A 144179-nucleotide genomic window follows, 5' to 3' on the forward strand; every position below is an offset into this window, starting at 1 on the left:
TCTGCTTGACCTCTGAGTTAGACTCTTGAGTTCCCATGATCAGATATTATCCCTTGGGGTTTTTTTTTTCTCTTTTTTTCTTTCTTTTTTCTTTTATATTTTTAATTTATTTATTTAAGTTTTCAACATTCATTTCCACAAAATTTTGAGTTCCAAATTTTCTCCCCATTTCTCCCCTTCCCCCACCCAAAAATGCCAAACATTCCAATTACCCCTATCACCAATCTACCCTCCCTTCTAACATGCCTCCCTCCCCTTATCCCCATCTTCTCTTTTGTCCTTTAGGGCAAGATAAATTTCTATACTTCATTACCTGTATTTCTTATTTCCTAGTTGTATGCAAGGACAATACTCAACAGCTGTTCCTAAAACTTTGAGTTCCAACTTCTCTTCCTCCCTCCTTCCCCACCCATCCCCATTGGGAAGGCAAGTAATTCAATATAGGCCATATCTGTGTGGTTTTGCAAATGACTTCCATAATAGTTTTGTTGTATAAGACTAACTGTATTTCCCTCCATGCTATCCTGCCCCCCATTTCTTCTGCTCTCTCTTTTGACCCTGTCCCTCCCCAAGAGTGTTGACTTCTAATTGCTCCCTCCTCCCATTGCCCTCCCTTCCATCATTCCCCCCATGTCCCTTGGTTTTATGGATTGCCTCAGGACATGCAGTTGGTACATGTTTCCAGTTATTTGGAGTTCCTGATGAAGCTCTGGCCCTGAGCTTTGAACATCATTTTATCAAGGTGAACTTAATAGGCAAATCCTACTAGGATGTCCCTGATACTTGTAAGTCTAGCCAGCAAGTATAATAAATATTTATTATATACCTACTAGGCTCAAGGTTCTATGTTAGATGTTGAGGACAGAAAGACAGGTTCACTGTAGGTCCTGCTCCTAAGGAATTTGCAATCTAATAAAAGAAAAGCAAAATATAAAAATAAAAAAATAAGTACAAAGGACAAATACAGGTAGAAATGCTATGAAAATATTGGGGACAGAAAAAAACGTTTTCACTTGGGGAAGTCAAGAAAGATTTTATGGAGGAGGTGTCATCTGGGTTGGATGTTGAAGGAAGGAATGGATTTAAACAGGTGGTAATGGCAGAAGAGAATCTATTCCAAGCATGGAGGATACTGTGAACAAAGACATAAAAATAGGTAAAGGAAGGGCAAGAAACAAGCTTCCAAAAAAATAAGAGCACGCCAAAAAGGGAAAGGGCTGCCTAGGAAGCAGTGTTGTTGAGTCATTTCAGTTGTGTCTGACTCTTCATGACACCATTTGGGGTTTTCTTGACAAAGGTACTAGAATGTCTTGTCATTTCCTTTTCCAGGTCATTTTATAGAGGAACTGAGGCAAACAAGGTTAAATGACTTGCCCAGGGTCACACAGTAAGTATCCAAGGCTGGATTTGAACTCTGAAGATGAATTTTCCTGATTCAAGCTCAGTACTTTATCTTCTGTGCCACATAGCTACCCTAGGGAAACAGTGAACTGCTCCTTAATATGTCTTCAAGTAAAGTCTGAATGATTATTCATCTACAGTCTTATAGAGCTCATTTCCATTCAGATATAAGTTGGAGAAGATGGTCTTTGACATCCATTCCAATTGGAAAAATTGGTGATTTTTTTAAGAACAAAGAAATGGAGAGTAGTCCAGTCTGTCTAGAATATATGACAGAGAGTGGGGTTTTATGAGGTTTCACCAGTGTTGGAGTCAGATTGTGGAAGATGAGAAATTTATATTTTATTTAAGGGGCAAAGGAGAACCACCATAGGAATTGGTATAGAGTAGGTGACACGATCAGAGGGACAGGTTAGGAAGATTATTTGGGAAGTATCATGGAAGGGGGATTAGACAGAGGTTTGACTGGAAGCAAAGAAACTAGGAAAATAGTTGAATTGAAAAGACAAAAAAAAATGAAGGAGAAGAGGGTTTAAATTAGTGTTGTTTCAGTGGGAGGAGAAAGAGCCCAACCACATACAAGAGACAGTATGTATATGAAAGTGATAGGACTTGGCAATTGATTATCTTGTGGGAGAGGGAGGGAGAACATACTCACCCACTCATTTGGTCTTTGTCCTAGGCCTCCTCCCATGCAATGAATCAAGCCCTACGAATGAACTACAACGAACAACCATTCTTGGTCTGTGACCCAGGCCTGGGCTGCTCCTGGGCCTTTCTGTCCTTTGGTAACCCCTTCCCCCTCCCTTTCCATAGAGAATCTTAGAATCAGAAATATAAAGTATTGCTCCTTTCTTATGTGGACATTTTAAAATTTCTTTTTCAATCAAAGAAAATATTATCTTCTCTCTGTTTCTCTCTCTCTCTCTCTCTCTCTTTCTCACACACACACACACACACACACACACACACACACACTCAGACATTTCTTCCTCTCTTACCTCCCTAAATGAGAAAGATAAATAAAATTCCTTTTATAAACATGTATAGTCAAGCAAAATAAATTCTCCCATTAGCCATGTCCAAAAAACAGTCTCAATTTGCACTCTTATGTGGACATTTTACTTACTAAAAGAGACAAGAAAATGACATTTTGTCTGAAATACAAACAAAAGCAGCTTAAGGAGAAATACAAACTGTACTGAGAAAACCTGAGAGAAAGCTGACTTTCAGATAAAAGTTCTGAAAGGATCTGTGAGAGAACAGCATCTCATAAGTCAAAGTTGTGACTGATGTTAGAGAGGGCAGCTATGTATTGTTTTCCAGAAGCTTATTTAAGTCTGTCTATTTTAGGACCTTGACAGTTTTTACTGAGAAACTTTGACTCACAGATTTGTTTTGGCAACTGAATAGACAGAGGATAGAGAGCTTGACTGGGGGTGGGGAAGATCTGAGTATAATTCCTGCCTTAGATATTTTCTAGCTGTGCAGCCCTGGATAAGTAACTTAACTCCCCTCAGCCTTGTAATAGCATTTACTTGACAGAGTTGTGAGGATCAGATAAAATATACAAAGCACTGAAAAACTTAAAGTACTCCATAAGTGGGCATTATTATTTTGGGACTATAGGACTGTTTACAATAACTATTTCTGCCATGTATAACAAAAGTTTAGATTTTAGATTTCACAACCTAGGTTAAATGGATCATTGCACATGAGAAGATCCTGTTTTAGTCTTTGGAAGCCAGATCAGAAAAAAAAAACACTGCTGTTTGAAAGAGTCTGATTGAAGCAAAGGACAATGCTCTGCTATGGATGAAGGGCAGGAAGTGGGGAAAGACTGTCTTCCTCTGAAGAATCACCAACATCTTGAAAAAAAGGGAAACTCCTGGAAGTCTGTCTATATTGTATGTTATTGCCCTCTCTGACTTGAGAGGAGAAAACACTTCAAAGTCTATAGCAGGTAAAACTTGAATAGTTTTTCAGATTCCAGTATTAAAAGGAACTGCTTTTCACTGAGAGAATATCACACTGTCTTAGTATCTAACTAAGAGAACAGACCTTGGAAGCTCTGTGTGCCTCAGGCTTCAAGCTGCTTTTAGCTAAAAGCTGAGAGCAGCAGAGAAGCAGCTTCATCCAACAAGAGAGAGAAGAGATTTGAAAAAGGAATAGTCTCAACCAGCAGATGATGCATGGCATATACTGTGTTCTAAAGAAACTAGAGACACCCAGGTCTAAAGTCTAGAGTGACGAGTTAGCCTGGGCACATGGGTTTCCCTATTCCTTTGGTTCACTGCTTTGCTCCTATAAACTGGTGTCCCCAAAGAAACTGCACATTGCTGGGAAACGTGATGGAGGGTCATGTGTGGACTGATATATTTTGGGTATTCCTACTTTTGCCTTCCACAAATGTATGTGTTATATTACAATTTTTCTTGGTTTTGCTTTTTTGTTTAGCTAATGTTTCATATTTAAGAGTTAATGCTGTCATTGTGACTAATTTGTATAAATGGGAAAAACACTGGTAGGGGCTCATGATCTACAGTTTTGAGAGTAGATGTGTGATTCTTTCCCTCATACACAAAATACAAACACTAGAATTACCCTCCCCCACCCATGAACCTCGAGAGTGGGTTATATAGCATTGTAGTGGCCCATAGCCAATCTACCCACTGAAAAACACCCCCAACTGTGTAACTTTGGGATGGAGTGAATGAACTAGCCCATAGAGAGGGTGTGGGTGTGGGTGACACATTGGGAACCATGACCCCTATATCTGCTATTAAAAGGATCTCAAAGGCCATCTGTTTCATCTGGTACCTTAATTGGGATCTACTCCATAGTATAACTATTAAGTGATCATATAACTTTTGCTTGTAGACCTCTAATAAAGAGAAATCCACTACCTCATCAGACAACCCATTTCACTTTTGTATAGCTTTAATTGTTAGGAATTTTTTCCTGAAATCATATCTAAATTTGCCTGTTTGAAACTTCCATACATTGTTTCTAGTTCTATCCCCTGGGGTTAAGCAGAGCTAGTCAAATCCTTCTTTCATACGATATATATTTTAAGTACTTGAAGGCAACTCTCATCTCTCCTTCCCTCACTTATGTCCTCTTTTCCAGGCTAAAAATCCCTGCTTCCTTCAAGTGACCCTCATATGGCATGATCTTAAGACTCTTCACTCTTTGGTTGCTTCTAGATAATTTCTAGATTATCAATGCCCTTAAAATGTAGTGTCCAAAACACATGGTGTCTATAATGGTCCAGATGTGATCTGAACAGAGCAGAGTACAATGGACACTATAATTTATTTCTTTGTTAGTTTTGTAAGGTCGTGGTAATTATGAAGTCATGAGTCAGATTTCTGAGAGGTCAGTGATTTGAGCAAAGGGGAAAAAAAACACCCTCCACTCCAGTCATAGGTAGTGTCCCTCAAACCTATCTCAAGACCACTCATCCCTCCAGTCATATAAATGCTATTCACTTAGTAAGAGAGTGGGAATGGCTTAGTGTTCTTCTCTCCCTATGGCTGGTATTCAGCTCTGAACCTACATGCTACTGACTGTGGTTCAGGATTAAGCCCAGATAAAAAATTCATATTCATGATTTGAAATATATTCTCAATAAGACTTTTCAAGCTTTGGTTTTATAAAAGCTATAATCTTTAAATTGGTTGTGTACTCATATCTTTGAAGGTTATTTTTCTTCTGCTCTTGTATAAGCACCAAATGAATCAATTAGCAAGATAAATTTTTACCAAGTTGGTGTGTCTTTGTGATGCCAGAATAGACAATTGATTTAATCAAATCAATGAGAAAAAATCCAGCTGACTATTTGATGAATTGACTGATCAATGCATTCAAAAATGGTTAATTTTTTATTTCATCTTCTCTGCCAAGCCATGCTCTACCCATCCTTCAGTGACCAGCTTAAGAAATACCTCCCTCAAACAGCCTTTGATGACTAATTCTACCCCACAAAGATACCTCTTATGTCTGAATCCTTACAGCAATTACCCATGGGTTGTTATTTGGTTCTAGATTGCATCTAGCGGCACAGCGGATACAGTGATGGAACCGAAGTCGGAAAGATGAGTTCAACTCTGACCTTCGACACTTACCAGCTGTGTGGTCCCTGGCAAGCCACTTAACATCTGTTTGCCTCAGTTTCCTTAACTGCAAAGTGGGATAAGAACAACACCTACCCTGCAGGGTTGTTGTGAGGACCAAATGAAGTAATATTTGTAAAGTGCTTCACATTGTGCCTCGTGCTATACAAATATTTATTCTCTTCCCCTTCTAATTGTTCTCTGGCTATTTCCAGTACATATATTTTAATCTCCTTGAATCTATGAACTCCAAAGCAGCAATCACAACATCTCTTCCTCCTTGATTCTACATGGTATAGTTCAGAACAAAGGTAGTCTCGGTGGAGGCTAGTTAAAATGTGTAGATAGTAGGATATAAACAGGAAACCTTCCTAGACTTGGAGTCAGAGGAACTGAGTTTGAATTCCAGCTCTGGCATTTAGTAGCTGTGTGACTTTGAGAAGGACTTTCTGTGTCGAATTTTCCTCGTGTGTACACTTTTTGTACACATTTGTGGCCATTATACAAGTACCACCTACTTCATAAGGTCATTATGAGGGAATTGTTTTGTAAACCTGTTATAAAATGTGAGTTCTACTATTATGAAAGATGATTCAGCTATCTCCCTTAGGAAGTCAAAGCTTTCAAACATATTTTCCTCCTCTTCTATCCCTTGATCATTCTGTCTGAGGGTGGCGAGGTAAGGAGGCTATCAGATAACCTAATAGACACCTTAAGAAGACAAAAGAAGACATCCTAAGAAAAAACTTAGACCACCAAGTTGAAGTTGCCAGGAAGCAGCTTCTGGCTTGATATAATTAAATTCAACTAATATTGGTTATGTTTCCATTTAAATCTAATATAGAACACACTTTATTTACTCTGATTTTTGATGCGTGCTAGGCACTGGAGGATATACAAAAATTGATAGGACATGATCCTTTACCTCATGGAGAAATGAAGAAAATACAGTCAGTAGTCAATAAAATTTATTAAGTCTGTATTATGTGCCAGGCACTGTGATCAACTTTGGAACTACAAATATGAAAAAAAAAAAAAAAGACGTTTCTACCCTAGAGTAGCTTGCAATAGATAACACACAAAAGGAAGCTGTAAAGAGGGAGGAAACAGGGAAGAGGAGGAGGCATCTGACTCAAGGGTGAGATGGAGAAGGCAGTCAAAGAAGGCATAAAGCAGTATACGATTGTGATGGAATATTACTGTGCTATAAGAAATGACAAGCAGGATGGTTTCAAAAAAAAAAAAACTTGGGAAGACTTACCTGAACCGATGCAAAGCAATGTGAACAGAACCAGCAGAACATTGTACTCAGTAACATCAATATTGTAAGGATGATCAATTAACTGTAAAATACTTAGCTACTCTGATCAAGATGATTCAAGACAATTCCACAGGACCCCTGATGAAAAATGCAACACACCTCCAGAGAGAGAACTGATGAACTTTGAAAGTAGGTTGAAGCATACCTTTTAAAAATTTATTTTTCGTTTCATTTTTTTGTCTCTATTTTCTTTTGCAACATGGCTAATATGAAAATGCATTTTTCATGACTTCACATGTATAATGACCATCAAATTTTTTGCCTTCTCAAGGAGGGGGAAGGAGCGAGAGGAAAGGAGAGAATTTAGAACACAAAATTTAGAAAAATGATTATCAAAAATTATTCTATATGCAATTGGGAAACATTTAATGAAATAATATATATATTGAAATCAGGAAAGTTTTTATTAATCTTTATGTCCATTCCCCCTGACTGGATAGGCAATCTCCCCAATAAGGTTATAGGAAGACTGCAACATGTTCAGAAAAATGGAGCTTCTTATACTGTTTTCTGAACTTTGGATCTCCCTTGACACCGTCCCTTGGCCATATGACTTTATGTTTTCCTCTTGATAGGCTTTTCCTCAAACAGCTCATCAAGCCTGCACATTAGTTTCTTTTTTTTTAAATATTAATTTTATTTGTTTTCAGTGTTCTACAATCACTACCATATAACTCAGATTATTTTTTTCTCCTCCCTCCCCTCTACCTTTCCCTTCCCTCCCTGATATGGCATATAATTTTATATAGGTTCTATACATACATTCCTATTAAATACATTTTCACTATACTCATGTTTTGTAGAAGAATTAAAATGAATAGGAGAAATCATAACAAACCAAAACGTAATACAAAAATATGCTACATTCTGCAATTGAATTCCAAAGTTCTTTCTCTGGGTATGAAAGGAAAAAATGCATTCTTAAAAAGTCATAAAGTAGTGCAGCCAATTGAGAAATAAGATGTCTTAACTGAGCTTTCTTCTTAAATGTATATTTGGAGTTCATTCACCCCCTTCCAATCAGAAAGACAGAGGATAGTAAGGAGGTATATATAAGATATATAATATACAAATAGCTATTGATATACATGGTAAAGTGCATTAGAGAGGAGCAAACATGTGAAGTATGAAACATAAGACAGTAAAAGGAGGAAATTAGGAAAGGCATATGGAGGAGGTGGCATTTGAAAAAGGGGAAATGTACATTACTGACAGAAGGGGAAAGTAAAGGCTTTGTGAAGGAAGTGGCATTTGAGATGGATTTTATAGCTCAGGTAGGAATTCAACAGGTGAAATGTAGGGGGATGTGGACATCCCATGAATAAAGAACAGTGTGGGGGGGATAGAAAAGCAAGTCTGGAGGACAGAAAATAGTTTGTATCAGTTGGAATGTATTATGTTCAGAGAGGGGAGTATTATGACATAAGGCCAGAAAGGTAATGTTTTGTAAGACTGCGTGTATGTGTTCATCCTTTGTTGCTGAAGAAGATCATGCCATCAGAGAAATGATGACATGACTTGCACTTGACATTTTTTTTTGAGTGAGGGAGGGCTGTGCAGGTCACCAGCCTCACTTCTCCTCCAGAGCCATCTGAATCCAGTGACCAGATATTCATTAGAATGACTGGAGATGATCCAGAATGAGGCAATTGGGGTTAAATGACTTGCCCAAGGTCACACAGCTAGTGAGTATCAAGTGTCTGAGGTGAAATTTGAACTCAGGTCCACCTGACTCCTGCACTGGTACTCTATCCTCTGCATCACTTAGCTGTCCCCACACCAGTTTAGGATGCAGGTAAAGGAGTCTGAACTTTACTAAGTAGGCAATAGAGAGCCATTGAAGGATTTTAAGTGGAGGCATGACAAGAAAAAATTTTTCTCGTAAGAAAGATTATTCTAGCAGTAATCTACAAGTTGAGCTGGTGGAGGCAGAGGGTGGCAGTGGGCAAAATAAGAAGCTTTTGCAATAGTTCATGTGGTTGCTAATGAGCAACTCTGGGGAGGCAATGGGAACAAAAAGAAAAGAGACTTGAGAGAGAAAGAGAAAGGTTGACTTTCTAATAATCAAAGCCACTCAACATAAATGAGCTACTTTAATAAATGGTGAGTTATTCATCATTGTAATCAAAGTCACATAACATGAGGATTGAAATGGATCTTAGAGACCATCTAGTACAATTCTCTTATTTTCCAAAGGTGGAAACTGAGGCTCTGACAAGCCAAGCTCATAAAGCTAGTAAGTGTTCAAGCAGAGGACTGTTATGGAGGGAATTTCTACCTTGGGTGGGAGCTTGGACCAGATGCTTCTGACAATGTTACTTTCAAACTCTGAGATTTTAGGAATCCATAAGACACTCTGCCCAAGAAGGTATTGGCCTCACTGACCCAGGCTCTGCTTGGGAAGTTCTACCTGTTGCCGTCTTGGAGAGTGAAGGGAAAAAGGATAGGCTCTTATTATATGTTTACTATATGACAACACTATGTTAAGTGCTTTAGAAATATTATCTTATTTGATCCTCACAGCTACTCTGTGAAGTAGATGATATTATTTCCCCCATTACAGTTAAAGAAACTGAGCCAGACAGAGACTAAGTGACTTGCCCAGAGTCACACAGATAGAAAGAGTATGAGTCCAGGTTTGAACTCAGATCTTCCTTACTCCAGGCCCAGTGCTCTATCTATAGCACCACCTAGAAACCACTTGGGGGATGGTTGGTGTTCCAGGACCCCTTGTCACTGATGGGAGAGAGTGAAGCATTTATGGTTATGAGAATGCTCAAGAAACAAACCCAGGAGAAGAGAATGAGTCCAAAACATCTACAAAGTCTCAAGGAAAATTGTAGTTTGGGCTGAAATTTAATCAGAATTCCTGGAAGAAAGGTGGAACCAAAAAGATGGAATAGCAACAAGCAGATAAGGAACTTCCACAGCTGCACTAAAAAACAAAAATGAAGAACAATTCTCCACCAAATAGATCTAGAAAATGCAGCAGACCATATCCTTTGGGGGAAATTTAAGAAAAAGTCACAGTGAGTCATTTTTCTAGCCCAGGGTGGCATAGGAGGACAAACAGAGAAATCTATGGACAGTGTGGATGGCACCTGGTGGGGAGCAAGTGGTACATGTAACCCACCAGTGCCAAGGAAGTGTCTGTGAACCAGTGGGAAACGGGGGTTCCAGATCCATACCAGGCACTGCCATAGGGAGAGGTCATAATCAGCAATAAAATTGCCCTCTACTTAGTTCTGGGTTACAGATCTTGTTTCAGGTTGTAGGCAGAGGAGCAACTGCAGCAGTGTGGCTCAGACCCCTAGAAACAACGTGGGGTATCAGTGCCAAGCAAGTATCCAGTCAAGTCAGGAGTCTACAGAGCAATACTTGGACAAGTATCCTAAACCAAAAGGGAGCCTGTTGTTCTGTAACTGACCAGCTGAGTCCTGCTGTAATATTTTTGCTCGGACCAAAACCCAGGTTAAAAAATTGCAAAACTCAGACCAGAAAGGCAGCCATGAAATTTTACCTTTGATCAGATCACTTTGGGAGCAATGAAAGCTTATATATCCTGAGCCTGAGCTGCGCCTGAGATCCTAGAACAATACAACACTCAATACTTCAAGAAAGCAGCAGCTGGACCAGTCCAGACATTTCCTACAGAAGTGCACAGAGCCTGACCCTAATATCAAATCTGAATCAGGAAGTAGGATGGAAGAATGACAAAAACAAAAAACAAAAAAAAGAATCCCACAATAAAAACCTATGATGGTGATTACGATGTTCAAGATACAAACCCAGGAGAAAAGAATGACTCCAAAATATCTACAATGCCTCAAAGGAAAACACACCTTTGGCACAAATTTAACTAGAAATCCTGAAATAAATGAAAAAGAGCTAAAAAAGAAAAAAAGAAAAGAAAAGAAAATGTTTTTGTCAATGAAATGAGAATTCTAGAGGAAAACAGTAAGAGGAGGGAGCTATGAAGGTTTGAGGAGGCAGGAGAAGTCTGGCAAAATCCAATTTTATGACTGGAATAGTTAGTTAATTAAAGAAGCATAAAGGGATTGCCCAGTCTGAGTGAGGTCCTAGTTCAGAGGGTGTAACGTAAACTTGTACTGAACCCAGTCAGCATGGTTTTGTGATTTTCTCCAACTTTGCTAGCAGTGCAGGGACAGAAGCAAAGAAAGTGGATAATAACAGGAGAACCCCAAGGCTGAGGCTTCCCCTGGCAAGAGCTTTGATACAATAAGGGGGCAAGGGACTGTAAAGAAGGGGACAGTATAGAACTAAACTGGATAAACAAAGGGTCAAGATGTGGAAGGGAAAAGTGTAGTTAATTTAATGGTAAAGGCCTAAGAAAGAACTGAGGCGTCAAAGTATTGGAGGTTCATGATAAGGAGAAGTTTGAGGTGTATAAGGCAGAAGGAGAGGCACAATGACAGCTCATGATCATGGAAGTCATAAATTTGTGGGTGATAACAAGATCAAGAGTGTAACTATCTTTGCATGTATCTATGGTAGAGTCAAGAAATATATCCTATGAAATGAGTAAGTTGAATAACAGTGAGGCTAGAGTGTTTGAGAGAGTATCAAATATGTATGTTGAATTCCATTCAGTTCAATAAACATTTATCAAGTCCCTACTACATACCAGACACTGTGTTAAGCTCTGGGGATATATAAGAAAAAGAAAAAGAATACCTATCCTCAAGGAGCTTACAATTGAATGGAAAAAGGCAACACACAAAAGAAGCTGGGGGTGGGGGACTACAGCAGGGAATACTTACTGACTTGGGGGCATCTTGATCTGTAGAGATAAAACCAAGCAGAACTGTAAATAGAAAGTAGAATGAGTAGAAAGTCCAATTTCCACCCTCTATAAAGGAAAGCTTTGGGAGGAGTTCAGTGTTCTACCCTCCAACCCTCCAATCAGAGGAAGAGAAGGTTGAGGGAGGAGGAAAGGTGTTGAGTATCCAAGACTGGGTTAGCAGCAGTCCTCTAGCACAAAGCAGAAGTTGGGGAGGGAAAACTGAACCAGTCACTGTCTCCTCCGACCACATACATCCATGGGTCTGGTCAGCTTTGTACTCTCATTCTTATCCTTCAAATGAAAGGACGCAAGCCCAAGAAACCACAGGACAATTATTGCTGTCCATTCTAGCCATTTACAATTCTTTTTCAGAAGTGGAAGGGTCTTCCATGCAGGGTTCATAAGTCTCTACTGTAGGGAAGATATTTCATGTATCTCAGTAATGGAAATATATTGACAAATGACATGAAAAAGAACAACTCTTTCATGATCCAGAGCAAAATATGGATTATTGGTTATTCTATTTTCAGTAATAATACTTCTACTGATCACCACTACCATCTACTGCATGTCAGAGTTAGAAGGGTCCTTAAAACCCATTCTATACAACAGTTTCATTGTGTGGAGTTGTATTTCTCAAAGCATGATCCGGGGACCCCTGGAGGTTTACAAGAGCCTTTTAGGGAGTCCATGTGGTCAAAATTATTTTAATAACAATACTGTAGTGCTTAATTTCTAATACAGTAAATATTGCTAGATAAAAACCACATTAAAAAAAGCTCTTCCCAGGGCCCTCACTACTGTTTAATAGTGTAAAGGGGTCCTGAGACAAAAAAGTCTGAGAATTATAAAATAGAAAGGTAAAATGAAAGAGTAGGGGAAGGGAGGAGTAGGCTGGTATACTGGAAAGAGCATTGGATCCAAATCCAAATTCTGCCACTGTCACGCTGTAGCTGTGTGACCTCAGCAAGTTACTTAACTTCTCTAGGCCTGTTTTCTCATCAACGAAAGGAGGAGGTTGGATTAGCAAACATCAAAGGTTGCTCCCATTCTAGATCCTAAGATTCTATTCTCTTCTTTCCAGAAAGGGAAATGATTTATCCATAGCCACATAGTAAGTTAATGGAAGAATTGGCACTAGAACATGAGTTTCCTGACTCCTATTTCAATGATCTTGAGCTAGTGTGGTATAGTGGGAAGAGTGTTGAGCTTGAATTTGGGACTCTTGGTGGCTGTGTGAAATCTGTAAAATAGAGAATAATCATAATATTTGCACTACTATCTAGCTCTCAGGGTTACTGTGAAGTAGGTTCTTGGTTAACCTTGAAGTACTAAAATAACCAATTAACAAGCATTTATTAAACACCTCCTATGTGTCAGACTCTGTGTTGGGGACCCAAAGGAAAAATGAAAACTGTCCCTGCACTCAAGGAACTGACATTCTACTCAAGATAACAGGTATATAAATAGATACATATTTAATGAGTGAGACTCCTAGGAAGCCTATGAGTCTATTGGCTGTGATCTTCCCAGGGTAACCATGACTGACAGCAGATTTAAACTAGGCCATGTTACCAGCACTGGGCATAGTTGGGCAGCGCAGGGCCAAAGTGAAATTGTAGATGCACAGTTATCGATATCGCAAAACTTCTTTATGCTCATGTGAGGCTTAAATATTAATCTTCTAATCATAAATGTAGTGATAAGTTATTGAATGTGTTAATCCTCTTAATTCTATTCATGCATACTGTGATTTGATGTTTAGCATTCATCTTCTATGTAGGGATAAACTATCTGTCCTATACCTATGTGCCTATTGTACATTGGGTACCTCTTTTACATATCCACTTTTGGGGGAGGTTCAAAACTTATGAACCAAAAGTAAAATTTGTCCCTGGGATGTCCATATGGGGCTTTATTAAAGATTCACTATGTGAGAATAAGTAGTTCCTTTTCAATAGAAGCATTGAACCCAACCCACTAATTTCAGCGTCTGGGTACAGAACAGAAAAAGGGGAAGGATTCCAGCTCTTGTGGTCTTAGCCACCCAGTACTTAAGGCTAGTTCACTTGGTTTCTGTGGGACAGATTCCAATAAGCCAGAAGTGTTTAATTCCTTTGGGGAGTCTCACACATGTTTGAGGCTCATTTGACTCTGTAGTTATCTCCATGGTGCCCTCTTTTTGGGGTGGAACTCATGATAAGCACAGCTAAAAACTTTTTTGCTAAAAAAAACCAAAAAACAAAAAAAACAACTGTCAATTGCTGAACAGGATCAGACATTTACCACAATGCCCAACATGGTAGCATCTGTCGAGGTTCATATAGGAAAATTTTTTTGAAATGTGGATTTTTTTTTAAAAAGTCCACTTAAAGCAGCTTAGGTATTTCTTATGGCTGGAAGTTTTTGATCAGTCAAAAAAACTGGAGTGTCTCCTCCAAACAGAACTCCTGTATTTCGTTTTGCCTCTAATTTTATGCTAAAATGATAGTCTTGCTTATTACTTTTGCCTAGTCATGTACTTTAAGTACTGACAACTATTGCATTTCTGCAAACTCAGTGGTTAAATCTGTTAAATTTCTGAAGCAATGTGCTAGAACTGAATTCAAATGAGGGGGGTTTTGATATTAAGAATACTTTGTTTCACTGGGGTAGGGATGTTGAGAATGTTACAATGATGTAAAGTATTGTCTATAAGCTATCAATTGGCAAAAGTAGTGGTATATTTCAACATCCCTGGAAAAATAAGATTTGGAGAGATTGTATGGAAATTGGTCACTAAACCTCTTCCTACTGATGATGAGAGAAACACAAGAAAACTCAAGCCTTTCCTGAAAATGGAAGTATCGTCTGTAGATTGATGCATGAGAGGTTAACAAGACATAATGACAGAGATGGTGAATTACCAGCGTACGTTCTAGGGAAATACCCCAGGTTAAGAACTTTCTCAGGAAAGCCTCCATGTCCTGCTAAGGAAGAACCATTTTGGTCCTGTAAAGAACATGATTCTGAAACATTACAGCAATGGCAGAGAACCAAGATAGAAAAGCAGAAGTGACTAATAGGAAGTTTCAAGGGAAATACACTTCATCTTGCATATGGTCTGAAGTCCTGAGACCCTCAAGGTCACCATATGCAAATGTGTGCAAAAACTGGAAAGACAATATAGAAACTTGAAGATTATGTTGAATTTATCAATATCCACCCATAAGAATAGGAATTCCTTTGACTTTTAGCTTTGAATAGAAAGGCTGGTAGCCAAAGAAGCAATGGGATGTAAAATACATAAAAAGATTTCTCAGATAAGTCATAGCTTATTGGAGAATGATGATGATGATGATGATGATGATGATGATGATGATGATGATGATGATGATGAAGATGATGATGACGACGATAGTGATGATGACGATAGTGATGCAAGCAGGCTTGCTCTGAGCACTTAACACGGAGATAGTCTGCTTCCCTGTGTTCCTCTGCTGCATGGCTGGGAGTACATTCTTTTGATTGACTACTTAACCAGAACAGGCTGCATCTTTAAAAATTGTCAGATTGAGGTAGTCTTTCTTTTTCCTGCATGTTCTTTCCTGCTGTACCCTAAGGGAAAAGATCACACATAGTTCACCTACACCTAAGGCACCATAAACTGAACTGGAAGAGTGTATTGATAATGCATTTTTGCATAATGTTAATATAATTTTGCTTCTTAATGAGATTAACGATCTCCTCCACCCATTAATGGGGAGTTTAAGTAGGGGAGATTTGTAGGAAGGCCCACACCTTTTGTTAATGAAGCACTGGTTCTCAAAAGTTGTGATGCCCCTTGGCTCTGAAAAATGTATAAATACTCTGAGGTGAGGTTTTATTTTGGGACTTACCCTTTGGAAGTGCTTGTTCAGACAGATGAGAGTGTGGGCAGCCACTAAAGAACCCCCTGGCATTGAAAACCCAGATGCTGGTGCTTCTCTCTAACTATGTATGTATGTAATGGTCAGACAGTTGGATCTGTCTGTTAATATATGATGCATGTATTGCTTATGTCAGACAGTTGGAAGCCATGTCTGTTGGTTTGGGTTTCTCTGTATTTTCTCTGAAGTTCAAGGTGCTGATTTTTTCCCTTAAACTAAGTGAATGATATATGTGCTTGATTAAAGTGATTGTTGACCCCTCAAAAGTTGCTTTCCTTTTAGAAAAGCAGATCAAAGAACCTGTACAGTGGACCCTCCTGTGTGTGTCAGGGTCCTTGCTTTTAGAGAGAGGGCTAAGTCTGGAATAAAAGAGGAAAAGAGGGCCTTCTCCATGGATTGGAAGAGGACCATCCCTATTTGGGTTATATTCATATGAACTTGGGGCTCACCAAGTAAATTGTGGGTGTCAGAAGGAAATTGAACACCATAGCTCTGGTGTATCCAGACCCAGTGAGCATCTCTGGTGTGTCAGAATTGATTAGAACTGAATTCAGTCCCTTCAAAGTATAGTAGGATATTGCAGACAGTGATCAATAACTTAATACTTGGACACCCTGATAATTCATGCCTCCTGTGTGTGGGGCTAAAGAAATACAGAGATCAATAGTGACAGAGAGCATAAAAGACTACTGACTCCTTTCTGTGGAGAACGGATCCAGAGAATTTTGATCATGTGACGATTTTGATCATTCTCCAGTGCCTAAGGAATGAAGGGATCATTTGGGGGAAAAGTTCAGCATGAAGACTAATGAATTCTCACTGAATGAGTGAAATGTGAGGTATATCTGATGAGATGCTTGGTTGCTTGTGCTTGGACCCCAATTCCAAGATCACATTTCTTCCTTGCCTCAAAACACTATCCCTGACAGTTTTTTCCCCAGCCCAAGGACACTATACCTAGGAATAACTCATGAGTGGGCTCCAGTAAGATAATCTTTCCCTATTACAAGAACAAATTGACCTCCATAGCCAATTTCTCTTGTATGAACAGGATTATCTTGTACCAGCAGAATTATCATGTATTGATTACCAGTTATGGTATACAATTCAGAGGTCAAGCTATATATGTCAACACCTGAAGCTAATTTGCTACAAACATAACAGACCAAAAATACAACCCTTAAGAATCTTCCCCCACTCCGTTTCCAGTAGTGAATGATGCCTGTGACCAAGGTTGTAAGTTATCACCTAACTAGCATATCTGCCAGATAATCCATTACTTTTCCTATATAAGCTTTAAGTTATTCCTATTAAGTTGTAAGTTCCTTAAGGAACTCTGCCTTCCACATTAGCATTACAATAAACCTTTGCTAACTTGACTTAAAGAATGCTTGAGTCCATGAATTCATTCCAGATGACCCTTTCCTGTACTTTCGTCCTTGAGGGGTCCCTGAACCTCTCAAGCTGCATCATGTCAAGGAACAAAAGACAGAATATACCTCAATGATTTGCAGCTTCTTTGAGAGCAAACTTTAAATAATGCAGTCTCAGACATAGAAGGTATCAGAGTCTATCCAAAAGACCTGCTAGAGGTATCCATATGGAGCGCTAATCTGCACATGTACCATCCAAAGTGATGAGTAAGAAGATTGGGATGATTTTGATGTGTGCAGACAACTTTACATTGTTGAGCAAAAGAACAGAGGTGGACTAGCTTGACATGCCATGAATTCAAGCCAGTGATTTTCATTGTATCTGAAGAATGAATACCACCAGATTCCTAAGGCATAGGAAGACAATGAGAAGATACCTTTCATCTGGCCAATACTCTCTCTGTTTCAGTATATGCCCCAAGGACTCCCTGGTCATATTCATCACTTTTCAAAGACTTAAGAAGGTGGTTAAAGGTACAAACAACTTGGATGTATTAATATACCTATATGACCTTATTGCCTTTGGGAAGACATCAGATGGGCATGGAAAAATATTGATGAAAGTGTCAAATCAGCTGGAAGATGTTGGTCTTAAGTTGATATTTGAAAAATTTCAGGGTTGCAGAAATTCTGTCAAGTATTTCAGCCACATATTGTCTCAACAAGCTTTGATTACAAACCCAGGGAAGCCAGAATCACTTATCAGCTGAACGGGTTCAGAGAATCTTTGAGAATGAAAGCCTTTTCTATCTGTAATTACCATAAGTTGCTCTCTCTCTCTCTCTCTCTCTCTCTCTCTCTCTCTCTCTCTCTCTCTCTCTCTCTCTCTCTCTCTCTCTTCTCTCCCTCTCTTTCTCTCTTTCTCTCCCTCTCTTTCTCTCTCTCTCCCTCCCCCACTCTGTCTCTGTCTGTGTGTGTGTGTGTGTCTCTCTCTCTCTGTCTTTCTCATTTTGGTTTACAACTGAAAGCAGAAGGATGAGAACAGTCAATCTATTTCTGGACATTTTCACTGGCCATTCTCCCATGCTTGGAATTCTCTCCCTTTTCACTCTCCTTGACTTTCTTCAAGTCTCAACTAAAATCCTACCTTCTACAAGAAGCTGTTTTCCAGTCTCCTTAATGCTAATGCTTTCCCTTTGTTGAGGGAATTTATCCTGTTTGTACAAAGTTATTTGTATGCTATTTCCTCCATTAGACTGGGAGCTCCTTGAGGGCAGGGACTATTTTTGTCTTTCTTTGTCTCCCCAGTGCTTAGCACAGTGCTTGGCACAAAGTAAGCACTTGTTAATAAATATTTCTCCACTTGGCTTAACTTAACTTGACCCTGTCTCTTCACAACTGTGTGGAGATTGTTGGGATATGAAATGTGTACAAGTTTCCAAAGATTTGATCAAGTGCCTCATGTGTGCACCAGTGGTGAATCTTGCCAACCTGGGCAAGCCTTTTTTTTTTTTTTTTGCTGCACATTGATGCTAGTTCAGAAGACTTAGGAACTGAGACACTTATGATCAGAAAACATAGGAAACCTATTTCATTCACCACTAGAGGACTTGCTGAGAGAGATTTATCATCTTTTACACAAATTATAGTCCTTAGTTGAATGTGGTCAAGGTGGGAATTGGTTTCACTTGACTAAGCATATTTGTTATGAGAGTGTTTTCCAATTTTTCCTTTTTTCCAGTGAAAGAAGGGAGATTGGAGAGATAGAAAATGGATTTTTGTTAATTAAAAAAATAAAATTAGGCTAAAACAAGAAGAAAGCAAATTAAAATTCTTGAAATTGAAGGGAGTTGTCACTAAGAAATTCAAAGACTGTGTGTTTAGAGCTAAATAAGTAAGGACAGACAACAATTCATTAACACATTTCAACCAGTGCTAAACTGAACACTGCCCATCAGAAAAGAGCATCGGCACCAGCCAACTATGAGTTCAGCAAGCACTAGCAGTCAGGGAAAATGAATGTGGATGCAGATGCTCTATCTTGAAAGCCACATTAGTCTGAAGCTATAGTAGTATCCATAGAAGTGATAAAGGAGATCTATTATACCCAAGGAACTGGACTTCTATTACATAAAAGTATAGATGAGAGTCCAGGATTTTCACCAGAGAGTGGTGGCTATGAGCTATGTCTCATCAGAACAATCCTCTTTGAACTTACTTATCCTTGGATGAACTGAAAAGGGAGCAACTACTGAAGGAAGAACTATATGAAGAGATACAAAACAAAAATCAAGGCTATGATGCCCAGGAACTCAAGTTATGTTTCCTAGGGGACATTTTACCACTGAGAGAATGATGTTATGCAATGGAATGATGGTGACCTCACACATGATACCAGATAGCAGTTGGTGCTACTTGAGGCATTTAACTAACACACAATAACTTTGAATATTTGGGCCAACATACTTGCACTAGTAAGAAAAAGATTCTAATGGCCCTAAATAGTAGCACATGTTGATAAAAAGTGTGAAAGTAGTATTGATAAGTTCAAAGGAAATTACTACCAAGTCATGCTATAGATCGAATATAAACACCAGCAAACCACTGGAGCTTGTGTGCATTAACTCCTTTTCTTTGAAAAGAAATGTGAAAAATATAAGCAATATCCTGGTGGTGATGGATCATTTCACCCAGAATGCACAGATACATGCAATCAAGTCAGTCAAGTCAACAAGCATAGGCCAGGCACTGTGCTGAACACTGAGGATACAAAAAAGTCAAAAATAATCCCTGCAGTCAAGGAGTTTATAATCTATTGGGGGTATACAAACAAGATCTATACAGGAAAAATTAGACATAATCAAGAGCAGATAGGCATCAACACTGAGGGGGATCTGAAAAGGTTTCCTGTAGTAACTGGAATTTTAGTTGGTACTTGAAGGAAGTGAGGGGAGAAGCCAGGACTCAGAAATGAGGAACCAGGAAGTTTCTGCAGGTGCTAGTTTCTGCAGAACAAGTATCTCTCTGCCTATGGATTTGGGGTAAGGATCCACCCAGACAATAGTAAAGATATACAGAGCAGACTACTCAAGTGTTGGCTTTGGTAGGAATCAAGAAGTCTAGAACTCTACCTCACCACCTTCGGGCAGCTGCATTCACAGTCTCAACATGACAATTGGGCACTGATGATGATGTTGGGGATCCTGAGGTCTGAACAAATGGCTCTGTGGTGTTAGCAGGTGTTAATTCTAGTGTACAATGCTGCCATGAATGATGTCTCTGGCTTTTGCTCCATATGCTGGAGTTTAGACAATTACCAAGCTTACCTGTTGGTTTATGCACTGGAGCCTCACTCACCCCCACATATTCAGTCAGTTGCCACATCTTGTCATTTTGGCACTAACTGCATGTCTCCTATACTTCCCCTTCTTTCCCCTTACACAGTCACATCCCAAATTCATTCTCTCACCACCTCACTCAAATGATAGCAATAACCTTTGCATTGATTGTGCTGCTTGAAGTCTCTCCCCACTCCAACTCATCCCTCACTCAGCTGTGATTTTCCTAACACTCAGGTCTGAACTTACCACTACTCTACTCCAATAAATCCTCATTACCTCCAACATCTAATGTGCAGTGAGTCCTTAGTTTGGCATTTGAAACTCTTCGCAGCTTGGCCCTTTCCTACCTTTCCAGGCTTCTTATACTTCATTGAATCAGTCAGCCAACATGTATCAACTGTCTATGACATGCTAGTTATCCTAGGATACAAATCACTGGGAATACAAAGAAAGGCCAACAGACACTCCCTGACCTCAAGGAGCTCACAATCTAATCAAGAAGATCATCTATAAATGACTATGTACAAACAAAATATATGCAGAATAAAGAGGAAATGACTGACATGAGAAAGCTCCAGAATTAAGAGGGATTGGGAAAAGCTTCCTGTAAGAGGGGATTTTAGCTGGGACTTAAAGCCAGGAGGCAGAGTCGAGGAGGGAAAGCATTCCAGACAGCAGGTATAACCAGTGAAAATGCCAGGAGCTGCTTTCTCAAGGAGGGGGGATAGAAGGGGAGGAGAGAGATAATTTGGAAGAAAAGATTTTTAAATGAATGTTAAAAAATGAATGTTACATGTAATTGAAAAAAGAAAATAAACAGATAAATGAATTAATTACTTTATAAAAAAATAAAAAAAGGAAATGCCAAGAGCTGGTAGATATATTTTTTTCTCATGGAACAGCAAGGTCAGCATCACTGAATGAAAGTATATGTGAAGGTGGGAGGCTGGAGTATAAGGTGCAAGAAGACTAGAAAGATGGGAGTTGGGAGTAGCTTGTGAAGGGCTTTGAATGCCAGAGGATTTTATATTTGATCTTGAAATAGTAGGGAGCCTCTGGAGTTTATTGCATAGGAGGCAGATGTGGTTTGACTTGTGTTCTGGGAAAATCAACTTGGTGACCAAAGGGAGGATGAACTGGAGAGGGGAGAGATGTGTGGCAGGCCGACCGAGCAGCAGGCTACTGCAATAGCCCAGCTGGGAGAAAGTCTGCACCAGGGTGGCGACAGTATCAGACTCCTCTCTATGCACTCTATGATCCAATCATACTGGCCTACTTGTGGTCTCTCACATGTGACATTTTACACTTCCTCTCCACTGTCCTTGCTCCTTGAGGGTAAGGACTGTTTTTTCACTTCTTTGTGACCCCAGAACTTAACACTGTGCCTAGCACACAGTAATCACTCAATAAATGTTTATTCTATGGTGGAATTAATGAATGAGAGAGAATGTATAGAGATGTAACCAGTATGTCTCTTATCTGAGAGATCAACTGAAGAAGGCCTATTGCTTAGCTATAGTTTCCACTCTAAAAAGCTCTGATACAAACAAGCAATGGTATGATGCCTGAGTTCATTGTCAAAATCTGTAGCAAGGAGATAGTTCTGCTAAAAAATCTTGGTGTGTAGTGAACACAAAAGATAGCAGACTATTGGAAAGCCATCTCATACTAAGTAGTTGAAAGAATGGGCAACTAGTCATCTGTAAGATAGCCCCAGGGAGTGGTTGGGGCCCTACCAACATGATTCATTGCAACAAACTATTGCCTTTTGGGGAATTAGATCCCTTGGTGAGGACAGTGGGGGAAAAGCAATGGAGAGACAGTCAAATAGACTCTGAAAAGAAAAAAAAGCCAGTTGCAGAGCAACTGTCAAAGCTAAATAATGGCTCAGGAGACAATAATTCAGATAAGGAAGTTATTGAGCATTGATATCAACTGTAGGATCAGAGAATTCAATGGAATTCATCTCAGTCCCAGAGGGGCTTGTGTTCAAACAGAGAAGGAGGGTTAAACCCAGAGGAAGCTCCTTTTCTGCCTAATAATTCAGTTGGGGAGACACTGAGGAAATAGAGGATATTTATAGAGCCTGGAAAGACTAATCTTGGGCCATCCACAGGCCCAGAAGGTCATAATGGTGACCAAATTACTTACAGTACTTGAGAAGAATTGAGAGAAGTGGATACCCATGTAGCCAGATAATGGTCATTGGTGGGATGCATACAATTGTATGTTATTAATGTGTTATATATGACCCGCATCTTACTAAGTAATCTACTTGCCATGTTGTTTTCCTTCTTTGATATCATCCTGGTATGCATTATTGTACAAAGAATCCCCAGTTTTCTTCAAAACATCACTTTTTGTTGATTACCACCCCACTCCATCCAACTGCTAATGCTTTCCCCCTCAAATTAGCTTGTATTTATGTATTTGGGGTGGGGCAGCTAGGTGGCACAGTGAGTAGAACTCCAGGCCTAGAGCTAGGAGGACTCAGCTTCCTGAGTTCAAATCCAGCCACAGACACTTACTAGCTGGGTGACCCTGGGCAAGTCACTTAACCCTGTTTGCCTCAGTTTCCTCATCTGTAAAATGAGTTGGAGAAGGAAATGGCAAACTACTTCAGTATCTCTGCCAAGAAAACTCCAACTGGGGCCATGAAGAGTAGAACATGATTGAACAATAACAACATATTTTTCCCTATCTTGTGTATCCTTATATATGTACACATCTCTACTGATATAGAGGATAAATCTTGGAGGTCAAGTATTGTTCCTGTTGTTTTGTCTTTGAACCCCAACACCTCGCAAAGTGCCTGGCACCTAGTGGGCACTCGATAATTATTTGTTGATTGATGTACCCAATGAAATAATGTTATATAAAATGCCTTATAGAACTTTAAGTGTTTTGTTTATGTAATCTATTTTTATTATTACTACTATTACACTTCTTCATGTAGCCTCTGCGTTTGGTCACACACGGTATGTAATACTATATATAAATGTCATATGAAACTTTGGCATCCTTAATCACTCACTGCTTTCATGCACGCCATTACGTACTATGTGCTATGTTTGCCACATGTACTGATGCTAGCTACATGCCATTCTAATATGAATACTACCTAGTACATACTTGTATGTTCATTGTACTGTGTGGTTGGAATGATTACCTGTGACTATATTTTATGCTGAGTTATGATCTCTATGATGTATGTTCACAGATGTTAAAATGTACCAATATAATTTGCAATGCTTGCAAATAGTTCACTTGGAGGAGGATATATTTTCTGTCTCCCCCCGCCCAAGATTGAGGGGTGAATATGACCAGGGAGCTTGTCTGACCATTTGATTGACAAAGGAAGCTGAAATCAGGAGAACTTAAAAGAGATGAGTTGAAATGTAGAAAGTGAGATTGAGAAAATAGAGGCCTGTTTGCAGAATCTAGTGCCTTTTCTTTCTCCAGCTGCCTTGGTAGGACTTGACTTTTGTTGATGTTTTGGTCATGTCCTACTCTTCATGACCCTATCGGGGGTTTTCTTGGCAAAGATACTGAAGTGGTTTGCCATTTCTTTCTCCAGCTCATTTTACAGAGGAGGTAAATGAGGCAGACAGGGTTAAGTGGCTTGCCCAGGGTCACCCAGCTAGTAAGTATCTGAGGCTGGATTTGAACTCAGGTCTTCCTGATTCCAGGCACAGCATTCTATGCCCTGGACCATCTAGGACTTGATTGGCAGGCAGCACATGTCTCACTGCAGGCCAATATACCTCCCTAGTTCTGTATGGCCAGAGCCATCAATTAAATCTATACACCTGATAAGAACTGGAGAATGGCTGCCCCAAAGAGAATCCTTGCCAGACACCATCCTGGTCTGATAATCCATGCCATCATTGAGAAAGAAGAACAAAGTGCGTTGAATTCCTGTGTCATATTAGTCTCTGATCTACTATGTTAAAGCCTCAGTAATGGAGCAATGAGGAAAACTGAATTTTTAAGATTTTGGTCTATCTGCTGCTAGGAAATTAATATGGGGGCTTCAGGAGAACTGAAGGCTGCTGAGTGTTTATGCTTAGTGCAGCGATATTAACTTATTTTGATTCATTTCTACTATTTTGATTAAAGCCTCTGTACAAGAATGTCTTTGTACATTAAAAAAAAAAAATGTAGCAAGGTAAAGTGTCAAGAGGAAGAACTAGTAGGATCAGGTAGAAATGCCAGCCTTTACTTTAGAGATCTAAGAATGTTGATACCACACACAAAGGGGTAAAGCTAAGTGATGGGCAGCAACTAGCTACTTTGAGCAAGAGAGAGGTCTAGACGACTGGGCAGTCTAGACTCCAAAGCACCTTCTGGTGTTGACTGGTTGACAGAGGGGTTGAACCCTTGATTGAAAGTCAGATCCTTAGGGGTTCTAACCATGGAACAGGACCAAACACTTGTCACAGTACTCCCTAATGCACCACTCTTATTTTTACGTTTACATCTGGATAAACATGTTGGCAATATAAGGAAGGGAAAAGGAGGCTCACAATGTGGCTGGACCTACTCCACCCCAGAGGCAGGCTCCTAAGATTGATATTAGTAAAACTGTCCCCTGCCTAGAGAGGAGATAAATACCAAATATCTCTAATTTTTACAATCCAAAGAGATTCACACAAGTTATTCTCCTTTCCCAAATTCTATGCGAGAAATACTTCGTTGGATTATGAATGAATATTTATTCAAAGGAAACTTGAGGCTTCTAGAGGAAAATTCATTCTCGTTTCACAAAAACACGCTTGCGTTACTCCAGTAAGATCTTTGCTGCCAAAACTGGCTCTCAGCTATCCAGAAGCCACCAGCAGGAAACTTGTTCGGGATAATTACATGAGCTGGATGGAGTCATACAACATTTTGAGAACTAATTCTGTTACTAAACATTACATGAAAGGCCCCAGGGATGGAGACTCTGAGAACAGTCCATGTCCCCAAGTCAAGTTCCCTGTCTAGTTAGTAATTAGCAGGCACATTTGTGAAGCCCTGACCTACTGGGAGAAGAAAAAATTACCTGAATGGAGGATTAACTCTGATTTGGGCAGGGATTAGCTTTTCTTCGAAGAGGCGTCTTTTTCCACTGCTGTTGCTTCCGGACAAGGGGGTAAAAGGCCAGTCAGGGTGAGCAGCCTAGCTAAGTAACCCTCCCAGCACTATTCTTTTCTCGCTGGTCTGGCGGGATTCTAATCAGACAGGGATGGAGTGAGATTGCTTTCGGGGGCCTGGGCAGGCATCTTCGCCCTAGCTGAGAGATTGATGTCTGAAGGTTGGGCTGGGATTGTGTGCTAATAACACAACATCCCCTCCCTTCCCCAAAGCCCAACGCAGGCAGTTCTAAACAACATTGTAACTGGTTGGAAAGGGACAAATCCAGCTGAATGACCTCTTTACTTCATTGTTTGCATTATGCCAAATAACAGCTTTGATTTCCTTTGTTTCTTTAATTGCCTAGCTCTGCTGGTGTCCTACCAACCTAGCTATGATCTACAATGGGGTTTCTAACCTTGCTTAAATGGCAGAGTTTGTGGTACCATTTACATAGCTTAAGACCTAGACTAAGTTTGAATCCTGGCTTTGGCACATACTAGCTACTCATTGTTGAGTATTTACCTCTCCCAGTCTCAGTTTCCTTATCTGTAAAATGAGGAGATAATAATATTTCCAGTAACAACTACTCAGTGATGTTGGAGGCAATGTGCCTGCAACCTTAACGCTCCATAGTAAAGTAGGCTGTTAAAACAAGCGCATCTAAAGCCAGAATTTCTCCATTAATTTGCTTTCATGTTCAGTTGGGAATATTCTCACTACTAATATCTGAGCCCTAATTCTAGGGACTTTCTGGAAATTCTGAGACCAGCTGGTTCACTCGCTCATTTTGCCTAAGGCCTAAAGAGGGGATGTGATAGTCTAAACTCACAAGGGTTACTGGATGAGTTGAGACTTAAGAGTCCAGATCTTTGGACTCCCAAGCAAGGACTCCCACCACTGTGCTCTTCTTACATTGTGGCTCTTTTGACCTTTTCAAAACACTTTGATATCTAGTAATGAATCCGATCCTCACAAGGAAATGAATTTCTATTTCAAATTCTTTTTTTCTGAGAAATGATTAAGAAAAGGGTAAAATACCGTCACATAATAGATTTTAGAACTGGCCTTGGATTGTTCCCTTTCATTATTTATGCCTTGGGAAGGAGACTAAAAGTTTTTTCTATCCCAATCCTACAGAGGTCTCATAGGAGTCCTAAAACATAGAGCTAAAGGGACCTTAGAAATTATCTTGTCTAATTTGTTCACTTTACAAAAGTGGAAACAGGTCCAAAGAGGTAAGACCATTTACATAGGATCATATAGATGGTAAATAACAGGACCAAAATTGGAACCTAGGTCCTCTTAATCCAAATAAGTAGCTCTTTCCCCTCTACCATGCCTCCCTTATAAAATTCCTCCCTTAGACTTAACAAAAACCAGAGCAAGTTCTCATAAGCCCCCTGGGCCCTCTCTCCCTCTTGCTTCTGTTCAGTCTGGGACTGCCACTCTTTCCATTCCTCTGGTTCGATGTTTTTGATTGTTTAAATCATAAATGCCTGAGCTGTGGCCTAAGAGGTCCCCACTGTGTCTTTCTCCGTAATGAAATGGCGAAGAGTCGTATGTTACTTTCCTCCATAAACTCATTGCACACTTTACATAAGAGTCAGATTGGGCTGGTGCCGCGTGAATGCACATACATATTTTACATTCTCAACTTTATTAAAGGAATGGCTCCCAGGCTTGGAAAGGTTGTGTTCTCTCTCTGGTCAATTCTGATCTTGAAAGCTATAAATCTCAGGGCATATGATTTGTTATTCTGAGCTCCCAATAAATTAAACCTTTCTTGATGGAAGGGTTGGCTCTCTTCATTCTGGTTTAGGTCACTGTGTTGGGACAAAGTAAGTGGCTGGACATGCCAAATGGAACAGGATGGGAACCTGGCATCCAAAGTTTGTCTACCCTCTTCCCCCTGCAGAATCCTGGCAGCTTCTGTGTTTTTCAAAAACAAAAACAAAAACCCAACAGCTTTCTTTTGCTCACTACTGTGCCCAGTTGGAACAAGCGAGGAATTGTCAACTCAGACTGAATGGTTAGAGATCCCGAGATTTTCTGAATTCCTGAACATCTTTCCTAAAGCAGTTTGTGCCATTTTCTGAAATATGCTCCCACTTAGTTCACTCTGGAGCGATACATCAACCTAAGAATATTTTATTCACTTTGAGACTGAAGACAAGAAATCTCTAGCAACAAAGAGTTGAAAAAACAGCCTTTGCAGTTTCCCTCCCATTTGAAATTTAGACATTTCAGGGCAAGTTGTAGGATGCAGTGGGAAAGAGGATGAAAGAAACATAGTTTGTCTCTGCTAGATGGTGGTAAAGAGAATTTGCTCAGAATTCCCTCAATGAAGAGGCAAAGTGTGAGTGTCAGCTGCCCCCTGAGTTGAGTTTTAGTACAGAAATACTGGATCTTTAAGAGGTAAGAGCAGCTGTCCACAAACATCTTGCCTGTAATGCTCTTCCTTCTCAATTCTACTTCTTAGAATTTCTGACTGCATTTAAGACTCAGGTCAAGCACCCTGGTCCCCCAATTCCTGCAATGTTACCTTGTATCTTCTTTCTCTCTCTCTCTCTTTCTGTCTCTCTCTCTCTCTTTCTGTCTCTCTCTCTGTCTCTGTCTGTCTGTGTCTCTCTCTGTGTCTCTCTGTGTCTCTGTGTCTCTCTGCCTCGTGTCTCTCTGTCTCTGTCTCTCTGCCTCTATCTCTGTCTCTCTCTCTGTCTCTCTCTCTCTCTGTCTCTCTCTCTCTCTCTGTCTCTCTGTCTCTCTGTCTCTGTCTCTCTCTCTCTCTCTCCCCATTTATCTTTTTTCTGTCTGTCTGTGCCTGTATCTTTGACTCTCTGTCTTTTCTCCCCTCTTTGTCTTTTCCCCCATTCAAATGGTAACTCCTTGAGTGAAAGGAGTGTTTCACTGTTGTCTTTGCTTAGGGAGAAGCATATAACAGGTGCCTAATAAATGTTTGTCTGACTGATTAGATGATTACTTGTGATCCCTCCATAGACTTGGGATGGTTTCAGCTAATTAATTTCAATTAGCAAGAAGCAGAAAATGTACTTCTAATTTCAAATTCCTGTACCATTTTTGAAATTTCAAAAGTCGATTGCTCTTGCCCACCCTCACCCCCCAACAAATTAATGTTTTAGGTTTGTACAAAGTCAATGGGCGAATCTCTCTGTGAGGAAGAGAAATAGTCATCATTTAAATGCCCAATTAAAAAACAGAAGCAAATTTGTTTCTGTTCATCCTCTCACAAGGCTCTGTGGTCTATAAAAAGGTGATCACGAAAAGAGTCATTTTACAGAATAATTTTGCTCCAGACCTGGACTGTGAGGCAGTGCGATATAGTAGACAGATCTCTGGATTTGGAGTCAAAGGATATTGATTCAAATCATGACCCTGTCACACACTACTTGAATGACCTTGGCATGTCACTTAGCCTCCTTGGACCTCAGTTTCTGATGTGTAAAATGGGAAAGGCATCAGACTAGATGAACTCTAATGCCTTTCTATGGACAGCTCGGTGTCACAGTGGCTAGAGTGTTGGGCCTGAAATAAGGAATATTCATCTTTCTGAGTTTAAATCAGACCTCAGACACTTACTATGACTATGTGACCCTGAATAAGTCACTTAACCCTGTTTGTCTCAGGTTTCCTCACCTGTAAAATGAGCTGGAGAAAGAAACGACAAACCATTCCAGCATCTTTGCCAAGAAAACCCTAAAGGGGGTCATGAAGAGTCATGAAACGACTGAACAACAATAACAATGATGTCCTAGTTCCATGATACTATCTCACGGTGATGTAGGATCCTACCATCAGATCATCAACTGCTTTGCAATGTATAGTCTTAGAAAGATATGCAGGGACTTGCCCAAAGTGGAACAACCAATGTTTGTCAGAGACAAGACTTGAATCCATATCTTCTTGGCTCCCAGGCCAGCCCACTACCTCCTACAACCCGCTGCCTCTCACAAAATACTTTAGTAATTTTAATTCCTGATCCTCCTGCCTCTGTCTAATATAATGCCATCATGTGTCAGTTCACCAAAAGTAATGAGGGCTGGAATTTGAAACAAAAAGATTTATTGTTTTGGTTAGATTCAACTGGCATTAAGAGCGCTAGAGAAATCATTTTGCTGGGGGCGGGGGGGGGTGGGGAGGAACTTGAATGTAGCAGTCTGCAAGAACCAGGGGCCAAAATGGAGGAATGTCCGGTCTAGATATTTGATGCTGGCGTTAAAGCCCCTGAAAACCAAGAAGGGACGGTAGCCCTGGGAAGCAGAGAGATTCTGGTTTCAGGACCACGGAGATCCAATTCCCCCTGCTTTGTGCAAGACTTTGAGCCCACATTCCTGCCCTGGCAGAGGGATTGGTGATTGGCACAGGACACAAAAGCCTTAACACCTCAGCTCCCTCAAATTCATCTTGCAAAACCATTATGCTGATGAATCAGATTGTTTCCAAAGAGCCAGGCCTTTTTGGTTGATTAGTCTCACACACTGTGGCAGTCCTTGAATCCCTCACTTGAAACTCCCATCTTTTTTTTTTTTTTTTTTTGGATTCAACAACTTTCACTTTATTAAACCTGGGCATGCATCATATTCTCACTCCCATAACCTTTCCCCTAAGGTATGTTTGGCTGGCCTGAGGAAGGAGCCCATCAAGACTAGTGGCTGTTTAATTGTCCCTGAGTGTGAGATTAGACTCGAGAACTTGAGTTATTTAAATGCCAGTGATATTAGTGTTCATTTTAACATAGTTGAAACAAGCTGCTCTATTTTTTTTCCTCTAGAGTCAGGCTTTCTGAGAACACTGGGACAGCAAGTGGCAGATGCCCAAGTTCAGTGTGAATAATGGATGGGTCAGAAGGATACATTTGGTTAAAAGCTCCCAGCATAAATTCAAGTTGTTTCGTGGGGGGATTTCCAGCCATGCTACCCTGGCCCCATTTAAATGGGGCATTCTTTACACCAATAAGGCCTAACCTTGCCAGTATGTGAGAACCCCATAAGGAAAAGAAAGCCCCCTATGACTTGGAGTTAGGAAATTTGGGTTTGAGCCTCATGTTAAGTGACTTTGGACAGTCTACTTGCTTTCTCTGAGCCTCAATTTATTTACAAAGTGTCAATAAAAGTGCTACCTCTCAGTTTTGTTGTGAGGAAAACCCTTTGTCAAGCTTAAAGCACTGTAGAAATCTAAGTCATTATTTTCATTAATAATAACGATTAACATTAACAATAGATTGTGATCTTATCTATGTGCCTTCACTCCTTCTGCTAAGTCAGTTCACAACCTATCCATCTCTATAAAAAAGAGCATTACAAACCTTAAGGCATTACAACAAAGGTAAGCTGTTATGATTATCATCATTATTGCTATCTTCATCATCATTGTAACTAGCATTTATAGGCTTTAAGGTTTGCAAAGCCCTTTACATATCTCATTTGATTCTCACCACCATCCTGAGAGCTAGGTGCTATTATCCTCATTTTTCCAGATGAGGAAACTGAGACTGAAGGAGGTTATGTGACTTGCCCAGGGTCACACAGCTAATAAGTGTCTGAGGCAGAATTTAAACTCACATCTTCATATGCAATCCTTGTCTATATATTTCCATAAATCCGCCATAGAGGATTTGTCTAATATACTGAGAGCTTTCCTCTGGGTCTTTTAATATTTCATGAATAGTGGTGCAGCCAGTGCTCATTCTTTGTTCTTGTCACATGACAGGCAGCTCACTGCCTTTCTGGTCACACATATCCTCAATGAGGTCTCTCTCTTTCCACTTTCATGCAAGTCACATTGGTAATATGCTTCAGCTTACTTACATCCACCATGCATCTTTCTCTTATGCTTTGGGTCCCTAAAATTTTGATTCTTGTAAGACTGGAGAGTTCTATGACTCATGGAGATATAGTAGCATTGGAAGAATATTAACATTTGAAAAAATAATCACGATACTTAAGAAAAAAACTAACCCTTTTCAATAGGTCTTCTTTTTTGTTTTTTGAACACAGAGAAATGTTCATGGTGCTACAAGAAATTCTGCTTCTGTTGCATCTTGTACTGCTCCTTCTTGTACACCTGCCTTCAAAGAGTTTACAGGCTAGTTGGGGAGGAAAGACTATAGTCCTTAGAACTCTGAGTTCCCAGGAAATTTGTTTTGCTTAACTCATTGCCCTAGATTAATTTAATCAATGATTCTGACCAGGTCCCATACGGTTTCATTGCTCAAACAGGGAAAAGGAGACTACCAAGGCTTCCACCCTTATACCCTGCCCTGGATGGCCAATGTAATTTGATTTTACCTGAACATAAATATCCAGGATGGTTAAGGAGAGAGAAGGGCCGTGTGATTTTTCACCTGTCCCCACCCCTAAAAGGTCAGCCCTGAGTCTCTGCCCAATTTGTCTCTGGCTGGACATGAAGGGAATTGCTTCTTCTAAACCAATATTGTCATTTTTGCACCCCCACCCTGATCTCAACAGCCAGATTTTTGACAAGTAAATCTCATATTTTAAACACAGGATTAAAATTTTTTATTACTACAGTGGGGATTAAGCTACAAAGCCCTGAACCTCCGAGGTAAGTCTGTGACATCAAAATGCAGCAAAGAAAGCAAAATCTCTTTGGGGGAAGGAGGAGGAAAAAAACTCACATTAACCCTTTGTGTTCTCCAGAATCCAAGAAAAATCCATTGCACTTCAACACAAGGAGCCCTGAATTGGGATTCAGGAGACCTGGGTCCTAGTCTCAACTCCGTCTACCCATGTGATCTTGGACAAGTCACCTCCCTTCTTTGGATCTCAGTTTATTATGTGCAACATGATGGGGTTGGTCAGATGTTCCCTGAAGTTTCTTTCAGCTCGGGTATTCTAGAATTCAAATATTTACCGAGCTTCAGCTACCACTTGTAAGTAACGGTGCTGGGCCATGATTGTACATCCACATTAGAAGATCATACATAGGATTTAGAGCTAAAAGAGAGCTTAGAGGCCATCTAATCCAAGTCCTTCATTTTATGGATGAGGAAACTGAGGCCCAGAGAGGTAAAGGGAATTGGCCAAGGTCACACAGGTATTGGTAACTGAAGAAGAATATGAATTTTGCTTATGTGATTCCAAATCCTGGGCTCTTTCCACTCTGCCACTGCACAAAGAAATAAAATATACTTCCTGACCTCAGGAAGTTCATAATCTAGATGGGAAGACAGATAAATACAAATATATTACAAATGGTATCATACAAAGTGTGGAGTGGTAGTCAGGGAAGGCTTCATGAAGGAGGTGACCCTTGATCTGGACAGTTTTCATATGGGCAAGGAGAGGCCAAATAAAAAGGCATAGAGATGGCTTTGTACAAGCTATGCTTGGGGAATAGATGGAAGAACAGTCTAATTGAGGTGAAGAGTTTGTGTAGGGGAATATTGGGGAAAAAGGACTGGAAAAGTAGGTTGGGCCCATTTTTCAAGGTACTGCCAGATTGAGAAGGTCAACAGTGGTATAGTGTTCACTGACCAACACCTTCTGGTTCTCTAGGAAATGTCCCTTATGATTGAGAACTATTTAGGAGTGAGAGGTTTGGTGTAATGACCCATGATACCCAGTCCATTCTTTCTCCATACAGACAGACTGAAAATAATTTTCTCTCTGGTGAAGCAGGCCTATAGCCACTATGGCTATCTTGACTTGAGCAAACCTGTCTTATTCCTCAATTAAGTGCCCTGGCTTCCTGGAATTAAGCAAATTGTCAGCATTTCTTCCAAAATCATTATCTACTCCTTGTTTTCATTGGTGCTCTGGAATTTTTATTTTGTTTGTTTATTTATTTTTTTAATTATCAAGCATCCATTTTTTTCTCCCCATCATCTCTGACCCTAAACACTAGGGAAAACAAAACAAACCCTTCAACAAATGTGCACGGTCAAGCAAAATAAATTTCCACAGTGACCATGTCCAAAAATGTGTTTCATTCTGTATATATAGTCCATCACCTGTCTATCAGGAGGTAGATAGCATTGTTCATCATTAGCCCTCTGGAATCATGACTGATCCTTGTGTTAACTTTGGGATTTTGAAACAGCTCAGAAACAACAATGCTGGAATCTGGAACCTAGAATATCTGCAGGTGACAAAAGCACTCCTCCAGCAGCTTGATTTTCTTCCTTGTTTTTCTCCCATCACACTTGGGCTTTTCGATCTTTAATGAGACTTGTCTACTAGTTAACAGCAATTCGTGATGAATTCGAGTCTGTGCCAATTCTGTGGCTCAACTTAAGAGAGGAAAATCTCTATAATCACTGGTTAATTACCAGCTATTTTAATCAGTACCAGGACATTCTTAAACAACAGATCAATGGGCAATAGATGATTTTGTGAATCCAATAATTAAAGCTTTAATATAAAGGGTTTGCCGACTTTTGTTTAGCTTGTTAAAATGTTGTAGCTTGAACCACCAGATTTATGCTCAGTGACTTTGAACCTCAAGGATGGGGTAAGGGGCCAACAGTCAGCCTCCAGGCCATTTCAAATATTGCCTTCTCCAAAAGACTTCCTTGATCCCCCAAGTCAGTAATAATCATTCCTGCTTGCACCCACTTGCCCCTCTCCTATGCACTTAATTATAATTAGTATCACAGGTATCTTTGTGAGTGTCATTCCCACTACTAGATCATAAATTCCATAGGAGTCAAGACTATGTCTAATCTGAACTTTATCTTTTCTCCAACAACCAGAACATTCCTAAGCACATAGTAGGTGTTTAATAAATGTTGAATTAAATTGTAGATCAAAAGAGTTTTTGTAGATTACCTTCTAACTTACCTTCTCTTCCTTTACTAACCCAAGCTCCCTACTTTTTTATTTCCATTCTCAAGTATAAAGCTAGGGATAAAAGAGTCACAGAATCATAGTTTCAGTGTTTACTTCAGAGGTTGTCCGCAAATATTTATTAAACTCCTATTACATGCAGAACGCTGTGCTAGGTGGCAGGGGTACAAAGACAAAAATGAGATCGTCTGCTCCGAAGGGACTTGAGGGGCTTTAATGGGAAGAGGGGACAACAAATCATGTGTACAGATAAATAAATATAAGATAAAATTTTAAAAATACAAAATAATTTGGGGGATGGGTCATTAACAATTGGGGAATCAGGAAAGGCTTCTTGTAGGATGTCGTGCTTGAGCTTGAGTCTTGAAGGGAGGGAGCTAGGGGTTCCAAGAAGTAGGGGTGAGGAAAGAGCATTTCAGAAGTGGGCGATGGTGTGCAAAGACTTGAAGGTGGGAGATGGAACATTTAATAGGGGGAACAGCAATAGTCCATCTCATTCCTGAAACAGGAATCCTCTCTAAAAGTTACCCCAATAAGTGTGCATCTAACCTCTTAGTGATGGGAAAACCCAGAGGCAGCTGGTGAAGAACTGGACCTGGTGTCAGGATGACCTGAACTCAAATATAGCCTCAGATACTTCCTGGCTGTGTGACTCCGGGAAAGTCATTAACCTCTGCCTGCCTCAGTTTCCTCAACTGTAAAATGTGAATCAATAATAGCACCTACTTCCCAGGGTTGTAAAGATAAAATGAGATAATATTTATAAAGCACCTGGCCAATAATAAATACATTTTTCCTTCCTTCCTCCTGTGGTACTTTTGGACAATTCTGATTGTTAGGAAGTTTTTTCTTCTATCAAGCTTAAATCTACTTCTATGCAGACTTTCCAACCTGGATTTCTCATATCATTATAACTCTATGATGCAAGGAAGGACAGTGAATCATTCTCTTCTATTTTACATGTAGGGAAACTGAGGTCCAGAAAGGATGACTAACCTAAAGTCACATAGTCTATCAATGATAACCAAACTGGTTGTCTTTCTGTTGGTCTATGAATATGAGAAGCAGGTTTCTCTTCACATAAACATATCTATACATATTTGGGAATATTTGGGGGAGAGACCGTTTGAACAGGGACCTAATAAAACAGCATTATAAATAATTAGAATGTTTCCGTATTAGCAGAACATCTGCCTTCATCAAATCTTTCTCCTCCTTATACTTCTCCTTGTCCAGGAGAAATAGCCTTTAAGACTATAAATCTGGAATGGTGTTGTATAGCGGAGACGATATTGAATCTGGAGTCAGATCATCTGACTTTGAATACTGCCTCTGCTACATACTACCTGCGTGACCCTGGATAAGTCACTCCCCGCCCCCCGCCCCGCATCTGTAAAATGATGGAGTTGGAATAGATTAATGCTAAAACCTCTTCCAAATCAAAATCATATGCGTCTATGATTTAGCTACCCAGTCATGCTATTCACTTGTTTTCAGAAAGTGTTGACACTTGGATGACTAAATATACACAAGGACCAAAGCAATCATTACAAAGCTCAGGGTCCAGAATACATTGTGCCCTCATGCCTCTCTATATTTACCTCCAGCAAGATCAGATTTTAAATGAGTATAAAGGCATCCTTGAAATGGGGAGGGGAGGGAATCCTAGGAGAGGATCTGTAATCGTGACAATGATAATAATAGCAACAAGACATTTCATAAGCCCTTAAAAGTTAATGAAGAACTTTCCTCATAACAAGCAACCCTGTGAGTTAGGTAATGGGAGGGTGAAGGGACCGAGTGTTCTCTTTCCCTCAGTGTCTGAGGATGTATTACGGCTTATTCATTCATTTATTCAATAAGCTCTTGAGTACCAATTCTATGCAGGCCTTGTATTAACTACAGGATTTACAGTGACACAAACAATAGCCATCCCTGCCTTCAAGAAGTTTACATTCTACTAGAGGAAAACAATAAGCAAATGAAATAAATACAAAATATGTGCAAAGTATAATCAGGGGCTGGGGAGAACTTGGCCAAGGGTGGGGATCCAGAAAAGCCTCACAGAGGAGCCTTAAAGAAAATGAAGGATTTGAAGAGGTGCAGGTCCAGGACAGAGGGAATTCCAGATGGGCAGAACATTCTATGCAAAGGAATGAAGATGGCAGATGGATGATCATGGAGGTGGAAAAGCTAGAAGACTTGTTTGGCTGGAAATAGAATGTGTAAAGGAGAATGATGTGAAAGGAACCTGGAAAGGTAGACTGAGTCCAGATTGTACATGGCTTTAACGACAAACAGAGGAATTTGTATTTTATCCTAGGGGCCAACAAACAAACAAAACAAACAAACAAAAATGAACTAGTGGAGCCTCTTGAGCAGAAGAATGATATGATCAGACCCATGCTTTCAAATGTAGCCTCCCATCTTCCCTACAAATTGAGTTCTCCCTTGACCCCTGATGATGCTGCCCAATCAGCAGCAGATGCCTTTTCTCTCCATTCTCCCTTTACTCCCCACCCCCCACTGCCCAGGAAAAAGTTTAGGAGCTGGAGCCATAACCCTGATTCCCCACAATCTAAGAAAAGTTCTACCAAAGCTATCCGTAGAATCATAGAAGCCAAGGACGCCAGAGCTGGAGCAGACCTTCAAGATCATCCAGGTCTATCCCTATATTTTACAAACAGGGACACTGAAGGTTATAGAAGAGAACAGACTCATTAGATGAAGAGTTACTGGTAGAGCAAGGCCTTAACTGCCCTTTCCCCCACCCCCAACACACATGTACCTTGTACATGTTCTCTACTATGAATTCCCAAATCTGGCCTTAGATACTTACTCTCTGTGTGACCTTGGACAAGTCACTTAACCTCTGTCTGCCTCAGTTTTCTCAACTGTAAACTGGAGATAATAATAGCACCTACCTCCTAGGGCTGTTGTGAGGCTCAAATGAGATAATATTTGTAAGGTTCCTAGCACAGTGCCTGGCACATAGTAGGTGCTTAATAAATTCTTGTTTTCTTTCTTCCCAGCCTGGTGCTTTTTCCTCTACACAAGGACTAGTGCTGTCTGAATGGAACACGGTACTCATGACTGAGTTGATGGGTTGGAGCCCATTGGAATGAGGGGGTTAAATTAACTCATCACTTCCTCATTTCTCCTTCATGACAAATATAACCTAGAAAACTTTTCAAAAGCTAAGTCTACCCATCATAAGGTTGAGGTGGTACTGGGGTAGAGGCCTCTGTACCAAACTGACCAATCCCTTCTATTCTAGTTGGGGAAATATAGGCCTAGAGACTTACTTATGGTCAAGCATTTAGGAGGAACGAGAAAAAGGCAGCATTCAAACCCAGGTCTTCTGCTTTCCCTCTTTCCATTAGGCCACACTATTCCTTTAAGTCTGAAAAGATTGCTGAGTTTTTTAAAATAGGATTTAAAGATACAAGGGAACTAAGATAACATTGCATCCTCCTTTTATAAATGGGGAAACTAAGGAAGAGAAGGTAAGTATTTTGCCCCAAGTCACCCAAGGAAGTGGCAAAATTGGAACTAGAACCCATGTTTCCTGCTACCTAGTCCAATGTTCTTTCAACTACATTATGCAACATGGGACTAGAGCCACCTAATTAAATTGGGTTCAAAGAAAAGTTAATAAAATATTGTATCCAAATGTCATATTTTAATATCAAACTCTTGAGGATGTGTCCTTGCATGGGCTGGTGAGAAAAGAAAAGTTACAATGATGAATAGAGGGGAAAGTCATTGTTTTCCTTGGGGGGAGGGAGGAGTAAATTCCTCACCACTGGGCCTCTGACTTTCACTGTTCCTTTGACTTAATTTATCCTTTTGTCTGCAGTAGGCCCCAGGTGGAGATTACCAGCTCTATGAGGAGGTTAGGTTACAGTGACTCCTCCTAAGCCAGCACTAATGAGTTTAGAGACAGGTGGTGAAGGTGAATTTGGTTGCTGTTTTTATTTCATTTAAGAAACAATATCCTCAGCTGGGTAGGAGGAGGGAGATTGGTGGCTGGGGGAAGGGGAGGGGGCGAGTTTCAGAAGATGGAATGGAGGGGTTGCTCTGTCCCCAAAGTGACTTTTCTCTGCCATGTCAATTTAAGGCCACACACGTGAGAAAGAGGGATTAGACTTGTTTTTCTTGGCCCTGGAGACAGAACTTAGAGCAGCGAGTGGAAGTTACAGGGAGATGGATTTCTCATGGATAGATGGAAACCCTTCCTAAAGATTAGAGAGGTCCTTAAGTGAAATGGGCTGCTTTGGGTGGTAACAATAGCTACTTGCATTTACTCAGAAGTTTAAGGTTTGCAAAAAGCTGTTTTCCTTATTACACCAATCCAAGGCAGGTAGGACAAGTATGCTTATCACCGTTTTGCAGATTAGGAAATGAGACCTAAATTTAAGGGGGTTGTGCCTAGTCCCAAAGCTATTGTGTGTCAGAGCTGGGATTTAAACCAAGCCCAGCAAAACCCTGTGTGGTAAACTCCCTAGCTCTGGAAGTGTCTAAGGGAAAGAGAGATGACTTACTTGTCAGGGATATTATAGATATGATTGCTTATTTAATCAATCAATAAGCATTTATTAAGCACTTACTAGGTGTCAGAGATACCACAAAAAAAGAAGTGGTCCTCACCCTCAAGGAGTTTCCAGTCTATAACACACACATACACATACACACACCTATGTAAAATATATTTTTAAAAATACTTCAACTGGGAATTGGACATGTTGACTTCTATTTTTCTTTCCAGCTCTAAGATTTTGTGATTCAACAAAATATATTAATATATTCTATTGTGTTTCCTTGGCATGCTCTGAACACTCCAGCAAAACTTGAGTTTTGTAGGTGGGGAAGACCAATAGGAAAATGTAGCTGGTTTGCCAAGTAGTTAGATTATGCTGTTTATGGTGTCCTGCCCTCTGTAGTATCAGACTAGTTTCACTCTGCTTCCTGGATACAGACTAAACCCCTAAATTTGGTTGGAAACCCACACCATTAGTCACCAGGGAAACAGGATGAAAGAGTCTGGATTGCTCCAGGCAGCCAATCCCTGTCACTGGAGACACTAGCTACCTTCATACCTGAAGGCAATAGAGAAGAAAGAATGGAATTGAAACAGGTGCTAGTCCTGGAGGTAACTAGATGACACGGTGGTTAGAATGCTGAGACTGAGAGTAAGGAAGATCTGAGTTCAAATCCAGTGTCATATATTTGCTAGCTGTGCTGCCCTGGGCAAGTCACTTAACCACTATTTGCCTCAATTTCCTCAACTGTAAAATGAAGATAATAATAGTATCTACCTTGCAGGGTTATTGTGAGGATCAAATAAGATTTTGTAAAGCATTTAAGTGTCTCGCACATATCAGCTACTATATAAATGCTAGTTAGCTATAGGAGTAGTTGTTGTTATTGTCCAGCTCGGCCAATAACTTGTATTTTCCCCCTCTGGACCTCAATTTCCCCATATGTAAAGTGAGAAGATTGAGTTAAATAGTCAAAAAAGTTCCTCCCAACTGTGATATTCTGTGATTCAAATCTGAGTCCATCCCATAGGGACTGTTATAGTTTTCAGCATTGTCATCATCAATGCAGAGGCCTTGACCAAAGGACATGAAGTCTGAGACTTAGACCTTCAACAATTTCTCCTGGAAAAAGAAATTTAAAAATATGGCTTCCCAAGGGAACATGTAGTAAGATGTAGGAGTCTATGCCTTAAGTCATAGGAGCATAGGATTTAGAAATGGAGGGGAATTTAAAGGTCACATTGTACAACACCCCTCTTTTATAGATGGGGAAATTGAGGCCCATATACATTAAGTCTCTTGCCCAAGGTCACAGGCAATAAATAGAAGACATCGGATTCAAACCCAGATGCCCTGACTCTAGTATCCTTTCTGTTACATGCTAAGATTGATAGTGATACAAAATATCACTTCCTTTAAGAGATTTTGCAACTAGCCAGCTCGGACTGGACTCAGCTTCTTCCTTTTTCTTCTGTAGCTCTTCTTGGGATAGAAGAAAGGGAAGGAGCCAGCATTTCCACATTCACTGGGATTCTACTGCCCTCTGTTGCTGTTCTTTCCATCCCATCAGATCCGGGGGGGCAGAAATCTCCCACTGCTGGGCTGGTCTACTTGCCTCCTCTCCTAACACTATGGGCTGTTAAGCCAGCCCTTATTGATCAAACTATATATTACCCATGAATACTTACTCCGTGGGCCAAACCTTGGGATTTTTAAAACAGGTTCACCAAATTGTCAATTAAGTGAAAATCAATCCTGAGTCATTTATCACAGTGTTAATCCGTCCATGCAGTCTGAGGGAAAAAATCAATCGCTTTCTGTCACGGGGGAGCAATTGAGGCCCGGTACAGGACCAACATCTGCTGTATCAGGCTGAGAGCTGAAATTTATAATCTCAGAGAAAAATTGCTGCCTGCCAGCCAACACATTAGAAACTTCTGAAAAGTTATCCCGCAGAGGGGAGAGAAGCATAAAGAAAAGAGTGGAGAAAGGAATTTTACGCACCTGCTCTGAAAGCAGTCAGAATATTTGTTTGTAGGGCTGGACCTGGGACTGGACAAATCCAGAAGAGGGAGACTGAGAAAGAACCAGCTGATTTCTTTAAATAGGCAAGCTCTCTCTGAGGGGGAAAAACGGTGGCAGCAATCTATGTCCACAGGAGATGAGGAATAGATTAGTGGCTGAAGGAATACTGGACTTCTTTTCTCCCCAATCCCCCTCTCTTCATCTTCCTCCAAGAATCACAGAATCTGTGACTGGAAAGGAACCATGAAATACACTTAACACAACCCAGATCTAGATAAAAATCCTTTCAAGTGATACTCTGGTCTCAGGTTGGGATTCCCCTAGCCCCAGGAATGGAGGAGCCCATCACTTCCTGAAGCAATAAATTCTATTGTTGGCCATCTTTGCTAGTCAGGGAATTTTCTTTTATATCAAGCTATTTCCTCCCCCACCCCCTTAGTTTTCACCCCATTGTTTTTACTCTAGGGCCAAACAAAACAAATCTAACTCTTCGTTCAGGGTAATAGTCCTAAGACTTGGAGCCAGCTCTTATGTTTCTCCTGCTCTTCTCCAGGCTGTACCCCCACCCCAGTTTCTTCAACTGATCCTCATGTGGAATAGTTCCCAATCCCTTCACCAATCTGATAATCCTCTTGTGGACAAACTCTAACTTATCTCTGTCCCTCCTACAATGTGATTCCCAGAACCAAACATGAAATCCCCAATGTGATCTGACTTTATCTCTTCTATATTCACAGAGAGGCAGAAGTGGTGCTTCCGGGATCTCCTACTTTCCTTTTCCTGGAGGTGGTAAGAAAAGCTTGAAGAAGTCAAAAGGTTAATGCAGATGAGAATTCATACATTCTTAGTCCGGTTGAATTCTGCTCTGTCCTCTGCTTTGAGACAAGTTGATGTAGTCGGGTACCTTGGTGTGCTGTGCAGTGTGGTGGACTTAGAGTGAGGAAGACCTGAGTTTGAACAGTGCCTTGGGTGCTCACCACATATGTAGCCTGAATTAGTCTCTTAATCTATTTTAAGACTCAGTTTTCTCTTCTCCGAAGTGGAGATCATATGTACATCTACTTCACAAGGTCGTTTGAGGATCAAATTAAATATTGTACATAAAGTGCTTTCTTAAGCCTCAAGGTGCTATATAAATGTTAACTATTGTTACCCTTTCCCTAAAACTTGTATCTTATATTTGCAATGATGTATAAATTGCCTGGAATACGCAGTAATTTTGATATGATTTCATTTTAATACTGACCATGGTAATGCTTCAGCTGAAATTACACTGACTTTAAATGTCCAGCCTTCCCCATGTGAAACAGGATTGAGGTGTTACTTCATCTTTAGTTAGTGATCTATCGGGAGAGTGCTGAATTTCGTTCCATACATGTTTCATTTCTCTCTTTTGTTGTGTTTCTAATTCTGAGGCTTTTAACAATGTCTATTACTCCAAAGAAACATGAAAAGGTTGTAGCTTTTATAGAACACCCTTCAATGACTCGAAGAGATATTGTAGCAGTGAGAAAATCAGGTATTTGAAGAAGTAGTCAAGCCTACAGTGAAACAGAATCAGTTACACCAAAGGGCAAAGGAAACTAAGATTAAAAAACAATGCTAAGAGCTGGAAAAATGCTGTAAAGTAGGTTAATTAATCCTCAGAAAACAAGTAATAACCTTTAGAGGGACTTGGAAGCTGGAGGTTCATTACTGAGCCCTCTACAATGTATGAAGAGTGAGGTGATCAGTTAAACAAAAACAACTGCTATCACTGTGAAGAAAAAACCTCTACTTATGGTCAGGACTATACAAAGACTAGAGTTCCAAAGGCTGTAAAAAGGTTATGAAAAGCACTTTTAAATTGAAAGCCATACCGAAACCATTGTCAGAAGAGGTCCAAGCAAGACTGTAATATCTGGAAATCCTTAGCAGATTGTAAGATATGTCTCCAAAACTTTTAGGGGATGTTTTAATTTCCGTGGGCCAGGAAGTCTTGTTTCCATTGAATGATTAATAAACTCCAGCAAATATATTGGCATACTGAAAAGCAGGACTGTTCCAGAATTACAGAAATTTCCAAAAGGAAATGTACATGAATTTGTACATATGTACATATCAAACATCACAGATGGTACAAAGTAGATTCAAGAGATTCCTATTTTGATGACCTGGGAACTTGCTTAATATAAAGGCCATTGAACTATATCTCAAGCTATGCTTTGAAAGATGGACTGATTATCAAAGTTAAACTTAATATCCAATATAATAAATGTGGTGCATGATGAAAAAATTTTAAAAGATGTGTCATGTGAATCCTTGCCAAAATGTATAAAAATAAGTCACTGAAGAGGATATAATGTATATTAAAAGGTTAAGATGGAAAAAGTTGTAAGATTCACTGTATGTCAATAACTTTCATTATTTTACACTGTTCCATTTCATTTGCACACCTCTATACCTAGTATATATTTTACACACACACACACACACACACACACACACACACACACACACACACACACACATTTTTCCTACTAAAATGGGAAAGCTTTCATTTTTACCTTTTTTGTTTCCTGTGCCTGGCCCACACAAAGTATTTAAGAACTGATTATTAGTGGATTTGTCAGCAGTATAATAAAAAGTTCTGGATTTAGAATTGGAGAAACTGGGCCCAAATCTCTACTTTGCTACTTGCTGATGATATGAAGTTGGGTAGGTCTCTCAACCTTTCTGGACCTCAGTTTACTTATCTATGAAATAAGGAGGTTAGACTAGATGGCCTCTAAGGTCCTTAGCAGCTCAAAACCTATCACTCTATGCTCCTTTCCTGAGAATAGATCTCCTGACCCAGTCTCTCCTCCCTCCCTAAACATACACACATCTCAATTACTACATTCTCCTCTCTATCCATTCCCAGTCCATGTTGTACTTTAGTTGGTGGGACAGGAGGAGAGTCTCCTCTGAACTTCCTAAGACATGTGCCTTCCATATGTTGCTGTATGGAGTTCCATGAGAAGGAAACTGTCTGAGGGAAGGAAAGGGAAAGAAAAGGGCAAGGGACAGGGAAGAAAAAGGAAAGGGAGGAGACAGGATGGAGAAGAGAAAGGAAAGGGAAAGGGAAGAAAGGGAAGGGAAGGAAAGAAACATTTATATAGTGCCTATTATGTGCCAGGCTCTGTGCCAAGTGCTTTACCAATATCTTATTCGAGAAATAAGCTTACTTAGTTCTTGGGGAAGATGGACCTGAGACTTTCCCCATGTATATCAGTATTAATACAACATAGAAAATTAGACTTTTTCCAACTGACATGGGACTAAAGCTAATCTCAGCTGATATAGCTAGGTGGTGCAGCTAGAAGGCTGAGCCTGGAGTCAGGAAGACCTGAATTCAAAGGCAGCCTCAAACACCAGTTGTATGACCCTGGACAAGTCACTTAATCTCTGTTTGGCTGAGCTGACTCAAATGTAAAGTGGGGATAATAAATAGTACCTACCTCACAGGGTTATTGTGAGGATCAAAATGAGATAATATTTATGGTATTCTTTCACACACTCATAGTGGAAATGCTTATTTCCTTCCCTACGTAATCTGGATTTCAAAGTGAAAAATTCAGTCATACTGGTTATCAAACAAAAAGAAAAATTCTACACCCCTAATGTTTTGATAGTAAGTTTTTTCTTAAAATATTTTTTTCAGTTTTAAAAAAGTAGTTGGCCAAACAATTTCTCATCTGTGTTGTTTGCTATCTTGTACTAGTCTTTAATTCCACTAGTGTCTTGTCTCCCCAGTCAGATTATTATCAATCACTTTAAAGCTGGGAACTGGATCTTCTCCTTCTGCCTCCCCCATAGCATAGGGTCCAGTACAGAATGGGTGCTCAGGAAATAATGTTTGGATTGAGTTAAGCCATCAGGAATTTTTCTCTTAAAACATGTTCTCTTAAAGGACAAACTCTCCATCCAAATACTACTAAGTTTAGGCATGAATTAAGATGGGATGAGATATTCCACCCAGGCAGCAGGGAGGTGGGCCTGATCCTGTTAATGCATTGTGCTCATCATTGGGTGGGTGATTCCTTTATAATGCACTAAGACTGTAATTTTGATGTCAAAAGAAAATAAACCATTCCTGTTTCCCTTGCAAATACTCACAGTATTTCAACAGCAGAAGGAATCTGAGATTTCCTGTTTTGGATCTGAGCCAACACACCACATCAATGGGGCTTCCTCCAAGAGAATTTATAAACAAGGCTATCCTAGAAGGTTTCTTTAAAAGACTGTGGAGAAAAGAGTTTGTAGAATTGAGGCAGCCAGTTTCTATGCTTGCCCCTTCTATTATATATAGTAATATTGTGTTTGCTATATTTGCATCTTATCCCCCTATTAAACTGTAAATTTCAGGAAGGCAAGGACAAAGTCTTAAGTTAGCTGTGTAACGTATCCTTCCTAACACCTAGGACAGTGCTCTGTACACAATCGGCATCATTATGAGTGAGAGAAGTTTGGATAGATTCTAAGAAGCAGCTGGGAGACAGTGAATAGGGAGCTAGGACTGGAGTCAGGAAGAGGAGTTCACATCCAGTCCCTGATAGTTACTAGCTGTGTGACCTTGGGTAAGTTACTTTACCTCTACTAACCTCAGTTTCCTTATCTGTAAAATGAAGAAAATAACATCACCTACCCTCCAGGATTGTTGTGAAGATCAAATGAGATAATATTTGTAAAGTCCTTGGTAAAGCACTTGGCATGTAGTAGATGCCAAATAAATGTTAGTTTCTTTCCTAAGAATGGAGCCAACTATGAGATAAAATACTTTGGAATTGGTACAATGGGAAATTGGTAGATTTTGGAAAGTGAGAATGTCATGATTAAATTGCTATTTTAGAAGAATTCATCTGACAATGAGTAAGAGGCAGTGAATAGATTGCTTGGCATGGAGTTTGGGAGACCTGGGTTCAAATCCCAACTCTGTCACTGTGTGACCCTCAGAAAGCCACTTTCTAAGTCTCATAGGGAACTCCCTAGGATTTCTCTAATATAGATTGAGCTCTGCCTTGGTAGGGGGAATTCCCCACACTGACAAAATCACAGATCATCTCTATATGCATGAAATTTGGTAATGTTTTTTCTCTCAAAAATGGAGAGAACAGAAGCAGGAAGACCTCTAAGGCCACTTACAGGATGAGATTGACACATTGACTGATTTAGAAACAGTGAGAATAGAGAGGAGGTGCAGAAAGACATTGGAAAATCATAACCATCTCTGGTCAGTGTTTCTAAAGCCACCCCCCTTAATCCAAACTCTCACTCTAAATGTACCCAATCCTTTCAATGTGCTCTCTTGATTGCCTCTCCACAGGTAACAAACTAGATTTCTTATGTTCTTTTCTTATATTGCTCCCTGCATCTTCATGCACTCACTGACACCTGGCTCCTTCTTGATAACTGTTTCCCTGACCACCCTTTCCAGCACTGTTTGCACTTCCAATCATCTCCCCTTCTCCAAACTCCCCTCACTGGGCTGTGGGAGATGAGTTGAATTACTCCTTGCTTTCTTTGTCTCTTCCAGACTCTCCCTCTACTAATTAAATGCTAATCCTTTGAGATTCACTCAAGTCATTTTTATCACCCAGTGAAGATTCTTGTAGCTGTTGTCTACAGACCTCCAGGACACTCTTCTTCCTTCCTTAGTAAGTTCAGTGCATGGCTCACAGTCTTTCTCTCTCCCTAATTCCTGCCCTCATACCAGGGGATTTTAACATATGTATTGATACACAAACACCCTAAACTCACAGCTCCTTAATTTATTTGTTTTGCATGACCAACTCCACCTTACCACAGCTAACAAGCAGAGATGGTCATACCCTTGATCTTGTTGTTACCCCCAAAGTGTTCCACATCCTTGTCCATGAACTCTTAAATTCCATTATCTGATCATAGCCTATCATCATTCTCCCTCTCTCTCTGTCTTGCAACTTCAAACCCTGTTCTCATCCTTGCTATGACTCCCAATCTTTCAGTCTCTCAGTTCTTTCACAGGTCATCATTCTTGCACCGGCTGCACTCTTTTTTTAATCTTGTCTCCTTGGTGAACCAATTCAACTCTACATTTCCCTCTTCTCTCAAGTCTCTTGCTTCTTTTTTCCTACTGAAGATCTTGCCCTGCCATATCCTAGATGTGGAATAGTCTTAAAATTTGTTGCCTTTGCTCTTGTTCATGTGTTGCTGAATGTGCTGGTGAAAAGCACAAAACTATAACAAAGGACCACTGCAAGTTTATGACACATAATCTCAATAGGGCCCTCACTGCAGCAAGGCAATCTTTTTATACCTCACTAACTGATTCATGATCCCACTCACAGCTTTTACAAATCTTTCATCCCTCCTTAAACTTCCCACAGCTCCCCCTCTTCACAGTCTCTCAGCAGAAAACCTGGCCTCTGCAAATTGAAGTTATTTGCAGAGAGTAGCCTTTTCTCCCCTGTTCCTCATTTCACATCACTCAGATGTTTTCTGCCATTATGTCCTCCTTTTTCTCTGTTTCACATGAAGAGGTGAACCTTCTCTTTGCCAAGACAAACCCCTCTAAATGCACAAGTAATCCCATTCCATACCATCTTCACCAAATTTTCTCCTCTATCAACCCTACTCTCTCATTAATTGTTAATCTCTCCCCACTATTGGTTGCTTCCCTACTTCCAATAAGCATACTCCTATCTTCTTCATCCTCAACAAACTCTCATTTGATGTAGCCATCCCCTCCTTCCCCAGCTATCACTGCATATCTCTCCTCCTTTTATGACTAACTTCCTAGAGAATGCATCTACAATTGGTGCCTCCACTTCTTTTCCTTTCTTCTTAACTCTCTGCAGTCTGGCTTCCTACCTCATCATTCAATCAAAACTGTTTCCTCCAAAGATACTATTAATTGTCAAATTTAATGACTTTTCCTCAATTCTCATTCTCATTTTTCTTGACTTGTCTACAGACTTTGACATTGTCAGTCTCCCTCTTCTCCTTAACACTCTCTTTTCTCTAGTCTTTCAATGCATTGCTCTCCACTTATCCTCTTCCTATATATCTGACTGCTCCTTCTCTGTCTTTTTTGATAGATCTTCCAGATCATGCTGGTTAACTTTGGGAATCCCCAAAGCTTTCTCTTGGCCCTCTTCTCCTTCTATACTACTTCATTTTATGATCTTATCACTTCCCATGGTTTCAGTTATCATCTCTATGCTGATAACTCTCACATCTATCTGTCCAATCCTAAGCTCTCTCTTAACTTCCAGAATAAATATCTCCAGTTATGAGACATATGGATGTCTCATAGACATAAAATCAACATGTCCAAAACTGGATTGATCTTTTTCTCCAAACCCTACCCTATTTCTAACTTCTCTAATATTGTCAAGGGTACCACTGACCTCCCAGTCACCCAGTCTTGCAACATATATCATTTTTAACTCCTCTCTCTCTTTCTCTCTCATTCTCTCTCTTTCTTTCTCCCCTCCTCCCATATCCAATTGGTTACCAAATCCTGTCAGTTCTTCCCTTGTAACAACTCTCATATGTATCTCTTCTCTCCCTTAGTACAGATCCTCAATCACCTAACTCCTGGACTCTTGTAATAGGCTGCCTCAAGTCCCTCTTCATTCCAGTCCATTCTCTTCCACTCACCCATAAAACTGACCTTCCTCAAGTGTGGGTCTGACTATATCACTTCTCTTCTTAATAAACTCTAGTGATTCCACGTACTGCCAGGATCAAATGAAAAATCCTCCATTTGGCTTTTAAAGCCCTTCACAACCTGGTCCCTTCCTACCATTCCAGGTTTCTTATACCTTATTCCCCTTCCACATACTCTGCAATCTTGTGACACTGGTCACCTTGTTATTTCTAGAACATGATACTTCATCTCCCAACTCTGCACATTTTCTCTGGCTGTACCCTGTACCTGGAAGGCTCTGCATCTTCATCTCTGTATTCTAGCTTCCCTGACTTCCTTTAAAATTCAGCTAAAGTTCCACTTTCTAGAAGAAGCCTTTCCTAGTTCTCCTTAATCTTAGTGCCTTTCCTCTGATACTCCTCTCATTTCTTCCTGTATGTATCTTATTTACACAGTTACTCACATATTGTCTCCTTCATCTGACTGTGTGTTCCCTGAGAACTGGGACTTTTTCTTTCTTTTGGCCTCTCTTTGTATCCCAGTGCTTAGCACAGCGCCTGACACATAGTAAGTGCTTAATTCCTAGCGGATTTGACTTGACGTTGTGAGATAGAATCAGCAGAACTTGTGAGTTATTGGATGCATCATGTGAGAGGAAGGCATCAAAGATGAATTAGTCTACAAATTTCAAGGACTGGAAAAATGGTCATTCTACTCAAAGACACAGAGAAATGACTTGGAAAGGGACTAAGGAAAAGATGGTGAATTAATATTGCAACAGATGACAAGAACAGAGGTCCTTCACAAAACAACCATGCTCTCTTCTTCTGTGGAGTCGGAGTGAGAACTCCAAGCACTGGAGTGTCTTCGTTTCTAAGGGGTTGATTTTAAATTTTGGTGAATGATCTATTCTTTGTGGTCTCTCTTCAACAGAGAGATTCATAAGCTGTGAAATTCCCAAAGAGAGATAACCCCACACCCCATGGAGCAGTTAAGTGGCACAGTGGATAGAGTATTGGGTCTGGAGTCAGGAAGACTCATTTTCCTGAGTTCAAATCCAGTCACAGATACTTACTAGCTGTGTGACTTCAGGCAAGTCACCTAACCCTCTCTGCCTCAGTTTCCTCATCGGTTCTCTCTTTTTCTCACTTCTGACACATTTATTTAAAGCCAACAGTTCCTCTTGCATGGGGCATGGGGATGTTGTTTATTCTTTTCAGTGGCATTCAACTCTTTGTGATCCCATTTGGGGTTTTCTTGGCAAAAATACTGCAGTGGCTTGTCATTTCTTTCTCCAGCTCATTTTACAGATGAGGAAACTGAGGTAAAGAGGGTTAGGTGACTTGCCTGAAGTCACACAGCTAGTAAGTATCTGCGACTGGATTTGAACTCAGGAAAATGAGTCTTCCTGACTCCAGACCCAATACTCTATCCACTGTGCCACTTAACTGCTCCATGGGGTGTGGAGTTATCTCTCTTTGGGAATTTCACAGCTTATGAATCTCTCTGTTGAAGAGAGACCACAAAGAATAGATCATTCACCAAAATCCAACCTAGTTGTCTTCCTGTGATTGTAACTGAGAACTTCTCTGTGTCATAGTGTCTTCATCTTGATCTTCTGCCCCAGGAGAAGGCAAAGTATCATCTCCCACAGACGTTGGTGCGTATGGTCCAGGGCTTGAATACTCCAGAGGAGTTTAGCTAAACTTAATCTGGGAAACACTCATTCTGCTACAGATTCATTCCATTCCAAGGCAAAGGGAAAAAACCCTGGTTTACTAGTTTGTCATTTGGAAATTGGCTCCTCTGAGTCCATCTAGTGAAGATAGATGCAGACATATATCAGTGACCGTGTCATGGCACGTAAGGAAGCTAATGTGTATTCTAGGGATGCTTCAGCAAAGCCTGAGGTTATAAAAGTAAGTGGTAGAGTTATCAGAGGCCTCTGAGGTCATCTTGTCCAACTGCATCATTTTAGAGGAGAAGAAATCAAGTTGAAGTTAAGTGACTTATACAAGGTCATACTGAAAATCATCCATTTATTGATTTTTGTTCTGAACTTACAAACACCATATAAAATGGGCATTTCCATGCACACAGTAAAACTAACACACACACAAGCAAAAATAGATTGCACATGGGATGCTCTCCTTCCTCATCTCCACCTTCTTCTGGCTGCCCTGGCTTCCTTTAGGTCTCAGATAAAGTTCCAGCCTCTACAAGAAGCCCTTCCCAGTTCTCCTTAATCTCAGTGCCTTCCTTCTGAGATGATGCCAAATTTACACATACGCAGACACACAGACACACAGACACACACACATATCTTGTTTGTACATCGTGGCTTATATGTTGTCTTCCCCAATAAACTTTGAGCTCCTTGACACCAAAGATTATTTTTGCCTTTCTTTGTACCCTTAGTACTTAGTACCTGATGCATAGTAGGTGCTTAATAAATGCTAGCTGCTGACTGAAATTATGGTTCTCTATCATATACAATTTGTTTTTTTTTTTTGAATATAAAAATTAAAAAATTCAACCTGCAGCTTTCAAAACTGTCCCACCTATCTATGATTCTTTCTGGCCTTCCTTCTTTTCTGTTCCTTTTTTAAAAGACACCCCAAAGACTCTTTTTAAAAATTTCTTTTCTTTTGTGATATGGCATATATCCATATATATCCTAATACTATATCCTCTCTTTTGTCTATATTTTACCCACATCCATCAGAAAAGAAAAACAAATCTCTTATAACAAATATGCATGGCCAAGTAACACAACTCCCACACTGGCTGAGTCAAAAATGTGTATTTTATTCTGTGCACTGAGTCCATAACTTCTCTGTGAAGAAGTTAATCATCAATCCTCTGGAATTATGGTTGATCATTGAATTGATGAGTTATCTAGGCTTTCAAAGTTGTTCTTTAAAATGTTGTTATTGCATAAATTGTTCTCCCAGTTCTCACTTCATTCTGTACTAATTCATACAAGTCTCCCCAGGTTTCTCTGAAACCATCCCTTTCTTTATTTCTTGTGGAAGAATAATATTCCATTACATTCATATATCATAATTTGTTTAATCATTCCCCAACTGATGAGCACCTTCTTGGTTTCTAGTTCAAAAGTTTACTATAGTTTCACATATATTTGGGTGCTTTTCTTCTTTCTTTCATCCATGTGGGGCATGATACCCCTTGGTCAAAAGGTAAGCACAGTTTAGTAACTTTGGGGACATAGTTCCAGACTGATTTCCACAACAGCTGGATCAACTCACAGCTCCACCAGAAATGTATTATTGCACCTACTCTCCTGCCTGGGAAGTAGGGGAGTAGGGAAAATTATCATTTTCCTTTTTTTTCTCTCTCTGACAAGTAAAGTGACTTTATGAAAATCCTGAACTTGGTAAAAGGAAAGGAAGGATAAACTTGAGTTTTTGTAATTCGTAAAAAATATAGGAGGTCTGTATTATTCCATTGATGTATTCTTATAAATAGAATGGCAGCATAAAGAATGCTGGATTTAAGATCTGGGGACCAAAGTTCAAATCCTGGCTTTGCCATTACTATCTGTGTGAATCTATGCAAGTCACCTAACCTGTCTGTGCCTCAATTTCTCACAAAATAAGAAGATTTAATTAGAGTATCTTTAAAGTTCCTTCTAGTTCTATGATTCTGTGGAGGTGAAGATTCACTTATCTCATGCCATCTCTGGTGGATGGTAAATGATGTCACATTTTAATTCTTATACCTCTATATACTCTTCTAAGGGAAGGGAGAACTTAGAGATTATTTTTGAGGAGCTGGCAATTTGTTTGATGCTTATGACCTTGTTAATGTATTATTCTCTATATGCATGAAGACTATTTTTAACCCTCTCTGAGCTCTATTTCTAGAAAAGGAATAGGTTGCACTGTCATGCACACTCTCTGTTCAACATCCTTGTGACCCAGGACGTAGATTTATAAAGTGGCTGCCCAAAGTTAAGCGATCAGCCAATAGCCAGGGTTTGAGCCCAGTCTATGAACGGGATCAGGACTTAAGACTCTGTTGTGGGTTAAGGGACAGTCTGTGGCTAGGGTTAAAGGTCAATCTGTGACTAGTGTTATGGCTCCTCTGAAGCCAGGATCAGAGGTCAGTTTTTCACTGGGGACAGAACAAAACTAACCAATCCACGTGGTAATTGACCCCTATGACCTCTGCCTCATTATTACTATGATATAACCACTGAGCAATACAACCCTAAACCATTTGCTAGCTAACAATAACAAGCTCTCTGTTACATTGGCATGGGGGAATGAAAGTGGGTATTATAATTTCTTAAAAGCATCATCTAAACCTAAAATCTCAGCTATTCTTCCCCCTATTCCTACCCTCACTTCCCTGCTCTTTGGCTCCTGTTTGTGGTAGAAAAAAAAAGAAACAAATGAGAAATCAGATCTGACATTTCAGGTGAAAATGTTCTTGCTTCTGACTTGGTGATTATTCAGAAATTAGCATGCAGAGCAGGGCATCCCATGCATCCTTATGTAAGAACATTTAAATACAAGATCTTTGCAGCACCTGTCTACAAACAAATCCTGCTGTCTTCGTCTTATGAACAAATTAGAATCTGACTTGAATCCCCATAAATCTTCTAGTTTCTGACAAATTCAAAAGAAGAAGAGAGGGAAGAACAAAGGGGGAAGGGGAAGGAAACAGAATCCCTTGCTAATTCCTCCAAACTGCTGTTTATTGAAATTAGACAGCAGGGATAAACTGTAGCCAGATCAATAATTATCTGTCTAATAGAATCAAGACTTTTCCTTAGGGCTGCAAACAAAAACACCTCCCTGCTCAGCCAACAGCAGCTGGTTTTAGGTGATGAGCTATCGAGGTTTCAGATGAACGAACTGGGCAAAGGAGCTGTGACCAATGCTCCTTCCATTTTGGGTTCCATGCTAAGGGTTGGGAGGGTGAGGGTGAAGAGGAGGATAGGCTCTGTCAGCCCCAGGGAGGTTTTTGGTGAGTCCCCATGTTTGTGCCAATGGGAAGCTTTAGAAGAGGTAGACAGCTTAGAATCTTGAACTGAAGTTCCCTGCGAAGAACAGTGCCTACCAGGCCCACATTCAGCCTGGTCCTTGTAGCCATCATTGAGGGAAGCAAACTCTGTAGATAAGAGGTCCACCATTGTCCTCACCACCAACACCAACTGCTGACCAATTACCACCTATTGGGTAAGAGTCCCAGGGACAACTGTGCCCTTCTAACCACTGGTCCTGTTTCTGGCCTGGTCAAATGGTTCAACTTCAGGAATGAAGATGGTTTTATCAGTGGGAATAGCATTAATGAAGATGCATTACCACCTGATTTGCCTTTGTTCCATAAGGATTGTGGGATTTTCCATCTGACCTGAAGCTGAAATTTCTTATATGTGTTATGTTAGAGTGTGAGATCCCTGAGAACAGGAATTGTTCTATTTTTCTATTTGTATTCACAGCATTTAGCCCAATGTTTGGGCACATAGTGACTGCTTAATAAATGATCATTCATTCAAGGTCTATTTCAACTTATTAAGGTGTTAGGAGTCTATGAAATAGATTTAGTTCCTAGATTCCATCATGTTCACCAGGATCCAAAAATGAAGCTCTAATATGACCATTTACACCAACTCCTTTCAAATCCAGAATTTTTTGACTGGGATTTGCATCCACGTGCAATATCCCCTATGTCTGAGTGTTGACTCTAGATGAACCTGGAATGTACATGGGACTTTGTCCACTAACCTGGACCTTTGAAAAGGACCTAGATTATCCTTTGGGGGTAGACCCCAAATAGGGTAGACGTGGTCCTTTTGAAGCCCACTTTGATGGTTCCCTCTGCCTTTTCCTTCACAGGAGAATAAGGCTACACTGACCATGTTTATCCCTCATGCCAGAAGTTTGTTCATCTTTGCCCCTTGACCTTGCCTTCCAAGCCTCTCCTTTTTGCCTTCAAAGTTGACATCTAAAAATAACCATGATCAATGACCTCAGCTAAGTTTTGAATTAGTCTTTTCAAGAGAGTCTTCTTGGTTTCCACCCATCAGCTGTGGAATATTAAAGGCAAGGAGGAGGAACAGAAAGTCATACATTGTAGCAATAAGGTGAGCTAGTGCCATGAAACTCATTGCAGAATTCATCAATTGTTTGAAAAATAGGCCCATGTGTGTGTGTACTTAAGTTCACAGCAGCTCTATAGACTGGTCCCAGTCCATCCTCCTGAAAGCAATAGAAATAGATCACACCATGATACAAGTGTCTCCTCCCCAACCCACGTATGAAAATGTCTCTTTGAAATACACCCAGGTTTGGTAAATTTCACAGTTTCACAACATATCTGCTCCCATCAAAGCCCCTGACTGGGTCTGACCTTGAGTCCAGGTAGAGTCAAAATAATTTATGACCTTCTGAGAGATGACATTTTTAAGGGGGCAGGGGGATAATCCCTCCCAGGCAAATACCCTGTAGGCAATTTAAAAGGATTCCTATCTGTCCTGTTCTCCTCTGGTTAATTCACTCTGCTGCTGCTGCTGCTGCTAGACCTTGCCGCATTGAGTTTTGGGGTGTGGAGGGAGGGAAGAAACAAACTGAAGGAAACCATTGTTCATTATTGTTCAAAAGTTGGCTGAATAAGAAAAAGAGAGGTTAATGAAATTAAGCAGTAAGCATTCCATGTTCCCAACCCTATTCAACTGAGATTTAAGCTTTGACTTTTCAAAAAGACATCTTACAGGTAAAAACCAATTCACACACAAAGGCATAATTAGAAATGAAAATAAAATAGAGACGTTAGGGAGGCTGTGGGGCTGGAGCAGGGAGAAGTTGCGAATGCAGAGATGCTGCCAAGCCCTGAGATGAAGCTGTTGCTACTATTCACTTATTTTCTTGGCAGTGAAAGCAAAAAGGGGAAACATAAAATGTTACAAAAGTAGCTTTCATATTCAAATGAAAGAAAGCAGAATCAACTCAGAAGGCCCTGAGTCTTTCTCAGAACAGGTAGGCACAATCCCACAATGGGAAGGATGCAGTGGTCCTCTAACCAGGTTAGGGCTGGCTAAAATGTTCACTGAAACTCTCTGGTCTCCATAAGTGGAGCAGAGTAGACTGAGGAGCTGGGAGCTAACTGATTTTTCCCACAGAAACAAACTGTAGACTGGGCTAGCTGGACTACACATTAGATGAGGTGATAATGGTGGATTACACTTCTGAATAAAGTCCTGATAGCAGCTTATTTTTAAAAAATTAGAAATGGCCACAGTTATCTCAGTTAATTGGACAGAGGTGACTTCACCTGTGTGCATATAGCAGCAAGCTTTCTAAAACATGTGCATAACAATTAAATAGGACCAAGGACTGACTTGGTTAAAACACACCATTTTATTGAAGATGATACAATCTCACAGGATTTAGAGCTGGAAAGAACTTTGGAGGTTATTAAATTCAGTCTTCTTGTTCTACAAATGAGGAAACAAACTCAGAGAGGCAAAGAGGCCTGCCCAAGGTCACACAGGCTTATAAGGGGCAGACTGTGACTTGAACTCAGGGCCTTAAGACTTTTAACCCCAGTGCTCTGACCATTACATCATGCTGAACTAGGGCTCTGTCCACCATCTGTATCTTCTTTATAATTCTTGCTTTGTTTTTATTGTAATAATCAAGTAAAGGAACTCCTTCTTTAGGAATTTGGAAGAGCTTCCTTAGAGAGATTTTGACTTCTTTCTGACAGTCTGGAGTGACTTAGGGACCCTGCTGAGCTTTTTGAGAAACTAATCCATGGGTGTGGGGCAATGTGGTATGATGTGGTAGATAAGTGGGATAGAGAGTTGGTCTTAGAGACAGGAAGACTTGGATTCAAGTCCTGTCTCTGACATGTGTTGGGTATGTGATCATGGGCAGGTCACAACTTCTCAGGGCTCCCAACCAACTCTAAAACTATAAATTACAGAATCTTCAATCAGCATTGATTGATTGAAGGAGTTTCTATACAAGAATTTCCCCACTTTGATGAAATTATAAGGAATAAACCAACAAAAGTCGGGCTTGTCAGTTGGGCAGTCTCCCTGTAAATATCCTGTTTGTAAGCAGAGGCCTGAGAGACCACTTTGCTAAACTTATAGTACAATTTGAGGTTGGATGGCCAATTGACTGACTCACATAGTCATGTGTATGTTGCCTGTTTCAAGAAACACTATGGGTGTACATACCCTAGAGCCGTAAATATGAATTTCTATAAGTCAAGGATGTTGTCCCTTTGGTCTGTGCCAAAGAGTTTAGAATCATATTTATTTGGGTAGGTTCCCCCCTCAGGTAGCACATTCATTAAAAGTAGGGATGGTAAAAGTAGTATGATTTTCTTGTATGCCCTATACTAATTTACACAGTAAATGCACAGTAAAAAACAAATTATACACAGTAGCTATTCATTAAGGTTGGTAGAGAGATTTTTGGGGAGGTGGGATGGGGGAGGAATGTTTTGTGGGGTTTTTGGTCACTCGTACAAACTGAAGTTGATCCTGAGTTCTAGTCTGAAATCTTCTACCTTGGGTATCACTTGCCCTCTCCTGTTTTCTCACCTTGAAGATTGAAAGAATTGGATTAAATGATCTCTAAGGTCTCTTCCAGCACTGACATTTTATGATTCTATAATAACTTGTTGATTGAAATATCACTGAGAAAAGCCAATATTCAGAATTCTAGCTATGAGTAGATGACAGTCCCAGAAGCCACTGATAGATTCCCCCATCCTCCCCACACATTCTTATTTGGAATGGGCCAGTGAGGCATGAAGCTAATGAGGAAATAGTATAAGGAGGTAAGCTGGATTTTGCTGGGAGAAGCACTGGGGAGGCAACTGTAGTTGTTAGCTGGCTAAATGTTTGTGTTGTGGATGGATAAAAGATCCCCCTCATATGATACCTGACTCAAAGGGTGGGGGAAGCTTTCTAGCTGGGAACACAACTCAATTTAGAGTCCTTACCTTGCCTGCCTTCCAGAAAGCAAATCTGAGTAACAAAACCAAGAGGCACCAACTTGGAAGGGGGTGGGGGGAAGAGACAGAAACTAAAAGGAAATCAAAAGCAAATTATTTTCAGGATTATAGCTCTCGAGTGCCGGCAAGATATTGCCCATTTTTCATAGCAGACAAAAACATTTTCCAGGGGATCAATTTTGCCTGTAGAAGTCGCCTTCTTTCAACCCATAATCCATCATATTTCTCTATTTGCAATTTCTCGGTGTCTGAGTGTTTTAAGTTTCCTATGAATTATTTTATAAAGAGTCTTTTCTTCCTGCTGAAATGAGGGTGTTGCTTCTCTGCCCTGGCAGGTCAGATACCATTAGGCATTGGGGTTTGGGAACCTTCCCCGACGGTGGCCTGATATCGGCAGGGCCCAGAGTGGTCTCATCTGTCACAGAGATCTGGTCATCAATCACGGCAGTGATCAATAGGGGCCCCTGCATTCATCATGCCGTTAAGGAGACTATTAGGATGAAGTTGTCAGTGTGGACGGGTCGGAAACAAAGGAGGAAAAACCCAGCGGGGTGGTGGGAGCTACATGGGGAGGTGGTGATGCTCATTGGGTGGGAGGAGAGAAAGCCTTGCAAAGAGGCGACGGGACCTGGTAGAAACTGGCAGCATGAAGCCAAGGACTGGGGGAGGGGTCAAAGAAGGGGAAAAAAGTTTTTTGAAAAGATTTATTCTGATGCCCTGAAATGTGCTGCAGAGGGTGAATCATCCTTCAAGAGGCAGAGCTGTATAAAAATTTCCAGGCCTGTTGATTGGTCTGTCAGGGTGATTTGTGACGATTCTACCAAGGTAATGAGTAACAACTGGGCCCCGTGAAAGCCAGCGAGGACAGATTGCTGAAGAGAATGGGAGGGAATCCGCTCTGACGGGAGAGCAGGGGAGATTGATCGGCCCCAATGAGGTCCTTTTAGATCTTTTAATCTGCTCTTTTAACCGATTACAAACCCTGATTATGATCCTGACAGGGGAGAGGAGCCTAGGACCTCTGGTCCTGTCTTCTGTCACCCCATCCCAGATGACAATCTAGGTAAGCCAGAGCCACCCATGGGTGCTCCCTGGAACCAAATACCAGAGTCAGGGGAATGGGTGTCAGCTGGCACCTCCCCAGTGAAGGATACAATGAATTTTCTTCTGTGATACTTCAGATGATCAGGTCATTCAGAAACCTGACCCACAAAAGCAGGCATGTCTACTTTAGAAATCTGCCTATGTGGCATCTGGGCATAGGATGGCCTGGCACACAAGCACAAATTAGTATGAAGGGGTACCCTGCTCAAATGTCTCCTCCCTGTGCCTATCTCCTTACCTGAAATTCTACCATTAGGGCCTTAAAGGCTTTTAGTTCTCACAGCCACCTATGAAAATAAGGATACTTCTTAAAGGGGGTCACACTTTAGATAATTTCATTCATTCAAAGAATCAAAGAAACTCAGATTTGGAAGGCACCTCAGATGCCATCGACTCCAACCTATGCTTAAAAAAAAATCCCTTCTCCAACATGATGAAAACCTCTAATGGAAGGAGACCTCACAGACTCTTGTATTTACTTTGTATAAACATATATTTCTACATGTTATGTCCTCCTGTAGAATGTTATCTTTTCAAGGGCAGGTGAGGTTTCATTTTTGTCTTTGTATCTCCAGTGTCTAGCCCAGAGTCTCTCACATAGTTACTCATTAACTACTTAGTGATCCATTGATTAATTGATCCCCCCAGGAAACCTGTTTCATTTTGAGATAACTAATAATTAGGAAAATTTTCTTTAAAATCTATCCTTTTACAACTACCACCAATTGGTCCTGGTTCTGGAGCTGCCCTCTATGAACAAGCTGAACAAGGCTAGTCCCTCTATGGTATGATAAAGTTCTTTAAATACTTGAAGGTAATTATGTCCCTCCCAAATTTTCTCTTGTCCAGGCTAAATATTCTCAGTTCTTTCCATCTTAATTATTGTTTGGCTTGGTCTCCAGTCCTCTCAGTATCTCGGAGATCCTCTTTGGACACACTCAAGCTTTTGAACATCTGTCATTCAACAAATAATTTATTGAGTGCCCACTTGAGGCACTGTAGTAGGTGAACAGAGCCAGGACAGGATGGATGGGACATGCAATGGGTTACTGGGAAATGGGTGGACTGGATACAAGGAAAGGAATCCTCAAAGAGGAGACAAGAAGAAGCTTTTCTCTGTAGACTCCCTCACTTTCAGTCAAAAATATCATTTTAGCCAAAGATGGTTTTGTCCACGGATGTTTCCTAATCCCCTTTTGAAGTTGATGGTAGAAACAGTCAACAAACCAACCAGAACTGCTCTACCTAGAGGACAACTGAGGCTTATTGCTATTTTGAGTGATTTTATTTTTAGTATAAAGAACCTTGGATGTCATTTGGTAGATTTTTTTGAGGAAGACAATCAGGTATCATAATTGCAGCTAATTTCCCTCTGCTTCTGTCCTTTGCTATAATGTGGAATATCACTTCTCCTTCTAGCTGTAAATCCCATGGTCTTATCATCCTATTCTGCTTTACTGTCGATGTAGGTTACAAACTGCTAATAAGAGAAGGAAATACATTGGAGGAAAGATCTCTGTCCTTGAGAAAGCAGCACAGTGCCCTAGAAAACAGCATTGGATTTGGAGTCAGGGGTCCTGGGTTCTAATTTCTGATTCTGGTGCTAACCCACATTATGACCATGTGCAAGTCATTTCATATCTAGAGTCTTGGCTTCCCCATCTACAAAATGACCTCTACAATTTCTTTGTTGTAAAATTCTTTCTGTAAAATGAGGATAATCTCTATTCTATCATACTTCATGGAGTGATTTTTAAGGATGAACTAAAACAATTAATATGAAAGTGTGCTTTCAGAAAAACCTGGAAAGATGTACATGAACCAATATGAAGTAAAGTGAGCAGAACCAGGAGAATGGTGTACACAGTAACAGCAATATTGTTTGATGATAAACTGTGAATTATTTAATTGTTCTCAGCAAACAAAGATCCAAGAGAATTCCGAAGGACATATGATGAAAAATACTATTCACCTCCAGAGAAAGAACAAATGGAGTCTGAATGCAGGTCAAAACATACTATTTTTTACTTTCTTTATTTTTAAAATTGTTTTGTCTGTGTTTTCTTTCACAATATGACTAATATGGAAATGTGTTTTGCATTACTGCACATGAGTCAAATTGCCTTACTTCTCAATGAGGGGGGAGGGACAGAAATTTGGAACTTAAAATTTTTAAAAGCAAATGTGAAAAACTGTTTTTGCATGTAATTGGAAAAAAATAAAATATTTAATCTTTAAAAAGAAAAGTATACAGAATTAAAGAAACATAAGTAAAGGATGATTATTTTTCTCAAGGTATATGACACTAGGAAGGTCTAGGGTACCTATCTGTGGCACCACACTGCTTGGTATTTGGTAACGTCTGGATGTGGGATAGTGAGTTTACTCCTTTTGAGGACCACATCTGGCACTGTGCACATTCAGAGTCTCAGCAATGAGGTGATTAAAAAGATTATTTTTGTGTGAGTATCGGGAAGTTTGTTGATGGTTATTCCTGGCATTTTGACAGGATAATATTATTTAAGATCCTATAATGTAACAATTTACTTTAGTTGGATAGAGTACATAGTAAATTTATGAGCCTGGGGTCAGATAGAGCGACAAAACACAGCAGAAGGCACTCTGTCCAAGTCTAAGTGTGGAACAGGCATAGAGAAGTTGTACGGGAACTCAGGTTGAAAAAGATACTTAAAATGAAACCATTCTTCTCTCGGGGTTCTACTTTCAGCCAGTTGGGTTTTCAAGTGAGACCATCCTCCCCAGTTCAAGTTCATGGCCAAGAATGGCTAGGCCTCCCCAGCTAAATATAGATCCTGTGAGCCTAGAGGGAGTCAGGCCTTGAAATCTGACCAGCTCCATGGAATAAGAGCAAAGTGAAAGATGAGCACAAGGTCAGCTCCAGAGAGAAGGTAACAATGAAGACAGGACAATAGGAACCCAGGCTCCCACCAGGTGGGTGAACCCTGCAAGTAAGGGGGCTCCAAAGGACCCAGAACTGTTCTGATGGAAAGTGACTCCCAGCTGACAAGGGATATGGTTGCAGACAGGGTGTCCCCAGGTCAAACGAAGGTTTGCGCACTTGCATTTCTTGTTGAGCACTATCAGAGGTCCTGCCTGGGAAGTTAATCTCCTGAGACCCCAGGTCTGGCCCCTTGAATGGAGCTGAGAATGGAATCAAGTTAACAGTATTTAGGTCATAATTCAGTCCCCATTTTGCCTGACCTCAAAGGGAAGAACTAGGATCAGTAAGTAAGTTACAGGGAGGCTAAAAACAGACTCATAGAAGCAATCAACAAATATTTACTAAAACCTACCATGTGCTGGCCACTGATTGGCCCTGGGGATATAAAGACACAGAAGTGAAACAGTCCATGCATTCAAGGAGCTTCCTTTCTACTGGGGACAAGGGAACAATAGATATACATATAAGTGTGTACAAGGCAATTTGTAGGGGAAGGCAGTAGTAGCTTGGTGGGGAGTAGGAAAGGCTTCATGTACAGGGTGCTACTTGAGCTGATTTCTGAAGGAAACAAGGGATTCTAAGAGGTCAGAGATTACTCAAAGGACAACAAATATATAGACAGATAGATGTCAGAATGGCAGAGCTAAAAAAGAACCTTAGCAAACAAGATGTCAGAGCTAGACGGGACCTTAACATCAGAAAAGGAAGGAACCTTAAAAGTCATGTAGTTTAACTTTGGAATTTTACAGATGGGAAAACTGAGGCCTGAAGAGAAAAGTGACTTGCCCAGAATCATATAGTTAGTCAGTAGAAGAGACAGGAATAGGATTCCTGATTCCCAATTCAGTGCTTTTTCCACCATACCCCAATGAATTCATCTGCCACTATTTACATGTACTAAATTCACTTTAAAAAAAAAAAAGAGTGTATAGATGTATATGCAGGGAGGGGGCATCTTTAAGTGTTTAAAAATCAATAACTCTCAAGCCAAAACCAGCCTCTAGACAGAGATGTTGAAATGAATTGACATTGAGCAAATACATATCGCTTCTTTAAAGATACTTTTTCCTTGTCTCTCTCTCTCTCTCTCTCTCTCTCTCTCTCTCTCTCTCTCTCTCTCTCTCTCTCTCTCTCTCTCTCTCTCTAGTGAGAGAAGTCCAGTATCGCAACAAGGGAAAAACAGCTCCGGGTAATCTATTCTGAGTACGCTCTTGGAAATTGAATCCTTTAGCCAAAACACACCTCAGCTTCAATCAAACCAAAATAACAGGCAAGAATGGTTCCCCACCCCCACCGTGTTTCTTTCCTCTACCCGGTTAGAGAGGGAAGGTCTAGAAATAGAGAGGCTCAATCTTTAAGCATGCAAATTGAGTAACACTGCTGAATGGTAAATAAAATTGATTCTGCTATTTTCATCAGTGAAATAAAATTAAAACAGAATAAAATAGTGATCAGCCATGCCCATTCCCCGCATCCCTAAGCTTACTAGACGGCACAGGTGTCCGATTGCCCTTCAGACCTGTTTCCGTATTCTCTGGACACAGCTCCCTAAGTTGACCTGCCCCAGGACCCTGACCCCTTCTGATTCCTCTTTGGGGAGGGGATGGAAAGCTTTGTCAATGTCAATTGGACCCTTGTGTGGAGTAGCCATAACCTCTGACAACTTTTTGGAGGGCATAGTCAGAAGTAGTGGAAATGCCTATGCCTGTTATCGCTGTATGTGATGAGGGCTTGAGGGAAAAGGAGTTGCAGATCAGGATTCAATATAACTGAAGTCTATGAAGTTTGTCCTTATTGCTTCTTCATGCCTTTCCCAGGTACCTCTGATCCCACCCAAAGGCTCTATTTCATGTTGGCTTAGGACTAGAACACACCACATATAAACAAATCCTCAGGCAATTAAGTGACATAATGGATAGAGCACTGGATTTTGAGTCAGGAAGACCTGAGTTCAAATTCTGACTCAGACATTGTCTAACTGCGCAAGTCACTTAAGCACTTTTGTGCTCAGTTTCTTTATCTGTAAAAGGGGAATAATAATAGCACCCTACAGGGTTGTTGTTCTGAGGATCAAATGAAATCACCTATGTAAAACACTTTGCAAACCTAAAGTGCTATCTAAATGTGAACTGAGGAGAGTACAGGGTTTCAGTTCCAGCTCTGTTACTTGCTAATTCTATGACCCTGCACAAGTCACTGCTTCCCTGAACATTGTCACTGAGTCATGCCCAGCCCTCCATGACCCCATTTTGGGGTTTTCTTGGAAACTAGAGTGGGTTTGCCATTTCCTTTTCCAGCTCATTTTATAGATGAGGAATTGAGACCAACAGGGGTAAGTGACTTGCCCAGGATCACACAGTTAGATTTGTGTGGATTTGAACTCATGAAGATGAATCTTATTGAATGTGATCCTAGTGCTCCATCCACTGTGCCCCCTAGCTGGGCTAGATGATCTCACAGGTCTCTTTCAGGTCTAATGTTCTTTGATTATATATCCTACATTTCTGTAATTTCTATTCCTCGGTCGTTGTTCTGATCACAGAGTCAGATAAATAATTTTAATTCTTCCACAGGCTTATCTTTCAGATGTTTAAAGACAGTAGTTAAAATCACTTAACCCTACCATTCCTTCAACCTGTCATACTCTCTCCTTTATACAACTAAGTTTCTAGAAAAACTTAAGCTCATTTCCTCCACTTTCTCACCTCTCACTCACTTCTCATCTTCTTGCAATTTGACTCAGTGGGAACCACTCTCTCCAAGGACACCACTGATCACTTCACTGTTAAAATTCAATGACCTTTCTTTCTTCAGTCCTAATTTTCCCTGGGGCAGGTAGATGGTGTAGTGCCTCGGTGAGGAACCTGATGCCTCGAGGTCACAAGTGGTCCTCTAGGTCCTCAGGTGCACTTTGACTGAATTCAAATTTCACAGAACAAATCTTAATAATAGGATTTGTTCTGTAATATTGGACTCAGTCAAAAGCCTGTACCCAAAGACCTAGAAGGTGACAAGTGGCCTTGAAGTCCCAGGTTCCCCAGCCCGGAGTCAGGAAGACCAAATCTAGCCTCAGACACTTACTAGCTGTGTGACCCTGGGCAAGTCACTTCACCCTGTTTGCTTTAGTTTCCTCATCTGTAAAATGAGCTGGAGAAGAAAATGACAAACCACTCCAGTATCTTTGCCAAGAAATCACCACATGGGGTCATAAAGAATCAAACATGACTGAAAAACAACTGAATGACAAAAAATCCAGCCTGACTTCTCTGCAGTGTCTGATTCTGTTGACTCATCACTCCTTTGGGACACTCTTTCCTCCCTGAATTTGCATCTGTCATGATCTTTCCACCTGCTTGCCCTGGGCCCTCTTCCTTCTATCTGTCTCTCTTGGTCTGGTCTCCTAAGCTCTTGTAGTTTCAACTATCATCTCCAATGCAAATGACTCCCAAATCTGAATATCCAGCCCTCCTCATTTCTCCTGAGCTTCAAACGTATATAGCCAACTGTCTAGTGGATACCCAGATGGTCTCACAGGCTTCTCAAACTCAACATATCCAGATGATCAAAGCAGATGCTCAAAGATCTCATGATCTTTTCCCGTCCCCCTAACTTTCCTTTTTTGTTGAGGACACCACCATGCTTTTAGTCTCTCAAATTCCCAACACAGAAGTCTTCCTAGACTCTTCAGTCTCCTGATTCCCATATCCAGTCACTCTCTGTGTTTTGTCAATTCTGCCTCTACAACAATTCCTACATTCGTTTCCTTCTTTCCACTTATAGGATAATCATCTTCATTCAGACCGTCATTGCCTCTCCTTAAATAGTTGCAACAGCCTCGTAATTTCCCTGTCTCACATCTTTCCCCACACCAATCTATTTTCCACATAACTGCCAAATTGATATTCTTGATCTGCTCATGTCAGTCCCCTGCTCAGAAAGTTTCAATGGTTCTCTATTGCTTAAAAACTACTTTGGAATTTAAAGCCCCTTCACAATTTTGCTCCTGCCTACCTTTCCAGGTTGATCACGTTATTTTCCCCTCACACACACTACTTTCAACCAAACTGGCTTACTTGCTGTTCCCCATCAATACATGACATTCCATCTGCTGCCTCCCTGTGTTTGCAAAGGTGGGCTCCTCTACCTGGAATGCTCTCCCTCCTCAGCTCCATCCCTTGCCATTCTAAGAAGCATTTCCTAACTTTGCTCTGTACTGAGCTCCTGCCACCTCCTTCCTTAGGCCTTTTTGGAATCTAGTAATTGTTGGAGGACCCTTCTCTGTAATCACTTTGTATTTTGTTTATGTATAGCCCATCTTTATTTAATTGTGAAGATGTTGTTCCTTCCCAGTAGAATGTAAATTCCTTGAGGTTAGGGATTTTCTTTTATATTTGTATCTTTAGTGTTTTACTCACAGTGAGTACTTAATAAATGCTTACTAAGTCTTCTCAGTTATTTGTGCTAAATATTCCTAATTCCTTCAAGCTATGTCTTTACTGAGTACTACTACGTACCTGGTAATGGTGAAGTAGAAAGAGTGTTATATTTAGAGTGGAAAGAACTGAACTCAAATCTTGCTTCTGATATTTCCTATTTGGGTGATTGCTACCAAGTTTTTAGATTTCTGCACCTCAGCCTCTCATCTTTAAAATGGGGATAATAATACCTCCCACCTCAACACATTGCTGGAAGAAAGTGCCTTGCATGTTGTAAAGCATTACATAAATTTGAATTCAAACCCAACCTCTGACATATCCTGACCATGTTAGCCTGGGCAAGTGACTTAACTTTTCAGTGTTGTAGGCAATTCTCTAAGACCATTAGTCCAGGAACAAAGTGTTGATCTTCATAAGCAGAGGAAATTCTCAACTTGGAGCCAAGTTAACCAAGGAAATCACAGGTTCTCCCCCAAAAATAAAAAATGCCAAGCTGCAGGGAAAGACAGATGACTACTTTTCAGAAATACTATAGCAACCATTCTTGTTCTGGTATGGGTTGAACTAGATGCCTTGTGGTGTCACTTTGAGTTCTGAGATGCTGATTCTTTTTCTGAAAGGACACATACTTTCTCTCAAGTTTATGAACTTATTCAGAAGATAAGACACAAGTAGAGAAAATGACAGGAGAACATCTAAGGATAACATTATAACAAAATACTATTTGGAATATCTTGGAGGGCCCAGGCATACACTCCAGATAATAGAGTGGGCAGCCAAGACAGGAAGCCAACAAGACAGGCTGGAGTTCGGGAGTGAGACTTCCAGAAGGAGGACAATGAGGAGCTGGGCTTGAAGGATTGGGAGGATTTGGTTAAGCTTAAAGAAGTGGGTGGGGCATTCCAGTTTGGTAGTAGGAGGAATATGAGCAAAGATGGATCTTATCTTTGACTTCTAACTCTTTCTTTTTAACCCTCATTCTCTTATCCTGGTCCCTCTGGGCAAAGGAGTAGGAATGGTTGTCTGTCCACCTGGCTTTCCTCTATGCCTATGATTTAAAGCTATTATTTTAATTATGTGGCTTGATTCGCATTGTAATTATGCTGATTCATGCACAACATTCAAGTCTACACTGCATAATATATTTAATTAGCCAAATTTCCTACATATGCTGGCTGGATATTACTGGCAAGTTCTTTATGTAATACACTTAATTTCAAAATAAATCATTGTTCGGAGAGATGGACATAGCCCACCCCCAACAAAAGGACTAGAAGGGAAATGAGTGCTGGTGGGAACTCTGTAGTGAGTAATCTATGTTCCTGACATGGTGGCAATAGGAAGGTTCATCCTTTCTTTTGGTTGTAAGAGGTAAATTAAATGTTTTAAGGAAAACTACAGGCTCTAACTGGCCTTTGAGTTTCACACAGGAACTAAACAAGATTTGTGTTGACTTGGGACTTTTACCAATTCTGTTTGCTTAGGTTAAATAAGAACCTGAAAGCAAGATTTGCTGCAGATGAGTCAGAGATTGACAATAACTGGTAGATATGAGGTCTTTGATGCTATAGGACCAAGAGTCATTATTCAGAAATTCACCTACAGCTCTCAAAACAAATTTGAGAAGTGTATTGATTTTGTAATTAAAAGTAATTTTGCAAAAGTAGTACTTGAACAACTCAGGAGTAGGGAGAAGTCTTATATGGGAACCCTAAGAGATGAAAGAAAATGTAAAGGACTCATATGCAAAAAATATTTACAGCAACTCTTTTTGTAATGGCCAAGAACCAGAAAATAAGGTGTTCCTCAATTGAGAAATGACTGAGCATAGATGTAATGGAGTATTATTGTGCCCTTCAAAATGACAAAGGGGATAGTTGCAGAGAAAGTTGGGAACACTCAAATGAACTGATGCAGAGCGAAGTGAGCAGAACCAGGAAAACAAATTCTATCATGCCAACAACATTTTAAAGACTAAAAACTTTGAAAGGTTTTGTTTAGTCTCTTTCTGCATTTGAAAGACATAAGAATTCTGTTCAGAGTTCTTGAGCCTTTCAAAGTTAGTTTGCAATACAACACATTGCAATGTAATGATCATTCACAGTTCCAGAAGGCTGATCATGAGCTATATACTACCCAGTCCCTGACAGAGAGGCTGTGGACTTAAGATGCAGGATGAGACATATATTTTTGCCCATGAAAAATGTGGAAATATGTTTTGTTTAACTATGCATATTTTTTTCTTTTTCATTTGAATTGAGGGAAAGAAGGAGAGTGAAAATGCAAAATAAAATAAATTGAAATCAAAAAGTTGTATGGCAACTCTAGTTGTTGGGATTGGAAGCTCAAATCCGTGTGGATGGTCTCGGGCGGGTAAAAGTGGGACTTCTAAATCTTAGAGTCTTACGAGGCCCTCCATGAAAGCTCAACCCTTGTTCGACTCTGGAACGTCCTTTCTCTCATATGTGCATCCGGCGTGGCCAGCCGAAGACCTCGGAGGTGAGGTAAGAAAGACTCGGGTAGCCCACACAGGCCTCTAGGCCTGGCATCTAGTTCCTACTCCAGTCAAACTGACTTCCCTGGCTTGTGACTTTGTGGGGTAGCTTTAAATGGACAGATTTGAGTCCCTCATTCTCTATGCTTTGTCACCATTTCTTACAAGGTGATATGTATTTTTTCCTTTCAAACTAACCAACAATGCCCTGAGTAGCTTCTTGGTTATAATAGCCCCTCTTTCACTTACTAGAGAAAATATCAATATGATCTCTTCACTTTAAAAGGGATTTATATGACTTTTATTTTCCATCATAAATCAAGAGCTGCCAGGTTCCCTTGGAGAAAGAATGAGAAGGACAAAGTATTAAACAATAGGCAAAGGTACTCAGGGTGAATGTCCTCTGCAAGTGTGGAAAGATCACTAAATTTGGAATCCGAGGAGGAGCTGGGTTAGAATCCTAACTTTGCTATTTACTCCCTGTGTAGGAATCATCCAAATGGCAGAGCCTATGGTAGACACGATTATGCTGCAAGGCATTCCCAACCATGAATTGCAAAAGACATCAGAGAAATGGATGACCAAAAAAGGGACTGATCACTTAGAGCTTAAGATAGCTAATAGACAGCATTCATGCTACATCAGTCAATGTACCATGTCAAGAGACTTAGAGGAAGGACTCAGATATACTAGATTGACCCTCAAAAGGGATTTTTGTGGAAGAACATGGCCAAAGGCTTACAGAATGAGTATGAATGGGTTATAATTTGCATTGTTGGTGAGCAAGTATCTTAGCTTCTCTGGGACTCAATTTCTTTATCTGCAAAGATCAATGGATTGAATTGGGTATCCCTTACAGCTCTAAATCCCATCAAACAACCTATGGTCTAAAGGTACATGTGCACTGTTATAGTTGTTTTAATTTTCTGGACAACCAAGAATTCACATTAAGCTCTCATATTTAGAGTTAATGGAAACTAAAATAGAGTAAATAGAGCACTGGGCTTAGAATCAAGAAGACACATCTTCCTGAGTTCAAATCTGGCCTCAGACACTTACTAGCTGTGTCACCCTGGGCAAGTCACTTAGCCCTGTTTGCCTCAGTTCTTATTTGTAAAATGAGATGAAGAAGGAAGTGGCAAACCACTCCAGCATCTTTGCCAAGAAAACCTTAAATGGGGTCACAAAAAGTTGGACAAGACCGAAACAACTAAACAACAACAATTTAGAGCTAAATATCAGGAATATTTCTGAAGTGTCTGAGTTAATTTTCCTGCCCAGGCACATAGTAGATGCTTAATAAATGCTCCCCCACCACCACCATTCCTCTTCACCTTCCCCTTACATTCTAGAGACACATGGGGATGCTCTAACCAATTACCAAGAGAGGTAACAGTAAGCTGTGAAATTCTGGGGGAAAAAAACATTCATGTAGGCCCCTTTCTATTACATTTAGGATTATAGAGCTAGAGCCAGAAAGGATTGTGGGAGATATCTAATCTAACTCTTCCATTTCATCTTAGGAACATACTTGGATCTTTCTTGGTGGACTGAAGAACACAGTAGAGTGGAAAGAAGACTAAATTTGAAGTCAGACAACCTGGGTTCAAATCCTTGTGCTGACACTATGCGACTTTGGGCAAGGCATTTTACTTTTCTAGAGGTGCTACATTTTCCTTATCTTTTGAATGAAGTGATTGGACAAGAAAACCTCTAAGATCCCTCCCAGCTCTAAAGTGATGATCCTATGATCTCATGGAGGTCATTGTTTGGAGAATCATAAGATGTAGAGTTGGAAGGAATCTTAGAGATCATTGAATTTCCTACATCCTTCCTTTTACAAAAGAGAACACTGGGATGTAGGGAAAGTGGAGACTTACCCAAGAGCACACAAATAGTAAGTAGCTAAACTGGAATCCAACCTATAACCTCTTTGTTTGAATCCATTGTGGGTGCCCACCCCCACTACATCACTGGATATTCAGGCTGGAGGCAGAGATGAGAAAAGTTAGGGCAGGGATGACTAACCTACAACTCCAGGGTCCCCTGCATTTCTTCAGAGCTTAAAATGGTCCTTTAAACAAGAGTGAACAAAGAATATGTCGTTGAGAATTGTGTTTAAAATTAGTCCTTCCCATTCTCTAGAGGGGCTCTAATTTTATTGGCAAAGACATTCCCTCCAGGAATGCAGATTGCAACCCATCCATAATGTGTTGGGAGCCATTTGCCAGTACAAGGATACTAATGGAGACTGTTCATTGGTTATCCCTTGGTCTTGTCACATAGCTAATTGTCTTCCCTTTCAGACATACTCTTGCATATCATGTTCTTTCAATAACCTCTTTCAATGATATCCTTTACACTTTATGGGGTTATGGGATTTCTTGTTTGTAACATATTGCAGCCTGCTCCTGTGCACCTTGCACCTACTTCTCCATGGCCATAGGACAAAACATCATAAGATGTTCCCTAGTTTCGGTTCTCCAGGGGCTGGAGTATTCGTGTCTCATAACTGCTACACACACCTGAAGAATTTTGGTATTAAGAAGATAAGCCTTTGTTTCCAGGAAAAGCTTAAGATCATTAAAAAAAATTATAGACCTTTGCAGTTTCCTGAAAACAACGCAAACCACTGTCCTCCTTCTGTCTACATCTGGGCCCAACTCAGTGTCCATTGGCATTGTGTGTCAGAGATAAATACACTAGTGAGTGAAGTCTAGAGATTACCATCCAAGTGCATATCATAATCTTTATATTAAGCACCCTATGTTCCTTGAAAAATCTCAGATAATATTACAATGTGGTAGTGAAATGACACAGTGGACAGAGTACAGAGGCTGGAGTCAGGAAGACCTGAGTTAAAATCTGGACTCAGACACTAGCTGTACAACCTAGGGGAAGTTACTTAATGTTCATTTGCCTCAGTTTCCTTAGCTGTTACATGGGTATAATAATACCCACTGACTCTTGGGCTTGTTTTGAAGATCAAAAGAGATCATATTTTTAAATCATTTAGCCTGGCACACAGTAGGTGCTTAACGAATGCTTTTCCCCTCCATTCCTCCTTCCCTTCCCCTTACATTCTAGAGACATATGGGAATGCCCTAACCAATTACCAAGAGAGGGAATATTAAGCTGCGAAATTATGGGGGAAAAAACATTTATGAGGCCGCTTGCTGAATTCCAACTTCACCCATCAGTTAGCTTGTTGCCCTTGGTTCTGAACCATAGAATATTGGAGCTGAAAGAGGTCTTAGGAGATTACCTAGTTCAGTAGTCTCATTTTACAGAGGGGCAAATGGAGGCCCAGGAGATATATTTCCCTGGGGTTATACAGCAAGTCTGTTGAAGACCCAGGACTAAAACCTAAGTCTTCTGACTCCTTGCCCAGAGATTTGTATTACGTTTAGGATTACATATGTGTGTAAGGGGATATCTAATCTAACTCTTTCATTTTATAGATGAGAAGACTGAGGACCAAAGAAGTGACTCACTCAAGGTCATACAGGTTAGCAAAGCTATGATTCATTCCTTGGTCTTCTGACTCCAAAAGCTGTGGTCTCATCGTTGCTCCACATTGCCATTCATATACCATGCTTGCTTCTCTGACTGCTGGGTAGTACAGTAGATAGAGATCTAGGCCGAGAATCAGGAAGATCTGAGTTCAAATTTGACCCCAGACAAATTTATGAATGAGAGAAACATGGATGGAGTCTAAGAAACTACTGGGTGATACAGTGGCTAGAGAGCTAGAACTAGAATCAGGAAGGCTTGAGTTCAAATCTGGCCCCAGACATTACTAGCTATGAAATCCTGAGCAAGTCACTTAACCACTGTTTGACTCTGTTTCTTCACCTATAAAATGAGGATAAAAATAGTGCCTCCTGAGGGTGGTTATGAGGATCAAATGAGACAATCACTGTAAAGCACTGAGCATAGTGCTTGGCACAGAGTAAATTATTATAATAGTTATTATTAAATGTTTACATAACGCTTTAAGGTTTGCAGAACACTTTACACGTATGATCTCATTTAAAAGGCAGTGAGCCTGAGCATCGGAGAGAGTGCTAGACCTGGAGGCAGGACAATCTCGGGTCAAATTCAACCTAAGATATTTACTAGCTGTACGATCTTGGACAAGTTACTTGCCCTCTGTTTGCCTCCATTTTCTCATCTATAAAATGGGGATAGTAAAAGCAACTCCTTCCGAAGGCTATTGTAAGAATCAAGTGAGATAATATTTGTAAAGCCCTTAACAAAATGCTTGGTACACAGTAAATGCTACATAAATGTTAGCTATTATTTTTAGCTGTTATTAACTCTACATCTATCTCTCTCTGTCTCTCTCCCTTTTTCTCCCCATCTCTTTCTCTACCCCCTTTCCTCTTCTCTCTCTTTCCTTCTCTCTCTCTCCTCTTTCTCCCCATTTCTCTCTCCCCTCCCCTTCTCTCTCTCCCCTTTTCTTTCCCCTCTGTCCCCCCCTCTCTCCCTCCCCTCTCTCCCTCTCTCTGTCTCCTCCTCTGTCTCCTTCTCTCTGTCTCTGTCTGTCTGTGTGTGTCACACACACACACACACACACACACACACACACACACACACACATACACACTGGTGGCTGAACCAGATCTAAAACTTGAATTCTAGTGCCTTTCTGTAATCACTGTATCTTATGGTCTCTAGAAAGTACAGCTCAGCCATTGACAAACTCTGGAAGATTTCGTTTTCTTTGACTAAGTCTATACTGACCTTTTGTTTTCTTTCTCTAAAAAGGGGAACTCAAACTTCTAGTTAATCATGCTGAGTTACTTCTGATTAACTGAAGTTTAAACTGTAATTCAAGGGGGAAGGGGGCAAGGTAGGGTGGAGGGGAATCCTTGCAGTGAAAAGGAAAAGTTTCTTTGATAAATTATTCAGATTATTTGTCTATGCAACCAAATGCCCAGGCCAGAAGCAGAATGAAACATTGGCTAGAGGGTGTTTTTCCTTTCCCTTCACAGACGTAGGATTTAGAGCTGAAGTTTCTGGGGGAATCATCTAGGCTAATCCCCCCATTTTAGAGATAAGGAAATTGAAGGCTAAGGAGGGCATGCAGCTTGCCTAGGATCACACAGCAAATTGAGGAACAGAGCAGGTTTCAAGGCAAGTCCTCTAGGAAAGCTACTTCACTACAGTGTAACTTCATGAGTCACCCTTCTGGGAAGGTTAACTAGCTGCTGTCTGTGTCTTGTGCTCAGAGCATCCTCTTCAACCACTAGCTCAGGTTACATCAGCGAGGCCATCTGCTCGCTGGCCTCGCCCCTGTGCATAATTCATAAGGTCTGCCTTCAGAGCTCTCAGAAGCCATTGTAGGATATTCATGAACAAGTTGCTTTGCAGGCCTTGATCTGGTGACGCTGTCATCTGATACTCCAGGAGGAGATCTGGGGGCCTGTGTCCTTTTGCCCTGTTCAAAGTTTTGTGTGGGAGAGAGGCCATTGAGGGATTTGTGTGGTCAGCAGCATGGGTGGTCCCCTCCTCCCAAACTGGTGGGCAGACAGGCAAGGTGAACACTCCTCCAATGCATAAGCTTGGAAGAGATGGCGCTCTCTCAGGCCTCATAATCCCTCTATTGAAGCAGGTCTGGGATCTATTTGAGGAGGGGTCAGAGTTGTCCTCCCTTACCACCTTTCAGCTCAGGGACATCCCCAACAACTTTCCCCTCCATACCTTCATCTCCCCTCCCCTGCTTCACTGGGGCTATTGCCCCGGGGGCTCGACCAAACCCACCTGGAGTCTGTTTACACTTCTAGTCTGACTCACCTTTTGGGGTGAGTCTCTAGAAAGAGAAAGACAGTTAATCAGACAAGAAAATTTGGAAAGACCCATGTGATATAATAATCATAAAATATTTGTATTGTTATTTATAAATATGTGGCACTTTAAAGTCTGCAGAGTACTTTACACATATGAATTCATTTATGAGGCAGCTAGGCCAAGCACTGGAGAGAGCACCAGGCCTGGAAGCAAGAAGATCTGGGCTCAGATCCAACCCTAGACATTTACTAGCTGTATAACTTTGGACAAGTCACTTAACTTCTGCTTGCCTTAATTTTTTCAGATGCAAAAATGGAAATAATAATAGCAGTTACCTCCTAGGATGTTGTGAGGATCAAATGAGAGGATATTTGTAAAGTGCCTGGCATACAGTACATACTCTATAAATGCTAGTATTATTATTTACTCCTCACAACAGGGAGGGAGAGGGGGAGGTGTTATTATTAAGCTGACTTTATAGATAAGGAAACTGAAGTTAAAAGAGGTTAAGGGATTTGGCCAAAATCATCCCAAAAGTAAGCATCTAAGCCAGGATTTGAATTCAGGTGTTAACAATTCCAAATCCAACACTATCTCCTGCATCCCCTGATGTGGCATAACCCAAATTGTATCAATATTCTTACTATAACTATTTGAAAAAAAAGAAAATCAAAGCCACAGGCACCAGAATTTCAGGAAGACTTGGAAGGGGGCATAGAACAAAAGCATTTTTTGTTCATTTATTTGCTCATACTTGTTGATGCTTGAGTTCTAATAAACACCTTTTTAAAGGATGGCCTCGTTTTGATCTCTCGAACTTCCTAAAGGACTTCTCAATCCACCCCCACGCAGCCCTTCCCCTACCTTGATTGTATTACAACATATAAGAGATGGAAAGGGACTCAGAAATTATCTAGTTAATCCCCCTCATTTGGCAGACCAGTCAAACGAGGGACAGAGAAGATAAATTAGTATCTTAGTTATGCATCATTAGTGGCTGAGCAGGGACTTCAACTCAGGCCTCCTCACTCCTAGGCTTGAACTTGGAGTCATTTTTTTCTGCTTCTTATCCTGAACCAAGATGACTACTAGCAAATATAAGAAGTCAATCCACCTAACATGATAGTGGACTGTGAACCCTTCTTCTTCAATAATGAGCTTTCCAACAAGGATCTTCTTAGGACAATGCACCAACTTTATTGACTGATCCATTAGATGGGCAGTCTGATCTACCCAAAACCATCCTGGGTAAGGTATCAGGACACTTGAAGTCTAGGCCCATTTCAGTCATTAACACACTTTGTGAACTTGGTTGAATAACTTCTGTTTCCTCACTAAAGGACAATCTAGATAATTTCATTCTGGCTCTAAAATTCTGTAATTCAAATGGTGAGAATTTCAGACCAGAGACGAGCACAGGTAAATCAGTGAAGGTAGTACAGTGGATAGAACTCTGGGCTTAGAACCAAAATAAACCTCATCTTTATGAGTTCAAATCCAACTTCAGACACTAGCTGTGTGACCCTGGGCAAGTCACTTAACCTGATTTTTCTGTTTCCTCATATGTCAAATGAGCTGGAGAAGGAAATGGCAAACCAATCCAATATCTCTGGCAAGAAAACCTCAAATGGGATCATAGAGAGTCAGACAAAACTGAAAAATGACATAATCATTAAGCCAGTGGAAGAGGAATTATGGGCCAACAGGGGCTTCATCTAGTACTTCAACTGCCTTTTCCAATTTTCTCTGTCTCCCCCCGACCCTGAAGCACACATATGCCTCAGCCCCAAAGTAAAGACATTTAGTGTTCCAGATATCAATACACTTATATTCATAAAATCCCCATGGCTTGACGGAAAGTATTCTGGATTTGGAGTTAGGAGAGCCCTGGATAGAAATTCCAGTACCAACACAAGCTCTTTGACCTTAAAGGCAGTCATTTGACTCCCTTGAACCTCATCTACAAAAATGGTGATAATACTACTTACTTCATAGGATTGTTGTGAGGAAATCACTTTGTAGACTCTAAAGAAGTATTAAAATTTGAATTATTCTTTATCAGCCTGGGTTTTTGAAAGAAGACTCTTTCCATGTAATTTCTCTTCTATCCCCATCCCAGCATCCCAGAGAAGCCTAGTGAAGGTTCCTAGGACTCTTGATAATGCTTCCCAAACAGTACTATTTACATGCCCTCCTTTTAAATCCCTTTCTTAGCAATAACAAAAATCTCTCTTGCCTTAGTGTGATCCCATCTAAACATTCCTCAAGTTGCTGACTTCCCCCTCTTAACACTTTGAGTGTGTATCAGCCTAATCAGCGTGTTTATCTGTTCCTTCTTGCCAAAACTTCTCCTCTGCACCTGCAAACCAGGTCACCTGAGCCCGTCTGTTTGCTGTTTTGTTTTTTTAAAAAAGAGAAAGAGACAGTGAGAGATTCTTGGCCATTAATTTTTCATGGAAGGTATAAACAATTGAACTCCTGCTAACATTTGGAAAGCAGGCTTAAAAAAAAAATCTAATAGGCCATGACTGAACTGATGGGATACTGGCTTCATAGGAACTTTGTTGAGGGGCAGGTAGCATGTGTCAAAGGATCCTGAGTTTTATACATCACAAAATTTTAGTCTTTTTTTTTTTGTAGCGATACCAGCTCTGTTAGAAGCACACAACAGGAGAAATTTTATTCATTCCCTTGTGTATTTCTTTATTCACCAACCATTTATTAAACATCTGACCATGAGCCCAGTCCAAAATGGAAGAGAGAAAGAAGGTCTTTGCCCTTAGACCTTAGAGTCTAGTTGGTGGAAGACAAGATAAGTATATGGTGAAAATTAAAGAAAATAATCAAATAAAAAGTCATATGGTAGAAACTTTACCAAAGTCTAGAAAATAGAATGACTGAGCCACAGTGGGTAGAGACTTGTGTCTGAAGTCAAGAAGACCTGGGTTCAAATCCAGTGGGATTTGGGCAAGTCACAAATTCTGTCAGTTTGTTGTTCTACAGTTTCCTCAATTGTAAAACAGAGGTGATAATAACAGCACCTAACTCCCAAGGTTGTTGTGAGGATCAAATGAGATAATTTTGCAAAGTGCTTACCACAATGTATGGCATACAATAAATGTTTAATAAATGCTCATTTCCTTCCCTGATTCCATGAAACAAGGAGTTGCTTCTTGGAAGTGGTGGATCTCGAACCAGGTTGTTTGGGGATTTTGTTGTTTATGTCACAGCTTAAAAGCTGTAATAAACGTAGATTAGGAGAAAAAAGGGATATTCAGAGCTTTTGGAGGAGGGTAGCCCAATCCCAAGGATAGAGGCAGGAATAAGCAAGACCTAAGCAGAAGCCAGTAGGGAAACTGGTATTGATCAAGCAGAGAGTTGTGTTGCAGAATAAGGAGAGATGGGATGGTAGTTAATGGGGATCAGAGAGGAGGTGGCATGTAATTAATGAAAAACCACATAAAGTTTTTTATTCTGATTTCAAAATTTTGAAAATTCTTAAAGCAGCTTTTATCCCTTCCACAATAGAAATCTGATTTGAGGTTGAATGGAGCTTTGGGGAGAAGTAACATGGACTTCAAGGATATACTAAATCAACAATCTAATTGACTTCTCTCCACTCACCTACCTACCATTCTAGTACAGACCTTATCCTTACTTTCCTAAATTATTTTGATAACTTCCTAATTTGTCATCTTCCCCCACATCTATTAGATTATAAATTCCTTGAGGGCAGAGACTATCTTTTGCCTCTTTTTGTATCGCCAGTGCTTACCATAGGGCCTAGCATGTAGTGTAGGCCCTAAAAATGTTTATTGATTGATTGATTGATTTCTCCCTTTTTAACGAATCAAGCATTTATTAAACAGCTTCTGTGTGCCAGACACTGTGTTAAGCACCAGGAATGCAAAGACAAAAGATGGACAATTCCTTTCAGATAGTTCATATTTCATTAGGGGAGAAAATATATGCATAGAGAAGAATGCAGAAAATAAATACAAAATATATGCAAGATGGTAGAAAGGGGATGCTAACCCTTGTGGAGATCAGGAAGGTTTCGTGGAGAAGGTGGTCTTTGAACTATGTCTTGAAGGAAGTGACGGATTCTTTGAGGTAGAGGTAATAAGGGAGGGCATTTCAGACATGGGGGCCAGCTAATGCAAAAGCATAGAGATGGGAAGTGGCATGTCATGTGTCAGAAACACAGAGAAGGTCAGTTTGGCCAGACTATAGTGTGAGAATGGGAATAATGTGTAACAAGGCTGAAAAGACGTTGGATCCAAATTATGAAGATCTTTAGAAGCCAGAGTTTATATTCTATCCCAGAAACAATAAGCAAACATTGGAGTATTTTTGAATAGGGGAATGACTTAATCAGATCTATGCTTAAGAAAAAATAATTTTGGCCACCATGTATAGGTTAAATTGAAGTGGGGAGAGATGAGACAGGGCACCAATAGCAAGGCTATTGCAGCACCCCATACAAGAGGCAATGAGGGACGATTCTGTTGACAAAATGAATAATTAAATACTCTTTTACAATAAAAGTTTTCATTCATTGAGCAAATCAGGTCCTGTAATATTATATCTTTGAAATGTAGAAGTTTGACAGTCTGTTGGAGTGGAGACAGGCTTCACTGAAACAACCATATTCACCTATTTTTCTTGTGACCAAGGGAAACACCTGTGGCAAAATATCCTTCTCCAGTGAGTTGGTAGGTATTTGAGTAGAAAGAAGAGGATAGATGGCAAAGATGTTGCAGAGGGACCAAGTGAACATTTAAGATGAGAGAGAGTGCAGAATTAAGGCTATAAACCAGGTTATTAACCTGGGAGGCTAGAAGAATGGTCATGTCTTTGACAATTTGGGAAGTTTGGTACAGAGAGGGATTTGGAAGAAAAAAAAATATGAAGTTCTGGTTCGGACATGTTGAGTTTCAGATATCTTTGTAACATCTGGTTTGGAATGTTCAATAGTAGCTTAATAATGCAGGATGAATACTCCAAAGAATATCTAAGTCTAGAGACTTGGACTCGATTTATAGATCTATGAGTCATCTGCATAGAAATGATAATTAAATCCATGGGAACTGATGAGGTCACTAAGAGAGAATTTATAGAGAGAAGAAGGCCCAGGTCAGCGTTTTGAGGTATATACCCAGAGTTAAAGGGTATGATATGGGAGATGAACCAGCAAAGGGGACTGATAAGACAGACAGGTAAGAGAAGAAAGTATCCAGGAGGAGAGATGGTCAGGATCAAAAAGGGCTGAAGAAAGACCATGAGATTTGGCAATTAAGAGGTTGTTGGTAGCTTTGGAGAGATTAGTGAGTTGATAAGGTCAAAAGATCACAAAGGGGTGAAGAGTGAGTGAGATGAGGGAAAGTGGAGGCAGTGAGAATAGACAGCTTTTTAGAGCAGTTTGGACAAGAAATTGAGGACAGTGAAATGCATAGCTTAGGAGGATGGAGGGGTCTAGTAATTTTTTTAAAGGAAGGAGACATTTATCTATGTTTGAAATCCATAGGGAAGGAACTGGTAGATAAGCAGAGACTAAAGACTGGGGGGATGGTAGGGAGAAGGTTGAGGGGGTTATCTGGTGGAGAAGATGAGGAGAATGGAATAAAGAGAATATGTACTTTAAGAGCTGATCCTGACAAGGAGAAAGGCCATCTCATCACCTAAGATTGGAGAAAAGGAAAAGAGCTGTCAAATAGATATTCTCTCCTACTCAATAAACTCCAATTATTCCCTAGCACTTCTAGAATTTTATATATATAATATATGTATACATATATATTATCTCAGCTTAACATTTAAAGCTCTTCACAACCAGACTCCAGTCTACTCTTCCAGGCTTATTTCCCATAACCTTCCTTTGCTTAGTCAAACTAGCCCTCTTAATGATCCTTAAACATGAAATTCCATCTCCTATCTCTATGTCTTTGTACATGTTGTTCTCCATGCCTGCAATGCACCCCTATTCACCACCAATTCTTAGACTCCCTAGTTTCCTTCCAAGCTCAGCTCAAGCACCACCAGAGGCAGGTAGGTGACACAGTATGGATAGAGTGCTGGGCCTGGTGTTACAACCGACCTGAGTTCAAATCCAGCTTCAGACACTGACTAGCTATGTATAGTCACTTAACTGTTGTCTGCCTCAGTTTCTCCAACAATAAAATAGGGAATAATAGTGGCATCCACCTCACAGGGTTGTTGTGAGGATCAAATGATATGATATTTACAAAGTACTTAGCATGGAGTAGACACAATATAAATGTTTATTCCTTCCTACATAAGACCTTTCCTGATCTCCCCTAGCTGCTAGAGTTCTTCCTCCATCCCCCCCACCCAATTTCTTCCTTGCATTTATTTTGTATGTATTCTGTACAAAACGAAATGCATGCTGTTTTTCAACTGACAAAATGTAAGTCCCTTAAAGACAAAAACGATTTCATTTTTGATTTAGTACCTCTTATGCCTAGCACAGTGCCTGGCACTCCATAGATAACAAATAAATATTTGTTGATTGCTTGAATAAGTTAAAACAAAATAATAATATTACATCTTTGGAATATAAAAGACTAATATATAAAAGTCTATAGCAGTGCAGTTAGGTTGCATGGAAATATCCACATTCTCTGCCTGTTTCTCTTCTAACCAAGGGAAACACTTGTGGTAGCATTGCCTTTCATGGTGAATTAGTCTGGCATGACAAAAGGTGTTGGTGCTGGGGAGGAGTCAGTAGCTGGAATTGCATGGCCTAAGACTCAAGGTACTTTCCCTGTGTCCTTTCACTCAACCTCCAGTTCCAATAGACTAAAAGGCCAGATTAGGGGAAGAGTTTGGCTGTGTGAAGAGGCAACCCTGGCATACAGAAACCATCATGAATACCATGAAAACCATTTTAATAATGTGCATATGGAAATATTCTGGAGCAGGTATTAATCCCCAACAGGAGGACATGACATCACCCTTAAGAAGAGAAGTAATAAGATACCATAAATATGCAAAACAACACTCCATTAACCTGGCTAACACCAATAAATTGCAGCATGGGGCATAAAGTGGGGAAGGGATGATGAAACAGTCTGTATGCTCACAGACAGAGCTGTCAGGCATACTGCATAATAGCACTATTCAGAAACAGGGTCCATAATATTATTGGGGTACATTGTCAGAAATGGGAGAAGGGAGAGGTTCCTTAAAGAGAAGTTGCTGATTTCTTGCCTGGGTAGATTTATGGGCATTTTTTTCTTTTATTAGGAAGAAACTAAAGCTGGGAATCAGGAGACCCAAGTTCTAGTTCCAGCCCTGTTCTACTAAGTCAGCCAATGAGTCACTTTATACCCTTAGTCTCAATTTCTTCAACTGTCAAATGGACATAGCAACACTTATGATTACGAAGGTCAAATACTATAAATTACTGCAATATTTTCATTTATATGATATCTTGTTGTGAAAGAAGAAAGCAGGAGAATATGTAAGTTTCCTTCCATTGAAAAGTGAAAAATTTGCTTATGCAGATTTGGGGAATTTTTGGAAAGCCAATAATCATTGAGAGAGAGAAAAGAAAGAGAGAGAGAAAAAAAGAAAGAAAGAGAAAGGAAGGAAGGAAAGAAAGAAGGAACGGAGGGAGGGAAGGAAGGAAGGAAGAGAGAAAGAAAGAGAGAAAGAAAGAAAGAAAGAAAGAAAGAAAGAAAGAAAGAAAAGAAGGAAGGAAGGAAGAAAGAAAGAGAAAGGAAGGAAGAGAGAGAAAGAAAGAAAGAAAGAAAGAAAGAAAGAAAGAAAGAAAGAAAGAAAGAAAAAGGAAGGCAGGAAGGAAGGAAGAAAGAAAGAAAGAAAGAAAGAAAGAAAGGAAGGAAGGAAGGAAGGAAGGAAGGAAGGAAGGAAGGAAGGAAGGAAGGAAGGAAGGAAGGAAGGAAGGAAGAAAGAAAAAGAAAGAAAGAAAGAAAACTGTAAAATAACTGAGCAGAATTAGGAATCCTGGGATCAGCCTATGACCATGGAGAAAACACAGGCCTCTGGTCACAAAGAGCTTCTGTACGACAGGGTATGGCTAGGTCAAGTGCAGTCTATCAATATGGTGGAAAGAGGCCTCTCTCTGGAGTTTTAGGGCCCCTGTCTCTGATACTACCTGTGTGAATCTTGGGCAATCACCTAAGGTAAGTGACTGCTTAATCTCCCTGATTCCAAAATTCCTCACCTATAAAATGAGGGAGTTGGACTAAAAGCCTCTGTGGTCTCTCCCAGCTATAAAGCTAAAATCTATGCTTTAATGCGAGAAAGACAAGAGAGCCATTCACCTCCCCAGCAGCCCCTCTGCTTCCTGCCAACCACCTGTGACCCAAGCTCTAAGCATGCTCCCCAACTTCCCTGAAGCTCAGCTGTGGGGCTCCTCCACCCCCAGCCCAGCTCTAGTGAGTCAATGATTTCCTCATTACTGAAACACCCATGGTGTTCTTTAATTACATTTAAGTTACTTCATTTCAGAGGGATGTTCTATGATAGATGGCTCCCTGCTCAGGATCTTTAACCAGAAGGTCTCCAATGACCTTGACTGGTATGTAAATCTCACTAAATCCTTTCTTGTGGCTGGGGGCAGGGGAAGGAGCAAAGAACTGCCTGGCTTGAGCCTTGGCTCTGCGCCAGGTTGAGCAGGGACGGCCCACCCTGAGATCAGCCCCATAGTCTCTCTAGCCCAGGATTATATGTCTAATGAGGCATGAAGGGAGCTGCTCTCCCTGATCAGGGCTTGTCCCGCACTCCACCCCACCCCCCAAAAAAAGGCTTAATTTCCCTTGATAACCATGACACATCCTAGAATGTTATAGCTGAACACCACCCTTCATTTCAAAGATGAGGAAATTGAGGCCTCATAAATTCATAAATTTATATAAATGTTTTTATGTGTGTGATGTAAAAGAGGCAGCCTGGGATAATGGATAGAAAGCCTCCTTTGGTGTAAGAAGACCTGGGTTCAAGTCCTAACTCTTAACTCCTGCTACTAGCAGGATGACCGAGGGCAAATTACTTAGCCTCTCAGCGCCCCCAGGAGGCTCTTTAAAGACTTGCAGATTTGCATTAGTGGAGGGAATTTGCTAGGTAGCTGGAATCAGAGGTTTGGACACCCCACACACCTGCGCGCACACACAGAGGCACACACACACGCACACACACACATGCACACACACACACACACACACACACACACACACACACACACACACACACACACACACACACACACACCACCACCACCACCACTACCACCACCACCACCGAAAACAAAGAAAGAAATAAAAGAAAGTACACTTGACTGAGTGTCAAAGAAACCTAAAATAAAAATTTTGTTAAAAATTCAAGCGGAAATCTCATCCTGCCTTTGTCACTCACTAGTACTGTGACTTTGGGCAGGTCGTTTCCATTCTCTGAGGCTGAAGTTTCTCATTTGTAAAACAGAAAAAATAATCTCTGCATGGCCAGTCTGCTTGTCAAGTTACTAGGAGGCTTATCAATAAATCAATACACATTTATTTAGTATATATATATGTATGCCTGATATTAAGGATACAGAGACAAAAAAGAAACTGTTCCTACCTTCAAGAAGTTTACAGTCTATTGATGGATACAGCATATTTATATATATATATACCATATAAGTATACACAAGACACATAGAAAACAGACACAAGGTAACCTTGGATAGCAAATAGCTGAGCAGACCAGGAAATGCTTCCTGCAGATGGTGGCATCTGAGCAGATTTGTCATGGAAGTCAGGGACACCATAAGGCAGAAATGAGAATGAAGGGTATTCCAGTAATAAGAGATAATAAATGTGAAACTGTAAAGCACAGAATAAATTAATTTTATTTCCATTCTGTATCAATTCTTATGGAGAATGAGTTCAGAAGTTTGTTTCCTACTGGTATATACGACAGTCTTTTATCTGGCCTATACTTATACTTCCCTAACTTGGGATCTCGGAGCTGGTGCTTGCAGTAGCAGTAGGAGGGGGACAAAGAGGAGATGTAGGTGCAGAATACCCAATTTATCACATACCTCCTGGCTAGGTGACCAGTTTTTCAAGAGTGAAATAAATTCCTGTGCTGTATGAGTACTCAGGAGGGAGATATGAGTCCTGATTGGCTGAAAGAATGATGAGCAAAATGTTGCACGCCTGTAGTTGGATGGAGAGATACTTCAAGAAAGCACCTTGAGAGAGACACAGATTGAGAGAGAGCTGAGGCAATAGTTTTTTGAACGGTGGGCTGGGGCTCCAGAGCTGCAGACATGTCAGGGAGCAGCACCCCATCATATTCCTTGACTTCTGGCACTACAGCCCTAAATAGTGCACCTCTCCCACTCCCGTGAGATTAATCCCTCAGTCTTTGGTTAAGCTGAGATCTTTGTTTGCTCCCAACTGAAGAGCTCATTAACTCTAATGTATTCTTTGGTACATTCTCACTTGTATAACTTCTCCAGTTTCTGTCTGCTGATTTGTTTGATAAAGAAATCTACTATTTGTGACGATCTTTTTTGTAACCAGTGTTTGGTGGGAAGGGCCTAAGTGACTACAAGCTAAGGACTTCTCTCTACTGTAAGAGTGATCAGGGAAGCAGCTTTCATTCTGAACCCAGAGCTGTACTCCAAGACTAGAGATATCTGAGCAGTGGTAGGTAGATATAATTCTGGACAATCCACTTACCCCCTTAGCCTCAGTTTCCCTATAATAGTGCCTACATCCCAGGATAGTTGCAAGGACAAAAAGAGATAATATATGGAAATCATTTTACACCATTTAAAACATTATCTGAATGTCAAATATTATTATTAAAGATTAGAAGAGAGATAATTCAGCCTCAGTGGTCCTGGATACTTCTTGCACTACCCTCAGTTAGTCTGTTGGCAGTGCTGACATAGTCTTCTTCCTACTCTCAGCAAAGTAATTCATATCTTAGATCCTACCTAGCCATAGTAGTATTAAGCCTTCTTTAAATAATGGCTAATAATGATAACCAACATTTATATAGCTATTGCCATGTGCCAAGCATTGTGCTAAGTGTTTAACAATTATTATCCCATTTGATCCTTACAACAGCCCTGGGAAGAAGGTACTATTATCCTCATTTTACAGGTAAGAAGATGAATAGATAGACAGATAGACAGACAGATAGATTAGATAGATAGATAGATAGATAGATAGATAGATAGATAGATAGATAGATACCTTAAATGTGTATTCAAGTATTCTGGAATTTCCTTCAAGTAGGGAAAAGCAGAGTTAAAGGTTTATGAGAGGCCAGATGGCTTATGAATAGAGAACCAATCTGAATTCAAGTCCTGCCTCTAATATATATGGGATATATAACAAGCCATTTAACCTCTCAATTCACCAGATCACTCCCTAAAATTATAACTTTCAGGAGAGTTGCTGGGCTGCATTAGTTGAGTTCACTGGAAGTATCCTACACCACCGGAAGTCTGGTCCAAAAAGAGAGAAAAGTCTGTGAGTGGTAGGAAGAGGAATAAGAAATATTCTTTCCACCTCCATCCACCAAGTTCCCCTATACCTTCCCTCTTTCAGAAGAGAAAACAGACAGAGGGTATTATGGAACTGCTTTACCCACTCAAGTATGGTGGGATGAGGATAGGATCCCCTTGGTCCTACCTCACTTCAAATCCTAAATAAACAAGCAACCATCCTGCATTACAAGTGGCCAGTCCAGACTACTTCCACAATTATATTAGCAAGAAGAATATGGAAATATGTCTGGAGTAGGTGACTGAAATTTTAACTTAATGAGCATGTGTATTTTTAAGGTGGAGAATAAAGAGCAAGTGAGTCATGAGAGGATTATATGCCCTTCATCTTGAACTTTGGAGATATTGTTGAACTTCACCCGCAACTCCCTGTTGCTTTCCCACTTCAAAATGGTTAGTCTAGCTTTGCAAATAGTTACTGGTCCAAATGCAAAGGGCTAGTAGTCATCCCTTCTGGGATAGCAGCAAAGAATGCCTCTTATAATGTGTGCTGGTTTTGTTGTATTGCCTATGGCCCTGCCTGGGGAGTTTGAGAAAAGATCAACTTTATGGTTTTATTTGATTGTAGGTTTAAAACTGACAGTGACCTTAGAGAAAGTATCTAGCATAACCTCTTCATTTTACAGATAAGACACCAGAATTCCAAAAAGAGTACAGTGACTTGCCCAAAATCATGCAACTAACAGGGGACAAAGTTGAGATCCCAAGTCAGCTCCTCTGACTTTAAATCCAGCTGAACCTTACAGTTTTTTATTACTTTCAGTGATTGACAGTCAATTTTCATTCTCTTCTCTGTGGATTATCTGTGGCAAGATGGCTTCTTCCCCACTTATGCTCTTTCCTTCTGTCACTTAGCATATGGGCTTAGAAAGTGAAGCTCCCTCAGCTCCCATGCTCTGGGAGTAAATGAACCTCTCTGAGGAGTTGCAGATACTTGAATATATTAATGGAATCCTAGGATTCATTGAGAAAAACATTGGCACACTCAGTCCAGAAACTGCTTCCCAGTCTATCTAGCATGTGGACTGTCCTGCTAGGCAGTGTCTTTTCCAACAGTAGTAGTAAAATTAACAGTGATTTGATGGTAACATTTATGGAGTAGTTTAAGATTTGTGGTATTACTGCATGTACTATCTCAATAGTCACTCACTTCGGGGCTATGTGTAAAGCAGCCTTACACACTCCTGTCAGGTGGGATTCCTTCTAAGTTACTCTCCCCTAGAGAAAGAACCTTTTTTTTACTTTTCCCTCCCTTTTCTATGAAGCACCAGAGGATAATTCTAGCCATTTCTGCATTTTGATGACTCAGACTATGACCCTGAGTAAGTCCTTTAACCTCTGATGTCTCATAGGCATCTCAAACTCAACATGTCCAAAGCAGAGTTTAACATTTTTCTCCCTAAACTCACGCTTCCTCCTAATTTCCTTCTTTCTGTCAACAGCACCATCATGTGTCCAGTCTCCCAGGTTATCGACCTCAGAGTCATTCTCATATCCACTCCAATTCAAGTCTTATTGCTTCTACCTCTAAGACATCTCACATCTGTCCCTTTCTCTTCATCCACAATGCCACCAGGCTAGTCTAGGTTCTTATCACGTCCTGCCTCATAATTGTTCATCCCGCCCCCAGTCTCTTTCTTCTCCAGTTCATCCTTCACACAGTTCCCAAAAGAAATATCCTTAAGTGTAGATCTGACCATGCTTACTCTCCTAATCAAGTAGCCTCACTAATTCCCTATTGCCTGTAGGATAAAGCACAAACTCCTTTGTCTGTCATTTAAATCCCTTCACTATCTGGTATCAGCCTTCTGACCACTTAGCATTCCCCCTTATACATTTGACTTCTAGCAAGCCTGGCCTACTTCTTGATCCCCATAAATAGGGTTTAATCTCCAGCTTCTGTGCATTTCTATGAGTTACTTGGGAAGGGAAAGAAAGGGAAGGGAAAGGAAGGGAAGGAAAAAGAATTTCTAAGTACAAAAATATTTATAGTAACTTTTTGTGATGGTAAAGAATGGGAAACTGAGGGGACACCTCAATTTGGGAATTGCTGAACACGGCATATGAATGCTATGGAATACTATTGTGCTGTAAAAAATAATGAAGGGGATGGTTTCATAGAAACTTGGAAAGACTTGTATGAACTGAAGCAGAATGAAGTGACAAGAAGCAGGAGAACAATTTGTACAGTATCAACATTGTACAGACAAACAACTTTGAAAAACTTGGGGACTCTGATCAACAGAATGACCAACTACAATTCCAGAAGTCTCATAATAAAATATGTTGGCCACCTGCTGAGAGAGAGGGGATGGACTCAGAGTCCAGACTGAAAAAAATTTTTTGGCATAGCCAATGTAAGGATTAATTTTCCTCGACTATACTTATTACAGAATTTTTGTTTTTCTTGTTTTCTCAAATAGGGTGGTAGGAAAAGCTAAATCACATCTTTTGAAAATAAAATGCAATTTTTTTAAAAAGAGGAGAAAAAAGGAATGTTAGCTCCTTGAGAACAGGAATTGTATCCATGATGTCTAATATTAGTGAGTGACTCATGAAGAGTGAAAGCCTAATAAATACTCATTGAACTGAAGCTAATTGCCTACCTGTTCACGTTTAAATGGTGCTATGGCAAGTGGAACATCAACAGCAAAAGTAGAACAGGTGGTTGTTTGCCAGAATGGATCAAACTGCCGAAGATTTCTGTGTAACCTTGGATGAGTCACCATCTCTCTGGACTTCAATTTTCTCATCTGCAAAAAGATTGTCTCTGCCTACTTCACAGAACTATAAAGGGCAAATGGGGTACAGGAAGTAGGGAAAAACTTTGAAGATCATGAAGTGCTGTTGAAATGTGAAGTGTCCTTATCATGGAACTTGGTGTTTAACACCGTTCCCCCCCCCCCCCCAAGATATTGATGGAGGAATTCCAGGGCCAGGCACATGTTAGTGGGGGAAATGTGTTGATTGGGAGTCCCTGTGCCTCCCGTTACACTGGACAGGTGATCCTCTATCCTTCCTTTGGGTAGAGCCAACATTCAAATGGGACCACCAAAGCAAGTGAATCCACAGGGATGAAGAAGAAAAGTGGGGGAGGTGAGAGGTGATGGATCACCATCCTTACCTCGGTCAAGAAAACTCTTGAGTATGAATTGGACCTACCAATGACCCCCGTGGGCTGTTCCTGGCCTGAGGAGATTAACGACAAAGCCCTGTCAATAAATCTATAAAGAGCCCAATGCTCATGATGAACCCGGGAGAGGAAATAGGTAATAGTTAATATGGCTAGGATGGGCTCCCCAGCAGGGACTCAGAAGGAGGAGCCGGAAAGCCAGGCTGACCCTTGTTAATCTTACCAGGCTATTGGCACCTCTCTGCAGCCTGAAATTTGCAAGCCCCCAGGGAGCAATGATTTCACAGTCAAGGGGGTGTCTCAAAAAAGGCAAAGAGAAGAAAACACTGCTCTGAAAATGGGATCATTTCTTCAAATGAAAATTGACATTTTTGTCTGAACTCTCCAACCCTTAGCAATCAGGCTAATGGCCTGAGGCTGGTGGGAAAGGGAAGCAAGGGAGGGTGGGCCATGTCAGACTGATGGGTCTATATTGAGTGAGATGAGTGGGGGGAGGAAGGAAGAGGAGGACATAGAGAGAAGAATTAATTCCACAAGGTTCATAAAATCATAAAATCACAGTTGGAAGGGACTCTAATAGAGTGTTTACTCCAAGCTCCCATTACATGGGAAAAATGAAATGACATTCCCAAGACCACACATCAAATCCAGATTCGAACCCAGATCTTCTTATTCCAAATCCTCCTCCTCCATTTTTTTACTCCACTACACTGCCTCCTCTAAGAACTTTAGCTGTTAGAGTTTTTCCTTTTTTGTTGTTGTTCAGTCATTTCAGACTCTTTGTGACCCCATTTGGGGTTTTCTTGACAGAGAAACCAACATGATTTGCCATTCCCTTCTCCAGCTTGTTTTCCAGATGAGGAAACTGAGGTAAACAGAGTTAAGTGACTTGCCCAGGGTCATACAGCTATTAAGTGTCTGAGGTCAGATTTGAACTCAGAAAGATGAGACTTCCTGACTTCAGGTCCAGTACTCTATCTACTACACCACTTAGCTGCTCCAAGTTTTTACTTACCTTGAATCAAAAATCTGCCTCTCTATAACTTTTACAATTGAAGGTACAAGGTCTTAGCCTTGAAATGGAACCATCAAAGCAAATGAACCACAGTGATGAAGAAAAACATGTTAAATAAATGATGACGTATCACCATCCTTACCTCAGGAAGGAAAAGTCTTATCTAATTAAGTTCTATCCCACAGAATCATAGTACAGGGCAAACAATTCTTTTTCCACATGGCAACTCTTCATATATTGGTCAGCTCATCCTGACTCAGATTGGTTCCCTTAGGTTCTATAATACTGCCCCTTTATATTCCTGCCCCAACTTATGGAATCTTCTCTCCTGGTCTTTTCATAGCATAGGAATTCTTGACCTAGGATCCATGAATTTGTTTTTTAAAATTTTTTATAATTATATTTCAATATAATTGGTTCCCTTGCTAATCTTGTCTAATATAGTTTATGCATGTCCAAGAAGTCCATAGATTTCACCAGACCATCAAAGGGGCCAATGACATAAACCCCTGCCAAAGAAGCTTGTAGAATGTTGGATATGAAAAGGCCCTCCAATCCAATGGACTCCTTCTATAATCTGAGAATTGGCAACTAGGTGTTGAAGTGTATAGAGTACCAGTCCTAGAGTCAAAAAGACTCATCTTCCTGATTTCAAATCTAACCTTAGACACTTTATTAGCTGTATCACACTGGGCAAGTCATTTAACCCTGTCTACCTTAGCTTCCTCATATGTAAAAGGAGTTGGAGAAGGAGATGGCAAACCGCTCCAGTATCTCTGCCAAGAAAACTCCAGAAAGGGTCACCAAGAATCAGACAAGACTGAACAATAATAACAGTAACAAACAACAATGATCTGGGAAACTGAGGTCCCCAAAGCCGCAGTGATTTGCCCATGATCTTACAGGAAATTAATGCTAGAGCTGGGTTTAGAATCCTAGTCTGCCAACAGGCCACTGTTAACCAGAATGTGAAGATGTTCATGCAGAGGGGTTATGCTGATAGAGGAGATATCTGACCCAAACTAAGAAGGAAGCATCAAGGTTAAAGGGGTAAAGGAAGGTGTTTGGGGTTTTTTTTTTCCTATTCAGAAGAATAAGACTAAATCTCTCTTAAAACTCTCCCACCTTCTCCCCTGTCCAACCCCAACAAGTCTAGATTTTAACATTTAAGTTTTAAAACATCAGCTAGCATATTCTCATAGTTAAAATTCAGTGAATAAAAATGTAACTGATTTCCTGCTCATTTGGAAGGGAGGGGAGAGAAGTCACCTTTATCTTCTATGAAAATATGTGCCTATTTCCTGATATCTCTGCAGGGGGCTCAATGTTATAAATAAAAGATATAAAAGGAAGGGAGCCTCTTCTGTTCCCCTCTGCAATCTTGCTTTGGATTTCCCCTGATGCTCCCAGCCTGCCAAGATGGGGGATATCTTTATGGCTTGAAGCATTGGTCAGCCCCTAAAGGTCATGGTGCCTGGACCTGGCCCATTATGTATTGGAAAAGAAGAATAATGTTTTAAATTTTTTCAGTTTTACAACCTGGAGACAGGCCTATAAAGTGGGACATTTCCTGAGGTGGGAGGTGGGGGGGGGCGGTTTCTCCCCTTTATTAGGAAAGCTGCACAGTTGCAGCACAAAACCTGCTACACTCTTCAATCAGCCTCTCTTGAAAACGTATTTTGGGCTTTGCTTGTCCATGAGCTATGACTGGTGAGTTACCCCAGAGGGATTTCCCCCCCCCCAGCTCGTAGAATAGTGATCCTCTGCCCGATGGCTTTCTCATTGATCTTCCTGCTTTTTTAAAGGAAATTTTATTTATATGGGTTTTCTAGTCATTAAGTTAAAACCAGTAAAATAGAGCAAAATCAATATATATAGGACAGCACACACCAAATTCCATATTACAATGTAAAACAGCCAGAATGTACTGCGTGCTGGAGATTAAACTTTGGGAGGGAGGTGTCTTAACAAGCAGGGGGAATAACTTATACAGGAGCATAGATATGGCCTTCTTGATTTAAGGGGATTCTGTCTCTTCTTTTACTGTTTTCCTGGCACTGGGGAATTTCTTCTTTATTTAGGTGGTAACTGTTGGTCGTGCAATGATCTGAAATGGGGAAAAGGTTAATACAGCTCTTAACCTCCTTAAATGTGAGCTCTCCATATTGCAGCTGGCAAGGGTGTGTATGTGTGTATGTGTGTGCATGCATGTATATCCATATGTGTATATGTGTGTGCATGTATATATGTATATATGTTTGTGGGTATGTGTTTTGATGGGGATCCCACCTTTTTTTGAAAGAAGGAACACAAAATTTCTCTGGAAAAATTAAGTCAAAGACAAATTCAGGAGGCTTTTTTTAAAAAGTTAATAAACATTTCTCAGAGAAGGGAATAGACTACAAGGAGAGGAAGATTTTCCATCTGACTTGGAATCTTACTCTGCCTCTTGTGTATCATCTTGGATAACTCACAACTTGCTTTTCTGTGACTTTGTTCCCTTATCAACAAAATTCTCCTGATAGTTCTTGCTGTAATGCTCTTTCCCCTTACCTTTGCCTACTGACTTTCTTGGCTTCCTTCAAGACTCAGCTAAAATCTCAACTCCTACAGGAGATCTTTCATGATCCTCCTGCCCACCATATCTGAGATTGCCTTCCATCTACTCTGAACATATCTTCTATGTATACCCATTCATGCTTTTTAGATCCCTGCCCAAGCATCACTTAATGATTATTTTGGGTCCTTCTGGCTTAGAGTGAATGTAAATATTAACTATTTCTCTTTTGGCCAGCAATCCTGAGGGTCCTCCCCTCCCAATTTGACTTTTTTTATTAAAGGGACCATCCCTTGACTAATTACTTAAAGAGGTCTATTCACTGAATGGGTGTTGCCTCACCCAAAGTGAGAACCTGAAAAGACCTTAGCTTTGAAGGGCCAAGGTCTCCCACTACATCCTGGGCTATCTCCACTCATCCTGATTGATATCTGGCCACTGGACCCAGATGTCTCAGGAGGAGAAAATGAGGCTGGTGACTTTGCACATCTCTCTCTCATTCAAATCAAAGTCAATTGCAAGTCATGTCATCATCTCCCTTATGCCATGATCCTCTTTGAGAATGAAGGACAAACCACAGTCTATGTATATCATTCGTTGTATGTTGTCGTCCCCCTTACAATGTGGGGACAAAATCTTGCTTTTGTCTTTCTTCGTGTCCTGAGCATTTAGCACAGTGCCTGGCACATTGTTGTTGTTCATCTGTGACTGACTCTTTGTGACCCCATTTGGGGTTTTCTAGAGTGGTTTGCCATATTCTTCTCTAGTTCATTTTGCAGATGAAAGAAACTGAGGCAAAAAAAGGTTAAAAATGATTTGCCCAAGGTCACACAGCTAGTAAGTGTCTGAAGTCACATTTGAACTCAGGTCCTCCTGACTGCAGGGATAGTGCTCTATACACTGTACCACCTAGCTGGCCTTCTTGTATTTTTTTAAAGGAAGGAAAGAACAATTTTTCTCCAAGGGAAGGCAAGAGATGAGGCTGCAACAAACAAGAACACTGGGATTTATGATGGGGATTTTGGGGATGGAGCAGGGAGGAGGTAGTTCCAGACAGACTTCCCTAATTTCAAAATTTGACACTGCTCTCCTCTCCTATTTGTCTGACTTCTTCTTCTCACCCTCTTTAGTTGCTTCTTCATCTATATCATGTTCGCCAACTATAGGTATCCCCAGGTTCTGTATTGAGCCCTCTTCTATTTTCACTCTATACTATCTTATTTGCTGATCTCATCAATTCCCATAAATTCAATTATCATATGTATGCAGATGATTCTCAGATCTATATATCTAGCCCTAGGCTCTTTCCTGAGCTATAGTCCCAAATAACCAATACCTTTTGGGCCCCATAAGCATCTCAAGCTCAACACGTCCCAAGACTTATCTTTATCCCCTCCAAAAAAAACCCCCACCCCTCTTCTAAACTTGCCTATTACTATCCAGGACACCATCATCCTACCAGTCACTCAGGCTTGAAGCTCTGGTATTACCCCTGCCTCATCTCATTCATTCTAGATTTTCAATCTTTTACCAAATCTTATGGTTTCTACCTTTCTACCATCTCTTGTATATACTTATTTTTTAAAAATAATATTTTGTTATATGTTTAATATGAATGTATATGTAGAACTTATATCAGATTGCATTCCATCTTGGGGATGGGGAGAAGGTAGAAGAGAGGGAGGGGGAGAAAATGTGGAACTCAAAAGCTTGTGGAACTGAATGATGTAAACTAAAAATAGATAATTGAAAAAGAAAAATAATAATATTTTATTTCTTCCCAATTACATGTAAAAACAATTTTTAACATTTGGGCTTTTTAAAGTTTTGAGTTCCAAACTCTATCCTTCCCTCCCACCCTTTCCCCTTCCTTGAGATGGTAAGCAATCTGATATAGGTTATACATGTGCAATCATGTAAAACATTTTCCTGTACATACTTGTGATAAAAAATGCTAGCTATCTCCAGAGAAAGAACTAATGGAGTCTGAATGCAGATTACAACAAGCTATTTTTTCTTTGGGGTTTTTTTTTTTGGTCTGTGTTTTTTATTTCACAACATGACTAATATGAAAATATGTTTTGCATCTCTTGTACATGTCTCCTTTTCTCTACTTACATTGTCATCATCCTAGTTCTGGTCTCCCTTGCCTGGACTATTGTAATCACCTTGTAATTGGTTGCCCTGCTACAACTATCTCCCCACTCCACTCTATTCTCCACTCAGATGCCAAAGTGATTTTCTTAGAGCACATGTCTGACCATGTTAATCCCCCCCCCTTCCTTAATAATCTCTAGTGGCTGCCGATTAACTTCAGTATCAAATATAAAGTCCTCTGATTGGCATTTAAGCTCTTCATAAAACTTCCCCTTTCTGCCTTTCCTGTTTTCCTGAGCTTTATTTCCCTCCGTAGACCCTAAGATCCAGCAACATTGGACTATATGCTATTCCTTGTACCCAACGACACTCCTTCTCCCCTCCCTGTGCTTTTATTCTGGCTATTTCTATGTCTGAAACACTCTCCCTTTTCACCTCTTTCCTTTAGCTTCCTTGACTTCTTTCAAGATTCAACTTAAATCCCACCTTCCTGGGAAGGAAGCCTTTCCAGGTCCCCCTAAAAGTTATCCCTTCTTTTCTATGATTACTTTCCATCAACTTTGTATATATCTTGTATATTACCTAGTTAGTAACATGCTTATTGAGATCAGGAACATTGTTTTTGCCTTTCATTATATCTCCATGGTTTAGCACAGTGCTTGGCGTATATAAGGTCAGTCCCATATTTATGATTCTCTGGGCATAAGGCTATAGGAAAGAAAGCTTGTTTTCCTTGATTGTTTCTATGGGTCAGTATCTTTGTTACTGCTCCATAAAAGTCATTTAATTCTATGCCTTACACAGCACCAGTATATGTCAATTCCATGAAAAAAATCTAAAAGTAAATTATTTGATATCATAGTTTGATATCATAAACCTGTCCAATCAACTGATTCAAATTCAGCCAATATCCTAATCTAAGGAGATCTTTTCAGATACTATCATGGTAGCTATCCTTCCTAGGTTTATGTCATCTGAAAATTTGCTAAGCACATGATTCATGTCTTTATTCAAGTCATTGATTAAAATGTTATTAATGTAAATGTTAAATTCATAGTCTAGAATCAAGCAAGGATCCTTTATGCACTCTACTAGAGACTTCCTTCCAAAGTGACATGAAACTATCAATGGCTATTCTTTGTGTTGGCCCATTCAACCAAATCTCAGTCTAATTATACTATTTTCTAGTTCACGTCTTTCAAGGAAATGAGGCTAGTTTGGCATAACCTATCCTTCAAGTAGCCATGAAAACTTTTTGTCATTATTACCACCTGTTGTTCACAAAACATCCCTATGGTAATACATTCTAGATTTTGCCAAAAATCAAAGTCAAACTCATTGACTTATAGTTTGCTGGTTTTACTTCCTTTTTCAAAAAATTGGGATATTTGTCCTTTTCCAGTCCTACAATTAATTCCTCCTCTATCTTATATGATATTTCAAAGATCAATGATGGTGACTCACCAATCATGTTTTCCAATTTTTCAGATCCCTGGCGTATAGTTTGACTGGACTTTATGACTTGAATTTTTTAACATACTCTCTTACAAACTCCTTACTTATTTCAGGTTTCAATTCTAATTATTATTTTTTTATCTTTTCCATTCTCCTTGGCCAAGAAAAACAGAAGCAAATAAGAATTGAACTTCTTCTCTCTATCATCCAGTATCATCATCCCTTCCATCTTCTTATCTCTTCTTTGATTTCTCTCTTTTCCTTAATACAACAGGACCCCATTTTTACAGAACGATGACGTTTTCTCATTCATCTTCCATTAGCCACCCTTGCCTCGAACTTTTGTAAATTTTTTTTAACATTTAAAAAAAAATTGGTTCATGAGTTCACTGTCTATCCATGTCATCTTCTTTAGACATCTCTGCTTTTTATTTACATAAGAATTGTTTCTCTTTGAGTCCTCAGAATTTTATTTTTAAAAGGGTCCCATCTTTCTTCCCAGCTGACTTTCCCTCTAGAATTTTAGACTAGGGAATTCGACCTATTTTTTTCTCTCAATACTTTGAAATCTATTCTCCCCAAATCTAGGAAGCATGTCAGACTGTGCTTATATTTCCTGTTCTTTTTCACAGATTCTGAGCTGAATTGATCTCTTACTCCTAAGGTTTTCATTATCGGATCCAGTTCTTAATTGTGAGTGAAAATCAGGTCCAGAAAAGAAGTTCTTTTTATTGGTTCCTTCACATTCTGAAGTTGAAATTATCATTCAGGCAAAGCAAGAAATTATTATCTGTTGTGATTTTGCAGAGAGAGGATAAGATTCAAAATAAATGACGTTCTCCATTAACTAATATATCTTTCTAAACCAGGCTTATTATGATTCTCAAATGATTCATATATTTCTTCCTTCAGTCCAGGTGGTCTATAGTAGTGCTTTTTAAACTATGAGTCGTGACCCCACATGGGATCATGAAAAATCTGGCAACCGTAAAAGGTTTTTAAATGCACAACCAAAAATTAATTAAAAATCAAATGTAATGAATCCCAGGTGTTTCTGGCAATGTTTGTCCATGTTGTATCCCACAACTTCTCTGCAGCCTTGGTTCTGAAGACAAAGCAGGTACGCTTTGCACTGCACATGCCCTCAGCCCATGTGGTGCCAACAAACACTGTCAAAACATGAAAAGGAGTCACAAGTGGGAAAAGTTTAAGAAGTCCTAGAGTAGTTCAGTGACAATATTACTTTTGTTTTTGCCTCCTTTTGTCATCACCTAAGTGCTTCCCTTTTCTGGTTTCTGGGTTTCCAAATTGGAGAATATTTTCTTAATATATAATTCTACTTTAACTCCAACCCCCCTGCCGCCACTGCCACCAAATCCTTACCTGTCTTGTTCCTTTTTGAGTGAAATATATCTATTGAGGACCATATCTAATCATGGCTCTCATCCCACCAAATCTCAATTAGGTCAGTGATGTCGAATTTAGCTTTTTATTTAGCAGATGTTTTTATAGCAGCAATTCATTCCTGTTAAGAGTGGAGGGAGCCTTCATAAATTCTGTGCAAGGGGAAGCAGAATGGGGAAACAGATTGGCAAGACACTGGGAAAGTTGTGGGACCCGAGTGTTTGACACACACATTTCTAAAGGCGCCTACTCCCTTTGCCATTGCTTTAAAATCACATCCTGCTGGTCATTCTCAAGCACAGGAAGCAGACAGATACATGAAGACAGACACATGAAAATGAGGCTGAGGCTCTCTGCTTGACAAACAGGTAGATAACAGCAAATAGAGGACTCAGGCCCCGATGTTACCAGGAACTGCAACCCAAAACTCTATCTGCTGTGACCAGGATTGGTAGTAGGAGAGTTGAAACCAGAATGAAACCAATGGTGACACAATCCTAAAGTGAGAAGGTGAATGCTAAAGTAAGAGGACAGGACCAATGCCCGCAGAATGACCTAGGCCTAGAGAACAGATGGTGAGACCACCACAAATAGGAGAGACCAAACTACTGGCAGAGACTGGCAGCTTTTGAAAAACTTTATCAGCTGATGAAAAGACCTAAAAACCAATTCACCTCCTGGAACTTCTTGATTTCCCTTTGCTTTCCCTGTTCTAATGTGGGATCTGGAACTGGGCCCTGATACCAACATCTCTCCTTTTCCTTTATGCTCCTAGTTCCAAGTGCCGCTCAAGCCCTGGATAAGCAACCTACTTTCCTTGATCTTTCCCCTGATTGTTTCTTTAATACCCCAGGAAGAGAAGCTGGAAGAACAAGCAGAAGATATGAGAGACAGACAGGCAGAGGTTCCCCATATGGGAAACATTTAGTAATTTTCCTTGCATTTTTGCTATGTCTGATAAACCTGTGCCCACAGTGAATTGAGTGACTTTTGAGCTCTATTGATTGATAAGAGAAGTTCCAGATATGAAGGGAGAAGGGCTCTAGATTTTCTAGAATTCTCCAATAATCTAGAAACATTTCCTCAAGTTCTAGTCTTAGATTCAGAATCTGACCAGTGTAGTTTTAGACTCTCTTGTCCTCTCAACACACACACATCAGTGGCCCTTGCATGTCTTGATAGGAAGTGGGGGTGGGGAGACAGATTTGGCCTCCATGGAAGCCTAAGAAAGGTAGCATCCCAAGTATCCTGTGCAGTTTATACCTGGGTCACATATATATTAGCATATTTAGTTCATGCCATTTATTACCCAAACTTTGTGCGTTGGATATACACAATAGAGACCATTTCTCAGTCTCCTTCAGCAGTAGTACCAAGCACCACTATATTTCTCTTCTTCTGACCCTTACTGCATGAATTCTCAAGTACCAGCACCTGGAGATCCACAGCATTGCATTGTTACTAGTGTGGACAGGGGGCTACTTCCTCCTCTGTGGGTCCTACTGCTTCACTGTTAGGAAGAACATCATTTCTCATAGCATCACAGAATCTGAGGACTGGAAAACATCTTAGCAGCCACCTAGCCCAACCTAGGCACAAAGGAAGCCCCATTAGAATGTATCTACTAAGTGGTTATCTAGCCTCTGCCTGAAAGCTTCCAAAGAAGGGGATCATATCTGCTATTTAGCTCCTAGTATTCAATGGTAAAACCCTAGATTAAGAATTGGAATCTATTTTAGGAAAGTTCTACTTAACTTTGACTTCCAGCTTTGGTAGGAGATGGTTGATAGAAAAAGAAAAGGACAAGGACAAGAGCTAAAGTACAAGCATAATTGGAACAAACAAGCATACACACACACACACATACATGTGGAAAGAGGGGGAGATGTAGAGGCAGTGGGGAGACCAGGAGGGAGGGAGGGGGGGGGAGAGAGTGAGAGAGAGACAGAGAAAGAAGAAGAAAAGGAGAAGGAGCAGGAGTAAAAGAAAAAGAAAAGAAGAAGAAAGAAGAGAAGAAAAAAGAGAAGAAGAAAAAGAAGAAGAAAAGGAGGAGGAGTAGAGAGTAAATGACAACCTAGCTGGCTCCATTGCAGTGTTAAAAATCCTGTGATTCTAGTTTATATAGAAATTCTTATTACAGATGACAACCTTTTCTGCCACCGTGATCCTTAAGAACTTCACACATTCTGCCTCGTATGGTAGTTAAAGGCATATATCCTTCCTCATCTATTGGGTTATAAATTCCACGAGGTAGCCATGGAAGTATCTTGTTTTTATTCTCTGCTCTCCCAGCTCCACACCTCGTACCTAGGATAATGCCCTGTTTATAGAAGGCAGACAACAATAAGCATTTACTAAGTGCTTACTATATGTCAGTCATAATGGGAAACACTAGAAATAGAAATATAAGTAAAAAGACAATTCCTGCCCTCAAGGAGTTTATATTCTAATGGAGAAAACAACATGCAAAAGGAAGCTGAAAAAGTGGGGCAGGGAGGTACTTCCATGGAGGTATATTGTTGAAGTCCAGAAAGTCAGAAGCAGAGCTAAGAAGTGACTGAGGGCTGGCCAGCTGAGGTCCCTCCCCAAAATGGAGGCCCTGGGAAGAACTTACCAATTGAAGAAAGCAGATGGCAAGGTAAAAGGATGTTCCAGGGAAAGAAGGCCTCAGACCATTAGGAAAATTCCAGGGTGAGAAGGCAGAGGACTCTGTGAGAAAGCTTGAATGTGTAAGGGAAATGGGGAGGTGATTTCACCCCACTTACCCCCATCCCAGCTCATATCATACAGCTCTAATATGGTAACAAAGAATAAACTACTTTTTGGCTCCTTTCTGAGTCATGAGTCAAAAAGGATGAAAAACGAACTAGCCAAGTCATGGGATTTAAATAGTCAAGCTCTAGGAGACTGCGAGTCTATAGAGAAGACACTTGCATGAGTGAGGAAGAAGGAACTTCTCTTCCCCTTCCCTGAAATCAGCCATGTAGATTTGAGGAGGAGTTATTGGACCAATAAGAAAACATGTTTTCACCAGGAAGCAGACACTTGCTCTCCAGAAACTGCAGAAATGGACAGAGAGTTACCTAAGGAAGGAAGCAACTTCAAGGAGTGTGATTCCTAGCAACAGAGAAGAGACTCAGACAATGGAAAGGAGTAGACCTATTCTGGAAACACAACTGAACGCTAATACAGCAGGAATGCCTTACCCTGTGAAGGGAAAGTCCAACTAAGTAATCCTTCTGGAAGAGATGCTGGGTCTAAGGGTAGCTATGAGCAGACTCTATAAAGAGAGAAAGACTTCCAGGCCTTGCAATACAAGGAGTTTCGGACTGACTTTGCCATATTAGTACCCTATAAATGTGCTCCCCAACAATGATGCTTTAATTCTACCATTTGAACCCATTGTTCCCATGAAATCCATCAGGTGTTTTAGTATGATGGTATAGTATATGTTTTAGTATAACTATAGTTTTTACTATGTCATCTTAGTAAATGCCTTTGCTAACTGTTAATTGTCTCTAATGGCTGATTGTTAATGAGAATTCTATTGGGGGGGGTCTGTGAGCTACAATGGTAGGAGGAGCTACAGGCAGAGTAAGTACCAACCATTCTCTGGTAGCCAAACCTCAGTTCATATGTAAGTTGGAAGCAAAAGGAAGAGGGGTGCTACAAATGAAAGAAATTGACAGGTACAGAAAACCCCTGAGTCAGCTCTGCATAAGTAAATTTTAACCCAAAGCATCCAGTAATGAACGCTGAGTACTCCAGATAGCTCTCACAATAGATATTTCACAGTGGAGCCAGTAGCTGCAAGTAAGGAGAGCCTTAAAGTATACCTAATTTTGAAAAAGAAAAAAAAGGGAGGAAAATCACATGTATCTTTGAGTATTAGAAATAATACAGTTGAAATTATGTTGATTTTTTTAAAGACCCACTCCTAGTATCATAGAATTTCAAGTTGGAAGGTACTAGACATTTAGTGTACCAGCCCCCATTTTACAGGTGTTAAGAGAGGGGGAAGTGACTTGTGAAGGGAATGAACAGCTAGGAAGTGACCGAGCCAGGATATGATTTCAGGTTTTCTAACTTCAAATTCATTGCCCTTTCCATTGGACTAAGGACCAAATCACCTCATTCAGAAAAAAAATATATATTAACACCAATAAAATATGTTATAGAAAGCAGCAGGAGAAAAATGGGTTACTTTGTGGCAGAAATAATGCATTTAGAAGTTTAGGGTATCATATGCCCTCCTCTTGAGTAGTTTTTTCCATGCATCTGTCAACCAAGCCCCTCCAGATGTTTTAAGATTCTTTAATCCAGGCAAGGGATTAGTGTTAAAGGAAAAATGGGTTATGTAAAGATTCTTATCTCCTTAAGAAGCAAAGCATGCTTTGCATATTGTATAAACAGCTCACCATCAAAACCTCCTGCTCTTTAAAGTTAGAAAGAAAGGCCTGGCTAATGTCACTGGGCTCAGAGAAGGGTCATCAGCTGAGGACAGTGTGGTGCAGTGGAAAGAAAAAATGATACACGTAGAGTCAGGCACATGGGTCTGAAGCCCAGCCTAGACAGTTATTTACCTTTGTGGCTTAGGGCAAGTCACTGAGTCTTGATTTCCTTGCCTTTAAAATGAGAAAGTTGAACTAGATGAAACCTAGGGTACCTTCCAGCTTTTAAATCTGTGATCCTCTGAAGCTCTGATGTCAAACAGTCTTAACTGGCAGCATCATCCTCATTATTTTTTTTCCTTTCAAAGATGGTGAAAATTTTTCTTGTAGAGTAGGGATTGGAAGCTGCGGTCCAGTGTAATTCTACTACTACTGCTGCTACTGCTGCTGCTGCTGCTGCTGCTGCTGCTGCTGCTGCTGCTGCTGCTGCTGCTGCTACCAATAATAATAATAGTAAACATTTATAGAGCACTTTAAGGCTTGTGGAATGTTTTACATATATTATCTCATTTGATATTTTCTGGAGCCTAGGCAGCTAGGATCGTGAATAAAGGTACAGGGGGTACATGAGGTAAGGAAAAAGTTTACTCTGCCTCCCTCACACTTCTCCCCACCTAACCTGGGGTTCCCTGAGCCTGGACTCAGGCACTTTAGGCTTGAAGGAATACTGCCCCAAGGGTGTTTGAAATGGATCAATGGATAGATATTCTTGCATATTTGCTATATGCAAGATACTGAGATGTATACAAAGAAGGATAAAAATAGGTAGTTGGAGAGAAAAGATATGTTCACATGAAAATATAACTAATGTAGCATCTAGGGGGATTCATATAAAAGTACATGAGCCAAGGTACTCTGTGGGAGCACATTCAATCATAAGCATAGTTAATTAGCCACTATTGTGTTTACTTTTATTGGCCAGAGGACAAATTGGGGAGGGTAGCATGGTAAGGAAAGTAGCAATTCCTCCCTCTTCCCACCCAGAAACCTGGCAGCCCACTCTCCCATCAACACCCAGATGGATGTTTCTCACAATCAATGAGGAGATAGGGTATTCCTATGGAATATGTGTAAAGAAGGCAAACATACGTGGAACATGTATGGTCAAGGTACACATATAAGTGGATAGTTATTGCCTCTAATGCTGCGAGATCCTTAATTTCTTCTGATGATGTCTTTGCACTGCTTTTTCTGAACCAGCCCTCCTGCCCTACCTCATCTCTCTCTCCAATCCCCATCCCCATCCCCATGGTATCTCTACTGCTTCCCACCTCTAGTTCTATTGGACTGTTCTTATTGCTGCCACCTACTGGACCTCAGCTGAAATCTTCACCTAAGGTACTATGTGTGTTTGTCTTTCGTTGCCAAAGAAGACCACGCCATCAGAGAAATGATGACATGACTTGCACTTGACTTTATTTTGAGTGAGGGAGGACAGAGCAGGTCACCAGCCTCACTTCTCCTCCAGGAGCTATCTGAATCCAGTGACCAGATATTCATCAAGATGACTGGAGATGACCCAGGATGAGGCAATTGGGGTTAAGTTGCCCAAGGTCACACAGCTAGTGAGTGTCAAGTGTCTGAGGTGAGAATTTGAACTCAGGACCTCTTGATTCCTGCACTGGTGCTCTATCCACTGTACCACCTAGCTGCCCCATACCTAAGGTACTATCTTTTTCCCATAAGAGGAGGAATTGGGTCTGTCATCCCTCTTTTAGCTTAGGGATCAGAGCTTAAGTGTCAGCTCTTTTAGTAGTAAAATCAAAGCTTTTACACACCCAATCATAGTCTTATTCTTTATTCTAAGTCTATCACCTCTCCACTAGGAGGTGGGCCACACGTTCATCATCATAAATCTGTAATCCTAGTTGGTCATTATGCTAAGAGTTCAATACAATAGTATTCCATCACATTTCTATACTATAATTTGTTCATCTATTACCCAATTTATGAGTACCAATCTCAGAATTCCATTCTTTGCCACCTCAAAAAGAGCAACCAATATTTTTGTACATCTTTAGAATTTTTTGCCTAGAACTAATCCCTCCATTAATTTATAAGCACTCTCTAATTCCCTCTCCCTCCTTTTCTTCTTTTGCTCCTATTTATCTAGTAAAATGTCTCTCTCTACCTAGCTGTGTGTGGAAGTGTATATGCTTCCTTCTATTCAGATAGGAGTGAAGTTTGTTTGCATAGATGTCCACTTGCATGTACTCGTTACGTGAGATAATTTCCCCCTAACTTTCCTTCTCCTTCGCTTTCCCCTTCAGTGTATTCTTCCTCCTCTTTCCATTCTTTTCTTGAGATCAAGATATAGTAGAACCATTCCTAGGCCTTGTCTAATTAAATTCCCTCTATGAACCCTCATGATGACAGGAAGCAGTGGGGACAATGTATCATCTCCCCATAATTGAAAGCAAATTGCTTATCCTTGTTTAGTCCTTTATCATTGTTCATCCATGTTTACCCTTTCTCATCATTCTTATGTTTATAATTCAAAGTTTTTCTCCATCCATCACCACCACCAGCACCAGCACCAGCACCACCACCACCACACATTACTGAAAAGTGGCCCTTCCAATAAAAGTCTGGTCTTCATATCAGGAATGTTTCAAAGTATTCTATTTCATTAAAAATCCATTTTCCCCCATGCATTGTACTCAGTTTTGCTAAGTAAGTTTGTTTTTTCTCCAAAGAAAAGAAGCTTTTCAACTACTAGAGTATTGAGGGACCAAGCTTTTTGTAACAGAGGGAACTGTCAGCTAATTAATGCTTATAGGTCTATCTTTGAACTTATTTCCTCATGTTAGGAGGATCAATGTATCTGTCCCAAGCCTCTATTTGATTTAGTTAGAAAAATCTCTTTTAATCATGACTTAAAGGAAGAGATATGAGTAAAAGTCCCAACCTACCCTCTGACGGAGGCAGGAGATCCACAAGTGTTACACATTGCACATGTTTTCAGACATTTTCAATATATTAGCTATGCTGCTTTTTATTCCTGTGCAAAAAAAAACACCATTTATTATATGGAATGGTTCTAGGGAAAGGGAAGGGAGAAGGATACTGGGATAACTATGAGGATGTAAGAGACAAAAGATACCAAAAAAAAACTTATCAAAAATAAAAGCTTTTAAAAGAAAAAAAGAAAATCTTTAATATTTATAAGTTTCCAATGGTCAATCTGAGTTTCTTTCAAATAATTTCTGGGTTCACCTTCCAACAAATACCAAAGGACTTTGGGTCTCCCATTTGAATGAAGAATGTGTGTAGTAGTGGGATAGGGCGTGAAGAAAAACAATAAAGATGGTCCTGTTGCAATCTTCTACTTTGTAGAATAATTCTTTGTCTTAAATTCATATTTTTGCTGTGTTTGTGTAATCCACAGTGCCATACATTAAATGCCAAAGCAGTGGTACACAGGTAGGATCAAAGGAGGTGAGAGAGGGAAAAAAGAAAAAAGGGAAGAGTGAAATGTTGGAAGAGTGCTCCAGGTAACACACCCATCTAAGCATTACGATGTACTTAAAAGTCCTGACCACCCAAACAATACAGGTCAAGGGAAGGAGAAATCAAATGGTTTTTCAGACAGTGTTATATAGGGGAAAGAGCATTGGGTTTGGAGCCACAAGATCTGGGTTCAAGTCCTGATGCCGGAGCGTGATCTTGGACAACTTATTTAACGTGTCTGATCCTCAACTGTCTTGTTTGTAAAATGAGAATAATCTTCCCTGTCCTACTTGAGTTGTTATAAGCATAACATCAGATGAGATAACAGCAGATGGGTAAAATCACTTTTGAAACTATTAACCAACTACTTTATAAATTAAATATTGGATATTTTTGTTGTTGTGATGGTTATAATGATCTTTAAAATTATACCAATAAGCAATAAATGTTCTTTTGTCCCTCTGAGATCTTGAGACAAGGATGCTTAAGACTAACAAAGCAATGAGAACAGAAAAGAAAATATTGGTGTTTCTGACAATGAGGGGAAGGAGGAAAATAAGCATAAGACCTGGAAGGAATATTAAAGGAATATGCTCCAGTCCTTCCAAATCTTTAAAAAGAGAAATTCCTAAAGGAGGGATTCTAGAGAAGAAGACTCAAAAGAACCTAGGATTCAAAGGTGCACTTGCATATTGACATGGTTACATTCAAAGTTATTTTAAGGTTCTTAATAATGAAGGATCACCTCAAGCTGCTGTGCCCCAGATGTTCCAGGATATTTTAATCTCACTGGGGACCTCAGAGGCATGTTAAATCCAGCTAAAAGAGACAGTGGCATTCTTGTGAGGAGGAAATATGAGGATATTTCCGTCTGAAAATGTAGCACCATTTTTTTTCTATTTCTCTTGCCTCTCCAAGTGATCAAAATGTTAAGAAACTCAAGTCTCAATTAACCACACAAACAGTGAGAAATAGTATCATGGATACCCTCTGGTAGTGGATATACAAAGCATCATTTATTTTTATTTAGTATATAGTCTACTACATGAGCTTTGAAATAATAGATCTCCTTTTGTAATTATATTGGTATTTTGATGAACACGCATTCCCATGAATGTTGTGTAATGTAATGCACTAGGTACATGCTGGGTACCCTCAGTGAGAAGAGCTAGCCTGGGGTTAAATATTGCCACAGATAAACCCCCTAAATGACTAACTTAATGAATTATCAATTATTGAATTAGAGGCAATATATCCCAAGAACCTAGAGGAACTAACCCTGTGTTTTCTGACTAATTAGAAAATGTATGAGTGAATTGGAGCTTTCTTTTGTTCCTTTCAAAACCAAAGCAAGAGTCACCATATTAAGATCATAGGATTTAGAAGCAGAAGGGACACCTTAAAAATTATCTCACCTGTCACTCTCATTCTTATAACTAAAGACAAAACGAACCCAGGAATAAAATGCCATAGGAGATAGCCTCTGGTCCAAACATTTCTGAAAGCAAAAGAACAACTCTCTCATCTTTGCCTCCAGTCATCACAGATACAGAGCCAAGCTTAGAGGGCATCCAAACCCTGTCAGTTTACAGCTTTAGAAACCAAGGCTAGGAGAAGTTAAACTCAAGGCACATGAGTAGTGTATCAGGGCTGGGAGCTAAATCCAGATCTCCTAACTCCAAACCCAGAGTTCTATCCACTGTCCCAGACTGCTGTCATTAAGGACTAAAGAGAGGAGTCTACCATTTTGCAGGCTATGAGGGCAGGAGACAGACAACCTTCCCTTCTGTTTTCCAATAAGTGAATCCTCTAACTGGAGTCTAGATCAAAATGGCATTGGAATTTCACTGACAGAGTATTCTGGAAGGGCCATATCTTTATAATCTAATTGGAGAGATTCATTGTGAGAAGAACACATACAGTCTAAGTGCAGCATGAAGCAAATCTTCTTCAATAAAAGAATATTTGACTGAGGGGCGTTTGGCTGGTTGCTCTCCACCGCCTGGGATTCAGGAACATACAAGCTAGAGGTATTTGGCAATAGAAGTCCACAGGAAAATTAAATCAATTACTGAGACTAATAAAGAGCTCAAGGTTTTTAATTAAACTAAGCTTAATTAAAATGGTGAGAGCTCATGCTCTTTGGATGCTCTGTATAAGACCCTAGAGGATTGTGACGCGTCTGAGTAATTTACACAAACTGGATCAATCAGTGTTGGCGCCCGGAGTGAGGAGTTTGTCAATTTTACAGCATGAAATACTGTACAGCAATCAGCCACCTCATAGACTAGGCTGACACCATGGAAGCAAAGGGAAGCAGAATTACAGAGCAGATGCTATGGCTCCTGTCCTCCTCCCTCCCATCCAAAGGCACTGTAGAATCCAAAAAGAGTCAGTTCTTTCCCCTAATATAAATAAAGATAATTTTTAGTAGAGCACTAGAAGTTAAGCAGGAAAAGCCATGGTATTATTTGTGGTAGATACACTTAGAAGAATGACCTCATCATTTCTCCAGGTTGGTTTCCAGGGTCAAAACACCCTTCTCTGGACACCTTACCCCTTAGAATAAAAGCTCTTTCAGCTCTTTTCTGGGGATATAGAATTAGAAATTGAGGGGATGCCCATCATTTGGGGAATAGCTGAACAAATTGTGGATATATGATTATGATGAAATACTATTGTACTATAAGAAATGATGAGAGAGGGAAAAAAAAGAAATGATGATCAGGATGCTCTCAGAAAAACCTGGAAAGGCTTCCCTGGGCTGATGCAAAGTGAAATGTACTGTGTACAAAGTAACTGCAATATTGTAAGATGATCAGCCTTGAATAACTTAGCTATTCTCACAATGCAATGATTCAAAACAACTCTGAAGGACTTGTGATTAAAAAATGTTATCCATCCCCAAAGGAAGAACTGATGGTGTCTGAATACAAATTGAAGCATGAAAAGAAAAAAATATAAGCTCTTTGAAGACAAGGACTACCTCTCTTTTGGATTTGTGTTGCCAGTACTTACCATAGTGCCTGACACAAAATAAATGTTTAATGATTGTTTTTTCATTCATTCATGCACTCATGGTATCTTAGAACTGGAAGGGACCTTATAAACCATGTAGTCTAACCCTGTCATTTTACATATGTGAAAGCTGAAGCCCATAGTGGGTAAGAGACCTGCCCTAGGTGTCAGAACTATGAGATTTAGAGTTAACCTTAAAGATTATCTAGTTCAATTTCCTCATTTGAAAGATAAGGAAACTAAGGTTTATTGGTTGTCCAAGACCACATAGATGTAAGTGATGAGTAAGGCTCTAAAATCCAGGTCTTTTGCCTAGGACTAGTGCTCTTTGTAATACAATGGCTATTTCAACATTCAAGAGAGCTCAGAAATTATCTCTTAAAGTCTAATCCATGGACCATCAAGCACATTGATGTCCACAAATATTTATCTTCTCCATCTGGAGTGTAGGGTGTGTTTAGGGAAGACTAGTACTTCTGCTATGAAGGCAGAGCCCTTTCTGGGACTTTCTGCCTTTGATGTCCACCTGATCCTCCTAACTTTCACCTGTGACTCTAAGAAGCTGTAGCATGCATAGTGGCTACACCCCAGTAACCCGGTTGAGGGTAACTGAAGGGTCTCAGACCCATTGGAGAGTTGGGGGGTGTCTATTAAGCATATTAAGTCTTCCCACACAAGGACACTCTCAAGGTCTCTCTTAACTTTGGAATTGATTATGTGACATGGGAGACACTGGCACAGGAATGCTCAGCATGACCTGCCTATATCAGAGAAGGTGCTGTGCTCTATGAGCAAAGCAGAATTGAGACAGCTCAAAGGAAATGCAGGATATGCAAGTTTAGAGAATCCAAGCCAAATGTTCACACGGACTATTTGTGCCAGACCTGTGGTAGAGCATTCCAAGCTTGTTTGATCAGTCACAGTCAGTCACACTGTAATATGACTAGTATAGTGGTGCCATTTTGGTCCCCTTTGAGAACAACCACCAACCTTCTCCAACCAAGTGCTGACAAAATGGACACTGTTTCCAAGTTTATGAGCAAAGAGGGCATCAAATTTGGATCAGTTTATATGAACCATTCCAAAGTCCTTTGGAAAACAAAAGTCATGGTAAAAAAAAATGCCTATAAGGCTTCATGCAAATTTTAAATGAAATAATGAAAAGGCATAGTTACTATGCACAACCATTTGAACAAAACTTACACATAAATCAGGTTACATCACTCTTCTGTGCAAAAGTCTTCAATGACTTTCTTTTTTCTGCTAAGGAAAGTTCAAACCCCTCTCCTTGCTTTATGGAGAAATCATTCCAAACAACTCATGATAGAACCAGGATAAGGGGAGGCTATCAAAGACTCAGAAAGACTCAGGGACTAAAAGACAGATATAGAGATAGGAGATGCAGTGTGCAAGCATCTAGAATCAATAACTTCTAAAATTTTTTACAAAGGTGATAAGCAATCCAAATCTGGAAATAACTCTCCATAGTTTGGCTCTACTCTACTTTCTCTCTCATCATTCCTCTCTACACACTCCTATCAAACCAGATGACTTACTATCCTTGGCTTTCTAACTTCTGTGCTAAAACATCGTCTCCCCTTTTTCATTTTTAAAATTTCTGCTTATTCTCCAAAGCCCAAGTCAAATGCCACCTCCAAAGGTGAAATTCAATCCCACATCTTCTGATTTCAAATCCAATACTCGTTAATCATATCATACTGATGTCTTCCTAACACCCTCATATCTCTACCATCTTCTTCTATCTACCTCAACCAACTAACCCTCAACATGCAAAACTTAAGCAATTTGATTCTGGGCAGGACTATTTCCCCATTACAAATAATAAAATCTCTCTTTTCTTGTATGGCTAAGTGACTTTATAGTTCAAATTTCCAATAGCTATCTGACAAAAAAACAAGTTTGTAGCAGAAGTGTTTCATCCCATCATATTTATAGGCTTATTTTTGTAAAGATTCCTACATTTTCTTTGTTAGAAATTCAACTCAATTCAACAAACATACATTAAATTGCTATAATAAGCAAGGCTTTGTTCAGGATAGACAAAGCACTTAGAACTGTATCAGACAAAAAAAATTAACCTACTGGGAAGAGTGTTTTTCTTTCCATCTATAAACTCCCCCAAAATTTTGCTGTTGTTCAGTTGTTTCAGTCATGTCTGACTCTTTATGATGCATATGGGGTTTTCTTGGCAAAGATACTGGAGTGATTTGCCATTTCCTTTTCCCTGAGAATAGGAATGTCTTATTATCTATGTACCTTCCCTAGCACTAGATACAGATCTCTGCTCATAGTAGGCACACAATAAATGTTTGAATGGATCTATATTCTTGTTACTTATCACCACTGTGAAAATTTGGAAGTTGTTGACTCAATTAGATGTTTGCACATTGGATCTCTATGTTTGTGTCTCTCTGCATGTGTCTCAGTCTCTGAATGTAGTAGCCTCTTCTTATCCCAGTTCTATGATGAATTGTTCAGAATGATGTTTCCATGAGATGCTTGGATGCCAGAAGCTTTCCTACCAAGACATCAAAAATCAAACAGCACAATAAAAAATAAAAAAAAACTCCACCATAATTGTCTGATCTATATTTATTTCATAACATGCAGAATTAATAGGATACAGGAGTTACAGCAACCATGGCAACAGAATGCAGAAAGGCTTGTCCTAGCAAATAAATGAATTCATAAATAACCACAAAGTGCTGATATAAACAGTCATGGGACCCTAATGTAATGCTAATGCAATTCAAGTTTTCCCCTTTCTCCATGCAGTGTTATAATATTAGGGATGCTATGGTTTGCACTGTGCTACAAGTGTCCTTCAGGAGATAATAGAACTTGCTAATTGTAGCTGGAAGCTGGAGCTATGATTGATGAGGTCTTTTGTTGTTTATCATCTTAGAGCTCTTACTAAGGGAACGTAGCCTCTTGGAGAGTTTATTTCTTGTTAACAACTGTAAGATAAGGAACAGATGCAGATGAGCAAAGGAGTGCCTTCTAGGATGCCTGGGCTGCTGTGCCTTTTATGCCCTGCAGTTAAATCTTTCAGACCAGAGAATCTTCTGCCAAGCATCAGAATGCAATTGATTTGGTGTTGGGGGAGGGGGGAGAGGCATTGAGCCATAGTGCTTTCTATCTTCTCTGTTCCTTGCTTTTCCTTCTCTGGTCCCAAATATCTATAACTCGAACCATAATCATATTGAGGTTATTTATAAATTCTAATGTGCATCAGCCCAATTGACCAGGAATTTCATATGAGGTCCCACTCACTGAGTCCATGACCTTATTTCTGAGATTCACTTTCTAAGGGACTTTCTCTAAGTGCCTTTTTCTCTGAATGAGCAATAACAATAGCCAATATTTATATAGTGCTTTAAGATTTGCAAAGCACTTGAATCTCATATTAGCCTTGTGTAAGTAGGTGCAGTTCTTATTCCAATTTTGCAGAGAAGAAATTGAGTTTGAAAATTCATACAATGAGTAGATATGCCAGAGACAGACCTCAAAACCAAGTTCACCTGACTCCAAATCCAGCACTCTTCGTGCTACTGATGACTTTTGGCTTGGAAAGACCCAGGAAGGGGAACTGCATTATACGTGATGTTTACTATCAGTCACACAGACCTTGGGAATCAGGATTTCCATTTAAGATGACCATCCTTATCAAGGTGGTAGCTTTCTAAAGATCCCAGGAGGTTCAAAGGTTGAATCCATTTTTTCATTTTTAAAAAATCAGTCCCCAAAATCAGTGTCCTTTTCTATGTTTTAAAAAAATTTAGCCCAATAAATGTCGACCTTGACAATGCTGTAGAGGTCAAGGAAGACTCTTGCTTTGTAAACTTATAGAAGCTTATAAGGAAAGCCTAGATGACCAATGATATGAATTCCAAAGAGTGGAGATGGATTAAAGAATCATGGATGTTCAGAGGTACGAAGGATCTTAGAAGTCATCTAGTCCAACCTCTCATTTCAAAGAGGAACAAATCAAACTCCAGAAAAGGGAATGATTTCCCAACCTCCCATAGCTAGTACCAGGAATAGTCGAATCTCAGATCTAGGTTTTATGCATCTAAGTATAGCATTATTCTAGAAAATTTGCAAGAGGATATTGTAACTACCCTTTGATTGACCCAGTGAAACCACTATTAGATTTATACCCTCAATGAGATCAACAATAGAGAAAAAGGGACACATTAAGTACAAAAATATTTATGGTAGTAGCAAAGAACTGAAAACTAAGGGGGCACTCTTCAGCTGCAGAATAGCTGGACACATTATGGCATATGAATGTGATGGGACATTATGGTGTATATGAAATGATGAAAGAGATGATTTCAGAGAAACATAAGAAGTCCTGTGTGATGCATAATGAAGTGAGCATGGGAGCAATTTATACAATAACAAAAATATTGTAAAAATAAACAACTTCAAATGTTGTAAGAACTTTGATCAGTGCAATGACCATCCATGATTCCAGAGGACCAATGAAGCATGCTACTCATCCCCTGACAGGGAGATGATGGCCTCAGTGTACAGAATGAGACTTACTTTTTTAATATAACCAGTTCAAAAATTTATTTTGCTTGACCATGCATGTTTGTTAAAGAAATTGGTTCTTCATTTTCTTTTTCAATGGTGAAGGGGTAAAAGACAAAAACTAAATTGCATTAAGTGAAGAAATAAAATTTACTTCAAAAACAGGAAGTTAGAAGTCTGTTCACCAACAGCCATTGTAGGCTGTTAAAATTTTTATTGATAGTTTCTGTTTTTATGTCACCTTCACTTCCCTCTTCCCCTAGCCAATGAACCAACATTTAGAGAAAGGAAAAAAGGAAAACCAACCAACATATCAACTAAGTTTAGTGTGTATATAATATTCCATACCCATAGTTCACTACCTCTGCAAAGAAGGGAGGATGGTTCTACATTCTTTCAAATAATTAAAAAAATGACAAGTAAAAAATACAAAATTTCAAAATAATTGTCTGGAGTTATATAAGACCCTCTTCCATTTTCTCCTTGCTATCACCTATTAAAACCCACCCCCAAATGCAAGTTAGAAAAAAACAAAAGTATAAAGTCAAAGAAAAATCATTTAAGATGGATACATGAGAAAAACTGATTCTAATGATTATGGGAATTCAAAATAGAATGGATCAAATCCTAGACTGTATAATATGGAAATTTATTAATGTACTGTCAAAACGAAAGGAACCTTATTCTCTCTTCCTAGGATGTTATAGTAGAACCCTGCCTGTCTTAACCAATGCATTGCTACAATCCAAACCCAAATCACTATCTTGTCTGACACAACAAACTTTTTCCATGGGTTTCCAAGTAAAATACAGAAGGGTTTTCACTGTGCAATTAAAATTGTGGCATGGGCAAGCCCCCAGGAGAGTTTTTCTTTGAAGTTCCTGAGCAGAATTCCTAGAGAGTGGCAAATAGAAAGAGAAATCCCTTTATCCTGTTGAAGATGTTTGTTGGTGGAGTAAGGGGTGGGGGGGGAGTGGTATGTGTTGTATCAGAAAGAACAGGGGTTCCATCTACTGTCAAGCAATCTGTAGTGCATTTGGGGGTTTGCTTCCCTCCCCCCATCTGTATCCTCCCAGAATGGAATTCCTCTTTGGTCACTCATCTTGTAAGGTTTTATGTCTTCTTTTGACCCTGCACCCTAAAATAAGAAAAAGCATACTTTTAAAGCTTATGAAAGGCTTTCCTGTTTTAGACTCAGTTTAATAGAAAGGAATCATAAAAATATAGAATAGCTTGACAGAAATAGATATAAATATAGATATAAAATATATATAATATTATTTTTATATTTTATATTTTAAATATAAAAATAGATATAAAAATATAGATCTATTTATAAGCAGAAAAATGAAGGCTATCAAGAAGGAACCTGGGATGGCACTAAGTAGAATTTGTACCTGAACAAGAATTCCCTCTATATCATGCAACGTATGTTTGAAGACCTCCAGTGAAAGAGAAAGCACTACCACATACAACTCTCCTTTCTATTATATAGCTCTCATTCCTGGGACTTTTCCTTATTTCCAATTTAAATTTGCCTTTCTGCAATTTCCAATCTTTGGCATAGTTCTGTCTCCTAAGGACAAGCCAATCAAGTCTAATACTGCTTCCATACAACAACCTTCAAATATTTAAGAACAGTTACCGTAACCCCTAAGTCTTCCCTTATTCAGGTCAATCATTCCCAGTTCCTTCAATGGATACTTACATGACATGGCTTCTAATTCCCTGTCCCTCTCTTCCCCTGTACTCTCAGGCAATCATGCTATCATCCTCCTCTGGCCATGCTACCCAGTAAGTGATTGTACTCCTTCTTCAAGTTCCACAGTGAGGAGGCATTACCTCCATTAGCCTTGATTCCACTTTGGGACAGCTCTAATCACTAAAAATTTTCCTTGCATCCAGCTTAAGCATCTGAAATATCTCCTCCCCATTGCCCATAGTTCTATTAATCATAAAAATGTCATATTCTCTGGTCCTTGTACCTTCCCAGTGATGTACTCTTTAGGACACGATCCAACTCATCTATGGCTTTTCTAGTTCTGATTCTCAGAACTAAATATAGTGTTACAGATGTGACCTAAACAGGGTACGGCACAGTGTAATCATTAGCTCCCCCATTCTAAATGTTATGCCTCTCAATGAAGTCTATGAGAGCATTTGCTTGGGATAAGGCTGGCAAGGGACAAGGCTGACTGACATCACATTCTCATTCTATTAACCCCGCCCCCCCAGATCTTTTTTATAGGAATTGTTTTCTAGTCAAAATTCTCCCATCCTATATTTGCAAAGTTAGCTGTTTGAACTCAAATGTAGACCTTAGATGAATCCATATTTAATTTCAGTTTCTTTTATTTTGTCCATCATTCTATCTTAGCAAGATTTTGGAGATCAAGACTCTCATCATCCAGTATGTCAGCTAACCTTCTCAACTTCATGCCATCTGCAAAGTTTATAAGCATGTTTTCTATTACCCTCCTCCCAGTTACTGATTTAAAATGTTTAACATCATAAAGGACAGATCCCTAGAGCACTTCACTACAGACCAACCTCCAAGCTGATACCCACTCATTGATAGTTACACTTTGGTTTCTGATATTAAACCAGTTCAAATCCACATAATTTTATTATCACTTAGCCCACATCTCTTTATCTTATCCACAGGCTAGCATAAGATATGTTATCAGATACTTAGCTAAAATCTAAGCATACTATGTTTATCAATCCAGTTACCCTCTCAAAAAAAGGAAATGGTTAGTCTGACGTGACTATCATAATACTACTTGAACTATACTGTCTGCAACTTAACACTATGAGCAGTATTAGGGAAGAACCATAAAATTATTTACTGTTCCAAGTACCATGAATGATAAGATTTGTTTCACAATTTTTTGCATAATACTTTAAAATATGAAGTTTGCCATTATACTGGTGTTTCAATATTGCTTGGTAAACTCTTGTTGAAGCACATCTTAAAACTGAATAAAGGTTAAGGCTATTATATGGAACCTGAAATGCTGGTGGACAAGCTCACAAAGGATAAAATGAACTAGTTTTATCTGAACCATTTTTAGTTCACAACAAGAATAACTTTTTTGGGGTCCTGGACCCCTCTCTGAGTCTGCTGAAACTATTTCTCCCTTCTCAGAATAATGTCTTTAAACGAATAAAATGAAATAACATAGCACTACCAAGAAAACCAGTTATATTGGAATTTGTTATTGTTGTTCAATTTTGTCTGACTCTTCATAACCCCATTTAGGGTTTACTTCACAAAGATACTGGAGTGGTTTGCCATTTCCTTCTCCAGCTCATTTTACAGATGAGGAAACTGAGGCAGAGATAACTGCCTTGCCTAAGGTCATATAGCTAGTACATGTCTGAGGCCAGATTTGAACTCCAGAGGATGTCTTCCTGTTTCCAAACCCAGTGCTCTATCAACTTTTCCACCTAGCTGCCTACAGAATATAGCTTACCGTTATGACAATATCACTTCACTTTCATATCAGTTGTTTTTCATCCAAATGCTCGCTACCATGTTTGTCCCTTCAGGTTCTTGGATTTATCATATGCTTATATAGTTTTAATAGTACTAGTCCACTTCCCACTTTGTCTATACTACTCCTATTTCTCTTGAACAAGACATACATTTGTAGGGCAAAAATCCAGTCCTGGGTCCCATGCCATCAAATCTCAATGCTGTCTATCATGTCAAATTTGCCCTCTTCCATTTGAATCTGTAGTTCATCTTCTTTATTATCCATATGTTTATATATATGTATGTATACATAGATATAGATATATAGATATCTGTTGCCATGGCAACTTTGATTTAAGGCTCTATTCCTATAGGGTCTCCCATTAATTATTAGCATATCTGAATAAAGATACCATATTTTTAGTACAAACAACTTACTCCCTCCCTCAAATACACATACAGCTGCACCAGAAGTTTGAGAAAAATGCAAATGCCACCAAATAGGGTGTTTTGTTTTATGCTGGTTTTAATGAGGACACCTGCTTGTTAGGTGTCAGCTCAAGAATCACTGATTCCAATTGCATCAGCTATCAATAAACCATCAGAACTAGTGTCACCATAATTCTAACCCCAATTCAAGACAGAAGTCCAATACTGATGGTAACTGTGTCCAAACAACCCTAAAAACTTCAAGAATTGGCTGACTTTTTTCTGCTTTCATTTGTAGTTGGCATGGTTTCAACCCAGCTGTAGTGTCTCTTTACATTGATTACATGAGCACTTGGGAAATTTTAAAAATGCAAAAACTCTCCCTCTTCCTGCTGCATCTGTGACAGAATTTCAGCATTGGAAGGTTATCTCAGAGTTCATCTAGTTCAAACTATAACTGAGCTGGAATATCCTCTTGCACCAGACAGACCCTGGACAAGGAGCAATAGATGGAAATCACCAAAAAGTAGGTTTCAGTTTGATGAGATGAAAAACTTTACAATTAAGGCTGCCCAAAAGTAGAATGGACTGGCTTATGAGGTAGTGGGTTCCTCATCCTTAGAAATCTTTGAGCTTAGGCTGGATAACCTCCAACCTCCTACATTTATATATGCTAATAGAGAGGGGTTTAGGGACTGAACTTGTCATTTTACTGTATTGGGGTCTCTCTGAAAAGGAAACTTCTTCTCCTAATGCAAGTTTTTACCTATGCAGCTTTTATAGTCCTAGAGAATTGCCCAGAGCACTGAAAGATTAAATGACTTGCTCATGGTCAAACAGTCAGTATGTGTCAGAGGTAAGACTTGAACCCAGATCTTCCTGGTTTTGAGGTCAGTTCTACCATACTATGTTATGTCTCCTATTTGTATGTATGTGTACTCATATATAAGTACTTCATATAAGTATATATACACATATGCACATAAATATACCCATATATTTCTTGAAGCTTAAAACATCATATGATTTTGTTCATATAGGTACTCCCTCCACTTGTGCATTAATTAGTATGTAATTGTATTAAGTAGTAATTATTACTTGTTAATACATACTTGTTAGAAATGTATTAACATGTACTCATTAGTAGGTGGTTTCATGAGTTTCTATGGCCCTAGAATTCCCTACCTAATGGACATTTTTATCTAGGCTGCTTCACAGGTAAGAATCACAAATTCCATGACTACACAAGCAGCTATAAGGACATAAGTACACTAAGTATTTTCACATCATTTCCACACACATTCATTGAATGCCCACCAAACTGTATCACTGTCCTTGGTTCTGAAATTCCAAGATGAAAAACTCTCTGGCTTCGAGGAGCTTACATTCTATTGAGGGGTAGGGGAAAACACATATGCCACAATGAAGCATTGGAAAATTCTTTGGTTATATATAACCAAAAATGAACACAACACACATCTTATTAACTTTTCATATGTGTATACTAATTAGAGAGCTAACCTTGAGAAAGTAGGAACTGGATGTTTCTGGTTCAATACTATATATTACTATATTATAATTATTTCCAACTGTGCCTCAGTCTCCACATATTTAAAATGGAAACTACATATTTTCCATTTTCTGAAGGCTACCAGGAATTTATAAGAAGTGCTTTGGGCCTTGTGTGATGGTACATGCCTATAATCCCTGCTACTGGGGAAGCTGATACTAGTGGATCCCTTGAGCTCTAGAGTTCTGAGCTCCAGTGGGACTAAAGTTAATTGGATTTCTGCATTAAGATTGGCATCAATATAGTGAGCCCTTGGAGGTCAGGAGAGGCCACAAAACTGCCTTTAAAAAGCAATGAATCAGTCCAGGTCAAAAATGGAGTAAGTCAAAGTTTCCATACCAGTCAGCAGTGGGGTTGGGCCTATGAGTAGCCATTGTACTTCCAACCTGGGTGAGATAGAATGACTCTGCCTCTAAAGAAAAATATTTTGGAATCATGAAGAGATTTAATACTTATGGACTTTATGAATGGATGAAAAGTCAATTTAAAAATGAAAGATAGAAATATAGACCTAGGTAACTGGCATTTAGAGGAAGCATATAAAATGAAGTCTCTCTCTATTTTGTTCCAAATGGTCTGTGCAATGTCTTGCCAGCAGGTAAATGGAAAGTATTTTTGTCTGTATTTAAGCTATAGCTAAATTTCACAATTAAATGACTTGAGCCAAGTTTTGAACTCTTCCCCAGGCCTTCCTCTGAGCTGTGCTTTATTCTCTCTATGTTTCTTTACAAATATGTAAAATAAGGTAATTTGAGGATCGGAGCCTGAAAGCATAGGTATCTTAAAAGACAATTTATGCATTGCCTGACTCAAATCTCCTGCACAGTCCCTATCCATGGTTCCCAACCTAGACTGGGAGCTCCCCCTCCTGGCCATAGAAGAGAATGTTCTCTGTGCACTAAACAAATCTAGAATTTCCAGGAATTAAGAGAAATTTGGAGAAAAAAAATTTGGAGAAATTTGGCGAAAAAAATAAACAAGACGGCATCTGTGTTGCATATATTTAAACATTAGTATGTGTTTTCATTTAACAAACATTACCTCCCGACTTTGATGACACTGTATTGGTGCTTTATCCTTGGTGTTGGCTGCATTTAGAATGGGTCTGATACATCTGTGAAGTACAACAATCCCCAAGTATGTCTAACTTTGTACCTGAAAGAAAAGACAGGTCTATTCTCATATAAGGATAGTCATTTGTTGTCAGAAATGCATTTAAAGAAAAGAGCCTTAGTTTGACTAACATGCTATCCTTCCTACAGGAAGATGAGACTTCTGACCCAATATCATAATTCAAAAACAACAAAGATTCATTAAATATCTACTATGTGCAAAGCACCATCCAAGACTCTAGGGATATAAAGAAAAGTGATACAGTCTTTAACTTCAATAAGTTTATGATCTCCTGGAAAGGGATATAAACTGAACATAAGTAAGTATGCTAGGAGGTAGAATATGATTAGGGCAAAGGGCAAAAAAAGGGCATTCTTTTTTGGGCTTCATTATAGCTTCTCAAGATTTCTTTCTCTATGTCCCAGCAGCCTTCTCCTCTGAGAAGATCCTTCTACCTCTATTGTATCTTCCTCTAATTGATCAGTTCCTCCTAGAACCTTCATTTCAAGGAAGGACCCAGCTACATTCATTCATTCAGTCCTCTCCAAGTTCTGCTCCTGATTCTCCTGACCACTTTCTCTACTATACCTTCCTGGGCACCTTCCCCTGCACTTATAGGTTGTCTTCTCCCATTAGAACACAAGCTACTTGAGGGCCAGGAATGTATTTTTACTTCTGTTTGTGTTCCCAGTGCTAAGCACAGTGCCTGGCAAACAGTGAGAACTTAATGAACGTTTATTGATGTGTTGACCCAGTAGATGCTTGGTCAAAGGACATGAACAAGAAATGCAAATAATCAACAACTATATGGAAAATCAGTAATGATAAGGGAAATCAAGTGAATCCAAATCTGTGTTGATAAAAGAAATGCAGATTAAAACAACTGTGAGGTTTCACAACAAATCCATCAAATTGGCAAAAGGGATTTTTTTTTTAAAGAAGGAAGTCAGTATTAGTGAGGCAATGGGAAGGCAGACATGATAATATACTGTTTGTAGAACTATGAATTGGTCCAACCATTTTAGAAGTCAATTTGGAATTGTGTGAAACATTCATTAAACTGTTTATACTTTTGAATCAGAGATCCCTTTACAGGACATATACGTCAAGAAGGTCAATGGCAGTAAAGAAAGATCCAATACATGGTCAAATATACATAGCAGGAGTATATATAGTAGGAAACAAATGGAAAGAAAACGGATGCTTATTGATTGGAAAATGACTGAACAAACGGTGGCATATTAAAATAATATAATACTATTGTCCCATAAGAAACAACATATATGAGGAATTTAAAGATACTTGGAAAAGATTTGTTTGAAGTCATTAAAAATGAAGAAAAAAAAAGAACCAAGAGGACAACATATTAAATGACTACAATAAGTAAATAAAAACACTAAAAAGTGATTGAATTCTAGTGAATTGTACAGCCAGGTTTCAATTAGTGCAAATAATTAATCCCCCAAAGGGGTCATATTATTCTAGTTGCACTGCCTATTTCAATTAGGCCTGTGACAAATTATCACATTTTACATAATTACAATATCAAATAGTACAAATTTGAATACATATGGCTACATCAGAGGGATTCATTATTTGAACTAAGTACTATGTTATAAATACAAAAGGCAACTATAAAACCTTAAAAAATAAAATAAAGTTAAACAAATAAGAAAAAGACATCTGAGGAGTGAAATGACTTTCATGGAAGAGGGGGGAGGAGTCAGGCTTTATGGAGGAAATAGTATCTGAATTGTAGCTTGAAGTAAAGGAAGAACTTTTTTTTTTGCCTGGATTTTATTTAACATTTTTATTTTTCCAATTAAAAAAAATTCTATACAAACACCAACTAAAATAAGATTTACTTATACTTGAAAAACATGAAACATGTTCATGTTCAGTAAAACATGAAACTGAAAATCTCCATTATGTAGCTTGCTTTTCTTTTTAAGCCCACAATAAAGCCAACATTTTACTTTCAAAGCTGTCCCGCTTTTCTGTGATTCTTTCTGAACTTTTCTTGAGTTCTCCTCTGTGAATTTCAAAAGCATGTTTCAATAACCCTGTTTTCTTTCTTTTTTACCTACTCTAACTCTTTCTTCTCTCTCCCCTGATTACTGCCTGAACCACCAACTGGGGTGGGGAGGAGAGCAAAATCTTTGCAACAGATATACAATCTAGCAAAACAAATCTCCAAACCGACAGAGTCTGAAAATTTAGAGCTTATTGTGCAACTCAAGTATATCACCTCTCTCTCAGGAGGTGAGTAACACACTTTATAATTGATCCTCTGGAATTATGGTTTGTCATTGCATTGATTAGAGTCCTCAGTCTTTCAAAGTTGTGTGTCTTTACAACGTTTCTGTCACCGTATAAATCTTTTTTGTGTTTCTATTCACTTAACTCTGTATCAGTTCATATAAGCCTTCTCAGGTTTCCCTGAGTTCATCTTTCTTGTCATTCCTTAAAGCACAGTAATATTATATTCATGTATAATAATTTGCTTAGCCACTCTATAACTGATGGAAACACTCTTAGTTCCAGTTTTTTACTATAATGAAAGAAAGATACCATAAATATTGCTCTTGTGTCCTTTTCCAAAGGAAGAATTTTTATTGTAGAGTTGGCAACTCCATTCTAAATACTTGTGGAGAGTGGGGTATTATGAGAACAGTCATAGATAGTCATGAAGAGAACAGATTGAGAATAGAAAAACAGATAAATGTTCATTTTGATGGAAGCATAGAGTATGTAAAGAGAAATTATATTAGGTAAAGTCAGGCCGTTGAGTTGGAAGTAGATGATACCAGGCTCTGTATGCCAGAATCAGGAGTTTCTCTCTGGCAGAGAAAGTGGCCTTTACTGGAACCTCTCTCTGCATTCAACTTTATGTGTTCAACTTGTGAAAGTTGAGTATGTGTGGATAGGTAGATAGACAGATAGATAGATGATAGATAGATATAGATAGATAGATAGACAGACAAATGTACATGTATATAAGTATGTCTGTGTGTTTATGATGGTTGTCTTTCCATCACAGCTCTTCCTTCTACCCCATTGAAACCTCCTTTATGACAAAGAAAAACAAACAAAAACATCTCCTAAGAATCCTTGTAAGGCAATGTGTACAGTATTCTATCGAAGTAGTCTCTGCTTCTGACAAGAGGGAAGAGGTATGCTCCGTTATACCTTCAGGACCCAAGCCAATCAAGTCCTGAGTCTTTGATTGGAAACAGTATATACTGCATTACTTGTAGGGAAAGGTGTGGGTGGAAAGAGAAGCAGGCAGGGAGAGAAACAGACAGAGGGAAAAACTTGCCATGGGGAACTTGCTCTAGGGGAGGCTTGAAGGGGAGAAATGTTGGTACTCCCTGGATTGGTGATGAGTACTTTACTAAATCTTGCCTTCTGGTATCCCAATAGGGATGTTTCAAATAAATATTTTGATTTTGTCTTGGAGGAGGAGAATTTATCATACTTTGCTAACCAACCTTAGGAATATATATGCATATTCATAGCAGTTGCTATGGGTATCACATTGGCATTACAATCATCAGTCAAGAAACCAGCAGAGGCATGTCCCTATGAGACTAGTGGAACAGTGTATGACCCTGAAATGACCATTTGAGATCAGAAGAGAGGAGTGTCCGTCAAAGACTAAATAACACAGCCACATCCCCAGGGAAAAAAATCTATGTCCCATCCAGTGGGAAATAGGTGCATTGGGGCTACTCTATCCAATTACAGAGGACATAGATGGCCTTTCAATGTTGGAGGCATACATTGTCTCTCCACATATGCCTTCTGGTGACATATATCCCTTATATTTGAGTCCAGGGTTATGCTGGAGTCAGTTTGTACTGACTTGCAAGAGTCAATTATTAAATTTTCAGTGTGGACATTTCTATCATAGAAATTTTAAAAAACCATTATCAATCAGGACTTGATTATTTTGTTGATTGCCAAGACTTAAGAAAGTAAGAGAAAAATGTGAATAATACAGATAAAAACTTAAAAGTGTGTTGGTCATATGTTTTCCATAGAGTTAGTTGTTTAACATTTACCAGAACACCCTTGTGTGACCTCTTCTAAATATTAGCCTTAGTCCTATGTGTTCCCTACATATATGTTCTCTCTATATTGCCTTGGCCACACATATTGAGTATGAATTTATTTCTCCTTATGTGTTCCTTAGGTATAATTACTTTTCTCACTGATGATTTATGAGAGAATAAGCTGTCCCACAATGTCCTAGTGCTACTTTCTTTACTATGCTATTTCATTAAATATCTTTGCTTTGAACCAATTGTACCAGTTAGCTAACTAGTAAAAGTAAACATATAGGTGGAGGTTGGCAAGCAATGTTTTTTTTTTTGAGTGGATACACATTCACAGAGTCCTTTGAAGGGAGGATCATTTTTCGGGGAGTAAGGTGCCTCATGCAAGAAGAATATAGTAAAAAAATGAATAGACTCCTCTGACAATCTCTTGAATTCACAGAGAATATAGTGAAGATACCAGATTTTTTTCAAACCCTTATTTTATGTCACAGGACAAAAGATACTTACTATACCAGATACACCAATGATGGGCACTGGGCCTGTATTCTTTAGTATGTATATCCCTGTCTCCCTCTTCATATAACCCTCCCCACACATACACACTTCAAAGCCCAAAGCTTCAGCCTTGGAGTCCAAGATCATTAAATTCTGTGGAGTCAAATCAGAACTGGGATCCAGCAATAAACAATGTAGGCAGTTGCTTAAGATATTATATGCAGGGTAGAACAACAAAGAATTATTTTTAAGATTGCTTTTTATGAATACATATATTTTCAGTGCCAGAAAATTCTGCTCTCTGAGGCATAGAGGCATTTATTTTATGATGTCAAGTTGTATATATTAGAGTTAGACTCAAAGCTTCCAGAAGTTAGTAACAATTGGGTAAAGAGAGGTGGAGGGGAGGGGGGGGCAGGTTTCAAGGAGAAAGAATACACAATTTCTAAACTTTGGTTTTTATGGTTGTTCTGTCTCTGGGCCAAGTGATGAAGTGATAGGAAGTGGAAAAGGAGTGAAAGAGACTCTAGTCTGTCTATAATGTCACCTAAGAAATACAGGCAAATCCAGAACATTGATTTCAGGAAAATTAATACTCTTTCAGCATTTGACATTTACCCAATGCCAAGAACTCATGACCTTATTGATTGCTTTTGGGGGAGTAACCAATTCTAGTAATCTCTCCTACAGTTCCCTTAAGATAAACTTTTTTTTGCAAGCCCATAAAAATTATTCCAGATTTTCACTCTGCTATTCAGAGGGCACCTGATATTTTGAAAAGCTAAAACAGTTATCACTATCTCCTGTGATGATTATGAATGATCTACTGAAGTCCCTTACTCATCCTAGAATGTCCTTACCCCTGATCTTGTTCAACTCTAGCAATCCTCCTGATAAATGGTGTGCTGGCAAATATTTAACCACCAGATCTTGGCGGGGGAATACATACATACAACATTCAACATTTAACTGGCACTATTAATGTTTTCATTATCACTTTCTTTAGCCTAGACAAGCAACAAGCTCTTTGTAGCAAAAGTCTTTTGATTCTTATTGTAAATCCCAGAACTTAGCTCAGTGTCTGGCATATAGCAGTCACTTAACAAATGTTTACTGGTTGATTGATTGGAATAGCAAGAAGGCCAGTATTACTAGATTGAAGAGTGGGGAGTAAGGTTTGAGAAGAGTGCAAAGGTAAGAGCAAGCTAAGTTACTATGGGCTTTGAATTCCAAACAGAGGATTATGTATTTGGTCCTGGAGGCAAGAGGGAGTCACTGAAAGTTATTGAGGGTGTGTGTGTGTGTGACATGGCCAGACCTGTATTTTAGGAAAATCACTATGGTGGTTGAAAGGAGGATAGATTAGAATAGGGAGAGAGTTGAAACAGGTAGCAGGCTATTGCAGTACTGCAAGTGTGAGGTGGCCTTCATCAGAGTAGTGACAACGACAGAGGAGAGATGAGGGGAATATGCAAAAGATGTTGCAAAGTGAAATCAATAGGCCTTGGCAACATATTAGATATGGAGAATGGGAGATAGCGAGGAGTCAAGGATGGATGACATCTATTTTGTAGACCTGAGGGATTAGGAGGATAGTGTTGTTCTCTACAGTTATAGGGGAGGTAGAAGGGAGGGAGGATTTAGAGAAAAAGATAATGAGCTCAGTTTGGATATGTTGAGTTTAAGATGTCTACTGGACATCCACTTAGAGGTGTCTGAAAGACAGTTGGAAATGTGAGATTAGAGGTCAAGAGACAGTTTGAGGCAGGTTAAGCAGATTTAAGAATCATCAATATAGAGATGGTAACTAAATCCATGGGAGCTGATGAGATCCCCAAGTGAAATAGAATAGAGGGAGAAGAAAAGAGAAGAAAGCCCAGGACAGAATCCTGTGGATTCTAAGGATCTAGGAATAAGGATCTAGGAAAGGATCCTGAGAAGCAGCAGTTAGAAAGGCAGGAGGACATGGAGAAAGTGATGTCCTCAAAACCCAGAGACAAGAGAATATCAAGGAGATGAGGGGTGATTGATAGTATCAAAGGCTGTAGAGAGGTTGAAGAGAAAGAGGATTGAGAAAAGGTCTTTGGACTTGGCAACCAGACATCACTGGCAACTTTGAAGAAAAGTTTTGGTACAACTTTGAAGAAAAGTTTTGGTAGAAGGTCCAAAGCCAGATTGTAAAACATTAAGAAGAGAATAAGAGGAAAGAAAGTCTCACAGGCACCTACTGTAGACAGTTTTTTCAAGGAGTTTAGCCTCAAAGAGCAGAAAATATACAGGATAATAGTTAGCAGATAGAAAAATCAAGTGAGGGTTGTATATACATAGAACTAGAGAGATTAGTGGTTACTTCTTAGTTCTGGACATAGCTTCTTTTTTACAGATACTGTGGAACATTAAGGATATGAATACATTTTTCATAAATCACAGGATTACAGATTTAGAGTTGTAAGGGATCTCAGAAGTCTTCTGGTCAAAGTCCCTTGATTTTAAACTCCATCTAGGACTGTAGCTTCTGTTTTTCACTAATCATGCCTTTTCTCCATCTCAGTAACTAACAGACTATTCCCCTGCTGGGAGATTTAATGAATGTCAGTAAAGAGACAGTGTTACCATTCCCCTTCATCCCTCTGTTCTAATCTTCCTGCCTCCCTCCACAGAAAATAATCCAAAAAGGTCACAGTGCTGAGGCACTTGTCTTTCCATTACTAAAAGGTTACTTTCTGGGTCTGAAAGCTCTCTCTCTCTCTCTCTCTCTCTCTCTCTCTCTCTCTCTCTCTCTCTCTCTCTCTCTTTCTCTCTCTCTCTCTCTCTCCCTCTCTCTCTCTCTCTCCCTCTCTCTCCCTCCCTCCCTCTCTCTCTCTCTTCCTCTCTCTCTCTCTCTCTCTGTCTCTCTCTGTCTCTCTCTCTCTCTCTCTCTCTCTCTCTCTCTCTCTCTCTCTCTCTCTCTCTCTCTCTCTCTCTCTCTTTCCACCTCTCCACATCAATACTTCCTTTCACAAACAATGCCAGGAATGCCAGTAGCAAACCTGCCTTTTCACAAGCTACCTCAGGAAGAAGGATCAGTAGCGTCTGATTTCTTGAAGGGACAGCCTTCCAAGCAAAACCAAGAATCTCAATGTGCTATTGATATGGTTGTAAAGTGTTTTGACCATTCTGGAAATCAGTCTGGAATTGTGTGTGAAAAAGGCATTGGCCTTTTCATACCTTTAGAAACAAATGAGTTCAGTAGGAGTGATGAAGTACTTGGGCCCCAATTCTAAAATCACATTTTACTGTAAAAATCACATATTCTCTTTAGCCTCAAAACACTATCCCAGGCAGTTTCTCCCCAGCCCAAGGTCACAGCCTGTCCCAGCAACAACCGTTATCTCCCTTCCTAATGCAGCAGCCAGCTGCACCTATAGAACTTATTAGTCCGAACCAACTGTATCCTGGCTGCTCTGCCTGTGCACTGGGTCATAATGACATTTACTACTCACTGACCAATCATATGTATCCTAGACTTAGACGTACATATACTCCCTTACATTTATGTTGTCTAACAAGACATTGATGACCGCAACCTGGTATTTCTGAGCCAGCCCTGACCACTGTCTAACTTAGTGACATTTCAGGCCTAAAACCACACCTCTGAAATATAGTTAGCTTTTTACAACATGACTATTATGGAAGTCTTTAGCAAAACTACACATATATAGCCTATATTGAATTGTTTACCTTCTCAGTAGTGATGGGTGGGGAGGGAGGAAGGGAAAGAAGTTAGAATTCAAAGTTTTAGGAACAAACGTTGAGAATTGTTTTTGCATATAACTGGGAAATAGTTGGTTGGTTATTGTCCTTTGTCTTCGAAGAGGACCAAAATGACATCACCATTGTAAGGTGAAATTTCAGTGTGTCCAACTGCGGCTGATTAGACCAATACGAGCTCAGAATGCTCTACCACAGGTTGGTTACAGACAGTCCATGTGAATATTTGGGGTGAATATCCCAAGTTTGCACATCCTGCATTTACTCTGTGCTATCTCAATTCTGCTTTGCTCAAAGGTCACAGCACCTTTTCTTATATGGGCACATCATGCTGAGTGGTCCTGTGCCAGTGTCTCCCATGTTGCACAGTCAAATCCAAAGTTCTTGAGAAAGACCTTCAGAGTGTCCTTGTATCATTTCTTCTGGCCACCATGTGATCACCTGCCCCATGCAAGTTCTCCATAAAATAGTCTTTTTGGCAAGCATACATTTGGCATTTGAACAATGTGGCCAGCCCATCAGAGTTGTGCTCTTTGAAGCATAGTTTGAATACTTGGCAGTTCAGCTTGAGCAAGGACTTCAGTATCTGGTACCTTATCCTGCTGAGTGATCCTCAGAATCTTCCTAAGACAGTTCAAATGGAAACGATTCAGTTTCCTGGCATGGCACTGGTAGACTTTCCATGTTTCACAGGCATACAACAATGAGGTCAGGACAACAGCTCTGTAGATCTTCAATTCAGTAGTCAGTCTAATACCTTTTCTTTCCCAAACTTTCCTTCAGAGTCTCCCAAATGCTGAGCTAGCTCTGGCAATGCGTGCATCAACCTCATTGTCAAAGTGTACATCCCTGGAAAGTATATTACCAAGGTAAGTGAACTTATCCACAGAATTCAAAACTTCTCCATTTTTTGTAATTGATGGTTCCATGTACAGATGGTGTGATGGTGGCTGATGGAGCACCTGTGGTTTTTTTGGTGTTAATTATTAGGCCAAAATTAGCACAGGCAGCAGAGAATTGATCCATACTTTGTTGCATCTCAGCTTCAGAGGCTGCATTGAGTGCACAATCATCTACAAACAGAAAATCATGCACCAACACTCCCTCCACTTTGGTTTTGACTTGTAGCCTTTTCAAATTGAAGAACTTACCATCAGTACGGTAGTTGACCTTGATGCCGTGTTCATCCTCCTTGAAAGCATTTGTAGGGTGTAGGATATGTTCAGGGAGGACCAGTACCAGTACCAATACCAGCACCAGTACTTTTGGTGTGATAGCTGCCAAGCCCTTTTCAGGGCTCTTCCACCTTTAGTGTCCACCTGTTCCACCTAACTCTCACCTATGACTCCAAGAAGATGCAGCATGTGCAGCAGCCACACCCCAGTAAACCGTTTTGGCAGATGGGCCAAACCACCACTGACTCTCAAGGAGGTCAAAGACAAAAAAGTTTCATGTATGCCAAAACACTAATTGTAAACTTTTTGTGTCAATTAAAAACTGGAAATAAAATGGGTGCCCACCAACTGGAGAATGACTGAACAAACTGTATTATAGGAATATAAAGGAATATTGCTGTCCTGGGAGAAAAGGACAAATATGAAGAATTCTGAGAAACATGGGAAGATGCATGAGAACTAATGCTGGGTGTGGGGGGAAATAGAATCAGAAGAACCAATATATGAAATGATATATCAAATAAGAACTCAATATATGAAATAATTATAATAATGTATCTGATATAAGCATTAAAAGACAACTCAACTCAATTAATTGCAATGGCCAATCTTGGTCCAAGAGAATAAATGATGAAACAAATTTCTGGGTAAAGAGGTGTGAGAATCATAGGATCATAGATTTAAAGTTGGAAGGGACTTTAGAAGTCATTTAATCCAACTCCTTCATTTTACAGATGAAGAAACCAAAGTCCACAGAAATTTAGTAAGTAGTTAGCATCAGATGTGGAATTTGAACTCAGGTCCTCTGACTTCAGAACTGGCTGTACCATATTGCCTCCCTAACTATTGTTCCAGAATGTTGACACATTGTCTCATAGACATTTCCAACTCAATATATCTTAAAACTGAAAAACTCACCCTTCCTCCAAACCTCTTTATATCCATAGAGGGCACCACCATCCTTCTAGTTACTAGGTTGGCAGCCTTAGAGTCACCCTTAATTCTTCCCTGTCTTCCCCATCCTTTCCTTTCCCTCCTCCTATCCAATCAGTTGACAAGTTTTCTTGATTCTACCTTAACAACATCATTTTCAGGCCTCTCTTTCCCTCTGCTCATATGAGCAGCACCCCAGTCCATCACCTCCCCCTGGACCATTCATCTGCAAATTCAATGGTTGAGTGGTTGGAGGCAGAGAGCCTAGTTAAGGGGCTGTCCTATCTAGTCTCCCGCCCTCATTTTTGGACAGTGTGATAGTCCTGACTCACAGGTCAGAGCATATCCCTACTATCCTTAACAAGCTCCAGACTTCCCTGTAGGATAAAACGGAAATTCTTTCATCTGGCATTTAAAGACCTTCACAACTCACCTCCAGCTAACACCTTTTCAGGCTTTCTTGATCTTTACCCTTCTCATATATTCTACATTCAAGCCAAACTGTCTTCTCTGCTGTTCTTCTTGCAGGACTTTCCACTCCCCACTTCTGGGTTCCTGCCTAAAATGCCCTTCCTCTGCCTTTTAGAATCCCTGTTGTTGATGTTGTTCAGTCATGTCAGACTCTTCTTGACCTCACAGACCACAGCACACCACAATTCTGTCCATGGGATTTGGGGGCAAAAATACTCGAGTGGTTTGCCATTTCCTGCTCCAGTGGATTAAGGGGAACAGAGCTAAATGACTTGCCTAGGGTCACACAGTTAGTAAATGTCTGAAGCCAGATTTGAACTTGGGGAGATTAGTCATTCCATGGCTGGTGCTCTATCCACTGTGTCACCAAGCTGTCCACCTTCAAAGTGTAGCTCAAGTGCAAAACACCTACATGCAACCTTTCACAGTCCCCAAATTTCTAGTGGCTCCTCACTTGCAAAATTTTGCATTTTATTTATATGTGGACATATTTAGCCATACCCCTTCCCCCAACAGAATATGTGCTCTTAGAGGGCAGGGAATTGTTTATCTTTTGGTCTGCCCCATAGTATCTGACACAAAGTAGGTGTTTAATAAAGGGATTGACTGGTTGGTTGGGAGATTGAGCAGCTTTGCTAGTTCATTTTGTTTAGCTGATTTTCTTTGACCAAGGTAGGGTTCAATGTATGTATATGGAGGGGAGGAGAGATTGGGGGACTATCAGTAAACAAGTGTGGTAAAAACAAAAAAAGGCATCAATAAAACTTTTTCAAGCCAAAATTTTCCCAGAACATAGTCCTTTAACTGTTTATATAGAATATTCTAAGGCTTTTAAACAAATATCTATGTAGTTCTCCTCATGTTGGTCATGTACTTATACCATTGTTGGTAAGAGTTTTTTCCCCATCTAAGGGTCACTGGCCAAGAGGTTTGTATTAAAAGTTTGTGTTTGTTTTTTCCTGAGAAGGAAAAGAGATAGATGTGTAAGATGGCTTCCCAAAAGTTGTGACCTATTTTTTTTTTCACCTGTGGAGTGAATTTTATTTTTTATCACTTTTTCCAGAGAGCCCTGTTTTTTACCAGCAACACGAATATGTTTCCTTATCTTAGACACCTGTTCTTACACATTCCCACACACCTTATCGCTTCCCTTTCCTTACTTCCTAACTGTTCTTCTTCTGCCCAGTATCAGCCTCCTCTCCCAGAGTTCTGTGAAGTGATTTGAAAACTGTCACATCCCCTGTTTCTTCTTTAGAGAAATGATGGACCTAACTCCTCTTATTTAATTCAATTCTGATTAACGTTAACTCAAAAAAGTTTAAGATCCTTCTATGATCTTGTCCTAGGACCTGGGGATTCAAAGACAGGTGCAACAAAATCCATACCATCAAAAAGCTTATGATCTAATTGGAGAGAAGAGGGGAGGAGATAGGGAGCAAGCATTTATTAAGTGCCTACACTGTGCTAAAGACTTTATAAATATTATCTCATTTTTTTCTTTTTTTATAGTATCTTATATTTTCCTAATTACATGTCAAGAAAATTTTTAGCATTCATTTTTACAAGATTTTGAGTTTCAAATTTTTCTCCCCTCCCTCCCCTCCCCCTTCCTAAATGGTAGGTAATTTAATATAGGCTATACATATGCTATCATATAAAACATATTCTATATTAGTCACAGTTGTAAAAGAACAAACAGATCATTTTAAAAGGAAAAAAACACAAAAAAGAATAAAGTAAATGAAAAAAGATGCTTCAATCTGCATTCGGAGTCCATCATTATCTGTATGTGGATAGCATTTTCCTTCATGAGTCCTTTGTACTTATCTTGCTTGGATCATTGAGTTGCTGAGGAAAGCTGAGTCATTCATAGTTGAGAATCACACAGTGTTGCTGATACTTTGTACAAGGTTCTCCTGGTTCTGCTCATTTCACTTTGCATCAGTTTACACAAGTCTTTACAGGTTTTTCTGAAATATGCTTGCTCATCATTTCTTATTGCATAACAGCATTATATTCATATACTACAGCTTGTTCAGCCATTCCCCAATTAATGGGCCTCCCCTCAATTTCCAATATTTTGCCACCATGAAAAGAGCTGCTATAAATATTTTTGCACATGTAGGCCTTTTTCCCTTTTTTATGATTTCTTTGGGTTGCAGATCTAGTAGTGGTATTTCTGGATCAAAAGTCATGCACAATTTGGTTATCCTTTGGGCATAGTTCCAAAATACTCTCCAGAATGGTTAGATCAGTTCACAACTACACCAACAGTGCATTAGTGTCCCAGTTTTCCCACATCCTCTCCAACATTTATAATTTTCCTTTTTTGTCATATTAGCCAACTTGATAGATGTAAGGTGGTATCTCAGAGTTATTTTCATTTGCATTTCTCTAATCAAAAGTAACTCAGAACACTTCTTCATTGCCTATAGATAGCTTCAATTTCTTCATCTGAAAACTGCTTATTCATGTCCTTTGACTGTTTATCAATTGGGGAATGGTTTATTTTCTTATAAATTTGACTCAGTTCTCTATATATTTGAGAAATGAAGCTTTTATTAGAGACACTTGCTGTAAACATTGTTGCCCAACTTTCTGCTTCCCTTTTAATCTTGACCGCATTGGTTTTGTTTGTGCAAAAGCTTTTTAATTTAACATAATCAAAATTATCTATTTTATGTTTCGCAATGCTCTCTGTCTCATGAGCCTGTAACTCACTTAACTTCTCCTTTAAAAATCTGGATGTATAACAAGAATAAAGTCCAAATGGCTATATGATCTAGGTATAAAGGCTGATGCTATAGACAAATTAGGGGAGAAAGGCATAGTGTATTTGTCAGATTTGTGGAGAATGGAGAAATTTATGACTAAACAAGAGTCAGAGAACATTACAAAGTACAAAATGATAATTCTGATTACATTAAATTGACAGTTTTTTGCACAAACAAACTCAATGCAATGTAGGAGGGAAGCAGAAAACTGGGAAAGAATTTTTACAACTAGTACTGGTGATAAAGGCTTCATTTCTAAAATACACAGAGAACTGAGTCAAATTTATAAGAATATGTCATTCCCCAATTGATAAATGGTCAAAGGATACGAACAGGCAGTTTCCCAGGAAGAAATTAAAGCTATCTATAATCACATGAAAAAATGCTCTAAATTACTATTGATTAGAGAAATGCAAATCAAAGCAACTCTGAGGTACCACATTACACCTATCAGATTGGCTAACATGACAAAACAGGAAGATGATAAATGTTGGAGAAGATGTGGGAGAGTTGGAACACTAATTCTTTGTTGGTGGAGCTGTGAGCTGATCCAATCATTCTGGAGAGCAATTTGGAACTATGCCCAAAGGGCTACAAAAAGGTACATGCCTTTTGACCCAGAAATATCACGTCTAGGGCTTTATCCCAAAGACATCATAAAAAAGGGAAAAGGTCACATATGTACAAAAATGTTTATAGCAGCTCTCTTTGTGGTGACCAAGAACTGGAAATCGAGGAAATGCCCATCAATTGGGGAATGGCTGAACAAGTTGTGGTATATGAATGTAATGGAATACTATTGTGCTATAAGAAAAGATGAACAGGAAGACTTCAGAAAAGTCTGGAAAAATTTATATGAACTGATGCTGAGTGAAATGAGCAGAACCAGGAGAACACTGTACACAGTAACAGCCACAGTGTGCAAGGACTGTTTCTGATAGACTTAGCCTTTCACAGCAATGGGACCTAAAACATTCCCAAAGGAGTCTTGAGGCAAAATGCCATTCACATCCGGAGAAATAACTGTGGAATCAGAATGCAAAATGAAGCAGATTATTTTCTCTCGTGTTATGTTTTGTTTTGGTTTGTTATTTCTTCCATTCATTTTAATTCTTCTATGCAACATGACTAATGTGAAAATATGTTTAATAAGAATGTATGTGTAGAACCCATATAAGATTGTATGCCATCTCAGGGAGGGAGGGAGGGAGGAAGGAGGGGGAGAAAATTTAAGACGTATGGAAGTGATTGTTGAAAACTGAAAATAAATAAATTTAAAAAATAATTAGATGTATACCACTTGGTGCCTATTTGTTTAGTATTGATATTACTTCATTGTCTATGGTACCTTTTAGCAAGATGTAGTTTCCTTCCTTATCTCTTTTAATTAGGTCTGTTTTTGCTTTTGCTTTATCTGAGATCATGATTGCTTACCCCTGCTTTTTTTTACTTCAGCTGAAATACAGTAGATTCTGCTCCAGTCGCTTACTATTACTCTGTGTATATCTCTCTGCTTCAGGTGTGTTTCTTGTAAACAATATACTGTGGGATTATGATTTTTTGTCTTCTCTGCTATCTGTTTCATTTTACGGGGAACTTCATCCCATTCACATTCACAGTTATGATTACTAACTGCGTATTTCCTTCCATCCTATTTTTCCTCCTATTTGTCCTCTCTCTCCTTTCACCCTTTCCCTCCTTGACAGTGTTTTGCTTCCATCTACCACCTACCCTGGTCTGCTCTCTCTTCTGTCAGTCCCCCCCCCCTTTCCTTAATCTTCTCACTTCCTACTTTCCTGTTGGGTAATTGACTTCTGTAGCCAACTGATTGTATATATTATTTCCTCTTTGAGCCAATACTGATGAGAGGAAGGTTTAAGCAATGTCCATTGACCACCCTCCTATCTTTCCCTCCACTGTAATAGGTTTTTCACACCTCTTCATGTGAAATATTTATCCCATTCTACCTCTTCCTTCCTTCTGTACCCAGTGTACTCCTCTTTCTAATCCCTTAATTATTTTTTATGTCATTCCCTCAAATCTACCTTATACCCATATCCTCTGTCAATGTATATTCCTTCTAGCTGTACTATTATCAGTATAATTTTTAAGAATTATAAATATAATCTCCCCATGCAGAGATGTAAACAGTTCAGCTCCATTGAATCCTTTGTGTTTTCTTTTCCCTTTTACCTTCTGCTGGATCTTGATGTTAGAGATCAAACTTTTTGTTCAATTCTGTTCTTCTCATGAAAACTTGAAATTCTTCTATTTCACTGAATGACCATTTCTTCCCTTGAAGTACTATGCTTAATTTTGCTGGGTAGGTGATTCTTAGTTATAGCCCTAGTTTCTTTGCTTTCCACAATATCATGTTCCATGCCCTCTGATCCTTTAATATTGTAGCTGCTAAGTCCTGTGTAATCCTGTTTGTGGCTCCCTAATATTTGAATTGTTTCTTTTTAACCACTTGCACTATTTTTTTGACCTAATAGTTCTGTAATTTGGCTATGATGCTCCTTGGAGTTTTTATTCTGAGATATTTTTTCCTGAGGTAATCAGTGGATTCTTTCAATGCCTATTTTACCCTCTAGTTCCAGAATAATCTGAGCAATTTTCCTTGATAATTTCTTGAAAGATTCTGTCCAGGTTCTACTTTTGATAATGGCTTTCAGGCAGTCCAATGATTCTGGCATTGTCTCTCCTGGATTTATTTTCCAATCAGTTTTTCTAATGGGTATTTTATATTTTCTTCTATTTTTTCATTCTTTTGAATTTATTTGATTGATTCTTGATGTTCTATAGAGTCATTAGCTTCCACTTACCTAACTCCAACTTTTAAGGAGTTGTTTTTCTCAGTTAGTTTTCATACTTCCTTTTCCATTTGGCTAATGGTGCTTTTTAAGAGTTGTTTTCTTCAATGAATTTTTGTATCTTCTTTTCCATTTAGTCAATTCTACTTTTTAAGTAGTTGTTTTCTTTATCCAAGTTGACTCTTTTTTCATAATTCTCTTGTATCACTCTCATTTCTTTTCCCAAGTTCTCTTCCACCTCTCTTATATAATTTTTAAGCTCCTTTTTGAGCTCTTCCATGAGTTATTTCTGGATTTGAGACCACTTCCTATTTTTCTTTGGGATTTTGCACAGTGTTTTACATCATTATCCTCTTCTGAGTTTGTGTCTTGACCTTGTCCATCACCTTCCTTAATCTTCTATGGTCAGATCCTTTTTTTGTTGTTTTTTGCTCATCTCTTTTTTGGCCTTTTCCCTTTCTTTTAAATTTCAGCTCTGCTCATGGAGTGGAAGAGGCACTGTTTCAGGCTTCTTGTACCAGGGGCTACAGGCCCTGGCTATTTACCTGGTGCTGTACTGATACTGAGGCCCATGCGTGACCCTCATGTCTGGCATTGCACTCGGGGGGTGGTGTTGGGGAGGATTGGCTGGTGCTACAAGAGGCTGTAAGGGTCTGGAAGTCATCCTAGTGCTCAGCCAGGATCCTAGTACTGATGTCTGGCATGTGCTGAGGCCAGTGGGGTGTTTCTGCATTTCCCTCGGGCTACACTGAAGCATGTGTTCTTCTGACCGCTGGCAGCTACCTATTTACTCAGGGCTATGCTGAAGCATGTGGTGGTTCTCAGAGCTAGAGTCTGCCTGTTCCCCTGACTATACTGAGGTAATTTGGAGAGGAAAGGGGAAAAGAGACTGCTGTTGGTGTTTGCCTGTTCCATCACACCAGGCTCAGGATCTCCCATTGCTTGATGCTAGCTTGTTGGAATGCTTCCTGTCCTGTACTGCATTCCCCTTTTACCCAAGTGAAACAGACTTTTCTTGTTGATCTTCCAAGTTTCTTGGGATGAAACCTTGTTTCACCTCATATTTTTACTGATTCTGTTGTTTCAGGCTTTGTTTTGGGACACCATTTCATGTGCGTTTGGAGATAATTATGGAGAGTTAAGGCAATTTGCTGCTTACTCTGCCATCTTGGCTCCCAGACTATTATCTCATTTGATCCTCACAATAACCCTGGGAGGGAGAGGTTAATATTATTTCCATTTTACAGTTGAGGGAACTAAGGCAGACTTTCCCACAATCCCATAGCTAGGAAGTGTCTGAGGCCATATTTGAACTCAGATCTTCCTATCTTCAGGCCCAGGGCTCTATCCACTACACTAACTGCTTAGTGTAGCATAGGACTGGGGTACTCATAGAGCATTTTAGTCAGTAAGTTCCTTGAGTACACAGACTAACTTTTATTTTTGTACCACTAATGTCTAACTTTGTCTAGACTATAGTAAGTCCTTAATACATGCTTGGTGATTGGTTGATTTTCCTCTTTCTATCACCAGCATCAAGCAAAACACCTTTCAAATAGCAACATGTAATAAATATTTGATTCAAAATTCCTGAATCAGAGATCATAGGACTTAAAGTTGGAAAGGACCTTAGAGATCATTTAAGCCAAACACCTAATTTTAAAGATGAGAAAGCTAAAGCCCATGGACAGTAAATCCTTGGAATCTCCTCCAGATCTCAGATTCTAGACCACTTACATAATGTCACTCAGCTTAATAAATAGCAGAAGTGGGATTAGAACCGTTGTCTTCTGACTTCAAATTCCTTAAGGTATATTAGAAAGAGCCAAAGATTTGGGTCAGAAGACCTGAGTTTAAGTCCTCCTGGTCTTGACATTGACCCTGGACAAGTCATCGTGAGCTTCTAAAAGTTGGAGAAAGAATGGTTTTTTAAAAAGTAATAGCAATTACAAAATACAATTATGGTGAAATTTGATTATATTCTCAAGACCTCTCTCTCTCTCTTGAGGTTCAAAACTACAAACCTTAAAAATTTGAAGAATGTTGGAATTTCCCTTTCCATTGGGGGGAAAAAAGAACTGCCTCCAATGTAAGTGTACATTAAGAAAGAGTGTTTCTTTGGTTTTTTCCTCTAATGAGGAGGGCATGCATGCTCTTTATTAAAGGTTACTGAATTCCCAATATGGAAAAAACAAATTCCCAAATATTGCCAGCATCTGAATTTCTTGTATGTGATAGTTAATTCATAGTCCAAACATGGTGAGGTGATGTTCAGCTACTAGGACTGTGTTCTCCTTGGCAACGAGGTGTCCTTTGCTGTTCATTTTGGAAATAGCTGCCCTGAAGCAGCAATATAATCTGGTAGGAGACCCATTCTGGCTGACTCTTGGGTTCGATTTTGTTTGTTTTTTACAAATAGCTTCTTTTTCTGCAGTCCTTCTCATGTAAGTATATAAAGAAAGGTAATGCATAAACAAGAGCCCAGACAGGAACGTTTTACCCAGTGCTTGGAAACATGTCAGTGCTCATTACATAATCAGCCCAGCCACTCACTGGTGTAATTGGAGGAGGCAATAAAAGATTTTACCTCCTCACAAAATATCTCCCCTACCTGGAAAGTCATTGCCAGAAACTCTTCTGTTAAATTTATTAGTAGATTAAGTAACAATTAATTTAAAGAGGCAACAAATCCCAGTCATAAAATAGAACAGCTGCCATATCCCAGACCTACTTCAGGTTCTCTTATATGGTCTCAGATGGTGGATCCATCTAATAATATCTTAGCATTTAGAGCTAGAAGGAAAACTAGAATATTGGAGCTAGAAGGAACCTTTAGAGATTATTGAATTCAACCTTCTTATTTTAAATATGGGAAAGCTAAGGCTCAGAAATTAACTGACTTGCTCAAGGTCACAAAGGTTGTATGCATTAGAGCCAGGATTCAAAACCAGGTCTTTTGACAGTAAATTTAGGGCTCCTTAAACTCTACCACACTCCCTACTGTTGGCAGAGAGAGTTGCTAAGGAGTAGATCCATTTGTCTTCTACTAACATTTATCCCTGGTCCAGCCTCTAGGAATCCTGATTGCTCTTCCCACCACATTTTCTTTTGGCCTGTTTTTCCTCCTTTGTTCACTCACAATGGCCTCCAGAGGTTTTCAAAATTAATGGTCTTTTTTATATCATTGTCACTTCCCAATGCTTCCCTTTTCAATCACCATTCGCCCTAAGCTAATAGAACTCTCCCTCCGAACAAAATACAGTTAAAGAAAACAAATCAATACATTGATTTACCAGTGTCTCCCATGTCACTCAATTGATTCCAAAGTTCTTCAGAGAGACCTTAAGAGTGTCCTCAAATCACTTCTTCTGATTTTTATGTGAACACCTACCTTGCATGAGTTCTCCATAAGATAGTCTTTTAGGCAAATATACATTTGGCAACATGGCCAGCCCATTAGAGCTGCACTCTACAACAGAATCTGAATGCTTGGCAGTTTAGTTCAAGAAAGGACCTTAGTGTCTGGTACCTTACCCTGCCAGGTGATCTTCAGAACCATCCTAAGACAATTCAAATGGAAGTGATTCAGTTTCCTGGCATGATGGTGGTATACTTTCCAGATTTCAAAGGCATACAATGAGGTCAGTATAGCAGGTCTGTAGACCTTCAGTTTGGTAGGCGGTCTAAAACGTCTTCTCTTCCATACTTTCCTTTGGAGACTCCCAAACACTCAACTATCTCTGGCAATATGTGTGTCACTCTCATTATCAATATGCACATCCCTGGAAAGTATACTGCCAAGGTAGATGAACTTATCCACAGTACTCAAAACTTCTCCATTTGCCGTAACCTCTGGTTCCACATACAGATGATGTGGTGCTGGCTGGTAGAGAACCTCTGGTTTCTTGGCATTAAATGTTAGGCAAAATTAGCACAAGCAGCAGAGAATCAATCCATACTTTGTTCATCTCAGCTTCAAAGGTAGCATTGAATGCATAATCATCTGTAAACAAAAAGTCATGCACCAACTCTCCCTCCACTTTAGTCTTGGCTTGTAGCCTTTTCAAATTAAACAATTTATCTTCACTGTGGTAGCTGACTTTGATGTTGTTTTCATCCTCATCAAAGGCATCTGACAAAACTGCTGAAAACATAAGGTTAAAAGCCATGGGAGAAAGCACACAGCCCTGCTTCACTTCATTGGTGACTACGGAAGCTTGAGAACATTTACTTTTGATGGAGTCTTCAGCAATAAGTGACTGTTACTGTTGCTGTTTCCAACTCTATTTCTCCCAAGAATTCTCTGCCATGTATGGTGGTAGTCTGTACCTATCGTGCATTAAAGTTACACAGAATTATAAACTTGTCCTCTTTCAGCACATTGATAATGAGGGTCCCCAGCTCTTTCATGAAATGTTTCTTTGATCTCATCAGGGTTTGTCATGGTGGAACATAGGCACTGATGATGGTGGCATGGTGCTTTCCTGCAAGTGGCAATCACGTTGTCATGAGCCTATCATTCCGTCTTTTTGGTAAGCATACAAGCTTGTTGACTAGTTTAGTTTAGATTGCAAAATCTATGCCAGCTTCACAGTACTGCCCTTCACTGCAGCCATTCCAGAAAAATGTGTATCCAGCTCCAGTGTTCTTAAGCTGGCCTTCATTTGCCAGCTTTGTTTACCTCTGGGATGCTAGTTAGATGCGATACTTGCTGAGTTCTCTATCAACACAATCTGTTTGCCTTTCAGGTCTACTGGGTTTTTGTTGTCCATAAATGTGCACACATTCCATGTACCAATGGTGAGTGGAATCATTTTTGCAAAAGATTTTGTACTTTTTTTTCTGTTTTGACTGCAAGGTGGGATCCCCACCTGCTACAGTAAGCAGGCCAAGGTTGGGTGAAGCAGATAGCTTTTAGGGCAGTTTTTCTAGCCCCTTCCTGACACCAACAGATAAGCAATATAGTTTTTAAGAAAGGCTGCTCAGGCACCCAAGAGGCTGCCAAATCCCACTGCTGCTTCAGTTCAATTAGAAGACTACCCCATGGCTTGGGCCACCTGTGAGCAAGGTTGTGACTACAGATAGTGTATCTACACCTGCTGCTTTGTCATTTTCCTGTTGTCACAGGACTCTGAGGTAGGTAAAAATACTAAAATGGAATGAGTGATGTCTTTTGCTTTGTGCATAAATTAGATTTAAGTGAGGCAGAGCTGTGTGTAGTCGTTGGCATCATTCTCTTTTTCATAGTCATTGAGTCCAGCAAGAAAGCTTCAAGATAACTGGTGATGGCTTGGGATACAATGGATGACCTTGGCATCTTTGATGTTTAATCAAGTTCTAAGTGCTCTACAGCACCTGTTCAGCTGCCTTCATAATTGTTGGAACAAATTGTTCTAGTCCTCCTTTCTGCCAAGAGAAGTCTTCAAATGCCTGGGGTAGACACCCTCCCAACTTACCAAAGAGTTTGAGACTCCTCAGTTACCCTTAACCTAGTTTAGCTCATCTGTCAAAACAGTGTGGCCACCATGTATGCTATAACTTCTTGGAGCTACCAGTGAGAACTGGGTGAATCAAGTGTACACCAATGGTGTCCTGAAAACTGCTTGGCAGCCCTCACACCAGAGGTACTAGTCTTCCTTGAATACACTCTACACCCCATTTGCAAACACTGACCTAAGGAAAGTAAGATTTTCTCATACATATATATTCCTTAATCATTCTTTCTTCCCCACTGATTAAATGGAAGCATAAGGGAAGAAGAGAGGAAGGAGGGCAACAGAGGTGAATACATTAGAGAAAAAAGAAAATGAAACATGAGATTTTTTAAAAGCAAGAATATTTAGCCTGAATACATAATAAGAGTGAAGAGTATAAGTGGCTAATATAGAAAGTCTAAGGGTAAATGCAAATGAAGTTGAAAGGGGCAACAGGGAACAATTGCAAAGGGTAGATTTATTAAAACATCATTTCTGTGAATCAATTATTCTTTTCTTCAATTGCTTGGGAACTCCTCCTGTCTAAGGAAAACATAATGGGGACAGCTACTCAGAAGTTTCTTATCAGCCTGCAAGAAATTAGCATTTAATAATTTATTAAGCAAATATTTATAGTTCTAGGTAGAACTTAGAACTACTCTGTATCTCCTACAAGGAACACAAAGATGAATAGGAGACATTCCCTACCCTCAGGGTGTCTATAGTTTAAAAGACTGTGATATGTGCTGATTCTAAGTATGGGTGATGTTAAAATATCTAAAGAAACTAAGTTGATATTCCCAAAGGCCTATACTGTGTACACCCTTTGATCCAGCAATAACACTACTAGGTCTATATCCCAAAGAGATCATAAAAAAGGGGACCCACATGTACAAAAATATTTACAGCACCTCTTTTTGTGGTGACAAAGAACTAGATATGGAGGGGATGCCCATCAACTGAGGAATGTCTGAACAAGGTGTGGTATCTGAATGTAATGGAATACTGCTGTTCTATAAGAAATGATGAACAGGCAAATTTCAGAAAAACCTGGGAAGACTTACATGAACTGATGCTGAGTAAAGTGAGCAGAACCAGGAGAACATTGTACATAGTAACGCCAACATTATGTGATGACCAATTTTTATAGACTTAGCAATTCTCTGCAATACAGTGATCTAAGGCAATTCCAAAAGACTCATGATAGAACATGCTATCCCACATCCAGAGAAAGAACCATAGAATCAGAATGCAGATCAAAGCACTCTATTTTCTTTTTTTTTGTTGTTTTGTCTTTCTCTTGGTTTTTCTCCTTTGTTCTGTTTCTTCTTTCATAGCATAACCAAAGGGGAAATATGACTATACATGTATAGCCTATATCAGATTGTGTGCCATCTTGGGGAGGGAGGAGAGAAAGGAGGGAAAAAAATTTGGAACTCCTTAGTCTTATAAAAATGAAAGAGTAAAACTAAAAATAAATAATTTTTAAAAAAGAAACTAAGTTGAATTCTAATTATAATGAGAAACATGGTGGTATAGTGGATAGAGAATTGGTCTCTGAGACAGGAAGATCTGGGTTCAAGTACTGCCTCTAATATAAACTGACTGTAAACCTGGACAAATCAACTCATCTCTCAATGCTCTAGGAAACTCTAAAGCTCTAAGTTATAAAAAAGGTGGTGATAGGGGAAGTTCTTTATGCCCATGAAACCATACCCAATTCAATCCCCTACCCACCTATAATGCCATAAAATCTAAGCAATATCAGGGGACATCTTACATTAAAGACACCCTCTAGTGTCTCATCATGGGTCAGAGGTATGGTCTTAAAGGCTTTGCTAATAGTGTCCAAACTTTGACAGGTCATACCAGGCAGGAATGTCTCTTTTACTAAGGTCCCACTGACAGTTTTGTGCCTGCCATCTGAACACCAGTCTAACCACTGGAAGGTAATCTCCAGAAGGTTGCCGATTAAGCCAATATAAAGTAATGCTCACTGATTATATAGTAATGCTCACCCAGGAACATACTTAATTTCAAAGAAGACATGGTTTTGAAAATTATATATTTTTTTAAAATACAGTCAGTACAGTAATAACCTTACTATTCTGGAATTCAGCTGTTCAACAACTTCACTTCTTTAGAGCACAAACAAGAACCAGGAAGTTAACAGAACAGTTTTATGAATGACCAAAATGGATTTCAAAAAAAATCGAAGTACTAAAGCTTATGGATTTAATTCAAACGAGTGTCCTTGAAGTCTTCACTTACAACCAGCTTATTCTTGTTTTCAGTTCAACTCAACAAGTATTTATTAACACACTGACTATGTGCTAAGCACTCAGTTTTAAGTACTGGAGATATCAAAACAAACCTGAGAGCAGCCCTTGCCTCAAAGAGCTTACATCCTACTTCAGAGAAACATCCTGCACTGTGCTAAGTTCACCAAAGAAACCTAGGTCTGAACCAGGAAAAGTCATCAAAAAGAAAGACTATACCTCTCCCACATTCTGCCTAGGAAGTAATAAACCTCAGAGATGAGGCCTGGAGTAAACACAACTGGAGAAGCTTTTGACCATCCTGAGCTAAGAGTCTGTGATCTTTCTGAAAGAGCACAGCACACCCTAGCTGAAAGAATAATGTGGGTGGGGCTGGAGGTGGTGGAGAGTGCAGTAGTTCATTTAAGAGCAAGCCCAAGGATTTCAGCAGATCAACCTATCCAGAAGAGATTCAATACCTTGCCAGTTGA

The sequence above is a fragment of the Notamacropus eugenii genome, chromosome 1 (assembly GCF_028372415.1).
Source record: "Notamacropus eugenii isolate mMacEug1 chromosome 1, mMacEug1.pri_v2, whole genome shotgun sequence".
Lineage (NCBI taxonomy): Eukaryota > Metazoa > Chordata > Mammalia > Diprotodontia > Macropodidae > Notamacropus > Notamacropus eugenii.